This window comes from Vanellus vanellus, assembly GCF_965231255.1.
Source record: "Vanellus vanellus genome assembly, chromosome: 8".
NCBI classification, from domain to species: domain Eukaryota; kingdom Metazoa; phylum Chordata; class Aves; order Charadriiformes; family Charadriidae; genus Vanellus; species Vanellus vanellus.
The window spans coordinates 10,901,038-11,045,216 of record NC_138913.1 but is presented as its reverse complement, the minus strand read 5'-3'; the positions used below and the strand labels follow the sequence as shown (position 1 = coordinate 11,045,216).

Genomic DNA, 144,179 nt, shown 5'->3' with positions numbered 1-144,179 from the left:
AATGAAGGTCAACTAAAGTTTGGTTTTATGAAAGAGACCATCTCTCTCCAAAAGTCTTGTCTCACTTTAACTCTCACAGATAGAGTAAAACCCAGTTAAAGAATAATATTTAACTGGCCTATCTCTGTTTTAACTCCAAGCACCCAATAACACGGAACATTTCAATCTCTTACCAGTGAATATAACCTCAAAATCACGTTCTGATGGTATGGAAATGCTCTTAGTTATATCTGATGGAAGGAGAACGAAGGTGAATGGACACTGTGTATTCAGCTAGACAGGACATCCAAAACAAAGCTAGGAACTGAATCCAGATTTCCTACACACTGTTTAACTGAGTTAACCACAAGATCACTTTATCATTACTCGGTCTTCTTTTCCCACAAGTTACCGCAAAGATTGAAAAACAAAAAACAAAAGATTGAAACAACCCTCTGAGGGCAGCATCAGTGATGACAGCATTTGCCAGGATCTGAAACTTAGACTCTCTCTACTTTACTACCTAGGAAAGAGGCACACCTTATAATCACTACAAGTATGGAGCCCACCAGACCTCAGTCTGCCACTCTTTGGCTTCATCTGCACTGAGATGGATCCTGCAGTTCCTCCTGAAGAATGTAAAACACAGTCACTGACTGACTCTTACACCGACTTCAGATTTCTATGGGATTTCAAAGATGCCACTGGAGCCTTTAGGAAGTGTTCAGTCTTTAAGGAAACACCTAAATATGACAAGTGGGTGATGGGAATGAAAATGCGGCAACAGAGGTGGCAAAAGCAGGCTTCAGTACGTATATTTACACTCCTAAAGTGAATCAGTTGGAATGTCATTGAGCATCTTACTTGAAGACCAAAAAAACAGCCAGGTCTCCGGGCTCACTTCCTATCATTTCATTTCCTATCATTGTCGTGCCACAGTGTCAGCTCATGTAATAGTAGGAACTGACTTCATGGAAGCAGGATTAACTCCTGAGAATGGGACCACTCAAGCCCCTGCAGAGGTGCTATTCTGTACCTGCAAACCTTCTTTGCGTTCATCTCGAGAGCGATAGCTGAAAGATGCTGGATCCCATTGCTATCTCTAAACACACAGTCCCCTGTTAGCCAAGATCACGCAGCGCCCCTTTTACTGCAGCAATGTAAACATTTACCAAGAGAAGACAGGGAAATATGATCTGACACAAGAAGATTAAGCTGTATGGGTTTTTCTCAGGAAGCCAAGTTCTTTAGCTGTCAGATAGAAGCCACAGAGTGACGCCTATTGTTTCTTAAAGAGTAATTACTTCTGATTGCTTCCGAGTACACTAATTTGTCTTGATACAGAATGACAGCATAACCCAGAGCAGTGGATAACTGCATTACTTTACCTGTGTATAGGTTTTCTGGGGTATACCCACGCTGGTTTGAGCAGCATTTCTTTTTGCCAGGACATTGTACATCCACTTTGCAGCTCTGTACGTAAGCAGAAGCAAAACCTGCCACCTCGCCCAGCGAGGGGCAGTGCCCTGGCTTAGCGGTGAGGTGAGAAGGGGTCTCAGAAACTCAGGGCTGGTCAGGGATGGGGATGGCTCCACAGGCAGCAGCAGCATTACTGGAAGACAAGGCTGACGAGACTAGAAACAGCCAGTTCCTAGAAAGGAACAACTAAACTGGATGAATGGATGAAGAATGATAGGACTGTGATTGCCAATTTTCTAATCTGTTCTTATTCTCTTATATTCTTATATACATTATATATGCTACTGCCTGAATCCATCCATGCACCTATGAAAAGCCTTTTGCTAATTTCGTCCAAAAAAATTATTTCCAGTAGTTCAAGGGAGGCAGGAACAGAAAGATAAGAAAAACTTGCTACTTCACAAAATTATTGGAAATACCAGAATACACCCTGGACCCCAGGCCAAGCCCTTTTCCCCAGGGATGACTTTGCTCTGTCACAATTTTACACGATTGTTGCAGGGCAGGAGAAACCTCTGCACTAACTGACTCCTCCTTTGTCAATGCTTTGCACCTGTGGTACAGTCAAATAAGGAAAATTTGGAAATTTTGCAAACAGAAAGCTGAACAAAACATTCAGGTTAGGTCACTCAGGGTGTTTTGTTGTTATTATTTTTAAACATCTTGTTTCTATTTTAATTTTTTTCATTTAAATTTTCTGATGTCCATTTTCTTAAAAATTCCAAGTGGAAAGTGACTTCAGTTGAAATAAAAGTATGAAGATTTCAGGTTAAAAATGTCAAAACATCCTGTCATGCACATTCTGAAAAAGAAGTTCCATGCTTCAGCTGAGTTAAAAGAGTAGTGGAAAAGGATCCTGGTTTATGAATCATTCCATTTTGAAAAATTAGGATTTTTCTGAAGGGAAAAATAGGAAAATCAAAAACCTCATCAACAAATCCCTGATTGGTCCTAAACAAAATTTCACCTAGGATATTATCTAGTGATACTGTCTATTTGCAGAAAAGAACATTTTTATAGTTACTGACTGTAGTTTATAGTAAGTTACTCTAGTCAGTCAGAAGCTGCCTAAGACTTGTAAGTCAAAACCACAGAGCTGTAGTGAGGGGTCACAGAGCTGACCATCGTGTTCCCAAATCTCAGCTGTCTTCCAGAAGTTCAAAAGGCAGAGAGCAAACATTGCACCAGCTGTTTTTCCACCCTCCTGGCATCCCTCAGATTCTCCTTATGCCACTGTATGAGCCATAACAGCTCCCTGCTGCTATTCACGTTTTCTGACACTTTTCTAATAATTCTGATCTTAAAATCTCTTCTTTGCAGGGGGTACAGTGAAGGAGTTTCAACACTTATTGCAGATTCATTGCAAGCTAAGGAAAACAATGCTTACCCACATTACCTCTGTGGTGGTAAAATTATTAACATTTAAGGTTTGAGAGGTCTGGCTAAGAAGCTTATCCTAATTAAAAGAACATTCCCTTTGACTAAAAGCTAACAGCCTGTGATTGTTCCCAACTCCTCACTTCTGAGCTAAGATAATACTGGGGTACCACTCCTGTAGGCTCCACCAAGAACCATCTCTCCATATGGTCACATTACTTACTGTTTGATTCTGTCTTAGAAATGTGGCAGTTAGCAAGCTATTTAAGGAGTCCTTCCCTCCCGGGGATGGATACCTCGCTTTGTTTGCATCGAAATTACTGTTTTCTTCACCTGTTTTTTTTTCTGAGACAGTATGGAGGCTGGGTCTCTGCAGTCACTGGCAGAGGACAGGGGAGCAGAGGGAGAGATGCTGTCCAAATGATCTCTCACTATGATCACAGTTAGTAAAGCTTCTGTCTGACCTGTCCTAAATTGTACTTGTGTTATTATGCTTTTGGAGTCCCCAGATTCTCCAGCACCCCTTACATGGGAGCACATCCCACTGTGCTCTCCACGGCCACAGACACCGCAAAGGGAGACAAAAACTCATCAGAAACGCAAGGCCCCAGCACCATATAAATCTGCAGGCATCCTCATGGTGTACACCAAAGCATCTGAGAGCTGCACAGTGGGCTGGATGTCAGTTCGTGAGGCAACCAGACCAAGAGCTTTCACTGGTGGTAAATTCACTCCAGTAAATACAAAGGACTCAGAAAAACAAGGCCTGTAGAGGATTTACACAGCCAATGGGCAAAATGGATGCCACAGAGATCAGGAAGTGGTCACAGCCACTTCTTCCTTCCTCACACGTCCAGAGCTCTTACTGCCGGCAGCGCAGCCCAGGAGCCCACTCTCTGAAGTCAGAGCAAACCTGGCCACCAGCTGTAACTGGAACACGACCAGGTCTGATGGTTCAGCACACTTTTGGTCCTCCATCATCCATCAGCATGTCAAAGTCACACACCGCAATCAGTGCAGCCCCCGACAGAGTGAAATGTCAGCTTCCTACGCTCCCTAAGCGCCCAAAGCGCAGGGAAGCAGAGAAAAGACCCTATGCAGAGATATTATTGAGACAGTATCTCCACGTGTATGGACACTTCAACTGTCATCAAACCAAATTTTAATTACAGTCAATACAAACATCTGTCCAGTGTACAGTGTCCATGGTATAGCACTCAAAATTAAATAGTATTTCAGAGTGAATTCAGTTATTTCACCGAATCACAGAATCACAGAATGGTTTAGGTTGGAAGGGTCCTTAAAGATCACTGAGTTCCAACCCCCCTGCCACGGGCAGGGACACCTCCCACTAGACCAGGTTGCCCAAGGCCCCATCCAGCCTGGCCTTGACCACCTCCAGGGATGGGGCATCCACAAGTTCCCTGGGTGACCTGTGCCAGTGCCTCACCACCCTCACAGCGAAAAATTTCTTCCTGATATCTAATCTAAATCTACCCTCTTCCAGTTTGAAGCCATTCCCCTTCATCCTATCACTACATACCCTTGAAAAAAGTCCCTCTCCAGCTTTCTTATAGGCCCCCTTCAGATACTGGAAAGCCGCTATAAGGTCTCCCCGGAGCCTTCTCTTCTCCAGGCTGAACAACCCCAACTCCGCAAATTTTGGTAGAGTAGTGAAGAAGGTCGGCTCATGAAAACTTAAAATGAGCCTCATGTATAATTTTTAGTAAGAATCTACTGATCTAATTCTGTTTACAACTAGAACATGAGATTTAATTTGCCACTGGGCACTAATTTTGAGAATTTTCGGAACTTAAAAACAATAAAAATAAAGACCCAAATATGAGCAGTTCTTAAAAGAACCTATAGAAAATAAGAGTAGAGAAAAGTGTAAAAAATAAATGTGTATTTCTTCCAGAAAACAGTATTTCTAGATTTGAATTATGCATTGTGAAAAGAACATAATAAATGTCTCTCCTCATTTGTGTGGGCTTCATGATAAAAAGAACTGATAAATAGGCCAAGATAAAAAAACAAGTGGATGCTAGGGTTTGGAAGTCTTGTTTTGTGTTATAGAAGTAATAAAGTAATAAATCAGCATTAACATAAACACATTTACTCCTCCTCTCCAAAGTAGTTAATTGTTTCGTGTTATCAATAAAAATGTAACGTTACTGATGGCGTTTTCTTTTCTTAAATCAACCCTGAAGTCTTCCTATCGATTTCAACTGAGTTCCCAAGGAACGGCTTAGACCCACTATGTCCATTTAAATATATAACTCTGGAAAGCGCCTTTCCATAAGATCTGTGACACTAGTTGCCATTATTCAGTGTTTCCAAATACAGTCCTACCATAAAAGTTATTTACCGGCTTCTTACACTGCAGTTTATCACAACCTTCATTATTCCCTATAGGAGTTGTACTAAATCACCCAGCTGACAGCTCAAGTGATCCAGTTCCCTGACTACTGGTGCTTCTGAAATAATCAAGGCCCAAACCGCCTTCTATAAAGCTTCCATTTAATCAGTGCTGACATGCACCTTAGATTGCACTTCAGAAGGTGCCAGGAGCGCCTCCAGGGTTTTGTGGCTTATCACCAAGAAGACAGACCGTTATTTTGCTGGCAGGTCACAGCGGTGAACCTGGCCATTCACATGAAAATCACGGATTTCAAGTAGGGGGACTTGCTTTACCTACCAAATCTGCCTACACCTTTATAATTTTGATCCAAATATCCAGGGGGTGGGAAGTGGCATTATTTGGGTTTACTTCAAGGGAGCAACAAGAGCAGAAAACCTTTTGCAGGGCTAGCCAGGTGGCGGCCAGGGCCAGATACCGCATCTGAGCCCTTGCCTGCACATAACCTGTCTGGTCATAGGACTGTCTCGGTCAGAGGCTGGATATTTATCTTCTTCTGACAAAAGCAGTGTCAGCAGAAACTAGTTTTCTTCCAGACATAGTTTATGCAGCATGGGAAACTAGTTTGAAGTATATTGGCAAAAGATTACTATTATTCTGCCAATATAAGCCATGTCTCCACTAGGGAGCTCTGCCCCCAGCGCTCAACCAGTCAAGAAGCCCTGTGGATAGGCTGTCATATATACAAAGAAGCTGCCTTGCTTTCAGTGGCGCTAGCAAGGATTTATCCCGATAAAACTGTGAAATAGATACTGGCCCTCTGTTCATTCTTTGGCACTTGAACGGTATTCTGAAGAACCACAAGAGTCAGTGCTATAATAGTGAGCCATGAAAACAGACAGAAAATATAAACACATCTGTCCCTATGTCCCATAAAAATTAACAGCATTGCACTAAAGGAATACTATCTAAAAGTTTCAGGCAAAAAATATATTCTTTGAATGATTTTTAATAAAAAAGTGAAATTTTCCCACCAAAGACAAAACTTTAAGCAAAACGATTTTGTCAGGAATCCAATTTTCCACTGAAAAGCATGAAGACTATCCCTTAATAATAATAATGACAGTCACTGCTGCCAGCGTGCTACAGATGAAGCAACGAAGCCAGAAAATGGCATGTTCTCTAACAGAACAAAAAGAATAGGCAGCATTGCCCCAGACACCATGCTAATATCAGTTTTTGATCTCGCTACAGCAGTGTTTCCTGCTAGAGAGCTACAGCTGACATGGAGCACTGCAGGCTGCTTTTCAACACCTTCACACTTGCTGCTCTCACTCAGAAAACTGTCGAGAGAGAAACCACCACATACTGCAGCAGGATGAATTTTAATTCCAGTTTTATGAATTTGCATCAGAAAACAGTGAAGGACTGATGGAAGGAGGCTTATCTGTCTCAGGAGTTACTGTCAGAAAAAGATAAGATGGAGCAGGAAAAGTCACTCCTTCAAGCTCCTGTGCAGAGGATTGCCATTTGCAGCAGAGGAAATTATCAAAAACAAATACATAAATCAAGATATATCAGTCTTCGGGATATAGAAACACACTTGCAGCAAAATGCACAAAGTTTGGAGCAGAAGATGGGGCAGAAGAAGGAAATGCTTTTTCAGCATGCGTGTTCTGGTTTAGCTGAGGTACCAGCCAAAAGGCAGAGCTGAAAGAGACTGCAGGGCTCAAAAGTCCTAAGATGAACTGCAAAGAAAAACTGATCAACTTACGGGACTCTGAGTAACGCCCATGGTGGTAAAGAAACAGAGACAGGAAATATATTTTGTTGGGTTTTATTTTCTTATTTTGGGGGGGGATTTGTATATTTTTGTGCTACTAAGTAAAAAGCAATTGTGCTTCAAAATCCTGTGCAAAGCTGGTGCATTCTGTGCAAGTACCTATTCTTGTATGCATAAACTGCAAAGTTCTGAGTATCCACTTGTCTGAGCCTGGGAAAATCTGCACTCAAGTGTGAACAGAGAGCTCATACCAGGGCTGAGCACGGACTCTTCACAGCACACGCTTAACACCCACAGTGGCGAAGAAGTCAAGCCTCTCCCAGAGCAGCCTAGGAGAGGTTTGAGGAAGGGGATCTCTGCCAGTGCTTTGTGGGTGTGACAGAAGCCTTTGAATATTTTAAGTGGATGAACGTTTAAACAGGATTGGCATATAACAAAGCCTTCCAGATTACGCACCGGAAAGACTGCACAAGGATTCAGCAAGTACCATACAGCTGTGAATGGATGTGGCTGATGCTAGTGCGGTGGCTTAAGTCATCATATGGACACGAATGACATGAATCACAAGGTAGCTGCTGGGGTTTTCTCTTCAATTTGAAGACTGCAGCAGGAAGTGCTTGACACAACTGTCGGATCATTTTCAGGCTTTGCCCATTTTCTATGACATAACTGCTTGCTTTGTTGCTTCCTACAAAATTTAGATTTACACAGTCTTGTAACCCATTTCACCTGTTGACAACATCAATAAATTGGCGACTCTATCTCTTCAGAGTATCCTGGAGTCCAATCCAGCTCTGTCTGAAAACAGTGGGTACTTCTCCAGTGATGTCACGAGGAACTGAGATGAGCTGAAAGAGGATGAAAGAGGTAGATCACTGGGTGGATCTGCTTTTAAAAATGCCTTCTGATCAAGGGAGGCACTGTCTCAGCTTTACAGATGGAAACTACAGTATAATTTGGGAAGCATCCTGCAGTGTGGTGTCTAAAGGTATGTCTCTGCAGCAAATAGGCTTCTACAGAAAATCTAAATACAGTTAAAGACCTAAGCGCTCAGAGGCAGATATTCAGAAGTGGCAAGTAGCCATAATTCCTCCTGAAACCAGTGGAGTTTTATGGATGGAACTGAGGAAGCACTCTTCCCACAAGAGAACTTGCTGACAATAAATCAGCAGCAAGTGTTGCAATTACTGCCCCACGCAGTGCAATGCTTGCTTGATGCTCCCTCCACAGCAAAGAAATTCTATTGATGGTACTTCTCACAGTGGCACTGGAAAAAAAGCAAACAAAACCAACTTCACAGCAGTTTTGGCACAAGGAAAGATCCAGACAACTGCCAGTCTGCACTTCAATACAAAATCCTGACCAGGAGGAAAATGACTCATGCAAAGTCTGGAGCAAGACATGGTATAATGCTTTCATATGGCCCCAGACACAATTATAATTCCTCCCATCAGCTCTTCCTGCTGACATCAGCTTTCACATTGGTTTGGCCTAATAATTAGAAAAGTTCTTAGAACTTAACCAGAACATCATTGTTCCCATGGAAAACACCCCACTGCTCCTGTGATGGGAAATAGCTCTTTTCCTCTTTCCTTTTGAAAATTTTATTGCTGATCTGGCTAGGCCAGGCTCCAAGTCTAAGCTAGGTTTCAGTGTGCTTTTACAACGCTGGCTTCACATCGGCATCTCCCACTGCTTCTGAAATCAGCCTAGGAAAATGAGCCTTTGTGGGGAGCAAGGAGAAACGTGTCAGAAAAATAGACGAGCAGCCTGGACTATACACTGGAACAAGAGTAGGAGTGGGACAGGCTTTTCACACTGCCCTCCCTGCCCCAGGTCCTGCCCCCTGGCTCCATCCTGCTGGGGAAGGTGCCCTGGTGCCACAACCAACCCATGCAAAGGTGACAGTGGCCACGGAGACAGCTATGGAGAGAGGAAAAAAGAGCAGTTAACTAATGTCACTTGAGATAGCGTGAGCTGCTCCTGGGGCTCCCTGCGTGGCAAGCAGAGAAGCGATCAGAGGTAGCAGCAGCTAAGAGATGTCTGGCAATACTGCTCCAAGGGAGCCCTGGCATGGTGGAGATGAGCGAGGGAGAGACAGCTTCCAAGGACCAGAGTGGAGAATCCCTATTCGCAGGAGGCTGCCAGGAGATATTCCTGCAATCCCAACCCACCCTCGGGGGAATGAATTGGGTCAGACTTCGCTGGGAAATCCCATCTCCCACCCTCCCCCACTATGTCCATATTTCCTCTTAAATATTTAAATCGTGTGAGGAGCTGTCACACTGCTACTGCTCAGACAGACACCAAGAGGGTAAGATGCCCTTTGGATACAGAGGAGGTAAGAGCTGGCCCTTCACTCTGGTGGTGCTCCACCCAAAGCTGCCGTGGTCAAACTGTGTTTGCCTCAGGTGATGACAGGATGTGGTCCTGTGCCTTCACAGGCAGGATTTTAGTTTCAGACGCTTGTATGAGCTTCCAGCGGGTAAGTTACGACAGTGTCTGTCAGTTAACTGTCCCATTTAGTTTTGTGTGATGTTATAGGGATTTGGAGACTGGAGCTCCCAGCTTTAAGATGGTAATAACCCTTTTGCAGCTTAAAATAAAAAACAGTAAACCCAGCAGAGGATACAGTTAAGCAGCAAACCAGCTTAAACTCAATATGTTTAATTTGCTTTTCTCACCATCCATCATATCATCTTGGGAGAGTGGAAAGCATCTTATAATAATTTGAAGGGTGGGAATTTTCTGGAAGGATACTTGCTTGAAAATAAATTTTTGACTCCTGGGCAAAACCACTCAATTTGCACATTGACCCTCTGCCATCAGCAAGGAATAGTTGTTAATTTTCATTTTAAGGGCTCCATTTTAGATTCTTCCAGCCACATAAGCAGCACTCCTCTACCCCAGCTATTCCACTGGAAGAGTTACACAGACCACATTACAGATTATATATATCCACACATATGCAATATTGCTCTACAAAGCCAGGGTGGTGTGAGGAGGAGTATCGGCCAAACTGGGGAGCAACCCAGTGCACCACCCTAGCAGACACTTTCAGGCGTAGGTACATACTCTGTTTTCTTCAAGAGTGAAATGACCCCTGCCTATTTATTACTACCTCTGCACTGTGGTTTGCTGCCAACAGAGAAGACCACTTGAGGGACCGTGCTCTGTCACTGGAGTGACCCAGGGACGGGAACTCCTCAAGCTGGCATTGCTGACAAATACTTTATCCTGCAGAGCTATGGCTTTAGATTCATATGGCATTACACAACATGGCTTTATGTGCCTGTCTTCAGGAGGAGAAAAGGTCTTCTAACTTGTGTTAACATTGGAAGGGGACTCTTCCCTTCTGCTGCTCTCACTGACATGTAGGGTGTTTATCAACAATTTGTTGTGCCTACACTAGAGTCTTAGCAACCCAGCTAGCATGTAACAACCACTTTTTTTTTCTGCATCATAACAACTAACATCACCCTATGGCCAAAATAAAGTTAGAGTAACTCCAGATAAGGAGCCAGGGCTTCTGTTGCTTACTCCAGGGTTACTTGCATTGGTGTCTCTGAGAAGCTGATGTGAGTTTTAATTTAATACACATAAGAATGCACTCATGCTAACCTTACCCAGCAGTACAAAGTTGAACTGAATTTCAAGGGCACCCAGACAGCAGATTTTAACCCTCCATGTGGACAACTGAATAGTTTGACACATTGTTCCTGGGAATTGTGTGCTTGTTCTGATGAGGGCTGAGAAGGGAGATTCCTTGCTGGGCAACTTAACGTAGCAATAATCCCCATAGTGAGTCAGCAGAATAAACAACATTCTTCAAAGTGAAGTATAGTTTCCCATTGTGAACATAAATTTGGCTTTTCATTTACTCAAGATATCAGAAAGAAAGAAAAAATAATGTTAATTCTTATGAAGAGCAGAAGTAGCATCAGTCACCTATAACTCAGCACAATTAACTCTCACAGTCCTCTTGCTTTGAAAATGATTATGCCTTGCTGCAGAAACTGAGGCAACTGAGATGTTTGATGTGCTTAAGACTACGTAGTGGGCCAGCACCTAAATTAGGAACAGAACCCAGGAGTCCCAGCCCACCACCTCTGCTGTCAGTGAGACTGAGGAGTTACTTTGGCATGTTGGGCAGATGTGCTGTCAGTAAATTCATGAGTGGTTACTGTCTCCAGCTACCTGCCACTGCCCTGCCACCAGATCAGCAGGCAGGCAGGACACATAGCCTCTTAAGGGCTGATCTTTTAAGCATTCCCAATCCCTATCAATCAAAACAAGATAGGTTTACTTAAGATGGCTTAAGTAATAGCTCGTTGCTAACCCAGAGGATTTTGTCAGAAGCAACTTAAGGAGCCTCTTCTGAACATCTCTGCAAACAATCGGAGGATGTGATAACATCTGGCAGGGAGACGCTGACAAACAACTGGGAGAGGAGGAAAGACTGGGAGACAATAACCCTTTTTTTTTTTTTAGTACAATTGGATTCAGAGATGGGTATCTGATCCTGGCTTATCACAGTAGCTGACCTGAATCACCTGGCAAGAAAGGTCCCACTGAGGAAAAGAAAGCTTTTTTCAGCACTTCCTTAAGAACACCTCCTGGGGCCCACACACCAGGTCAAAATTTTGGCACACTAAACAGAGAAAACAAAGTTAATTAAGTTAGTATTTTTTACAGGGTAGAAAAAATACCCAGAGATGATGTCTCTTTAAACTTCATTTTAAGCTTAAGTCAGACAAACCTCCCATACACCAGAAGATGAATGTCCACATAAATGTTCACCCAACCTTAAATTTATGCATCAGTTTAATCAACTGTATTTTTCCCACATAGACAAAGCTTTAGTTATCCTGTAGATATCATATATTTTGCAACAAATGATATTGTCTTTCACTACAAAAGCAGCACTGGTAAGCAGATGCAGACAGTTCTAGCTTTGATTCTTGCTGCACCATGAAAAAAGTATTAATCCATTAGTATCAATTACCAAAAAAACAACAAACCCCCCAAAACAAAACCCCCCAAATAAACAATTCAGAAATCTTTGCTGTGTTTTCCTAACATTGGTGTTAGTCAAGAATAACTCAGTGGAAAACTGTGTGCACGGAATCAGGCCTTTCATCAGTATTGAAAAAGGATGTTGTCCTGCTGAGGGGATCAGTGAGGCTTTATCCAAGGTCTGGAGTTTTAGGAAGTGTAACTGACCCCAGACATGCTGCTAGATAAAGCTGGTTAACCAAGGTGAGGAATGAATCTGTGAGGTCTCCAGAGGTTGGTCACATTGTCAAGAAGCAGAGAGGTTATGAAGCCCAACTACTAAAGTGCTCCAAGTTCGGTTTGCCCCTTGGATGACCGTAGAGATTAACACATCGTTTTTTCTGGGTTGACAGTGTTCATTTTCAGGGCTACATCTGAAAGACTAGAAGGTGAAAGTGTCACATAGGCATTGAAAAGATTTGGAGAGCTGCAGCAATTAGAGCTGCCTTTCCTCAGGGCCAGGAGAGCAAAGAGTTGTCATGGCTCTGGTAGCACAACCCAGGGTAGCTCTGAGGTCTTGCTGTTCCCAGTCGCTCCAAGGAGACTCCTTCTGTTGAAGGAGCCAGTGAGCTGCACTGTTCTGTACTGATGCGAGTCAACGTCTCGCCTAATAGAGAACACAACCGTGGAAGCATGAAAGGCAGCACCTCCAGGTCCTTCTTGGGAGTTCAGTCGCAGTGAGAACTTTGAGAGCCATGTTTATAGGATGAAAAGATTGATTTAGGGGTGAGCTGTCTATACATCAGAGTTCATATGAGGACATCTAAAATCTCTAGTTTGCAGAAAATCTCCTGTCTTAAGGGACAGCTCCTAACTCTACTGAAAGCATTTCAATCACTGACTTCATCTCTCAGCTGTGTTAGCCCAGTCCAGGGCCCACTCCCTCAGGTTGCTACTCAATCAATACAGCTATTGATTTCATCAGGAGCACTGTCTGCATCAGATGAAATGCTAAGGAGTTCACAAGTTGCCAGGCTGATAAGGAGTTTCTCCATGAAAGAGTGGCTCTCTTTGTTGGAGAAAATGGTTGACAAATTTAAAGGGTTAGTGAGCTAAACAGAGCACGGTTGGTGCGTATGATGTAAAAAAGTGATTTATTAGACCTACATGTTGCAGCAATGGGCTGAAGGGGAAGTGACATCAGGAGGTGGTAAGTAGGCAGCAATTGGTGCAGTTTCGATATCCTCTACACACCTGCAGTTTGTCCACTTGTACCAGTTCAGAGGCTAATCTTACATTCTGTTCTGGCCTGAATCCTGCAGATCTTGGCACCTAAGAGTACTCTTACTGAGCGTTACGAGACATCGCAGCATGCATACAGCTAATAAAACAGAAAATGTTTTCAGCAGCAGACCTTGAACTAGAAAGCATCTATTCCACCAACCTTTCAGTACGATGCATGCATTTAAAATAACCACTGTTACACTTATACAAGGAGAGCTGAAAAGACTGCCTCAAATTGTACTTATGTACTTCTCAGGCTAAAAATGTGGCAGTGGGGAACTGATTCCTCATCTCAGATTTCGTACGCTCTCAATCTCATTTGTGTTGCAGTCTTCATTTTTAACAAAACCCTAAAGGATAAGAGAGCCATTAGTTGACTGCCATCAACCTCAACCAATTCACATCTCAGTATCTGAAAAACACTGAGAGGCTATTTCTTTGTTTCAGGGGTTGCTCTCTCCCCATCTTAGGCTTTGAATTCTTTGGAGTAGGGCCCAGTCCTCTGAAGAGTTTGGAAAGTACATACTGATTTCAGACAGCAGTTGCAATGAGTATCATTGACTCTGGGATATTTTGGAACCTTGATTAACGTTTCCACTGAAATAATCTTTCCAAATTATTCATAAGACTAACGTATATTTAATGCCAGCAGTATTTAACTGATTTGAAATGCATAGTTATGTTTTTTCTCCTTTTAAATGGATTTTATGCCTCATAGATGGTTCTGCGTTGTTTATAAAAATCAAAGACAACTCACATTTTCACGATATTGAAGCCTTGATCTTGCACTGATTTACACAGGTTTGATTGACCATGAAGTGACATTCTGGCTCCACATAAGCCAGTGGCAAAACTTTCATGAAGCTAAGACTTCACCCATACCACGCAAAGCACCTCTCTGTAATGTGAACGGTCTTTTAGATAGTACTGCATAAAGTAGGAGAATGGTATATTTAGAATAAATAGGTATTGTTATTTAATACTAATACTAGCACTGATAATATTTTGTAGCTTAATTGCATTCTGCACCCCAGGAGTTCAGAGCACCTCCTGCTACATTTCTGAATTCAGCTGCACAGCAGGCAAACAACATAGACAATCTCCTGCCTTTTCAGGTGAAAAAACTGAAGCTACAGAGAGGTTAAGCAACTTGCCCAAGGTGACAAAGGAAGTCTGGAATATGATCTTCAGACGTTTTTAAATATTGCCAGTGGCTTAAGGTGTCTATTTTCTGAGAATTATAATTTTGGCGAGGCCCAAAATACACCAACTGAGATCAGACTGGGGGGAACATTCAAGAACGTCTCTCTGAAGCATGAGGCACGGTGCATACACGGTGATTATAAATCCTTCAAACTGTGCAGATGGCACTGAGGTTCAGAATCAGTGCACACCTTCTGAAAACTCTAGTGTAAGGCATCTAGAAAAATGAATGCTCTGCCGTGGTATAAGAACAGCCTTTTGCATTATTCGTTATTCTAAAAATACCAAGACCATATGTCACGTGCACTGTGAAAAAAAGTTCCAGTGTAAGAAAGTTCCTGAGAACATCCTGAAGTACTGTCTCTGAGACAGCCTCACACGCTTTATGCAATCGTCTCTTTCACACCTAAACCTGTTTAGCAGGTAACTCTACCTACATCCAAAACCTTTAAGCTTGTCCTCATATGCAAAAGTGCTTACATACATTCCTTTATTCTTTACTGAACTGGGGCTGGTGTCAGCTCACAAGATAGTCTCCACTGAAATCACTTGATTTCTTGCATTCTGCTACAGAGAAACCGATGAGGATAAAAAGGTTTTTATAGGATGAATTTTTAGGAATTTATTGGGATCCTTAAACATGAGTTCAGTACATTGAAAAACCCAGTATATTCATTCTTTGAATCAGTTCCACTTCCTTTTGTAGATAAGCCCGATTCAAAGATGCTCTCCAGCATCAAAATAAATAACAGCACCACCAGAGTACCAAATCGTATGAGACTCACAGTGTAAATCTTTGAAAGCTCAGTTACAGCTGCGTGCTGAATTTACACCTCCATCTGAAGGCTTGCAGCCTGAGCCGGCACAGTCTGCTGTATTCCATCCATAAATGGCTTTAAAAGCCAAAGCTCACATCTTGAACAGCACCTGGCGAGGAGCTCTGAGATAATGCAGCCTACAGAGCTTCAGCACAATATCCCCCATGCAAGAAGCTCCGGAAATCAAGTGAACTTCATTCTGCTTTTGCTGACATTTCCACACACAGCATTACATAGTTTCTTGAGATGGCAGTTCCCAATGAGCATAACAACATCCACAACCAAAAGGCACGGGTTAAGTGCGTCCAAGAGCACTGTAAGCTGTGGGTCTTCATCAAAACAGCAGAAATCACCTCATTCTTTTCCTCATTTCGCAGCAATTCTTTTCTGCGTTAACAGGAAATTTTTTCTTTCTATTGATTTCCTTAGAGTGTCCTTAAAGTTCCTTTAAACTTCAAAATTACCAGGGAAATTTGGGATTGCTAACATTACTCTGTAAGTTAGGAATCTGAGGGAGTTCATTCTTTGTGCTGGCAAGCCTTCAAACTATCTTGATTTTATCAGCTATAATTCATGTTTTGTTCACAGGACAAGCTTGTTTCTTTTGTATTATTTTGAGTCATCTCTGGAAAAAATCACCTCGCACTAAACCGTAATAAAATATGAGAAGAGATTATGACTTATTAAATTAAGCCAAAGCATACACTGTATTTTGGTACATACCATCCCTGGAGGGAAAACGAATACATTTTCAAACGAGTTCTGCTTCCAATTAGGCAGGAAAACAAGTACCCAAATTTTCAAAGGCGCCCAACACACAAGGTGCACAATGAGCACAGGATACCAAAGATCTCAGCCCATAAGCAGCACAACAGAAACTGCTGGCTGCTGACAGCTTCAGCCAAGACTGTGAGCTGCACAATGTGTTATTCGTAATTTTTTGCTCCAGTCCTCCCCCTACAAACTCTGCTTGCTCTGCATGTATTTTGCTACATGGGTGAATCTGGAAGAAACGGTAAAGCATTTTTCATAGGCATCTTAATTCACACCTATAAACAGCTTAAGAAGAAAATGACCTTCTGCCTGTTGGATGTGTGCCTCGTATCACTGTGGGTCACTTATTTCAATTATTTAGGTTTGCAATATTAAATCCTCCACCATTGGAACAAACAAGGATTTTAGTCACTGAATTTAACAGTAGCAGGATCGGACAGATATTTACTTTCAGGCTCACAGGAAAATGAAATAAGATAAAAACCCCTATCCATTAAGCATACAGTGCCCCAGTATTGATAACCTTTAAAATTTATGTCAAATATACATGGTATGGGAGATGACTCAGCAGCTACTAGATTTTTAGAGCAGATGGAACGTCGATGTCCCCATACAAGAGATTTCTATTCACCCGCTTCTTGCTGAAGACACTGGTTCCAGTCATGGAAGCAAAGATTTTCTCTCCAAAGCTGGCTTTGCTAATAATAAGTGTGAAATAAGGATATTTCTCAAGGGGATTTTCTAAATTTAAAATGCATTCTGCTTTTTAACACCTCCCATCCTACTGAGTGCTTTAGCCTACCACAGTCTAAGTGCAGTAATTAAATGTAAGTGTAATTGTTACAACTGTCTATGGCAGGACAAAAGTAACTGTCAGGGAACTGTCACGTCTCCATACCATCCTGCTTCCAGCCTGTAAGTCACGGTTGCAGGACCAACTTATTCCTCCTGATTCCACCCCAGTTCCACTCCAGCGTATTTAACTTGACTAGTGGTACCATGACAAATGTTAGTTACACTCCATCTGACTCTCAATTCAAAAAAAGCAGGAACATGCCATATCTCTCATTACGGTACCACAACAAAATCTCAACCGGCCCCACTGATATTTAACTTCTTTGATCCTTTTAGTTGCAATATTGGTTAAGAGGAGACACTGAGTGATGTCTGAATGCCAAATGATTGGTTTCCTTATGGATTTTGCCTCCTCTGTCCACTCATATGCAAAGTAATGGCCACTTCTACCTTAAAAATAAAGCCATCATCCAGATTCTTTGACACTACTTATGCTGAACTGTTTTGGCTCTGTAGCTTTGTTTTCTGTATTTTTACATGGAGACAGTGACTATAGTATATAGCCAGACATGATTTTCAAGGAGTAAATAGTAGGGCTGGGAATTAATCACAGGGCATTTGAGATGGGCCAGTGTCCTGGTTTGCAGTAAAACAGAACCAATTTTCTGTTCAGTGATTTTACTTTTTAGCTAAGCTGCTTCTAACTACTGAAATTAGCAACATATTGCGCAGACACTGTTCGCTCTCAGAGTGATAAGACCTATGTTTATCACTGATGCCAAGGAATGGCATGCAGAGAGGCTCTTGCCTATACTTAGTGCTATAACACCCAGGGCCAGCTGACTTTGCTCTGTGCCCTGTTGGAGGGTCGGAAGCGGAAAAGCACAGAGGTCCCACCTGTGGGGAGGAGCGGACAGGACAGGTGAACCAAAACTGACCAACAGGGTATTCCATCCCATCTGCCTCATGCTCAGTATAAAAGCTGAGGGATCAAAGGGTCAGCCCTCTTTCTTCGAAGCTCCCGTTCTCTGCCAGTGAACACTAGCTCTGCCGGGCTGTGACCTTGCCATGCTGACGGTGTCTCCCTGCCCCTTGGCTGCACTGCAGATGGGGCTTTGCCAGCCCAGCAAGGGGCAAGCACCACCTGAGAGCCTGCCAGTACCTGCAGATCGCTGGGTTTAAGGAGGGAGAGCTGGTGCTTGTAACACCAGCAAGAAGTGCATGTAGGCTGGTCCCACCTCTGCAGGGAGCATCCACTGTTTTGGGTAGCAGGCTGGTAGACAACTGATGGGTAGAGATGGCCCAATGCTAGAGAGGCTGCAGGCAGCACTGAAGTCCAGGACTGAGAAGGTGAGGGTGGCATAGCTGGGGGCACATGGATTACGGGATTCCCCCATACATCCTCACCCTTAGCTGGGCAGGGTCCTCACTGCCTACTCCCCGCTTTTTCCAACCCCAACATGCTCCCAGCACCTCCTGGACCCTCATACCTTGCAGGATGCACCAAAAGGGCAGTAAGTTGGGCAGAGACGGCTGGAGAAAGTGCGAAGCGCTGCAAGAGGCACCAAGTCCTGGGAGCTGGGTGCCAGACAGAGCTGGCTTCAATTGCTGTTAGCTGCAAGATGCTTTGGCCCCTGCAGAGGCCAGAGCCAGGGTTTGAGTTGCTTTCCTGACCTGGTTGAAGTTGGGCCCTTAGCTTTCCTGTTCCCTGGCACATCCCAGAGGCTGGAAGACAGACAGACCTTTTCTCCTCTTCTGCAAAAACATCCATATGGAAGGGACAAAGCAGCCTGGGCCATCTCGGTGCTCTCGCAAGACCTGCTTTACCCATGGGCACCTGGGGAAGCAGTGGTCCTGGCAATACTGGCATTTGTGCCCTCCAACTTGTTTCAGGAATCCTGAAATGATCCTGCCTGATGAATCTCAGTGGTAGATCCAAACATCCATCCTTATTTCATTAGTTTTGCTGCTCTGAGAATGGCAGGCTAGTTATTCCTGTAGCCTTTCTGAATTTCATACATTCCTTTAACTCTCAGCATTTATTTTCCCTCTGGAGTCTGAAGTAATCTGAGAGAGCAACAAACCACTGCACCATTATAAGCCCCAGTTTCTCTATCAGCGTAGTCCAAACATGCTTCTTACTGTGCTTGCTTCTGTAACAGAGACTGAGGTTTGTTCAAGCCACCTGGCAAATAATAGTACACAAGATAGGTAATTTCTGCCCAGGAAACAAGAAACATTATTAGGCAGTGCACAGTTAAGAGTAAAACTTGCTAGGATTTGACTAAACTTTGCTAGCTTCCCCATTTAAGGTAACCAACAAAGACAAGGAAGACTTTTGTTGCATGTATACTTTACCCCCGATGTGGAGGCAACTCTTGGGTGAGATGAGCTAGCACATTAGTGTGGATGAAGAAATATTGGTCAACGTTGATTGGGCACAAGTCCTTCCCTTATAAGTGCACTGAAATTTCTAATGTTCACACAGATTAAATGGACATCACTTCAAGTCACATTTGGAGACTCCCTGCCTACCAAATTGCCTATCACTTGGTCATTAAGAGCAAAGTTCAAGAACATTTTCTGTAAGTCCAGTGAAATATTATTTCAGAGCTTTGGTGCTTTACTCAACAAAAACAATTTTCTCATTTTTAAATGGCATGCCAAGTCTTCTAACAACAGCAGCTACAGATCATGTAACCGAAAACCTTCTTAATGTGAGCTTGAGAATTTTTACTAGCTCTAAAAACAGCTGGTCATGAACATACTAGTCAGAAAAGAATGCAAAACAAAACTAGTAAAAAAAGTGTTGATTGGTAGCTCTCTCACGGGTATATTTAACCATTTCTTAAATATGTTTTGCTTGTCTGGAAGTGAGAATATTTACATTATTTAGTTCACAGCTATCTGGGAAAAAAAATCCCCTAAATTCCTAATGAAGTGCATTTGTTTCTGACAGATACTTCTAAACTTAAAGCTGGTGTATGTTCTTAGACAAAAATGTTATTAATTTTGACTGTTCTAGGATGAAGCAAAACTCCTTGAAGACGAGTTCTAACCTCAAAAATGTTTTTGAACTGATTTCATGGGTCTGCCTTCTGTAGTTCTATGTGTACATGCACATGCACGTGGGTGTAAAGGTGAGGGTGCATATGTACAGAGAGAACACAGACCCTGACTCTGTTCATCCACTGAAGTGGATAAGCATGCTCGCAGTGATTTCAATGGTATTTGGTTAGACTATGCAAGCCCAACCTGTTTTCTCATACAATCTATAGGAACCTTTCACTGATTTCATTGGGATCTGGATTGATTGATAGCTTTGATTTTAATCACTAAAATTTTTAGCAACAGGTACTTGGATATAAGTAATTACTAGGAACCAATACTGTAAGTGCTCGGTAATCTTAACTTCAAGGGCAATACAAAAACATGCTCAAAACGTCAGTCAATAGCATTGGTAAACTGGCTTTTACCATATCTTTCCAATTATTGTGCACATAAATCACACAGGTTTTCACTGTGCAAAGCTGTATTAGCCTACAGTGGCAGACAGATAAACAAAATATGCTTTCTGTTCCTGTCACTGCCACAACAAAGAGAAGTAGATTTTTAATTTCTCAGACATTGTAATGCATAGTTGAAGGTTACTGTAAAACTTACAAAACAGGCTAGAATAGAGAATCTGATACGTCCCAAAGGCTGGGACAGTGATAGTCAAACCATTCCTGGTCAAAATCAAACCTGTTCTTTAAGAGCTTTGTCTCTTTCTATTTATACTGTACATGAATTTCACCAGCTGGTAGCAATGCAGCCTTCAAACCAAAACATCATTCACCTTATCACTAAAGAAGAGGAGGACTCTAGTGGTACATACTGGTTAGCAACTATTGATTGACCTCAGTGGCTGCTGAAAGGAATTGTCATATTGCAAATCTGATCATCTCCCTTTTATCAGTCCTTATTGCAAATTTCAGAGGGCACGGCTAAGAAGAGTACCTGAATGCCTGAAATCCAATAAGGAAATTGATTAGCACTAGTGACCTCTGCCAAAGAGGTCAAAGGGAAAATTCCCTTTCAACTCCTCATCAGCTCTTAGCAAATGAGCGCCAGACCCCACACTTCCAGCTTAACGCCACCATGGAAACCAGTCCAGGTGAACTGCTACCCATTACAAAAATCCGTGTTAATCGCATGCATAAGGATGATAGAAATGCTCCCTGGGCTCCCTGGTGCAATGAAACAATGTGACTTAATGACATTTGCAGGATCCTATACGGAAAGGGAGGAAAGAATAGGATTTCCTTCAGAGATAATTAAGATATGGAACAAAACCATCATTAGGGTAAAAAAGGTTAAAATACGGAGTAAAAATCTATGCTGCTGTATCTCAGAAGTTTTCCACCTTGGCTTTTCATATCTTTGCAGTAATTTTTCAGAGTGCTTCCTCAGTGCAGGCCAGAGAGAATTTTTTATGAACTCCTGAAAATAGATTTAAAATTCACAAAGTCTCATAACAACCGCTATGCTTCCTGCCACTCTCCTATATGGTCGTTTTTCAGCTGAGAACTCAGCAAAGCTCAACAGACTGACATATGGCCGTGACTGGGCTACTAAACACCCTCTGATGTTGAGGAGATGATATTCTACAGCCTTTGGCTTGTATGATTTTTAGCGGATTCAGATCTAAGCCTCTTTTGGCCTTTCATATCCATCAGCAAGATGTTGTTACTGAAGATGCATTAGTACCATCTACCGTTACTAAGTCGGTATTGCACCGTAAGCCATTTGTATGTCTCCATGCTTTTCGTGCTTCTGCTTATTTATCTTTTGAGATTATTTATTCATCTTGTAAAGTAAGGTTCATAAAAACAGAGGCCACTTAGACAGGGGTTGTGACATCAATACTCAGGAACTCACAGGTGGACACACATTGCTGCAGCCAAAACGCATTCTGGTCTAGAGAGAAGAGGAGATGGAACAAATACATCCCGATGGCTTCGGAGCAACTTTCTTACCTCTCCAGCAGATACTTATACAATAAATACATTCCCAGCTCATGAAATGAGGAGAAACTTATCTTCTATCACTAATTTAAGGTCACTGAAAAATCCAACTGGCTCTTTTACATAAGGAAATCGAGTGGCTAGGTCAGAACATTTTTTCTGGTAAAAATCAGCATAGCTCCAGGGACCTCCCGCTCGGGTGGATCTGAGCCAATTAACTCTGCCTTGTGTACAGAGGTCTGATAAGTAAGCCTGTGCTGGGGATTAAGTCACCAAAAAGAGCACAGACAAGGCCAACTTTTATCTGCTGTTTGTGAGCAAAGGTGAAAAGATAGTTGGTCAAGCGAACCAAACTGGGCTGAAAGCCAGCTGGTCTAACCTCATTGACTCCGGCAGAGTCACTCCAGATGCAGGTCTGCATAATGGAGACTGCAGTCCAGCCTCCTCCCGCAACTCTGAGCCATCTGACTGAAGTACGTACCCTCACTGGCACACTTAGGCAAAACTGCCTTGCCATAGGATCTGCATACAGTATACATTCACACGACTTTACATCCATTTGTTTTATCCATCTGTGACGGCAGATCTTGAACAAGCCTTTGCAGTAGATCTCAAGATCTCAGCATCCTCCAACTCTCCTTTTTAAAGGATACATAGACAAATACCTAATACTTCTGCAGTCAGTGCACACCGGCCTCCCACACAGGGGAGATGGAATTATCTCCACATTGCCGTTCCTCAGCTCTGCAGTTTCTCTCTTTTTTTAAAGACGGGCTGGATTAGGGCTGTCTTTGCTCTAACGAGGGCCATTGCTGGGCCTGCAGAGACTAGTCCTTGCCTCGGGCTTCCAGATCACTGCACAATGCAAATGCCAGGCTGTGGAAGCATGGCTGAACTGCGCTGTTTCAGACAGACAGACTGTTCAATATGTCCAGCTTTTACTGACTCATAATGTCTGACAGGCTGTACCCTGTTGCTGTTACCCCCCCTTAGTCTTCACTTTCCAAGAATAAAAGAGCTACTCTTCTCTAGTCTGCTCCTTTATAAGGGACTCTTTGCTCATCTTAGAAGCTTTTCCCTACAGCCACCTCCACTGAAGCTCACTCCTGAGCAGGGTGACCAGACCAGGGTACGGCACTGCAGACATTATACCGGTTCCCTGGACAACGGTGTTCCCACATCCCTGACCTGCTGCTCCTCAGGACACCATCAGACACTGCATTTCTTTTCCAGATGCTTCATGCTACCTGTCCAATCATCCTGAAATGAGGCTAACTGCCCACATTTTCCTGTGCCCTCACTTATGCTACTGATGAGCTTATAGCACTAGGTTCCCAACCACACGGCTCAGCTTTTCTCTTTTTTCCTTTGTTAAGTTTCCTTCCATTTCTGTTACTCCACTTCTCAAGGTCGCCTGGCCCTTTGTATAGCATCTCCTGATCCTCCTTTACTAATGGTGCTCTCTAATTGCTACCAGCAACTTGCATAAATATGTCCCTATATTAATGAATATCTTAAAGCAGGATCAGTTTTAAGACTAACCTAAGATATCTGGGAAACATCACTATCTGCTTTCCTCCAAGCTGATACTTTTCCTATTTATAGTACATATTTTTGTCTCCCCTTTAGCCAGCAGAATTGTAACATGTAAGTAACATCTTTAGTAATTCCCCATATGGCAGCTATCAGATACTTACTAAAGCCTAGGAGATCTACCACATTTTCCCTGGCTATGAAAACTGATTATCTTAAAAATAATAGTGTGACGTTACCCGACAGTGGCAAAAGCTTGTAACATTTTATTCCACTTTCCTCTCTCTTTCCCTCCCATCCTTCCTCTCATATTATTCTTCCCTCCAAAGTCTATTCATAAGCCTACGGTTACAAGTCTAGCAACACTGTTGTTGCTACTTGTAAATACAGGACATTTTTTATTTGTTCTTCTCCAATCACAAGCCTGATGTCCCATTTGCTCATTTGTTAGATATGCCTTGGATAACCAATTTCATGTGCCTAGTCTGTCAAAGTTCTAGGACAAAAAGTGCCTTGTCCCCAGTGCCCACCTCCCTCCATGAAAGTGCAGAGAGCTCTCCAAATTTTGCTGTGATAATTTCTCTTTTCCACCTCTGCCAATGGCTTTTGTATTCTTTATGGAAACGAAATGCAGGGAGTTTGCTCCTAATTCCTGTTGCAGTCAGAGCAAGGCAACAGATCCTGGATATAACGAAAAGATGCAGCAAAATGCTTATGTACCATTCCCACCAGGCTTAAACAGACTGGGATTGTCCCTTGCATGGACCACAAACTCTTCCTGCATGTCTGCAAAGACCTAGCTCTTTTCAGGACTCAGTCCTCTAGTTAATTCATACTCAGCCGCAGGTCTGCTCAGTTACCAAAGTGTCTTCACACCGGCCAGCGGTGTTTGGTTCTGAACCCAAACAGCACAGGCTTGTTTTGGGGAGATCCTCATCCCCAGAAAGGAAACCAAGCTCTGCTTCTTCCCCAGCACAGGGCTCACAGGCAAGACCCCTGCCATGGGCTAAGGTCTCTACCCTTCTGGTATCTCTTACTTCCTCCACCCCCTCCTGTTCTCTTGCCAGCCTGGCCATTCTTTTTTTCAAGAACCCCACAGTATCAGTCACCAGGCCCTTCCTTCCTCTGAAGAGAATTCTAAGGCTTTCTCCTCTCATTTTCATTTATTTATAATATTTTAATATAATTCTCCCTCAGACCTCTCTAATAAGATTAGGCTCACCCTAAGGTGTATATATGCATTAATTCTCCTTGCCTGCAGTTAACTCTTTCAAGACCAGTGCAGGATTTTGGCATGAGGTCTCAAAAATGTATGAAAGAGCGAGCTGAAAGAGACTGACCGTGAACTTCTCCTTATTGCATCACAATGTGATGGTCTGGGTATTTACTAGAGAAAGAAAGTGCTTTGATGTTGACTCAAATGTTGTACATTAACTTCTTTTCCATCTCCCATGTTTCAAACTATGCTGAAACACAGTATTTGTTCCCTTGGAGAACATGTTATGTAAACTTCTGATGAAAAGTAAATATTTTTTTTAAAGGAACTGGTTATAACTGATCCAGTCTGAAACAGCTACTATAAAGGAGGAAAGAAGGTCTTTCTTTTCTGACATCATTGCGTTTAGGTAGACAAATACGACAGCCATTATCACATCAGGAATAGCTTCCAGGCAATCACCAGTTTTAAACCTACTGGGAAACAGATGAATATTTAGGGCTGTGTATCAGCCCCTCTTCAGTGAGATATGGTTGTGGTTTTTCCATAGGCTGTGCTTAAAAGTCTTAATATTTGAAGAAATTCAGCCTTGCACCTAAAACGTTACTCCATATCACAAACATTATACAAAGGCCAGGAAAAACACAATTCCTATCCTTGGCACCCAGCAGCATTGCGTGGTCTTACAAGTCCTTCATGCTAAGACAGTACTTGTCACCTACAGATCTCCAGACGCATCACCAAAGAGTTATTCAGCTTCACCAGTGTGGCGTTACCTCTACTTCACATGCAAAAAAACTGAAGCTGAAACAGCCGGTGCTTCCAACCACCGTTGTAATGTCAGTCATAATCTTGCTTTGCATCGTCGGTTTGCCCAAATGGTCTCCGGAGATCCTTTCCCAATGAACTTTTATGATTCAGTGACTCAACTGGTTAGATTATCCAGGTTCCCCACTGGCCGCTGTCGTTTCCCTTGTGCCAGCACAGCCACTCATTGGATCTCTGTTAACCCAACTCTTGGAGTTAATCTGCCAAAGAGCTAACCTTACCATAATGAATGATTCATTTTCTGCTGGCATAGCTCCCTGCATCACCTCACCGCGTGCTCAGATGAACGACGGATGAATGCCACAGAAGGGTGAGAGCCAGTGGCTAGGAACAGGGAATGGGACCTCCCCTTTCCACGGCAGCTAGCGGCTACATCAGCCGATCGGTAACGTCAACCCATGCCATAGGGGCAGACATGGGAATTGAGCCTGCTCCATTCTCCACTCCTGCCCCATTTCGCCGACCTGTCACAGCGTCACAGATGTGGTTGAGTACCTCTGATGGACATCTGCCAGATTGCCCCGAGTTTGCTGCGGTTGGGAAGCATTAGGCAGGGATCCTGGCATTCGGTCCGCAGGCACGGAGCAGTGGCTGCAAAACACTTGGCAGTGGCAGTCCCTGAGCCCAGTGCTTAATACCTGCTACTAGCACCATCTCCTTAATTTTCTCCCAGCACGTTCACCATCTCACTGAAGGTACAAACTCCTGAATTCAGAATATGCCTCTCTGGGACATGTCACTGGTGCAGGTTTTCCACAGTTTTCTGCACTCTGAAAATTATAGATGTAAGAGAGTTTGGCTGCAGGCAAAATGTACTCAACCCCATACGCAGTGCCTCCTCTAGTTCCTAGCTCCTCTGAAGCATTTTTTGTTTGCAGGCTCAGATTCTTCTGCCCTAATAGCTTCTCTTCAAAAACATGGACACCTTTCTGCTCTTACTTCAGATCACGTTTCTTTGATCTTTGTTACAGCGCAAACTAGAACCTGTGCTCTAAGAAAGCTTGCTCATCCTTCCCTCTCTCCTACCACAAGCTTCCCATAGTATTCTACAAGTCTGTTTAACACTGTCTTGATATCTGTTTTGCTCTTGGTAATCTTCCATTCTGTAGTCCCTTCAAACTTGGCTAAACTGGTTTCCCAGCTCAAGCTCTCCATTTAAATATCCATCACCCAAAAGCTTGAGTACAATCTTTTGCATTAACTATCCCACGTCGTCCCTAGTCTGAGGGGACAGGCTATAAACTCAGCCAGTAAGAGAGAAATGTTTTTTAAAATACCTACAAAAGTTCTGCACTGGCCTTCTCTAAAAGCTCTGCCAACCCGATTAGTTTCAGTGGAATTTAATGGGTTCTCCTATTTTTCCCTCCCACAACTCTTTTCACAGACCAGTTGCTGGGAAGTTTCAATTTGTGGCGTTCGAGATCTACCCAAGACAGCAACCAGTCTCGCTTATTGCTCCAATGGTTTTTCCATGGGCACTGTTGCACCCTCCCCAGTGTTTTTGGTAAGGATAAACTGGATGGAGTCAGAGTGGGAACTGAATATGGAAATATCTATTTCAGAAATAACCTAATGTGTGGGCACTCCTGCCCCAAAATAAGACGTTCTGTGTTCAGCTCCAGCTGCAGAAAGGGCCTTGGGACTCGAATAGGGGAAGTTACTCCTGAATAAAGAATGGTGCAAATGTGTTGGAGCCACACATATCTTCTCACAGTGACATACTTCTTAAGGGATTATTACTTTTTCTGGATTTATTTGGGAGCAGCTTTGGGGTTAGTTACAGTTTATTTCAGAATGCAGACGAAGCATATATTCCTTGGAAAGCAAACTGTCTTTTCCTTACAAACGCATATTGACCCAAACAATGGGACCCAATTATGACCGAGATCTGTAGGCCCTAATAATTTATTATTGAGCGATGCAAGAAAAAAGGGGTTTCCCCCCTCATTGCTGTCATAACACAGAGCAGAAATTGTTCATTTCTTACTGACTTAAATTTTACTTTCAGCAAAACTGAACAGAAATTATTTAATCATTCACCCTCTATTTACCTTTGATATCAAAGCAAAGTTAACATAGGCAGCTTCATGATGCGTGTAAAACAAATCCCACCAGGGACCATTCCAGGATTTTAGGGGAAATTATTTGTATCATTATTATTCTACTGGGCTGCCTGCAATTTTCAGATCAAACCCAATACATTTTCCCCCAGTATCTGCAATGACTTCCAAAATTATGCAGATGATTATTTTATTAGCATGTACCCAGATGGTAGACTGCCAGGCGCAGTTACTGTCACTGCATCTAGCTCTCTGTAATGCAAGAATTACTAAGAAAACAGTGCATTTGGCCACTGGTTATATAAATTAAGACCAAACCAACAGTTGCAAACTCAATTCAAACAAAATCAATAAAAGGTATGTGAATCATCAAATTAGTAACATTAGATGTAATGTTAACACTAATCTTTTCATGTAAGATGTCTAGCACAACGCTGAGATGTAGGAAACCTCTGACAGGCTACTCCTGCCCCATATCCTCGTTTCTCATCGACTTTATTTAAAGCCAGTTCTATTTAAAGCAGTTCATCACCAGTCTTGCAATTTACTCTATGGGTATACCTTAGACCACAGCTGTAAAACAAGGACCTAACAGCAGAGCAAACTACAGCAAACAGAGAAAAATGTATATTCCCTTTAAAAGATCATTTTTGTATCATAGCAATCAGGTCCATTTGTGACATTTACCATACTAGAATGGCAGTGGTGTTTATTCCAAGATTGTATTTTGTATAAATGCAATGTTTGTCTCTTCCTACCTCCAAGGGATGATTACCCATATAGTTTGTAAAACCATTTTGGATATCAAAAGCACTGAGTATAATATAGGCTATGAGGATAAAGTACCCAGTGTATTGTAAGATTACTTACTGAATCACAAAGCCACAGAACTGCATGGCTGCAAAGAACCTCCAGAGATGATGCTGTACAATGAGGCTGGATCAACCGCCTGGTATGCCCAGGGGCTAACGAGCTGTTTGCAGTTATTTTAGCACCCACCCTCACCCTGGGATCTTTTCAGTTGCTGAGCACTCCCCTCCTCCTCTCCTTGCTTTGATTTCTTCCTTTGGGTGTCCATCTCATCTCTGTGGCCCCTCTCAGCAGCTTTTCTGGCATCAGCACCAGCCCTTCTTCTTGGGTGGTCACAGTGGCCAACAAGCCTCAGATATATTTGCCCTTTCTTAGCCCCCAGACTACACAGTATTTCATCCTTGTTGGGCACAAGGAGCAAATACAGTCTGGGGATTTCTTTCCCCACTAAATCTAGGACCTCCCTCTCTTCTCTGAAGCAAGTTGCCCTGCGCACTCTGTCTTCCTCCCCAGACAGACCACTAGGGAGGAAGGTGATGGCAGCAGAAGTCACCTGGCTTCCTCTGTTGGACTGTGACAGGTGGGTAGAGAACTGTGGCAGGGTTTGCTGCTTGGAAAACTGCTCCCCCTCTTCTTCAGGAAGAGGCAGATGGCCAGATCTGGCCAACAGGCTACCAGCTTAACCACACGGGTTAAGGCATGCCCCAAAAGTGTGAAAGCATAATCCACAAGAGCAGGAGTTAGCATATCAAGGAGACAGCAATTTCAATACACCTTACACTGTTTCAGAAATCTGTTCTCTATCTTTTCAGGCATGGGTGGGAAGATTGTACTATTGGATCTGGACAAGCTAGACGGCAAGTGTTATATTAAAATCTGTATGCCACAGGAGGCTTGTGAACACAGGTCTTTTGTTGAAATGTATTATATATACTTTATCTACAGATTTGGTTTAGCTTTACACCTTGATTCTTCTGGCACAGCTGTTCGCATTAGGAAAGTCAAACACGATGACAGATCTGATAGCCGGCACTGTCTGATGCAAACATGGGAAGCAGGAAGCAAGAGAAATCAAAGAAGAAAAATGCGCCTCTCCATTAATGCACAACAGCAAACAGTCCAGCCATATTCTTGCTGAAAGGAATTTGATGTCTCGGTCAGTGCTTTGCCTAATGAGCTACCAACATCAATCTGTCATCATCTGTATTATTTGAAATGGCCTCTGCTGACACAAGGTATATTCATGTACTGGCCCTCCTGGGCGCTTGAGAGTTCAAGTCCTGGCCAGTTTATACCACACTGAATGATAATGAAGGGTAACAGAATAATCACTGGCTTCCTTCTCTCAAGGGGAGGCAAGAATGTTGTTGTAGGGATCTCCCCCAGCCAAGAATGGCTTTTGATTACAGAGCAGGGAATATGAATTATTTGGTTCTCTGTGTACAAATAGTCTCCAGCAGTTCTTTGCAACAGCGCTTTAGCTCTCCAAAGCACATGTGGCGCATCTGTCCATCTGTACAGACATTTCCATGAGCCTGCCCCAAGTACCTGACTCTCAAGAACTTGCAGGGCCATACCAAAAGCCAAGAAAGAGATGAACACTGACAATAATTAGGAATTTCAAGCAAAGAAATCCCCTTTTAATGCTCTGCCTCTACCTGTTCCCATGACACACACATAACATTACACAATAATCTTCAACAATACTTCAGCTGCACTCAGAAAATTATTTTCTCTGAAAATACTACTGAGTCAGATTTCAGATCGCAAGATTTCTAACCAACACCCAGCAATTCTCTCAAAAAATGAATCCTTAACTTGCATCATTATACAACAGCATAATGGAAGCTTCATACAATGAAGGAAATCATTTGTCATGAAACTTAAGGCAAATGGCATTTACTTTATTCTTACTGGTACAAAGTTAGCAAAATCTCATTTCCTTTCAGAAAGTACCTGAGAATTGCCACAGCCTAATCCAAGTCAAGCCTTACGCTCCAGTGTTAATGCACACTTACAACTGCAGTTGAGCTCCCGGTGAGTTATGTAGCAAGATAAACAGCAATATGTTTGACACCAGTATTTACAACCTTTCTGTTAGGAACTCACAGATTTCAAAATGTGTGAACTAGACCTCACTTCCTCTTCTATAGCAAGTAAATATTATGTGTTCCATTTTGTCAGTGAAAGGCTTTCCTCCAGCTACCCCAAGGACAGTCTCATTTTCGAGACTTGTGTGTGGACTACAGGATGGTTTCCTCCCTCCTTGCCTATACCAATATGCAGGCAAGAGTTAGGAAGGGGCCAGCTAAGATATCCATTTTCAAGGGAATGTTTCACACCAAACTGCTCTTGGTAAGCAAAGAAGATAATGCTGTCCTTAGAGTGGCACTGCCATGTGTTCTTTTAGAGGCAGATTAGGCGAATACCTGACAAAACTTAAATGCAGGAGACAAAGTCACCATTTCAGGTGGTTTTCAAGTGTTTTGACTTGCGGGGTCCTAAAAACTTTTCAGTGTAAGTGCAGACCTCTGTATAATAAACACAGGTTTGAAAGTCATGTAACGCATTACTACAGATAATGTGTCAAGGGGCAGTTCTTCAGTCCCTGTGAGAGTTCAGAGAGGTGATAGCCTCAAGGACAAGCTCAGAAATGGGCTTCTTTCTGAAGAGAGTGAAAGAGACATATGTGTCAGTGACATGGCTCAAAGAGATCGTGATGGCAGTGGGGATGAGGTGAGATCCAGGTGAACAACTGAACAAGAAGGTCTGGTCTTGGCCAGGGCCTTGCGAATGAGAGGAGAAAATTGAGCTTGATGTTCTCGTGAATGGGGATCTGCTTGGAGAAATGATGACATACTCGCCAGGCTAGCACAGGGAGTAGGATCAGCGGTTGTGCTGTAGCAGAGATCATCATATGGAAATCAGTGTATATGAACAATTTGAGCTATAGTGGCAGATAAAATAGGGATTTCAGATATATTTGGCAGGAAGAAGATTATGATGCACAACCAGGCTGATTGTGTTAAACAAGAGGACTCAAAAAGACCCCTTCAGGAGACAGACCTGGGTGTCAGGGAAAGGGTGCTGCCACCAGCAATGAAGAACGGAAATAATGAATGGAAAAATTAGAAACCCATTGAGATCAACGATGCTCAACAGAACAGCAGAAGCAATATGACAGAGGCAAAGCCTGAGATGCCCGCTACAAAATCTTGTAGCCTCACCAAAGCAGTTCTGTGAGTTACCTTTACCTGGTTTGTTCGTAAATCCATGAGTACAAAAGCAGTATGCTGCCCCATCCACTTATATTTACACTTTCTCACTGGTGGAATTTATCACTGTAAGGTTCAGAATTTCTGGGCTGAATGTAAACAAAGATACAGCTCTCTTTCCTTTGGCATTACAAAACTTAACAAATTCACAAACACATCAGGAAAAGGTGTTGATGTGTTTCTCTTTATATAAATGTGACACTGGATGTTGTTTTTAATCAGCCCACGATGCTTACATTCACATCTCCCTTTCTTTTAGACACTAAGGAGAAGGTCACCTGGGCACCTGTGTCTGTTCAGAGCGCCTCATGTTTATTGCTCTTGACAGCTTGGAGTCTCTGTCTGCTGTGAATCTGATGTTGTGTAAATTAAGCAAGGAAAGCTGTAAGTCTAGCTACTTTGTTGTCATAAAAGTCATCCATACTTCATGTCTAACGTGAAAAATTTCAACTCCTTAAGCAGGAATGTCTATATAATTTCTTTCAAATTGCACTAACGTGGAAAGACCCACTTCCTCTATTGTAAATATGTTACTAATATATTGTTTCCATGCTATTAAATTAAAATGTTCCCCTCATGTTTCCTATCCTAGTTTCAGTTTTCCAGCCATGTGGCTGGAAGGCAGCAGAAAGAGTAGAATAAATGGTTGATTTAGGGACATGTAGCAGTAAAAAAAAATCTTCTTGATCATCTGCCTCACTAAAAATAAATAACTTCAATTTTTTAAAAACACTCTTGCTTGTCAGAATTATGTAAATCTCACTGGGATATTGATTGAGATTGTCATGCCCCTGAAGGAGTGCTCCAAGGTGAGAAAGTGTATCAGTTTCCCATCCTCCCACCTGCCATTCCTTAGCCCTGCCAGTAACAGCACGGACCCTCCTGTCACTCATGCCAATGAGCCTGATCATGGAAACACACACACATTTTCAAAACAGTAGCCCAGTATAAGAAGGTAACAACTTTATGTTCTTAGACTGACACAGCATAACAATGAATGTGCAGCTTTTTCTACCAAGCTCAGTGCAAAAAGCACTTACTTACAGTGCCAAGAGTGAATTTGGTTTCTCACATCAAAAACATGTCATTGCAGCTGAGCATGTGGGAATCCAGAGCGCACAGCAGGTTTCCCTAACACTTGCTGCTAAATTTCAGGATTTAACACAGCAAGGGAAGATAACATGTGGAGTTATCATGTGGAGTTCTCCATCAAAGAGACTAAAACAGCATCGTAGGACATGACAGCATCCAGACCAATTGTGCACTTACATCTTGAAACATTCCTGTAAGTAGAAGGAATTAATGTGGCAAATTTCAATTTGTCTTTTTAAACTGGAGCGATGTGTCTGTGGATACCCTGGTAATGCCAGGACAGTCATTGGTTCTCATATTGAGTGGAGTTTAAATTCACTTACGTTGGCATGCTGTTCATTGAGACAAGGAGAGGTCAGTTTGACTGCAGAGTGTCTGTTTACTCAGTGAGAAATACTCCGTTTCTGTTGTCTGATCCACTGTTTGCTCCTGCTGTTCAGCTCTGCAGTCTCTTCCCAGGTATCTTGCTTTATTTGTTCTAGGTTCTGATATGAAGCAATGATCATGGGGAGCACCTAATATAGGCTGGAAGCCCAAACTATAGCATAAGGACATACAGCCAAAAGAAAAACTTCAGTAGCTGCTAATCTCTGATTTCACAGTTGCCACCTATCCCTCTCCAGCACTGCTTTCCCACACCCATCAAATTGCACAGGCATGATACCGAGAGAGCCATGACATCCCTGCAGGGCTAAGGCAAAAATATCCCACTGCTAAGGGTTGCATGGCAACATATATAACTTTGACCCTGATAAAAGGGTAAAAAAGTATAAAAATTTTGAAAGAGGGGTCTTACATACCAGGACAGCATAACACAGGGTAAGTCATACAGGGGCTTGAAAACCCTCAACTCAGAAAACTGCTCTTGTTACTGACTGCAACATCAAAACACATAGCAGAGAAAATGCAGAAATGGGGAGGAAAATTTAAATCAATCAAAAACTTCACTAAGACAAAACATCTTACATAATCTTCCCACTGGGAAGAGAAGGAGAATAGACTTTCATGTAACAAATGTGAGTTATGTCACTTGATGTGCTTCTGGAAGTATTTCAGTGGTATAGACAATAGAAGAGCAAAATAGAACAAGAGAGAACTGAATAGAAATAGACTTTGGTTGGCTTTGTCTGGGAGAGCTGGTCAAAAATTGGACTTTCTATTCCAGTAAAAATTTCAGAATTCTTGACAACTTTTCATGTTCTTTCAAAATAATAATAAAAAAGCAGTACATTTTTTTAAAATAAACTCCAGCAACTAAAATTTCTCTGAAATAATCAATACTAAATCTGGGAACCCAAATTTCAACCCCCTCAACCCTGCTACATCTCCAGTAAGTGCAGGAATCATTAAATTTTTAGTGACTGGCATCTGGTTTGCCTGACTCAGATTCCTCTGTTTTGAATAGATCCTTCTACCCAGTGATATCGAAACTTTTTACAAAATTTAGTGACTTATTTCAGATCACAGAAGTAAAATGGAAAATAGTTATTTCCATTTTACAGTTAAAATAAAATAGAAATTAACAGATCAGGATCAGCAAAGTTGAGTGAAAAGGAATCTCTAGCTGGGCACCCAAAACTAGAGGCTCCCAAATTAGATCCTATGTCTGCACATTTTATTTCTCACAGTAAGAAATCTCTCATCTGCAAATACTACAGCAAACTATGGCACATGATCAGCCTTCCTTCCCTCAAAGACTCTCATATTTAAAAGAAAAATAATGAATTAACGTATAATGTTATACTATTACAGTCCGGTAAAACTGTCCCAATTTCACAGGTTTTTCTGCAGCCTGAAATTTCTGGTATAGGGACACTGGGGTCTTGGACTGCAGTGAATCTAAGCCAACTTATATCTGCTGCCTGTGTAGTGGAAAGGTGCCAATACGATTATGCAAATCAATTAGTCTAATTTGTCTTGAGGTTTTTCTCAGACCTCTATGGATTTTCATACACTTTATTTTCAAATGCTGATTATACTGTCATTTAAGGACGCAATATGCTGCCTTGACAAGACTGGTCACTTTAACTATCTGACATTTTCCCTGAATTTTCTTGCCTTACTGTGCAGGTTTCTGTGTAGGTGATGGCTATGTAGAAGGCAGCCCTGATGTTCCAATATGTTGTGAACTCTATGATCCAAAAGTAATGTGCTTAATCAAGTGTAAAGCAAGAGGTGATTAAGTTTTGCAGTACTGTACAATGCCTGACTGCTCAGAAATGCATCTTTTGATGTGGTGCAGAGAATTGGACCAGTTCTGTCTGCTTTACAAAAAATGACATTTTAGTAATCTGAAAAGAGAGCCTCAGAAATCCCCACAAGTGTTTAACTTTGATCTGAAGCTTTAAAAAGATGATATTTATCTGTTTGCTTGTTTAATTTGTTTGAATTTTAAGCTCAGGAAGGTGTCAACTTGACATCTTGTGGAAGCAATTTGCTTTTTTTCCATATGAGGTTGAACAGGGGCAGCAAGTTTCCAATCATTAGTTGTTCTAAGCATCCAACCAAAAAAAAAAATAAAAAAACCAACAGAAAGCAAAAAAGAAAACCATCAACTCACCTTTCCATTGTGGTTTATATGAATTATTAAGAACTGAGATTCCGCGGAGCCTCAATTCTTGAGCATAGAATCAATACTGTATTTTATATAACAGGGGCAGTAAACCCAGCTTGTTCTGCTTCCATCACAGTGAAGCCTTGTCAAGTCTCTCAGGCAACCTAATTCACTACGGCCAAAGTCTAACACTACTGACGTGAAAGGTGCATTGAGGTGGATTGAGGTGGATTGAAAAGTGGCTGAATGGCCGGGCCCGGAGGGTGGCGATCAGTGGCACAAAGTCTGGTTGGAGGCCAGTAACTAGTGGAGTACCCCAGGGGTCAATATAGAGGTCCAGTCCTGTTTAAGATCTTCATTAATAATCTGGATGAGGAGGCAGAATGTACCCTCAGCAAGTTTGTAGATGACACAAAACTGGGAGGAGTGGCTGATATGTCTGAGGGTCATGCTGCCATCCACAGGGACTACAACAGGCTGGAGAAATGTGTTGACAAGAACCTCATGAAGTTCAACAAGAAGTCTGAAGTCCTGCACCTGGGGAGGAACAACCTCATGCATGAACATATGCTGGGGCTCACCAAGCTGGAAAGCAGCTTGGCAGAAAAGAACCCGGGGGTCCCGGCAGGCACTGAATTGAACATGAGCCAACAACGTGCCCTTGCTGTAAAGAGGGCTGATGGTATCCTGGGCTGCACGAGGCAAAGTGTTGCCAGCAGCTCCAGGGAGGTGATTCTTCTTCCCCTTTATTCAGCACCGGTGAGGCCACACCTGGAGTGCTGTGCCCAGTTCTGGACTCCTCAGTACAGGAGAGACACGGACATATTGGAGACAGTGCAGCAAAGGGCCAAGAAGATGATTAAGGTACTGGAGCATCCCTCGTATGAGGAAAGGCTGAGAGAGCTGGGACTGCTTAGCATAGAGAACAGAAGGCCTGGGGGGATCTTAATGTATATAAATACCTGAAGAGAGGGTGCAAAGAGGACAGAGCCAGGCTCTTTCCAGTGGTACCCAGTGACAGAACCAGAGGCAATGAGAAGAAACTGAAATAGGAGGTTCTGTCCAAACATCAGGAAGCACTGTTTTACTGTGAGGGTGACCGAGCACAGGCACAGGCTGCCCAGAGAGGTTGTGGAGTCTCCCTCTTTGGACATATTCAAAAGCTGTCTGGACTTGGTTCTGAGCAACTGTCTCTAGGTGGCCCTGCCTGAGCCGTGGGGTTGGACAAGACGACCTCCAGATGTCCCTTCCAACATCAACCATTCTGTGACACTGTGATTCTGTGAAAGACTTGTTCACTTCAGTGGGGTCCAGATGTGACCTTCTTTCCAGAGGCCCATGGAATTCAACTCACTTCCTTGTGCTGTAAGAACTATTTGCAGCCACTACTAAAGGACAACTTTTTACTATGTCACGGACATGAAAGAGAGAATAGATCTGCACTGAGTTCAATGAGAAGTCATTTCTGCAATTATTGCCTCTTGAGTGAGGGTGCCAAAAAAGGGCCAGTTGTGATGGGACACAGGCCTGCAGGGAGCTGACATCAGCAATCTCACTTGTGGAAGAGAATAATTAGGCAGATCTGTGTCAGTCTACATCCAAAAGGTGAAAGGCTCCTTTGTTGTATTACCTGTAGCCAAACTACCTGCTTGCACTTTCAAACTTCATTCCCAAACATAAAGACCAAATACCAATTTCCATACATATCCAACATACCACAAGCCACTCAAAACATGCTAGCTGCAAACATTCTGCGTTGCACTGAGCATGAATAATCACGTGGGCACATGCTGTATGCCAGCAAAGAAAGTTCATACAGTCACCAAGAGGGGAAGAGCTTGAGTAAGCCTATAGAGAAGAGGTACAGTGGACTCTAAAGTATTTCCTTTCTGTCCTGCTTGGTAAATGGAATACTGAATCTTGAGTGACAATGGAGAGAGAAAAAAGAAGATCATTAATACTGTTTGTTATTTGAGGCTTTAAGTTGTTATTTGACAATGGAACCTGAAGTTGACTGAACTGGGTTATATATAATATTTAGGAATGCCTAGAGCTTGACTGCAGATATGTTATACATCCTACTGTATTTGCAACTCTGAAGTGGAGAAGATGTAACATAAGAAACTGAGTAATGACCACACTAAATTTATAATTAATGGTCTAGGTAATTATTTCACTTAGGTGAAAAGCAATTTCAATCTGCACCTGTTGGAAGTTTACCCCAATGTTTCATACTAGAAAAGAAAAAAGGGAATTAAAAGATTCACACATCAGAAACTGAACTGTGGGTTAAAAGTAAAGAGTAAAATACTATCTTTCTAACTAAACTTGCCATGATTCAAAAGATACCCACAAGGAACACTCAGTGTGTTTTTGGGACACCAAACCTTCATCCTTTAAGTGTTCCAGGCCCAAATCAAGAAGACAAATAACCATCCACACAACAGAACAAATGCCAAACAACACCTGCTGCAAATAAGGGGAAGAAACAAATCATGCTCAGAGCAGTTTTTTACTGCAAGGGAGAGGAAGAGCCTTTCTTTTCCCCAGGAATCCCTTCAATATGCACATCCTAGTATCCAAAACTCACCTTATCCCACACAGCTGAAGAAAATCATCCCATCTTTTTAATCCCTTCGCATTCTTCTTCATCACTTAATCTGTCCAACCAAACCATTTCTATTTATGCTGTTTTCCATATTTCCAGATTCTAGAAGAGAGGCATGACTTAAGACTGCTTTTTTTGCAAATCTTTTAAGCCCCACTCAACACTATCTTGCAGGCTGAGAAGTACTTATCTAAAATGAAAACTTCTGAAGATCCTGAAGTCCTCCTATTCATCTCAAATCTGCAGCCAATTCCAGAACTCCTTGAAAATGATCACAGAGATTCAGACATTTTAAAACCAAAAGGGATCTTTACTATTCTGCAGCCTGATCATCATCATAAAATGGTTCATAGAAACCTACTCTGAAATCCCTGCAGGAAAAACTTCTACTGGTTGAGCTAAAGTCTATCTAGCTAGAGTCTAATTAGCTAAAGTCACCTCAGCTTAAATTAAAGACCTTAAATGCTGGACATACCATAGAAGCTATATTCTGCTCCATAGAACATTTTTGTTATCCAGTTACTGTTTTGTAAACACATAGACTGTGAATGTAAATATAAGCTGGAGTCCAGCACTCCTGAGCATTTAAGCAGCTAATTTTCCTCTACATTCTCCTTAAAGCACTTCTGTGCCCTTTTCTTTTTGGCTCTTCTACCAAATCCTCAAGTCTGTACAGCAAATTCCAGAAAAATTTCTACAAGATGCCTGCTTTGCAAAATGAAAGTCCAGGAACTACTGGAAGTATTTAGATTATTCAGAGTAAGAAAGAGCTGATGCAAAAGATTTAGAAACTATGTCTCATTTCCTATTCCAAATGAATTCAGTAGCAAAAGTTGCTATATAATTACATTTACTGTTGAATGTGATCCTTAGAACTGATTCAAATTCCATTTTCTAATTAATCATGTTACTGATCTCACAATTTAGGCTGGTGCTCGGTGAGATTTGGGCCCTGACAGAATGTGTCCTGTTCACAAGAAAGCTTAATTAGCACTAGCATCTCTACACATTTAACAGGAGGGATCATATTCCTCTTCCATGTACTGTATTTTGTTGGTAGAAGAGCATCTAAAAATTATGTTACATTTTTGCTGACACTTTCTTCTTTAGCTGCTTTAGCAGACTTTGCAATATCCTACCAGATAAAATTTACTTTGGCCAATATTAATCAGTCAGCTTGATGTCCTAACATTTACTTTTCTCTTTTGTTGTTTGCAATGCCTCTTGGAACTGGGACAAATATCAGACATGCGCTCATGCGAAGTCTGTGGTATGTACTATATAAATGAGACCCCAGTTCTAGCTACCTACCTACCATCTGAACGGTATTCTTAGATCTTTATTTCTGCAAGGGATCGGTTTTCCTTGGGTGCCATGAAGGCACTAGTAGCTTTAATATTGCTTGTTCAGCTTCCAACTCACAAAGCTGTACCAGCAGCTCCCCCTGCTCCCTTGGGCTGCGATGACCCAGAATCTGAAGCAGCAGCTGAATTTGCTGTGAATTATATTAATGGCCACAGTCATCACGGATACAAGTTTGCCTTAAACAGAATCGAGAATATCCGCGTGCTGCCCCAGGTAAGTGAGGAGCTTGCAGGCAGAGCACAGTGATAACCTGGAGATGCTTGGAAATGACCAAGAAGCCCTGCCAAGGGCTGTATCCTCGCGCTGGGTAAATCAGCATGGCTCTGTTGATTTAAATGGGGCAACGCCACCTTGTAGCAGTCAAGAATCCAGGTCACTGGAATGTATCTCTCAAACAGCAGAACAGAGAGGGAGAGAGAAATGCTCGGATACTTTTGTGCAATGCTAAAAAGGGCTCAGTTCGCAAATGCAGCATGCGTGCTAGGGTAGATCATTCAAAGTGCTGATTCATGAGCCCAGCAGCTAATCTGGAGAAAAACTGTGAAGATAATCTTCATGGTGCAGGTAATTATTTATTGGTTAAATGCATACCTATCATACTCCATGCTATTAGTGATTTTGTAGTAGGCATTAATTTTACCTAATGTCCCACTGAGCTGACAAGGAAGCTGAATGGAAGTAACTATGGCTTGTAGACTCATTTTCACTAAGATCTACTGACATCATTGTAGTCATCTAGAAAGGCTGTAGAAATGGTCATGAATACAATGTATGCACCCATTTAGAAACTTCAATTCTCTCTAAACATTGAAACCAGCTCTAAATATTAACATGAACTCCATGGTTTTTTTTCTATTTGTTAGGAGAGAGAGGATACCACAGAGACTAAACCAGACATTAATGAGATTAGAAGTGTGCTCACAGTCACCCACACAGAAACACTGGTGACACTGCTTTGCTCATACTGAACACTTTTACACTACAATAACTTCATTGGCTTAAATGGAATCACTTCTGATTCAGAGTCAATCTTGGAACTAGGGAACCTCACTTCTGCCCTTCCACTCACATGTCTTATGTTAGAGTTGCAAAGGTTCAGGAACAGCCATGAAAGATCCTGCAGTTCATAAACAACATGAGTATTGGGGCTGGAACTTATTTGGTGCAATTCAGTGTAACTGCAATGGACTAAATGGGACAGGCCAAGGTGCACCAGTGTTTATTTGGTAGCTGGTTATAGAAACAAGAAGTTTTTTCATCAACAGAGCCAACATTTGGTCTTTTAAAAATAGCCCACAAAATAAAATCAAGTTAAGAGAACTGACCCACTACTTACAGGCTGGACTTTCCAAAATTTATGGGCCTCTTCCTTAGCTGGGAAAAATCAGTGTGACTGTCTTGATTTACTCCAACTAAAATATCTGGCTTCTGTTAAATAGTAAGGACTTATTCAGTTATATTAGTGTATACCTGGAGCTACCCAATGACAGTCAGCAACAGAGACCACAACGCAGAGACCCAGAGAGGGAATCTAATGAGGTTTTGTGAAGTAATTACTACAATTCCTGTTTTGTTTTTCTTCCAGGGGCTGAATAATGACATAATGTTCCTTGAACTTGACTTATTAGAGACCACGTGCCATATTCTCAGCCCTACGCCTCTTGAAAATTGCACAGTAAGGAGCTTCACACAACATGTGAGTATCTAAAACATTGCTAGATCGGTCCAAAGGTGCATGTGCAGTATGTTGATGCTAGAGGCCGGGCTATCATCGGTTAGATTTACAAGCAAATGTTATATCACTGTAACAGCCTATAACCACCCCATTTCTTGTAACCTCCTTGTTGATCTAGTTGCCTTTATGTCATGAAGGATTTCACTCCTGGATTTCTTTCATGTCTTGTTATGTGAAGAGGACAGGTCACACTCAGCATAACATCCCACATGCAGTTCAGGAATGCCGTGGGGCTTGTTTAGGGGCTCCAGATTCAGCCCTCCGTGGTCAGCCCAGATGTCACTGCCTCGTTGCAAACTGTAGACAGGGCAGGTTGTGAATCTGTGCAAATGCAACCTTCCCTTGGCTACATGTGGGGTATTACCTAGTGAAATTCCATCAAGTCTAGCCCCCTAGTCCTAGTCAAGACTGCAGAAGAGCTATTCCCTTCAGACAGGGCTCCGCCTTCAAAGTAATGCTCAGCTGGAATTTACTGGCCTCAAATATTTTGTTCTTATGCAGTGTGATCCAACTGTGAAAAGCGTTCCCCAGCCAAAGCAGTGGAAATGCTGTCTGAGTACAGGCAGCTCTGGTTTCTAAGCAGAAAGCAGAGTGAGCAACTGACAATTTAAGCCTGCTGTTTCTCGAATGGGGCCCAATTCACAGAGCTCATGACTAAATTTGAATCATGATCCACCCCTGAATTCACCGGGGCTCAGATCCCATTTTCCGTCTTGAGGGAGGTAACTCTAACTGTTCCCTGTTCCCAGTGACTCCAGCTTTGCCTTTGACATCTCCTCCCCTGCTGGATCATGTTGCATGTAAGCCAGCTCACACAAGGCAGCACACTCTGCTGTTACCATGGCCACTGACCAGCTGAGATTAGAGAGAATGTTATCAAACAGCTCTGCAGAAGGTCTTAATTCATAAGTCTTCATATTCTTTGCTCTTTATGAGAGAGGAACCTGAACCAAATGTCCATAATCTGGCTACCCTGGTGCTTCTGATACTTTTGAGATCCAGATTTGGATCCAAATTTTGCAGCTCTGGCCTGCCTTTTACAAAATGACAGACCCCAGGACATGCCTAGCAGCGCCTTTGCAATCAGACTGATTTTGCCAGCAACGCTCAGCCAGGATCTGTTCTTTTGCATTTAGTAATAGTTGCCCTTTTCAGAAATTCCTATTTATCTGAACAATGTAACCATTTGATTTTTGTCCCTCTCTAGGCAGTTGAGGGTGACTGTGATGTCAAATTGCAGAAGTTGGATGGAAAGTTATCCGTACTTGCTAGTAAATGCCACTCACATGCAGGTAAAGACTTTGATCTTTAGGTTTGGATCTGGAGTGCTGAGAGATAGCAGTGGTCACCGTTTACCAGCTTTTCTGATTCTAAAATGCCAGCAACTGCTGTGTATAAATATGGCATAAAGGATGACAGTTAATAGGTTTTATAAGCCCAGCTGTTTTGGAAGTAATTTTTTTCCCTTTTCTGATTTCATTCACCTGCAAAGCCAGCCCTCTCTCTTTGCTTCTTTTGACTATGACAATTAAGATACTCTAAGACTACCTGGAGAGCAATTCCGAGTTTTGACCTAGAGACCACTGGTATTGAGGTTTTTCACTCAGGAGTTGAGGGTCAAGAATTTGATTCCTTGTTGGACTGAATTTACTAGAGCTTGTTGATCTTCAGAACCGCTTTGCCAGATGCAGCTTATTTACTAAACCCAGCATTTCCAATAATGCCATGGGAAAGCAGAATCTGTATTCTGCATGCTCTGTATGAGATCTCTTTGCTCTGTACGAGATATCTTCGCTCTGTATGAGATGTATTCAGTACTACTTTCAAAACTGCTGAGTGAATGAAACAACACACTCACACAAACACAATTCCAATAAATTAAAATATCTTCATTTTTCCACCATTCCTTGTGTGAGCTGAGACATCTTTTCATTGGTGTCATGGATAGTTTGCCAGAAAGAGAATTGATTAAAACCTGAATAAGAACATTCAAAATGTCCTATTGAGGTCCACAGGACTTTTGCTAGCAGAAAGACTTGAATGGCAAAAGTCATGTTATATACTGCCATCTATAGTCTCTACTGCAGAAATTCCTTCCACTATAATTTCGGGCAGACCATGAAATGGTTTTCTGGGGCTGAATATACTGCCTTTCAAAACAACCTACGATCTAATCGAAACATAACCTGTTTGGTTCCTCCTGCAGACTCAAGTGAAGATGTTCTCCAGCTCTGCCCTGACTGTCCACTGCTGGCAAGCTTGAATAACACTGACGTATTAACAACTGTTACAGCTGCACTCAATGACCACAACAGCAAAACTGCTGATGCTTACCTCAGACTCCTTGAGATCGGAAGAGCCAGAATACAGGTTATTGCTAGAACTCCGTCTAGCCTTCCATGTAAACAGAATATTTCTTCTGTGGTAATTGTGCAGTGCTAACTAGTTATGTTTGCAAACAGATGTAGCTTGGTCTAAATTGCCCTACTGAATTGCTCTTGATTTCCCAAGCACTTTGTGTCATTTTAGCCACAGGATTCCCTTTGACATCCGTGGGAGATGCAGAGCTAGAAGCCGCGACATTTGCCTTTTATCTTTTCTTAGCAGCTCTGCAGTTTCACAGTGCAAAGTCAGTTAAACAATTTTCCTGTTTTATCAGTATTACCCAGCGCATAGTGTCTCCGTTGAGTTTGCTGTGGCTGCCACGAACTGCTCAGCAGCAGAAGCTAAAGATAATGTGGAGGCTTGCCAACTGCTGCCTGACGATCAGTCTGTAAGTATGCCAGCACATCAGTCCTGATCTCGCCAGCTCAGAGGTAGAAAAGCAGCATGCTGTGATGTGCTCGTGCTTGTGCAGGAATAGGCCTTTGTGAGGATGAAAGTGCAAGAGTTGTATACCATCGTGATATGCTTTTCAATATCTAATTCCTAAAGCTATATCACACCTTTCTCTCCTCTCTGAGGCCTCTGAACTGAATCCTGTTATATTTGAATATCTTTCAGAAAGGCATGAGGACCAAAGTGTCCTTAACACAAAATAAGTTTAATCAACTGAATATATCTTATTCTATACTCTTCTTAACATGAGCACCTGAGAAAATCAGGCTTTTTGTACCGGACGGTACACAAACACATAACAAAAGAGCAGACTGTTTCGCCTTCCCACAATTTAAGTGCTGTCAGTGTGCTTTGTCCTGATATAGGCTCTTGAGAATTATACTGTATACTTTATCATGCTAAAATTCTTTTGTTTCTGATGAAGTTGAGTCCTAGGCAGTTTTAGTGGGCGGGAACCTTTTAACTAGATTCCTGTATATTCTTTCCCTCCCTCATATCCAGATATACAAAGGATCTTACTCTAGAAGAATACAGGAGTTTCACTTGTTTGCCGGTTATGCATTAAAATAGCTTGGCTTTTGAGTCCAACAGACTAAAAAGCAAGTACTTTACTGCTCTGTTAAAACATGAGAAGATGTAGCTATTTCTAAATGTACTGAAATTAAAAATTGTAATGCAGGTCTCTTCTATTTTATAACTATTTTAACTTCACTATGTTCTGCTTTGCCAGAATTTTGGTTTCTGCACAGCAACAAGGGTAACACACCCCTCACAGGACCTCAGAGTGGACTGCCAGCTCTATGGACATCAGGTACCAATGCCAGATATTCCCTTCCTTTCCAGAGTATTCTACTAGATCTATTCTATTAGAAGCAATCACCCTGAGTTTACCTCTTTTGCTGTAGACTGCATTAACTAGCTCTGATAACTTGAGTTTCACTTTGTACCCTAAAAAACAAGGCAAGGTAGCTCCTGATTATACTTTGATTTGATACAGGAATTATAGTTTGATTTGATCCTGATACAGGAATTATGTCACCTCTCCCTTCCATGCTCTACGTAGTTTGTCCTCCTAACCATCTGGGAACTTCACATGTCTGGTAGGGCAAAGGGAACCAAACTCTGCTCAGCAAAGGGGATTGGCCAGATGATAGATATAAAACGTAAATGAGCTATTGCCATAGACGAAATCAGCTGGGATTATTTGCTAGTAGTCCTTAGACGTGACTGAATTCAGGCAGCCTGACCTGCACTGCTATAGCAAGAGGAGGGAAACACACGCAGTGAATCTGAGCGCTGTCCAGGTATTTTAGCCTCCATTTGGTCTGAGAAGGGTTAGGTGGTGGTTCACTACTTCCCACAGACCAGAGCATTACACAGTAGGAATTAGCTGTCTGGGAGGTATATGAAAGAAAGAATAAGACAGCTGATCTTGAATGTTTTGCCAGCTGCACAGGTGGCCCTAAAAGTTCGCATAGCACAGAATGTGGTGCTAATGATCCACTGGATATTAAAAATGTGTTTCTGGGCTCCTGTGTATGTATTCAAATGCAAATCAAACTTCTGTGATGGTCAGGAACATTTTACACCTGGGTTGGAGGCCTATATCTAGTTAGGAGCAGGGTACACACTAGGTTAGTAAGGTATCAATGACCTGTATAATATAAGCCCCAAGCCACCGAACACAAATACAAACTGTTTTTCTTTTCCAGCCCGGAGTTACCTACTCTCAACCAGGTCAAGACACATCAGCAGGACTGCTGCCCAGTGTTGCACAAGGCTTCACAAACCATAATCTCAGGCTTTCCCACAACAACCCTGTTGCATCTGAATCTAGTTCTTCAGAATTTCCTACTTCTGCGCTCTCAGCAAAATCTGTAGCAAAGAGAGCAGTTGCAGAGGTTGCTCAGCATGACAAAGTACCTCGCCCAGTTGGCTTTGTGCCTCCTCCTCCTCCATGCCCTGGGAAGATTCGCCATTTCAAGATATAGGCTGTGTTACAGACATGGCAATACAGCTTACTGAAGGATCAGTGTGCGGCAGCAGCATCAACACACAGACAAGAACATCAAGTGCAAATAGGTGAGAACACTTGTTTCTGAGCCCAAATGAGTTTTACCCTCCAGAGAGCAGAGCTGTGGCCAGGATCTTGCAAAGGTCTGCTTCAAAATATAGGTGATAACAACATATGTTGTTTTCCCTACATACAGGGATGCTCTAGATAAAATCCAAAAACTAATGTTTCAATGAAACTGTTGTAACAGCTATACAACAGTTGTAGCTTTGTGACAGAAACACCATCCAAAGGGTTACTTCAATAAAATGTTCAACAGAAATGCTTTGGTACCTTCTATCTGTATATATTTTCATTTAGTTGTCAAGTATCTCTTTCACAGCATTATGAGTCATATTCTGGGCTTGATTTCAAAAACAGTAAGCTTCTGCACTTCTCATCAGCTTCACTGGGATGTGTGGGTGCTGAGCACTGCAGAAAATCAGGTCAATCCTTTCTTTTGATCATACACCAATAACACTAAAGAAGTGGCAGGAAAAAAAGTATTTTCCCCTTCCACCTCTAGTGTTTCCTAGTATGTAACTACTGTTAATATCCACCAGAAGTACCTCAACACTTTTGGACTTGGCATAAGAGCATCCATATCTATGAAAAGAACAAAGAATCAAGACACATTCATTGCTGTATAGGTTCCTTCCAGCCAAACACATGTGTATTCTCTGTCTTCCAGCAGATAAACAGGTGCAATATGATCGTGGGGTACTGTACGGCCTGTGTGCATGTGAGGGAATACCAATTCAAGGGAATAAAAATATACTACAGACAAGTATCTCATATAACAGGACCCAGACAGTGATGGCAATTTACCATTGTCCTAGCAGTCAAATCTGACCCGAATTTCTGACACATGTTAGAGGCAAAATCTATTCTAGGTAGAGAAGTAATAAGGGAGAGGGGCCAGAAGGATCTATACTGCCAGCCAGGCTGGAATTCTGCAGGCCCGGGGGAGCAGTTTTAAAGATAGTCATGAATCTTTAACCAGGAACAGCACTTGCTACAAGATAATTACCATGCAGGCAGCAAAAGCTGCAGAACACATGTCATTTCTGAACTGTTTCAAATAACCTATTCTGTTCTCCTAGTTACAACCTCCCAGTATTCAGTAAGCAACACAACTAACATTTGTTCTTGGTGACAGTGCAACAGGTTGCTCTACAGAAAGGTTCTGCTCTGCTGTGTCAATGGGGAAAGGAAAAGCTGCATGCACTTGCACCAGTGCTTCAGCTGGGTCTGTGGAGGGGAAAGAAAAAGGGAAATCAGCCCAGACTTTATAAGCCATAGTCTAATGTGATGGCAACATACTGCCAACAAGCTCTCCCCGTGAAGGCAGCAGCTCTCATGTTCCAAGAATATGCTGAGCTCTTGCTAGAAGTGTGTTGCAGGCAATTGCACAAGCTACTGCCACTCAATTGCTCAGGGATTTTTTGCTTCTCTGTCAAGCAGTGACTCCAGTAGGTTCTGCATGCAGTCATTCATTTAAAAAATGCTAGGATTAAGCTGTATAAATTTCTTGAAGTGGTAAGGTGGGTGGTCCTCCCATGCCACTGCATAAGACAGAGCACAGGATTTAATGAAATGGCTATTATGATGATCTGCATTACTATAACATCCGATACGTGAGACTGAGTTTTTAACTTGCCTTGAGCAATTAGTTTTCCCAGTGTTTGTAATTTTAAAACTAGGAATTGCCTTAACCAAACCATACAAATTGCCTGGTATATAATGAAGTGGGCACTAAGTTATAGAAGAGACAGTTTTTTTCCAGGCTTAGAAAATTCTGATAGCAGAAACAGTATGTTTATAAAAGGGATCCCTGCCTGTGGGAATCTCTGAACTCCAGAAACGCTGCATTTTCTTGTTGCCTTTTCCAACGACACAAAGCAAGGATATGTAGCAGAACATCTGGAGCCTCCACACTTCACAGATGTTCTCCTACACCTGACCTAACTATTCCATTGTTTCCTAAAACAGGGAGCCAAAAAAAAAAAAAAAAAAAAAAGCAGAATTGCTCTGTGCTCTCTTGTGATTCCAGTTAGTGGCTACAACTCATGTTGTATCTTCTTTCTCCTTACTGCTTACCCTCTTTAGGACACATTTTGCCCTCTTCAGGATACATTTTCCATGACTGCTTTGAAGCAGTCACTTTGTCTCCCCTTATTATCGCCCCGTATTTATGCAAGTGGACCTTAGTAACAGATTCAGTATTTAGTAATGGGTTCTCCGGGCAATGAGTGCTACAAAATGGCAATACATAAAATACAAATGCCTCGTTCCCTGAAATGCAGCATGAATAGATTTGTCAGGTCTGCATCGCTGGCTGACAATGTTTTTCAGCTTTTTCAAACCCTGTTTTGCTAAAGCATATGTACTTCATGTGCTGCTTTGGCTGGACATGCTCAGATTTCCCAGCTGTGTCCATGTTTTGAGGTCAGCTACTTCAACACAGAAATTTTTTCCTTTCCAGTCGGAGGAAGAGTACAAAGAACAGAGTCAGGGATATAACAATTCCCCATTATAACAGGCACCGACACAGCCAGTACTAACTGGCACCCATCTCCATAGAAATGCCATGTACTGTAAGGATAAAGAAAATGAGTTATTATCCTTTAGCCGCAGGGGAAGCATTCCCAGGCACAAGGAACAATGTGAGCGAGTCTGCATTGCTGCTTCTGCTGTTCCTATACTATGGCTACAGCAGTGTTTCACAACATTCACCCCTTGTATCCCTTCCCTCCGGGATACAGTCCGTACATTATCCCTCACCCTGAATTTGCAAAGCAACTGGGGACACATGAGGTGGCTCAGTCTGGCAGCCATGTGCCCCTTCTGTCTTGTTATCCAAGTTTTCCACCCCTGCCACCAACTAAAGTCTTCTTAGAAGGGTTTCAGGCCCAGTGCTGTTGTGGGTCTTCCTGGCTGTGTGTATAATCCCACCCAGCCTTCTATGGATGTTCCCTGGGGCAGGTTCTACTGTCTCCCAGAGGAACATGCTTTGAGCACTGCTGGGCTAAAGAGCTGAGATTCTTTATACCACCAGTAAAAAAAGTGACAATATATGAAATGTTAAAACTCTCAAACTTTACTGTACTATTAAATAGAGACAATTATGTCCTTCACTTGCACTTTTCCTTCCTCACTCAATACAGGGGCAACCCTCAAACCTAAAGGTACTCGGTGTCACCCAGGAGACAGCTGTGATCACAGAGACTCCCACAACAGAAAATGAGGGCCAGGGAAATGGTTACCCAGCTTCTGTTTTCCTTCAAGGTGAAATACTGCAGAATTGCCCCTTAGTAGAAAACCAATGACTTTCACTAGGGTCATCCCCAAGTAATGGTGGTTGTCACTTCTCCAGATCTTCAAGATAACAGCTATTCCCCCGTCTGCAGCGTGAAACTCCTGACAGGTTAGCCACAAGGCACACCGCTGTCATTTCAAACTAAAGTTTCTCCAGGCAGAATTTTCCATGACCCTTTTTAATCTGTACTCAGCAAATCACCCGAGAATCAATAGTGACCACAGTGCAGTCTCTCAGCTGGCAAATCAACCTCCAAATTCAGCAGTGAGGGGATAAGTCAAAGGTACAAATAAACCTGCACAGCTTAGCGTGTGCTCTGTGACACTGTGGGGGAACAGCTGAGTCAGTGAATGGCTTCCCCCCAGAGTCACAGTCTCCAGTCATGTCAGGATTGTATTATTTATTGTTGCTGAAAAGGAATGAAAGCAGAGCACTGAGCAGTGCTAAAATAATTAAAATAGTGACATTGCTGGACCAATTATTTCCTTTGTTCCTCAGGCCTGTAGCCACAAACTTATGATTCTCCTGTGGCTTCCTTCAATTTAAACTGGGGTAGGCTGTGGCAGTGGTTAGAGAAGCCAAGAAGCTAAAGATTAAGCAGGTGAGACTCTTTTCCTTGAGCCAATTCTGACCATACAACTTCAGGGAGACAGTAACACTGAACAAGATAGTAAGGTCCTAAACCCTCTGGCCAAGAGGCAGTTAGGGGATAAGTAGCTGCAGTTCACAGAGAGCTCTGGACTAAATCTGGGGAGCTATGCAAGGTGATGTGAACCGGCAAAGAAACAACTGGATGTACATTTTTCTTGATTCAAAGTACAAAAAGAATAATTTACAGGCAAAAAAAGAGCAATACGTGGCATAAGGAAGAAGGCACCAGCTACAAGAAGTCAAAGGAAGGCAGTTCACCATCCAGTTTACATTACAGACTTTCTCTTTCTTTAAAAAGTTCTTTCTGCTAGATTCTCCCCTTCAGACCTTTGGCACTGAGATGAGCGTAGTCAGCCCCAGGTCCATAACTTTCTTACAGGCCACCTTCCCCTCCCCTCCCCTTCCCTCTCTGCATATAATTTCAGACGGTTCTTATTTCATCACCAAGTTTGGTTCTTAGGCAATAAAAATGCAGCAGCATGTTACAATTAGCAGTGGAGTTCATACGCAACTGTACCTGCCTCTAAACCCACAGGAATATAAAGTCAGGCATTGCCAGGCAAGGACTGAAACCAGGTGCAGCCAAAAAAGTTAAGATGGGAAGAGATACAAGGAAACAAGACTTGCTCTTTGGCAACAGAAGCAACATGTAATGATGGCAAGTTCACAGACTACTTCGCACAATGTGGCTGTGAGAACAAAGTCAGAAGTCAGTAGAAGATGAGGTGAAACAGGGAATGTTCAGGGCTCAGGGAAATCAGAGTGGGGGGTCAAATACCTGGTAGGTGTCAATGAACTGAGAGTTTTAGGCAACAAACGATGAGTGGGCTGTAGTCAAGGCACTGAGAGGGAACAAATCCTGAAATGGAGCCTTCAATAGCCTAACACTGTTTTGATAGCCCTCATTCACTTACTGTCTATTTCCTCTAACCTCTTACAGCAGCTCTTTTTGCACCATCCCGCCAACAGAAGTCAAGTCTTTGGGGCGAGAAGAAAACTTACCACATCTATGCTACCATATTCAATTACAGTGAATGTCAAGTGCCAAATAAGCAAGATGGAAATTTCTGCTTAAAAGCAGACACCATGATGAAATTGTTAATTTTTTACGTTGCCTTGCTATCATATTATCTAAGAGTATTTAGTGGCTTGAGCAGGCTGTTTATCCACAGGCTTTTGTCTGTTCATGAACTGCATTTTGCTGGCTTGGCTTGGGCAAAGGGCTAACAGTCATCTGTAGGTATCCAACTAAGTAGAAATGCTCAAAGAATGAATCCAAACCAAGCTTTCTATCCCAACCAAAGTGACTGCATATAAGACAGAGTCAGTATATTTGTTTACAATTAGAATTTAACAAATACAAAGTGTAAAATCAGTCAGCCTTGCAGTCCTTATTCAGTTCCTGTTCAAATCACTGAGACCTTTGTCATTGTCTTATTTGGGAGAAGAGCTGGATCACCGACAGAACAGAGGTGGATCCAGACCTGCATGTAGGCTTATTTGCGCAATTCTGGTTTCTTAAGAAAGCAGCTTTGTGTGTATATTCTTGTTCCTGGCGAGGAGGTCAAAGTTATACAATCTGCCCAGCGAAGTCTGAACTGGAGATTTAAAGCCAGAGGGAGAAAGTGATCTCTGGTCCCAGAGGCATTGACAACACTTTCATAAAATCTTGTAATCATTCACTTAGTGTTTGCTGTTACAGTTGTAGGTTTAAAGGTGATGGTCAGTATGTAATAAAAAGGGGACTCAAGTTTATAAAGAGACATGGCTCCATTACAAAAGCCTGCTGTTTCACCCAGGTCAGCCCCTCCATACTGACTGACCATTCTGATCTGCTGCACTGCTTTTCTAAGCAGAATGGTTTTACTTGCTTCGGTGCTCTTTGGCATGCAGGCCCTTTGCTCCTGGGCTGCCTCTCTTCCCGCCAGAGAAGCATCAGCTGCGCTGCTTTCCCCCAGCTGTGATGACACTGCAGTAGAGGAGGCTGCAGACCTGGCTCTTCGCCAGATCAATGCTGACCGAAAAGAGGGCTACATATTCAGGCTCTACCGAATTTTCAGCGTCCGAGAACATCCTCAGGTAAGTTACCTGCTTGTTCTGTATCTGTTTCTGCCACGAAGAGCCCTGTGCCTATCACTATTCCTTAGCAGTATCTATTTGAACTAAAAAATATTTCAAGAGGCAAATGTAAAGTTCCATTCACAGGACTCCAGAGGCCATGTCAACTTTACGCACAGATGACTAGAAACAGTTTCATCACCACTGTGGGCAATTAGAGAGCAAATCTCAGTCACGATTCTCTGTTGCCTGCCCCTGGAATAGCTCCAGGCATCAGTTCAAATTTTGTATGAAACACCACTACTCTGATTTAATTTCATTTTACACCTTCCTCCCACTGCCTTGAGCAGTTGGAGTGCAAAGGCTATTAAGTCATCGTACGGTTTGCACAAAAGATGTAAGCACTAACAGGTGTAAACACGTCCAGCTTGGGACCAGGGAGTTCCTTCACAGACCTCTAAATGATGACTCATACTCCAGAAGAAATCTGAGACCAGTTTGAGTGCAAAAATTACACTGGAAATACCTATGGAATACAATTCTCATACCCTCGAGTATCTTATTTCTCTCTCTGTGCTTAATTTATTACTATTTTGTGTTACAATCGCTGAATCTACTGGCACTAGCCAGGGACAACTTGAAATGAGTGCACAAGGTCCACAACACATAAGGCACTGTGGAAGCACGCTATTAACATTCCCTGCCGTGCTCCCTCACTTCCCATAATCTTACCTGAACGGATGAGTTCTGAACCCTTAAAGAAAATCAGGCTCATTGCCAGATGTTTTAAGATCTGTCCTGGCAAGGATATGACACTACTTCCTGCTGCTCTCACAGGGACATAGTTTGTGCAGACACACTGTGGCCTCCAGCAGTCTGACATCTCACGACTAAAGATGCACACTTCGCTGTGCTTTGCACTGTGGTCTCTCCATTGCTTTGCCCAGGTGATAGAACATGCCCACTAAGCAACTGGATCAGTGTTGTGGTTTAACCCCAGCTGGCAGCCAGGACCACACAGCCACTCGCTCACTCCCCCTAGTTGCGATGGGGAAGAGAATCAGAAGTGTAAATGAAAAAAAAAAAAAACCAAACCAACTTTTTTTTTAAATCAGTCAGTGGTTCTTCCTCCCATTTTTTTAACCAATACTCAGGATAAAAACATTTTCAAAGTTACTTCAAATTCAAATCTGCCCTTAAGCAACCTGTGGTTCAGTTTTGCTCTAATTGAAACTAATGAGCCATCTGCTGTTAACTTATATGTAAGTAGGGCAGAGCCTTTCTTTCACACACGATACTCATGATTAATTTCACTGACAGGCACTTGACCAAAATTACAAAACACACCAAAATATTTCATTTCTTTCCCTTGTACCAGGTCACCCTGCCACAAAGGCGATACTGCGCTGCTGCTGCACCTCTTCTGGCTCCCAGGCTCCCCAGCACACACTGCAGCGGCAATCCTAGCACCAGCAGCGCTGAGGAAGGGATCTTTTTGGCCATGCAGAAAAGATAGAAGGTTTTATTCAATACTAGGCAGATATCAAAAGGCCTTTGCATAACGGTCTTTTAATGAAAATGAAAATAAGGATGATGAAACCTTCAGAGATCTGCTGAGCTCTGAATAAACCCCAAATTATCTTTTCCCCAATGGAGGATGATACATACAGAAGCAGGTAGACAAAAAGATGTGTAGATTTTATAATAACCTCATCTGCGTATTAAAGCGGATATTATACAGGAGCGCTACAGGCAACAGGAAATACAGTTTGGTCCGCCCTGGTTGCATTTAGTATTTCCAAGATCACCAAACTTTACAATCAGTCTTCATGATTCAGCTAAGTAAACCTACCTAGCATCAAACACGTTTGATTATAAGAACATTTCTTTAATGAGATATGTGTGTGCTTTTGCGTCCAGAAGACCTGAACAACCATCTTGAAAGCTCAAGTCACCAGTCCTAACTTTGGGACTCCTTAAAGATACACGTTGTTCTTGGCTATTACTTCTTCATGCAGGTTAGTCAGTGATGTTTTTTTTTTTTCTCATAGAGGATCACTTTCGGATATCTGAGAGAATATTTAAGTTGTCTCCATCAATGCAGTCATTGCCTCTTTACGGCATCCATACTTGAAGAAGACACTACTCTAAGAAATAAGATATTTCTGTTTCTAATGCCTACTGGGAATGTTCCATGTTCACAGTTTTTTATTCTTTGTGGTATTTATTGTCTCATTCTTATTGAAGGCAAAATAACCTACCTTTCAAATCTAATCACAAAATGCAGTTGACAATGAAAACATCACCATGTTTAGCCCTTATTCTTGGGTTCTGGTTGGTACCAGAATCAGAAGGATAAAACTGACTCTAAAAGGCTGCTCTTTAATTAAAGATGGCTAGATGCATGACCAAGCCTGTTCTAACAGGATCTCACCTGATTTGCCACCGTTGAGAATTTGTCCCACAGAATGTTCAGTTTTCAGGATATCTATGTGTCCTACCTGTGTATTTTGTGTTTCTCCACCTCTCCCTTTTATGTGTCCCTACTTTGTTCTATACAAAACTGGGATATTACCCTTTCTTTTTTTTCTTGTTTTCAGGAGATCACTGGCTCTGTCTTCTATCTCATCTTGGATGTAGTAGATACCGAATGCCATGTACTCAGCAAAAAGTTGTGGAAGAACTGTACAGCCAGATCTGCTCATACAACTGTAAGGATTTTATTTTCTTATTAATCTCAGGTATGATGAGTTACTCAGGTCCTACTGATGACAGCAAAATCCCTACACATGCATTTTTAGTAGGCAGCAGAGCTTAGAAGAAATCAAAACTAATTTTTTAAGGTCCACATTTTCCCTCTGTACTTTCTAATCAGTTTATAGACTGGTAAGATTTATTAAAAAAAAATAAAATAAAAATAAAGTTGTTGACCAGAGCTAATAAGCAGACATAACTAAATAGCCATGCTAGGACACTCTTTAGAATAAATGCATTACTTTTTATAACAACCCTGTAAGAATTTATTTTAAAGACAGCATGTCAAGAAGGGAATAAAAGAAACTCACTTTTATATAGCATGTGATTTTTGGTTTAGCTTAATTCCACTCTTATTCTGACAACTTTGCAAAAATTGTACAGAAAGAAGAGAGCAAAATAAGCTCAGCAAGATAAGCTGCAAAGACAGAAAGTGATCTAAGACTTGCTACAGGTGACCAAAATGATTCTGAACAAGTGAAAAAAACCCATATAAAATGAAGAATGACGAGGAAGAAGGGAAAAAAAAAAAAAAAAAGAAGTTACTATTCTCTTGTCCTCGGTTGCTTCTTAGGTCAAGCAGTCTTAATTTTCAAATGAAAAACTGGAAAAAATAAAAAGAATTCTGCTCACTTCTGCTTACAGTGCTTTCAGCAGGAAAAGGGTGCAAAGCATATATGGACAATATGGCTTCTGTGAAGTCAAGAAATGTTTGTCCTAGAGGCCTTGATCATACGTGTGGCATTATATAAGAAGCAGTCAGAGAATATACATTCAGCTTTTAAACATAAAGGCACAATGGATATTAAAAGGCCAGTATTGTTTTCTGCTATAAAGTCAGAATTTCTTTGTGTGCAAGGGAGATCTTATTGTGTCACAACACTGATTTAGGGTCTTTCCTACCACTCTCCTTCCTTACTGTGGACATGGGGAGAAGGGGGAAGGAGGAAGAGAGGTGAATGGATCCAGCCGCTCTGAGCTGATCTCCAGGTTTAAGCTCTCTGGGTTCCAGACACAGACCCAGCTCTCGGTGTGGGGGCCCTGGCCAGGGAAAGCACTGTGACACTTGGGCACTTCTTAGCTGCCAGAAGAGTGGCTTTGTGTAGGCCATCCTGCAGAGAAGCACTGCACCTGTACAGCTCAGCATTACACCATTGGAATTTCTAAAGGAGATACTTAGAAATGTGCTTCATTGCCATGTGAGTATTAACGCAACTTTTCTCTTGAAAAGAATTTCATGACTGCAAGGAGAAAATGAACCACTCACTGTCTAGGTACTAGATGATCAGTGCAAAGGGTGCAATATTAATTGTTTCTAAATGCTTGTATTGTTTTAGGTTTATGGTCAATGCAAAGCAATTATCTACGTTAATCAGGCAAGAAATATTGCTCATCTGAATACTTATGAGTGCATTTTACAACGAGGTACGTCTTTATTTAACACATTCACTTTAAAAGAGGACTGGAAAAACACTTTGCCATATAGCATTACTTTAAATTTTAATTGTAATTATGGCACCACAGCATCTCCATTAGCTTTCAGCTGCCCTAATTTTCTCCAGTCAGTGATCATAAGGCCAGTGTGGTCCTGCAGCTCAAAGCAGTACAGTAATAACTGTTCTCGTCTCTGGGAAACCATGCAGAGCCTCTATTTGAGCTTTTACCCTTTGGTCCGAAAAGCATTTTTATGGGTTTGTGAAAGGCAAGTAAATCAGCAACCTTGCTATCAGTAGGTTGAGCTTTTTCCTGCAATGGCTCTGCCTCCACTGCAACATTTTTATCAGTCTGAAAATTCATAACAATTCAAAATCACTGAGTGAATCAAACCACATGTTGTTATTCCGGGGCACTGGAGGACAAGTCGGTAGGGTTGGGGGCATAGATGCATTTACAGTAACCTACACTATCAACATGATCTTATGGTTATGCTTTCTCTAATGATATTGTTTTGTTTGAATAAAAAAGTTCCACCCAGATATATTTGGAGAGTATGTCCTGACTGCCCAGTTGATGACTGTCCAACTGAACCCAAATATTTGGAGGCTGCTGTTCAAAGCCTTGCCAAGTTCAATGGAGAGAGTGAACAAACTCACTATTTCTCCATCCTCAATGTCACAAGAGCTTCAATGCAGGTAAGTCAAGGCTCATCTAACTTGCTTTAGCCCTCAAGAAGTATGGATCCACCTGTTGCACTTTACATGGTTTGTTATGTCTTACAGATTGTTTAGAATTTGTATCTGTATAGTACAGAGAATGCTTCTATGCAGAGTTCTCCTGGGAAATGAGGATCTGCCTTAGCCCAAGACTTTGACTCCATTTATTGCAAAAAGAAGGTCTTTATGCAAAATTGAAGACACAGATTTGCATTCCAAAGTTTAGGAAAGATTCACTGTGAGCTCTTGCTTCTACCACCACCATGAATTCGTGACTCCCTAATAGAAAGCATTTAATAAAGCAAAATAATCACTTCCAACACATACCTGTAATTCACTGAATGAGTTAAAACACGGTTTCAAACTAATTTTAGACTAACAGAGAGCTAATGATCTCCTGGCTAAACCCTGTTCATTTACCACAGTAATACCCAGTCTCTATAAATCCATTATGTATAGATAAGAAGGTGGTTTTCACTCTTTGTCTCAAACTGTTAGGTATTACTACAATACAGTATTTAATTACTCCCATTTAATTACTCCCAAGAAGTAAAAAATAACCAGGCAATAAAGCAGCACTGGCAAAAATTCATTCTCCTATAATACAACTAACAGTAATGCCCCAAGTATAACCTGCTCCTTCCACTCTTAGCAGGAGTTTTACATCTATTTCAAGGTCTATAGGATTCTTCCTTCTTCCTGACACGTGCACAAGGTCTAATTGCCACTGGTCTCTCATTAACAGTGGGTCGTTGGTCCTGCATATTTTGTAGAGTTTTTAATTCAGGAGACGTCCTGCTCCAAAAATGACACAATTGCTGACATCTCCAAGTGCAAGCCACTTTCATCAGAACTAGCTGTAAGTACATTCCCTTGTATAAACACCTATTTTTCAGATACTATGATTCCTCAGTGAATACTTAGCCTATCTTTTGGGTTCTTTGCAGACAAGAATCAAAGCCCACAGTCGTCTTTTTATGGGCTGTAGCTCTGTACTGTCTTGCAACTGCACAAACTGCTTTAGAATAGAGAAAACATTTCAGTAAAAGTTCTGAATTTTTACCTAGAAGTCCACAAAGAAAGAAAACAGAAAAAAAAAATACCATCCAGAAAAAGGTGGGGTAGCCATCACCTTACAAAACTGAATCATTCTTAAGGATTTCTTCCAAGTAAACAGACATAGATGATAAATCACAAAAAACGCATGAAGACTATATTCATACTACAATCAGGTCAGCTAAGGAAAACATTTAGGAACTAAGGAAAAAATTATAAGAGAAACTGAAAGACTAAACAGGCACAGTGCCAAGAGATAGCATTTCAAGCCCCATATTAACTGAGATCCAAGCCATGTTACCTACAGCCCAGTAAAACCACAACTATTAGAAACAATATTTTTTCATGGTTCCTTTCACTAGTATGGTGTGAAATTGGTTTTGCCTGAAAAATGATATTATGTTCTATTATACAGCTTTCCTGTATGGGGATACTCTGCTGCAGCAGAACTTATGTGTGGTGTTGTAGTTGGACCTTAAGTGGCCAGCTTATTTTTGCTATCATGTTACCTAACCCTCCTTTGCAAAGCTGTTTTCAAAATGCTGCCTGCCTTTGTAAGTTTGCCAATCCCAAAATAAAAGTTTGCCCAAGCTGCTTATCCTTACAAATACATGTACAAGCTATAACTATTCAGCCTTTCATAATCACTTATTTTACAAGATAGGAGCTAAGTATCAGTGCTACAATGTGAAAAAAAAACGGTTGCATTTTCTTCTTCCAGCAAACAGGTTTCTGCAAAGGCTCAGTAGTAAACAGTGACTTGGAACATGAACAGTTTGTTAGAATATCCTGTGAAATCTACGGTCCACAGGTATTTCTTAATCTAATCATAATATTGCAAGAGTAATACTCCTTTACAAAACAAGAATTGAACTCTTGAAAGCCCAGCCATTTTTAAGTTTTCTTATTCGCAAAGATATGGGCTCCAAGAAAGTGATAAAGCCAAATCAGGAAGAAATCTCTCTTGTGATAAAACAGACTGTTGCTCAGTGGATAAAAAGGCAATAGAGTAAGTATAGACTCAATCGTACTGAATGTGTTCAGAATGCTCTACAAAGAAATTGTAAATAACAAAAGGAATTCAAAGAGCAATAACTGTGTTGTTACCCAATTTTCATGCATCCATCTCCACTGGCATAAGTAGTTCAATCTGTCTATCCTTCGAGCTTCTGTTCTGCAACTGGTCTTTGCAGACTGGAATTGCAGCAGATCCTTAGTGTGAAGGGTGACCTTCTTCATATCTGAAAGAATTTGGAATAGTTTCAATATAGATAATGCTTATTGCCTGTTATTTAGGATCCTGCCACTGAAGAGGGGAAACAGCAAGCTAATCAGACACCTGGAACATCCAGCCACAATCATCAAGGAGCTTTCCCTTCAGAAACCAATCCTTTCTCCCCACACCTAGAAAAAACAGTGGGCTGGGTTAAAATTCTACCTCCTTCATCTGAGGACATCTCTTTCCAAAACCTACCAGAAAGTCCAAATGAATATAGAGATGGAAAGCCATTTCCACCTGAGGCTGTAGGATCTACTCCCAGTCTTGATCAAGGAAAGACACAAGTAGACAAACCAGACTTGACCAAACCAGTCACTGGACCACTTATTCTCCCTTTTCCTGAAGAACTTTCTCTATCAGACTCATGCCCAGGAGAAGCAAAGGAGATGAATTCCATCATTCAGCCTTTTCTGCCTAAAAAGCCTATCAAAGTCTAGCCAGCATCCAATCACCTCAACTACCTGCAACAAAATAACGGCCGCAATGGCAACCTGGTCTTTCAATTTGTGTAACATCTTTAAATAAATAAATTGTTTATTACAGTCTTCATCTTTCAAGTTCTCAGTTTTAAAAAAACACAGGAATAGATTAGCAAAAGAAATTTAACTGGGGCATTTTCCAACAAAAGATTTTGGCTTTTAATTCTCAAATTCTTCCCATCAGTAAAAGCATGAAGGAAAGGTAACTGCAGACAGTAAAAGAACTTGCCTGGCTGAGACAACCTGAAGGCATCAGAAAAAAAATATCCTCAGTAGCAGAAGTCTGTCAGGGCACAGTGCGGGACAGCTGCTCCCCAGGGGATGGCGAGACAGAGCTGAGTGGGATAACCAGGCTGGCAGGGCAGCGGCCTGTCCCACAGTACCCGAGCGAGGTGACCCAGGGCAGACCCAGGGGTGAGAGTCGGGTTATAGGAAGAGGCAGATCACCACCTAAGCTCATGGGCGATGAGGCAGGTCTGAGGTCAAGCCAGGAACATGAGTTAGCAAGTCAGGGTCAGGATCTGGTCTGGTTGCATTAACCAGAGTCAGACACAGAGCAGTGGTCTCCAAGCAAGTCCGCAGGGACAAGACAGGTCTGAGGTCAGGCCAAGAAGACAGGCTGCAGGTCTGAATCTGGGTCTGGATCTGGATCAACAAGGTCGATGGTCAGGCACAGGTGCAGCCACGGTGCAGCAGGAGCTGTAGCTCAGGCAGGAAACAAAAGGGGCTCTGTGGGAAGGGAGATCGCATTGGCCCTGGCTGTGGCCTCCCTGCAGTGCTGCCTGGGAGCCTGTCCCCAGGGTCACCAAGGGTGGGGGGGGAACAGCCCCAGCTGTACCATCGCTGAGTTGGCCGCGAGACCCGGCAGCCAAGCCTGCAGGAGAGGGGATGCTCTCCGGGCCCTGACAGAGTCACAGATGGGGTAATGGTGCATAAATGGGGAAGGGGACTTCAACACTTTTTAGCATTAAAAGATAGTGGGGTTTTATTATTTTATGGGTTTATTTCTTAACTATACTGCAATGAGTTTAGCCTATTTTTTTATTTCCCGTGGAAGATCTCAAGAAAGATTATTTTTTTCTAATGATTTATACCCTCATTTAAAGAAAGTGGAAATGTGTGAAACCTCTGCACATTATTCTGGCTGGTGGAGAATCAAGACCAGGCTATTCACATTCTTATGCTTTACTGACCCTGCTGTGCAGGAAAAATGATGATTTACAAAATCAGCCTAATTCTTTCTTGAGATAGGTCATATTAACTGCCTTATAATAAAAACCACAGGGACACTCTACAGCCTGTAGCTAAGAAAAATCAATTTCACTAAAGCCAGATATAGCAACTGTACTGACAATAACAAATATAAATAAATGAGAAGACAAGAAGAAGAAAAATAGAGAACATCAGAAAGAAATGTCATTTGTGGCTAGGAGTACTCTGATATTTGCAACAATTATGGGGCTTGTATGAGGCAATGGACCCTTTCTCTAGTTGCCACCAGATCTGTAAAATCATTTGTTCAAAACAAAATCAATAAAATATTGTTTCTGAAGCTTTTATGCTGCTGAATCATTCCTAGAGATGCTGGATAATTTCTCCATTCAAAGAGCCTTTCAACAAAAAATTATGGTTTTGTTAAAGTATTCTGGCATTACCCAATTTGATTAAAATGTATTAATTTATTATTATAAATAAAATATAAATAAAAGTATTATTTTTTTAAGTGGAGACAAAATGATATTTAAATATTGTATGGACTTATGTTCACAACAAATATGTTTGTTTTTTCAGTTTGCACAACTCTTAAAAACAGGAAGTTTACATAAAGGAGGAATTTAATTGCTTCAAAGATTAAAATAAGCCAAAAAGTGATGTGTGAAATATATCAGCTGAGCCAAAAATAATTCCATTTCAATTCCACATCAGGAGAAATTTCAACATGTTTTGGTTTCATTCATTTCAGCATAGAAAACAATTCAAAATCAGGTAGTTGTCCAAAACTCATCATTCAAATTCTATCCAATTCTTATCGCAGAGCTCTTGTCTGTGCTAGTATTCCACTTTTTATCAAGTCATCAAATTACTGCATCTTGTTTTTCCCTCTGGAAGTTTCACCTTTGCCAGGTCAGGCTTCCCTAACACGGCCGGCGTGTTCTGCCTCCCTGCACATGAACTGCTGATTTGCCACATGCCGAAATCGGGGATACCAGGCATCACTCAATGTACTCACACAGAGCACCATTGGCTTTAGTGAGTCGGAGGACAAGAGTGTACAGTAAGCCTGTCTTATGTCAGTGACTTCCAAAACTCCTTTTTTGCCCCTCTTCTCAGTTAATCTCTATACTTCTCACTTCTGCTATTTTATAATGCAGTCTCTTATTAACCATTTGCATATTGATTCTAATCTCACCGTGGCTCCATCAGTTTGATGATACTATTGAGATTTATATCAACTGGATTCTTCCCCAAAAGGACTACTGGGGAAGAAATCATCTTCATTAACCACTAGCCACAGCCAAGAATATCCCAGCTCTTTTTCTTGACTACAGCTGCTTACAATAGTAAATTGAACAGGAACAGAAGCAAGTGAAGATAAATGAGTGGAGCTGGTGTGAACATAAACAGGGGAGTTAAAGTGAACATCTGAAAGTCTGGATACACAGTTTTGAGCATTCAGTTTGGATATTGTTTGAGCTGTTCTGCAGACAAGGCTCAGAAATTACATTCTAATCAATACTTTCTCTAGCTTACATCTGAGATTTGGGTTCAAAGACTTCTACGATTTAAAAATAAAAACAAGAAGGGGTTTTTATCTAAGCAATAACTGTATCTACAGTGCAGATCAGAAAGCATCAGTGGTCAGTGCACATTCATGGGCATTTTTTTTTATTTGGCATGGCCACTCCAGCACAATTCCTTTCCCTGGGTTTTATCACCTGGGCCACCACCACCGTTTACCACAACCAAGGCCTGGTACTAATGTTCAAGACTAATACCTCATCTACAAGTAGGAGACTGAAGATGTATAGTTTCTGTGTTTCCTTTGCCCTCAGGACGTACCTGGATACTGCTGCACTCCCAAATGGCGTTGATATGATTAACAGCTGATAACATTTTGTCATCACTACTTCAAATCCTGCTGCTGACTCAGCAGATTTATGCCAATCTGTGAGCGGGCTAGCACCGCGGCTTTCTCCCTCCAACATGCCCACATGCACAGGGTACATCTGGTCTCTGCACATTTACACTATGTGAAAACATGGTCAGACAGGACTGCAGCAAATCCTCTAAAAAACATGCCCAGAAAGTGCCGGACCTCTCCCTCTTCTGGCCTGGTCTCTCACCTTCTAGCCAAACGGAGCTAAACAGCTAACAGTAACGCACCCCATGTACCTACCTTCAGTCACACTCCAAATGCTCTCTTCTCCTCCCAGGACTGTGAACTGTTAAGCGCTGCTTCTCCTTGTCCAGCAGACAACAGGCCAGTTATACACAGAAGCCCACCATCCGGTCCCTGGAGATGAGAAGTGGGTGGATTTTGGCAGACAATTCCCAATTCGCTTTTCAATTTTGTTTCACAGTTTTTCAACACTTACTGATCTTATGATATTATATCATCTATTACTAACTTGCTATCTGGGCAATGTCCAGTTAACATCTGGTCTGACATTTATTTGAGCAAACATTCCAGTTTCACGTGGACAATGTTTTTTATTCTGGCACACACAACCAACGGTCTGTCACCTCCAGGACTGTCAATGTTTTTGCCAGATATTATCAAGCCCTTATCTCTGAATATAAGTGAGGCATCATAAATGCAAAATGAAGGGGCAGTAACATTCAAAGGGTACAGAATAAGATATGCTGCCTTATTTATGAATACATTGGCTGTGCATTTGTTTAGATTTTTAAGCTACCCTTCTCCTACACTCAACCTTGGCCAATCAAAATTATTTAAAAAAGCAAGGCCTAGACATCAAAGTTCTCAAGATGGGTTTAAAAATCAAGGTTTTTTATAAAGTAAGTTAATTATAAATTCTATTTGTCTGACCTCAGAACCTGCCCATTGTACACATTTCATGGTTAAACATTTTCTTCTATATCTCTGAGATTATACACGTTCCGCAGATGTATTCAGAATATACATAGATTATTTTGATTTCAAAGGTAGATTTTAAAGACCTTCCACTAGATATAATCATAAATATAATGCAATCACAACAGCTGCCAGCACTTCCTTTAGCCTACCACTACTTGTGAGCATGAGTTAAAGATTAAAATTTATGAACAGTGTTATGCCACAAGTCCTGAAAAAGCCAAATCCCTTGGAACTTCTTCTGACCCCTTTCTTAACATCAAATTTTTAACACCACATTTTTTCCCAGCCTCTCAAGACCCTCAGCAACAGGTCAGTCTTGCAACATATCCTTAAGGTCATCAACTTACAGTTACAGCGTTTTTTTCCAGAAAACAATTTGCAGCCAAAGACAATGAGGACAAGACAAGGAATACCAACACCCTTTTTATTCCCTATATTAGTTCTCAATGCCCCCTAAGCAGCAAGACTTTTGTAACTACATTGTCAACCTGTTAACTTCACAGTTTGTCTCCTCCAAATAGCTTTTGAACTTAAGGTCTGTTTGAATGAAATTTGATAGACAAGGTGCCCTCTCTGCAGGCAGAGAGGGGAAGCTATAGCTGTAGCTGCTGCTTTGAAGACCATAATCAAAGTGAATTTGTATAACGTTGCATTTGCATCAGAGGGGACCCTGTTTACACCCAGCAGATAAAAATGAGACATGAATGAAGACATGACACATTTACATATTTTCCCATCATACTTGGGGGTATTTCTCTTAAATGCAAAGCTACCCCAAAAATTGCAAAACTTTTGTTTTGTTTTGGTTTGGGGCTTTTTTGCATCAAGGTGTAAAATCAGGCCCACCCTGATGCTAGCAAAGAATTCTCCTAGAAGGAACTGGAGCCACATGCGTCTCTGTTACCTGTACTCTTGCTTAGGAGCAGAAACAACAGCAGCTGCAGGGCAGCACAGACTGCCAGACGGATAAGGTCTTGCTACCTGCATGATTGCCTGAGCTGTGTGATTTGATAATGCCAGCCTGCGGGAAGCGCTACTGCAGAAGGCAGAGAACAGTCAGCTAACACAGCAGTTGTCCTCCCAAGAAATCAGAGATATCTGTTAATAGTTATGGCTATACTTTAGGAAAGGAGTAATTGGTTATTGAATATTATCTCCTTTATTTGTCAGCTCTTTTTCTTCCCCCCCTAGAATAAAGTTCTGTTTATTAAGCATTTGATACCCTGTTTTTCAAGTGGGGAAGATAAGTCACTTTTTGGTGTATTCTCCCACATTTCTGGAGAGAGGTTTAAGGTGGCTGTTTATTACCAGTTCTTTAAAGTCTGAATACGGATCACATCTTATTGTTGCAAGTCAAGCCTTGGTAAAAGTCATAGAGATAAACAAGCTTTAGACAAGCTAGTCAAGAGAAATGCCATGTTAGGATAAATATTCCTATTCCTGCCAGCTATCTGTCTCTAGAAATAGCTTCATTAAAACAAAATAAAAAACTGACAAGCAATAAATATAAAAACAAAATAAGTATTTAAAAAGGTATCAAACTGGATGAGAAATTATAAAAATACATTATACTGACTCAAGTACAACCAATATTTAATTAACTGTGCCTGGAGTGCTTGTCCATGCTGTACTTTAATAAGAGAGACCAATCTTTCTTTTCCAAAGAAATCAAGGACAAAACTCTCTATTGTGGGAACAGAATCTTACTTTTACTTCTGCAGTCAATTTTGCAGGAATTGTACATTTTCTACTGTTTATTCATAGTGTTTCTATTTCATACATAAAAAGTACATAAGCCACTGTCAAGAAAATGATCGGTGTCACAATGAGCAGCACAGAACAAAAGGAGAAAAAAGAACAAACAATCTGCAAACAATGGACGACTAAGGGCATTATGTTATAAATTGCCTAATCTGATGCCTTTCTTCAATATGACTGCCCATTTGAAAAATTAAACAGTATTGTAAGTAATGAATGGGGGTGCAATTTGGAACACAGCAATGATGTGAATATTATTTTTAACTGATGAGATGTATTTCAAATGCCTGATTATTTATACAACACTTATTTCACCACTTTTTTTTCAATCTTCCAGAAGAAATTCTGAATTATTTTAATGAAACATTAGAAAAACATAAACAAAAGAAATCATAGAATCATAGAACAGTTTAGGTTGGAAGGAACCTTAAAGATCACTTATTTCAACCCCCCTGCTATAGGCAGGGACACCTCCCACTGGACCAGGTTGCTCAAAGCCCCGTCCAACCTGGCCTTGAACACCTCCAGGGATGGGGCAGCCACAACTTCTCTGGACAACCTGTTCCAGTGCCTCACCACCCTCATTGTGAAAAATGTCTTCCTAATATGGATTCTAAATCTACCCTCTTCCAGTTTGAAGCCATTACCCCTCATCTGATCACTACGTGCCCTTGTAAAAAAGTCCCTCTCCAGTCTTCTTGTAGGTGCCCTACTGCATCAGCCCAGTATTCATCTCTCACAGTGGCAAAAGAGAATTGTGGTTAGGAGAAACATCTAACTTGCCCCCTTTCTCCAAATCATTCCCCTTGTACTTTTCCAGTACCCTGAATCACTGTACTAGGGATTTAAAAGAGTACTTACCTGCTTAGTCCTTCTGGTATCCACCGAAGTACCTGCTGTCTGTAAACTTTTCTAAGCTATTTCTGACCCTGCTGATACCGTCTGCCTCCACATCTTTCTGAGGCAACAAGTTCCAGAAGTTCACTACCCATTGTGCACGGACTATTTTTATCCATTTTAAACTGACTCACACCAGTTTTGAGTGCCCTTAGTTCTAATATTGTAAGAGTCTCCATTTAGCTTATCTGCTACCAGAGAACTGTTAAGTGTGTCCTGAACTAGCTATAAAAGAAAGCCAATACTTCAACTCTCTGCATTTTAAAATGTGATTTCTTAAACAGTAGACATGCTAAAAGTTGGATTTTTCAAAATAAGGATTAATGAAATGAGGCAAGGGTTAAGGATGATTACCCATTATAGTTCCCGATGTTTCTCACAAAAATAAGTAAAGAAAAGGTACAAAGTCAAACATGTAAACCAAAGTCAATTACACAGCTAGCACCTTTTTCTATGAGAAGCTGATCCAGTCCTTCACACCAATCAGGATTTGGAAAATTTCTCATCTGAATCTGACCTTGGCATTTTGGACTCACATTGAATTTTTGTATTTTCTTACTCAGAGTTTGAATTTTGTATTCAAACTTCAGCCACTCCCTGACATGTGATTACTACCTTTCAAGAATGCGTTAAACTATCCTGATTTTTAATATAAAGCGACATCTTTTTCTTTCTGCTTAGCAGAGGATATGGACATATCGTGTGAAAGTTATGAATCTTCATTCATTCTTAATTAATGAATTCTTACAGAATTATTTTAATAAATACAAAAAAATTACCAGCCATTTTCTAGAGTAGTCTATGAAGGCTACCACAGCCAAAAAGCACACAAAACTGCTCCAATTGAGAATGCAAAGGCAGCTTAAATTCACTTCATGCCATGCCTAGATTACATCGGTATTACGCCAGTCAGTCCCATTCTGTGTACCAGTCTGAAATGATGTAAAGCTGATAGAAGTCTGCTCTAAATTTCCTCGAGCTGGAAGATCAGCAGGTACTCACACAGAAGCTACAGACCACCAGTTTGCAAGTGCACCTTGAGCTACATCCCTTTTCCAAATCTGAGTGAACTCCATGTTTCCCTTTCACTAGTTCTCTGCTAGGTAAGTATTTGTAAAAACAGGGATATAGATATAGCCATCACTCGACCACAAATATTTCAGCATATTTTCAATTCAACTGTTTTTACAGTAAACAGAAAACCAAGATTGCATAATAGCTGCATACATCAACTGGACCTTCTTAATGCCAGGCTCAGCAGCACCCTGTTATAAGCTAAGTATTTTTTGTAGTAAAACACTATTGCACAATGCCTGCTTAAAGAATTATAAACATAGTCCCTTTGATGGGTAGTCCAGAGAGGCCATTATAAGGCCTACTTTCCTCAAAAATCTGCTCAATCACTATATAATCATTTACTTGCTGTTTGCAAACGTTAATCCAGGGTCAAGGTAATGGTCCTCTGACACAACACTTAAATATATACAAAACCATGCCTTTTTAGCCTTCATTTATAACTTCGGTGGGCTACTCTGATTTAAAAGCAGACTACTGGCTTTATCAGAGCATGGGCAGAAGTGATCTAACACTGCAAACAAAATGCTGCTTCTAGCTTCAGCTTTTCTTCTAACACTGCTGCAGTGCTCTAATGCCCAAAACAAAACAAGCATTAGACCCGCAGACTGTAATACCGTTGAAACAGATGCAGGAGTGGCCCTGGATTTGGTCAACAGACATCGCAGAGATGGCTATGTCTTTGGTTTATTCCGTGTTGCCGATGCACACAAACTACATATAGTAAGTATCAATTTAAAGGCTGATTTACACAAGACTCTGATTTTAAAATAATGAGCCAGATCATTAAAAGCTTATGTGTATTGCTTTTAAGAGCGAAATGTTGATGCAATTCAATTAATCGGCTCTGACTTACACTATCTCAGTATTCATTTGTGCATGATTTACTGTACATAAGCTTGATTTCAAAATCCGCTGAATGCCCTCTATTCTCTTGGCTGACAGGATGTTAGCAGAAGAGATGCTCTGAACTGCTTTATAACACCAGGAATTAATCTATCTGGTCTGTTGTCATGTCTCAGATGTTATGTTCAAAGTCTACATTCAGAGGCTTCCTTTAATCTGCGAATGTCTAACATTAATTAGATCAATGTATCCTGCAAGATCAGTATTTTGTTATTATCTTAATTTTGGAGAGAGCTGGATAACTGGATGGAAGGGGGAAATGGCAGAGGAAGCCAAAGGAGAGGAAAACGCCGTTCTGCAAAACAGGGGAAGGACTGGATAGATAATCCATATCAGTCATTTCCTATCTCCTTCCTATTTCTATTTCCGATTCCTAGAGAGGATACATAAGCCTTTCTCAATGATTGCCTAAATGCCAATGCAAATCAATAGCAGAAAAAGCAATAGAATACAAAATTTCTTCAACTAGTAGATAAAAGAGACCAAGGACATGTAGATTTACTAATGCACCTGGCTACCTTTTAGCTGCTTGGCTATGAAACTAGAATCCAGGCACACATGCACTGTTTAAGAAATGTATAACACATTTCAGGATGGCAACTGAAAAAACAGGTTGTTTTTTGATGGATCTGACTGTTAGAACAAGAAAAAGCGCAGAAAGTGACCCAAAGCCCAGATTCCTACAGGTCTTCAGGTATACTTTCAAAAAACCTGATGGATTATTTTGCTTTTCAAAGACAAGGGTGTGGCAAGTGATACTACTGGGTTTTACCCATTAGCCAGGTAGTGAAAGAGCACATCTAGGAAGCAATTAGTCTTCTTCAGCATTAAGACATTTAAACCCTCAAGTCTCCTGTCCTTGAAGAATGCTGCTGCCATGCAGCTATGTGTGTGCCACCCCTGTGAAGTGGAGCCACTGGGCAGTAAGACATGCAATACTTATTGGATGAATGAGAAAACCCATATTTGTCTATAAAAAGAAAAATCTCACTGTTTCTACATTTTAACCAATTATCAACTTATTGACTATATAAACTATAGAACCATAACTTGGAATAGGACCAGAGCCGAGGATTCACACTTCTGGATGAATGCTATAATCACTAGACTACAATGCTTATGTTTTGTTTTGTACCCTTAATGAATTCTGCTGTCTTTGAAGACCAGGGCCACAGCTTCAGCTATCACACAGAGTCTACAAGAACAGAAAAGAGCCTTCTATCTATCTTACTGCTAAAGAATTCTCCCTGTAAGGTCTCTGTACCTTCTCAGACCCAAAGCCACCAGGTGTGGTCTCCTGCATACTGATCATGTACACTACTGTGCAAGAAGTTATGCTGGCTCCACTGCCAAGATGACATTAAAAAAAAAAATAGTATTAATAATAATAATAATAAAAAACCCTAGAACATTACTTTTATTATCTCCATGCTATAGTGTGCATCAAGTCTATCACATCAACCCTCTTAGAAACGTAAGGAGGGCAATTCCTAGCAGCCGGATCTAGAGATCTAGAAGCGTAAGATACTCAACTATTCACACTAGAACAGTTCCAGGCTTCTGCAGTGCAGAACTCTGGTGCCCAAGACGCTTTTAAAACAACCAAGAAGGCACCATATAAGCTTTTTTTCCCCAAGGGCTATCCAGCAGACAGAAGAATTTTGTACCGCGTATTTGGATGTTGACACTTAATTTCACCCAAGCTCTGGTTTAGGCTGTATTGAATCCAAATCCATCCTGCTGAAGAAAATAAATATTTGTCAGGCATGAATTGGCTTCTTCAGCATTTCACAAGTTTGGATGACAAAACGAATGTATTTAGTCCTTTCAGTTTCAGAGGGCTCCTAGTGAATAGCAGATTTTACAAAAGACTATCTTACTTGTCTTACCTTTCCATTCAGTGCAATTCCATAAATACAAATCAGAAAAAAAATAGCCTTTCTTACCGTCTTTGTTCTCTTCTCTGCTTTTTACTAATGTGTTGACTAGCAGCTTGACATTATTGGATTTATAAAATAAAACAGAAATACTAACTACCCCTAAGCAGAGAATAATCATGCAGCTAGTGGGCAGGATGGGTGTCCAGGACAACTCGATTCTTTTCCTGATTCAGCTATTGAATAACATGTCTCTTTGTGCCAATCATCTGGCCTCTTTTAAAAATAGAGACAATGCTAAGACATAAGGATACTGCAAAACTAGTGTTTAGCATCACACTGATGGACTCTCACTAATAAAAATATTACACTAGACTGCAGTAATTCTTTCTCAAGGTCTCATCTATACAGAAACACTCTGAAAAAGGACTCTGAATGGATGAAATTTCATAAAACGTGAGGACATTTATTCACAGTGAAAGGATTTGCATCATTTTATCTAAATGACAAAATAAAATACGTCTGTGCTCATTCTGAATGTCCATAGAGGGGTTGCATGAATTTTAAATAATCCATTCCAAATGTGGATTGAGATTCATTTTCCTGCAGAAAAATACAAAACCATTTCTGTGGGCCACAGATAATTCTTAACACTACATCCCATTACACTGGCAGCCAAATTCAAATTCTGATTCTCCATCCTATTTGCTCAGGAGACAGAACATACTAGAATTTCAGAGTTAAAGCTACTGAATTTGTAGAGATTATTATAGCTTTGTTGCATCACTCCCTGAATAAACTGAGCAGGAAGCAAAGTTCTGAAAGAGTATCTGGTCACTAAGGTCATTTGAAATGGACGTAGCTATATAACTGGCTGCCTAGACAACCGATTTCCTAATAGACCAGTACCTTCTATGTGAAAATCAGAAAGAAGGAATGGCAACTTACTAACACTGGCATTTTCCCTACTTGATGGATGCCAGAGTCTTCTCACAGGTTCTCAACAAAAGGATAAGAGGCAACAGTTATAACTTGTAGGAAGGGAAATTTAGACTAGTTGTAAGGCCCCCAAAAAATCATGGAAAAAGTGGTTAAGTACTGGAATAGCCCAGAAAGGTTGTGGAACATCTGTCTTGGTGATATATAGATATATAGATTCAGCTGAATCTAACTTTGAAGTTAGCTTTACCTTGAGCAAGTGGCTGGACAAGATGACCTCCAAAGGTCCCTTCAAGCCTAAACCCTTTCTACATTTGTCAGCTCAGAAAAACCTTAATAGGGAACTGGGGAAGCTACATTAAAGATTAAACATATCTATTTCAAATAAAGTTTCTTTCAGATCAAACTTCTTGTATACAAACTCCTTTTTACCTGCACTTCTCTTCCAGGGAAATTCATCAGTCCTCTACTTAACCTTGGACGTGCTGGAAACTGAATGCTCTGTATTATCCAGAAGACACTGGGAGTCTTGTGAATACAGTGACACCTATTCCATGGCAAGTAATGGCACCCAGGCAGAGTCATACGTCAACAATGCATTAACTTGATCTTCATCAGAAGTGCCTGGAAATTTCTGCGTCACAAAATCTCTAAGTGACGTCTAGGCTTTAATATGGCTCACTATAAAATAAAACCTATTGGGTTCTAGAGTTGTTAAACATAAGCTAAAGGTTTGGAGAAGGGCTGACTCCTCAAATAAGTGCAGCTTTATTTAACTGGTTGTCTCAAAGGAGCTATAGTCCACGTTCCACTGCTGGTAGCAGTACTGATGTTTTAAGAATAATTTGCTGACAACTAAAGGGCACAAGAAATTATTTCTTCAAGCATGTTCCTAGTATATTAGCCAGAAAGACCAGTGTTATATTTTGTCGGGTTTTGGTCATAGCATTTGTGGAATGACAATGTGAAACACTGGTAGTGTCAGTACACATATGATATGTAGCAATGCTTGTCCTTTATTGCTGCAATCCAATAATGCAGTGTGGGATGAGAACTACCAGTCCAAAACTTCATCTAAATAGGAGAGTGGTAGTACTACCACACAAGACAAAACAGGAAGGCCACGAGGAGAGAGAGAAGGCATTTACTCTTTTCATTAAGGTGGGGAAAAGGAATGGAAGAAAAGGTCCATCCACTTTTTGACAAAGATTTATTTAACCTTGAGTATCTCTGGCACCCTAGCTTCCCCTGCTAGCTAGTATTATCTTACTGTAAATAATTATTACAATGACTCAGAAGGCTGATTTAGTTCTCCGTTGTCTACTCAGTCGTGCAAACTGAGAATTAAAATAAAGGCTCTTGTAGAGGGAGATCCCATTTTATCGGAACACAAATTTTGACTGGTACGAGATCAAATATTCCATTAATGACCACATCTGTTATTCTTAGAAGTACTGTACATTAAAAGGAGGCATAATTTTGATGATCACCTACATCCAATTAAATCTAGTGAAAATAACATCATAATCGTGTATTCTTTTTTTCTCTCAGGACTTTGGGCAATGTAAGATTATCACATACACAAGGCAGCTGCTGAGGAAACCTCAACTATATGGATTTAACTGTACATTAAGTCCAGGTAAAATAACCACTGTTGCGAGCCAATGTATACCTCAAACCAGCCCTAGTACCCAATTACAAGTCTGTGCACTACTAGTGTATTGTAACCGTAACAGATTAATTCATCTGCTTGCAATTCATATTTTAGATAATTCAAATGGAATGTTAAGAATGAGTAATAGAATTAAGGTTACCCTACTCTTCTAAAGCAGATTTTATTAATATCAGATGGTATTACCATTCCAGTCCACCAAAACATGATAATGAATATCAGAAAAAAAGTAAACTTGGAAAGAATGCCCATTTGGAGTGGTAAGATTCTAAGGTGGAGCTAAAAAAATTATAAGAATATTCATTTTCACAAGTTGGTTTTTTTTTCATGTTACAGGACAGACCCATATTTGTGGAGTGAGGGATAGGTATTTCACTTCCAAGGAAACGCTTGCATTTCAGTTTCCCATTATGAGTACACATTAAAGGTACGCGCACACTCCCAAGAGTATTAATATCCATTGCAATAATAATAAATTATCTGTTTTCACAGTTCCTCCTGATTTATTAGAGTGCAAAGATTGTCCTGTGAAAGTTGAAGTCTTAGAAGTCACAGAGCAACATAAAAATATTGCTGCGAAGGCCCTGGAGAAATTCAATAGTGAGAGTAACCACACAAACTACTTCAACGTGGACAAAGTTGAAAAGATTTTAAAGACAGTAAGTGGCCTTTTGTCCTAGAATTACTGCTAAATGACAAAATTTTGTGATCAGCTCCAAAACCATGGGACTGGAACTCAAACCCTTCTAGGACCAGATCTATTGCTTGTCACCTCTCAGTGTAAATCACCTCTTAAAATTGAAGGTCCTACTTCTGCAAAGGCTTGTTATCAACTTTAGTTTTGGCATGTGAAAGCAAAAGGATTTCTCACCAGGTGAAAACTATGGCAGTGTGACAGCATACAAAATGTCAGAGCCTTCTTTATGTGCATATTTTTATTTTGAACGCCTATTTACCTATCATATCGTAACATACAAGAGTTTATTTACTGCTGACCAGAGTTCTTCAATATGTACAGTCATGCATATTATCACAGTCACACATTCTGTCAACTGAAGTCAGATAACTTTTTACCTTTAGAATATTTAGCACACAGGTACAACACAAAGTGGAACATGCTTAGCATCATTTTGACTCTCTGCTGCAGATCACAGCAGCACTGTGAGAGCTCTGAAGGACAGGAGGTAAATTTTTGTCTATGCTGTACCTCTCGAAGAACTACTGGCTCTAGTAAATAACTCCTCCATCTTTGAGTGATGTCTACATGAAGACTTATCCTTTGGGTGATTGGAAGTATAACTCTCACATCACCACAAATTCTTGTTGGTAGATACTGGAGACCTTCACTTAAACAGCACAGGATCATTCTGCCAACATATGTCAGTTCAGGACACCTCTGTAATGAAGTCCCATGGCCATAATACATGTTGACCTTGGCAACTGCCTAAATTATAGCATGCTAATCCCACCTCCCTGCAGCTTTTAATATTGCTCAGAAACTTGACAGTGTTCTACACTGTAGTCCCATGCAAGATGTATCCCTACTCCCATTTAGCAAGCGGCTCTTTTCAGATTTCCTGGATTCATGGATTTCTCCCTAAATGCTTTGTCTTCACACTTGGCCATCTTTAGCTACAGTGACAATTTAGATTGTACCACTGGATTTCAATAGACCGCATAACACTTAGAAACTATGAATTATGATAAAAAGGTATACCATAAAGTATGTGCATCCACTTTTAACCAATTTAGTTAAACAAGTGAATTTTGTCTGCACACACATGCTATGGACACCTTCAACACAGACTTGAAATAAACTACTACTACAGCTGGAAATTAAAATCTAACACCTCTGAATTTTATTAGGATCACAAAGGCCTTCTCCCGTGTTCTTATAGCGTAATGCCTTCTCTATGAATAATGCCACTGACAACAGAGAAATCAACAATCTCACAGTAACTGGCAGAATTTCATCCCAAGTCAACATCAGCACTGTAGTACTATGTACTCCCATAACTGGAAAGGGGTGGTTGCCATCCAGTAGAACTCCGTATTTTCACAGGAGCAGCAGTTCAATTTACAGAGAAGACTCTAAGGACGCTACTACCTAAAAACACAGGCTGTAAAAGTGTCCTGGTTTGAGTGACACAGGACTAATTTCTCTTCTAATGCTGGGGAAAGCTGCACTTTTAGAAGACTCCAGTGTCTGAATTTGTGAAACTATTTTCTTTATAGCCAGCTATGGTATGTGGTTTTCAAGGTCTCAGTGTTTTCAAGCTCACCAGGTGCAGGGACGAGGAGGAGTGAGACCCGGGCACTTGACCCGAACTGGCCAACAGGATTATTTCATACCATGAACATCACATTCAACATAAACTAGAAAGTTTGTTGAGAAGTTCTCTCTCTTCCATGATAGCTGCGATCTAGAGAACTTCTTGCCCCGGTGCTAGACCCCTGAGCCCTTCCCTTCCTTTTAAAGCCATAGCGCTCGCAGTGTCTGGTACTTGCTGTCCACTGCCGGGAGTGCACAGCTTCCTACTGATACAATTGGCTGAGTATAATACTTGTATATTTTATATTGGTATCAGGATCAATATTGGTTCTTTAGTATTATTAATGTTAGTTATCTAGTCTTATTGTATTATATCTGTTTATATTTCAACCCTCATGTTTCCTTGCTTTTCCCCAATTCCCCTTCCTGGCTGGGGAGGGGTCATCAGGTAATAGAATAATTGTCTAAACAACAAGAAATTGTTGCGGGTTTCTCAAATCATAACAAAAAGTAACATTTTTATAACATACACCTACTAGACAAAGAAATAAAGCAACCATTCCTGCAACTCATAAAGGTGAGGCAAGAAAGGTATGAATTATCTAATCTAATTTCCTCACTGAATACACATATATGTATGAACATTTGAACAGCACGGATAGTGAAAGCGTGAGGTAGACAGGATTTTGACAACAATCTGAAGTATGATTGTTTTTAAAATTACAAATTTTTGAAGACACCTAGTTACCTTTTCTTGTTTGACCTCTTGGTTTCAGACTGCCTCCCATGAAGGTTACATTTTAGGATTCTCTATAAAAGAGACCAACTGTTCCAAATCTGCACAACAAGCAGACCAGGCATTGGAATGTGATTTTCTGGATGACTGGCACACTGTAAGTAAAGTCTTGGAATGAGGACTGATACAATGGGTGGCACCAGGAAGATCTTCCCACAATATTTCCAAGTGTTTCTTATAAGCATCCACCCAAACTCAAAATTAAAAATCCAACATGTCAAAGTCCAGATCCTAATTCTACGGCTGCTCCTTTTTATTCTGTAAGGAGCCAATCTGAACTCTCAAATCTAACTGGAGTCTGGCATATTACAGAGCTGAGCTTTTCAGTTTGGATCTGGCTTTCACATTCAAATTGTGGTCATTCCCTAGTAAATCATTCATGCTATTTGCATAAAAACTTTTACACTAACATGAGTCATAGATCTTGAAAAAAATATATGCATTATGTCATCCCAGTGAACCCAGGGTTCCTTTTTTTTTCCTCTGCTGCAGGGGAATGGAGAGTGGAATAATTCAGGCCTGTCTGCAGATTACTATCAAAGTACTCTCCTCACCCCACCTTCCCATTACAATTATAGTCTACACCAAAGAAACAACTAGACAAGATCATACTTTCAGAATAAATTATTCCCCAGAAATTAAATTGAAGGAATGAAATAAAAATATGGAAGAAATTTTCTTCTCTGGCTCTTTATACTCCAGAAGACTGGAAAAGGTTGTGAACAAACTGGTAGTGGAGCCAAAAGTTCAATAGAATGAAGCCCACGCCAGATAGCTAGAGGTTTTGAATTCTGTTCTCAACGCTGCCATCTTGGGGGGGCGTGTGTGTGAGTGTAAAACGCTATTAACATAGTGTTTGTTACAGTAGTAGTCATTGATCATAATAGGCTACTAACAGCCCAAACATATATCAAGATAAAGCATCCGCTACAGAGAGCATACACAGAACCCCTCACCCGAGTTCTATGCTCTTTCACATGAGCAATTCCACACAAGATGACTGGACAGCAGGTGAAAGTCATAGCAAACAGGATGCTAAGGGAAGTGATGCGAAAAGATTATAACAGTACTTTTAAAAAAATAAATATGGAAGAAAACTCTAACTTGATCTTTGTGTGAAACAGCATAGCTACAGTGTCTGTTTTTGAGGACTTTGAGCTAAATTTCAGAATAGCCCCATCTGGACAGATGTTTGACAAGCAAAGACAGAAAAAAAGGAATAAAAATCAGTCACCCACAGGGTACTCGTTTTGGAGACATCAGTAGCTGACCAATTTCTTACAGACATCAAAAGAGAAGTAAGATGGAGTGTAGTAGTCCTCTAGACACACATGGTGAAGTGGTCTTCACAGCCAAGAACATTAAAAAATGGCCTACATTTTTATCATTAGTCACTGGCAAGTATGGGTTCTTTTCTTTTCTTTTGCTTAGCATGTGGGATTCTGTAAGGCAAGAATTACCAGTGATCCAGATGAACCTGATGGAACAGATATAAGATGTGACATCTACCATCCCTGGGTATGTACTCACCTATTGAAATGTCTCTGACTATATCCTCCTGCAGGCTACACCAGCCTCACTTAGTCCAGACTGAGATGATTGCAACGGTTGTTTATATCCCTTTATTATTGCCTAGGTCCTAGCATATCAGGACAGACTGGCTGTTGACTGCTAAGTCAGTCAGAGAATTAATTCAAATTGAGCTGTCCCTACTACTCCCTCCAAGGGTATCTTCTCTCAGTCCAATCATACTCGCTAGTTAAAGTGAGTAGAGATTGGCAAACAAGCTCAAAGGAATTTCAGAAAGCAAGTGGAGGGGAGATGATCTTTATCATATTTGGTATTCCCATTTATGTAATAACAGCTACTCCACTGTGGGTTTTGTTTTGATCCATCACGAGTTTTGCTCAGTTGGTTATATTATTTCATTTTGTTATGGTGTAGTATTTCCAGATGATTTTCAGTAATTTGGCATTTTATCATCTACTCCTTCTCTTCTATCTTGAAAAAAAAAACACAGGTTTTGTTTCCTTCAGATCACCAGAACTATAAATGCAAACCTATTAACTCCCACCCTTCTCTCTTTCTCAGCACTTTCTTCTGTCCTATTAACATCTCACATAATACTTCCTCCCCTGGTGTTTTTACAAACAGCAGCATCACTATGGGCAAAGACACAGACATTCAACTCTGAGACAGCCATGCAGACATCCCCATCCCCGTCACAGACACCGTCACAGACATTGTCACAGGCATCGTCACAGGCATCATCACAGGCATGGATGTCCACCCTCTTCTCAATCCAGACCTGAAGACCCTGAGCATAACCATAGTTTCACTGCAGAACATCAAGACAGTCATGAAGAACCTGCTCTTTCTCCTCCCCCCCATGGTGAACCGCATCACCACTTTCACCCTCTACACCACTGTCCTCCACCTCCTCCCCATGGTGGACCACATCACCACCCCCCTCCTCCCCATGATGAACTACATCATTCTTCTCCTTCCCAAGAGGAATTACATGATCTCCCTTCTTCTTCTTCTCGCTATGATGAACCACATAATTCTCCTCTTGGTCCCCATCATGAGCCACACTGTCCTCCCCCTCCTTATGGACCACAACGCCACCATCCTCCCCATCATGGACCACATCACCCTCCTCCTCCAGGCCATCCTCCTCATCTCTATCATCACTATTACAGACATCACTGCAACAAGACAAGCATATCAGGAAAGTACTTTCCATTCCAAATAACAGGAGCTGTCTATCGCATTCCAGTTCTAAATCAGCAGGATTCTCTCACACCTCCCACTGCAAAGTTTCCTGAACTATCCGAAAGCAGCTCTCACTCCTCCGGCACTGGTGAAGGTATTCCCCTAACTGGCTCAAGTCTAAAGGAGATGCTAGAAGCTCTGGGTTTTCCAGATCACCCTACACCATCAAAGTCATGCCCAGGAAACCCCAAACTTGTTCTTCCAAAAATTTTGCCTTTATTTCCACACAGCTCCATGTCAGAAAATTCTCCTACATGACCTCAGAAAGATGTTCCTAGTTTGAGAGTTATGGGGCCAATGACAGTCATAGAACGAATGAAAACAGCACATGGAGAAGGGGAAAAAGCATACAATTTCTAGGAAGAAGCAGGACTGAAAATAATGATTAAGACAACGATTCCAACCTGCCTCTTGATCCCAGCTATCTGACTCCATTGTAACTGAAAGGCTCAAAATTCTGAGTGACTCAGACAATGTGAATGGTTATAAATCTCCCCAGCAAACAATGCTCCTTTAGTTGTAACAAACAGGAAAATTCCCTGACAGTGAAAACTACCATTTAACATCTTTCATTTTCTCATCATTCATAATTATAATGTACTTCTCTGAGGAAATCTGACCTGGAGGTTATTTCACCACCTTCCATAAAAAACAATCCATAGCACTACATTCATACTTTATAAAGATTCAAAGAAAATAAAAATATGTAAGAGTTTTATTTCTTGACACAGTTGCCAGAGTTTTGTCTTTTTTGTTACTATGGATGTTTAGCTGCACAGTAAGCATCAATGAGGCACACTCTAGCCTAGCATAAATTGCCTGATGGTGCTTGGGTTACCCCCATTATCTAGAAAAGGCCTGACAATAGTTAATTACTTGTAGTGTAACACTGCAGGGTGGCCTGCACGGGTACTTCCATTGCTACAGCTGCTGGTGGTGATATACCAGAAATACTGCATTCAAGGACAGCCCTTTTCAAATAGTTCGTAATTGCTCTCAGGGGAGGAGAAGAGCAGCTGCATGTAATAACTCTTTCATGTAAATGTTTTCTTTATCACTGAACAGTCCTCACTGGAAACTAAGTTGGGCAGAGCAGGAAGAAAGAATATTGGTGTCTCTTTATGCTCTAGCCCCCATCAAGGTAAAGTGCATTTAGACAGACCTGGGACCCCAATGAGTTAGTTCAGAACAGTTATCTCATATGCAAAAATGTGGGATTAATCTCAAAAAATTAGTAAATTGATCCTCAAAGTAGCTTTTTAATGGCATAAAGTAAAATACAGTATGAGGGCTACATTGAAGAAAAAGAAAAAAAAGGGGGACAGCATTTTATGTGACTGAGTGAAGATTGTCTAATTTTTGAATGTGCATTATCATGTACGAACAACCTTATTTGGGGCATAGTTTATCCACAAAGTCTCTAAAGTGCTTTTTCTTTAACCAAAACTTGTAGCAAGACACAACCGGAACGCTGGAGCTGAGGCAATCCCACCGTGTTCACAGATTCAAAGCAAAGCTATTTGGTGTTCAGCACTGGAAACAAGCACCAGATGTTCCCAGCCAGCTCTAATTCTGGCTCTAGCAGACAAAAGCAAAATTACTTAATCCCTTCTGCTTGGGTGTCGCTTTCCCTATCTGTAATGATAACAAAACATTATGAATATTGACTAATCCATAGTCCAAAGGCAGTCTCCACATGGCAGTGAAGATGGACACTTCCAATAGTAACGTGAAGGACAAGGTTTATCAAGTGACATTCAATGATACGCATCTTTTTTCAAACATGTTCTGACTTCTCGGAACTGTTGCAGTCTGAACACTAAACAGATCTATAAAATTTACAGAGTTGTTGTCCAGAACTAGAACTTCATTGCCACTGTGCCCTTCTTGGGCGTTTTATCTAAGCCTTCTAAAATTCATTCTCAGCAGCAGTTTAGATGTTAAGAAAAGAAGCCAAAAAGCTACAGACATTCTGCTTTCTCTTTTGTTCAGCAGCCATCCTGCTTGTCCTAAACCTGTCCCCAGCTGCAGCCATTTAGTGTTATCTTGATGGCAGGTGGATAACCTTAGTGTCATTCTGGTGACCACACAAAGTTTATTTAGATAAACTCAGAAGTTTATTTGCAGTATAAACAGGGTATGAAGAGAACCAACCAACCCCAACAACCTACTCACTCTGTTTACTCAGCTATTGCTCCTGAAAAACAGAAGAGGTGACTAAAACCCTCTCAGGCATTCTTTTTCCATTTGGTTTTTAAAGAGCCTTCTAATTCAGGGGGCTTTTTTCTCCAATTATGAAACCTTTTATTGTACTAGTACTCTGCTGTAGTTTTTTCTCTAGCAGAGCCACCCCTCTTCCATTTGAGTTTTTGGACTGTGATGACCCTGATGTCTTTAAAGCTGTCGACACAGCACTGAAGAAATACAATGGAGACAGAGCAACTGGTAATCAATTTGCACTATACATGGTGATGGAAGCCAAGAGAACTGTAAGTAGACTTTGCAAAAAAAAAAAAAAATGTTGGAATTGATTATTCACTCAGAATCAGATTATCTCCATCTTCTTCACAAGAGAGCAAGCATGACAGCAAAGTGTCTTCCAAAAAACATCTTAAAAAATAAAAAAAATGGCTTGCACAGTAAGATACTTGTTACCATGACAAGCAGGATGTATATTATTTTCTTATCAAGGGAACTATGTGTGCTGGTGAACTGCTTATTAATGTAAGGACTAAAGAATAGAAAATTTCTGTCACTAATACAATTTGTCTTACTAGTCCACTCTGCCTTCTCCTTTCTTTGTTGGGAATTCTACTCCTTTCCGTCATCAGTAAGGTTTTCAGACCAATGGCAAAAACACACTTACTAAAAAATCTGAATATTATCTTGACTTAGGAAGAGCTGGTTTCACACATAACAAAGAATGACCTGATAAAATTTGGCAATACCCTGAATAAATTGTTTGTGAATATTATTGGATTGACACTAGTCCTGAGTCACAGATCTATCTAAAAGCACTAGGTGGTATTTTAGTCAAATAGGGTGACAGCTAAAATTACAAAAGGAAAAAAGAATGAAACATGATCCTTTGCCTGGAGTCCTTCTGTATAGTGTTAATCTAACAAAAGAGTATTTACCTCTGAGAGGCATACAAAGATGATATTACCATAATAATGACAAGCATTACTTTACTTGAAAACAACATTAGCATTTTTTTCTACTGGATTGGATTTTCAGATGTAAAACACAAGAAACCCAGTGTCAGAGAGAATATTTTGCACTCCAAAATCACAAAACACTTCTACCCAGATAGAAATTGACCTCAGAAAGGGGACATGAATTGCTAAACGCCTTACAATAAACTACCCACATCTCCTGGCACCTACCCTCTGGGTTTCCTGTTTTCAAACTAAGGAGATTTTAGCATATAGTTACAAAGACTAAAATCTGGCAAACCCTTTACACGATTAAAATGAAACAAATGAATAGTCCCACTGCCTTCACTGAACTACACACATCCTTAACAATAGCCAAATGCAAATATCTTTATATCAGAGCTGTAACACCACCTTCATTTTGCTGATGTTCCCGAAGGACAGATATTAGTTTCAGCATTTTATCTTAAACGATATTCTATTTTTAAGAATACATATTTATTGCAATTATTATTCATCTTTCCTTCTCTAGATATCTGTATTTCCTTTTCTTAAAAGATCTGAGGTGGAAATCAATTATTACTTTGAATCATTGATCTGACTATGATGTTCAGTAAAAAACAGAGAAAAGGAATCTGCAATAGAGATTTCCTCATATGTGATATTCTTTTTCTAAAAAGAGTATAGATTTTACTCATTGCTAGTCTCACAATGTTGAATGCATTAATTAAATAGCTGGTTATTACATATTCAGGCACATTCATTATTGATAAGGTAATAAAACATAAAAGCTGACTGGTGAAAGACCGAACCTGCCCCAGTTAAAGGCACAGCTATTCATAATAATAATAACGAAATAAACCACCAACAAATAACATACAGAAACAATGTCTTCTCTCACATATTTCATTTACTCACTGAGCTGATTTATTGCAGACTTAGAACACTGTAACAGAGAACAGAATTTGGCTCTTTTTAAGTCCACATCCCAGATAGTATAATCTGATGCAGCTCCATAAATGTCAATTTATACCTGCTGAGGATTAAGTCCATTATATTTTTAGAGAACCTTTCATCCTGTTTTACAACCTGCAACCGTTATATCAGGTACCTCTACACCTCTTCGCAGCTGTGGCAATACACAATAGGAATTGAGAGAACACAGCATATAATTCTGTGTCTACATCAGCGTAAATCCAGTATATTCCACCCACATCAGCTCAGCTTTGCTTTCTGCGTATCACTAAGACAAGAACTACCATTTAATTCTCCCAGCAATATCATTTGAGGATAACTAGTGTTGAAGTACAGCAACTGCCTGTGTTTGTATTTGAAAAGGCACATTGGCAGAGCATTTTTAGTGGCTGTAAAAGATTAGTAACTTCTGGCTTTATATCTCCTCTAAAGGATGAACCACAAACCCTGCAGTGTGTTAAATATTACCTGTAGGCACAGGCTCACTACTCAGTTTATGGCACGGAGAAAATGCCCCCTACTGACTTAACAACAGCAGAAACACTTTCACAGGCCAGGCCAAACTTTGCGTAGTGTTTTGCATTTCATCTTAGGGGATTCCTGAGGCTACCCTCACCAGCAGCTCAGTCCTTAATGCCTATAGGAAAACTGCAGGCACCACAAATGGCTGTCTCCAGAGCATATGCCCTCCTCACCCCTCTCCCCAGAGTAGGCAGGGCAGGTGAAGTACCTGTTACCATAGATTAAAGGCAGTTTGGGCACCGCCAGGCTGTCTGAGGGGTGATGGCTGCTGTTTCTGGGCTGCCCATGGAGTTGTACAGAAGGAAAGCAGACAGAGCTGGGAGGAGGCCAAGAGCGAGAGTGAAGGAGTCAGACAGGAGCACAGTCCAAGCTGGTAATTATGCTAACTACCCAAGCAGCAACCCAAATTTGCTTATGCGGAGTACAATTGAATATAAGTATAAAATCTAACCACTTCTTTCTGGTTTTAAACCCTTGGTACTACAAGTTAAAATGAAGGTAGTTGAGCATACGGTATCTATTGTATCAATATACTGTAATTGTAGGTAAGGGCTCAGTAATATAATTAGATAAGTTAATTATTGAACTACCAAGATTTGGGAGACCTTGCATGGAGACCAGCAGCTAATCTGAAACCATACTATAAAATATAATGTAACCAATGGATAGTATTTACCTTTTGAAGCTCTTATCTTTTAACTTGATTTATTACTATGCAAATGATGACATGCAAATTGTTTTTATTCAGGCAGGTCCTGACACACAATTCGATCTGAAATATCGAATACATGAAACTACCTGTGCCATTGAGGAAAACAAACTTTGGCAAGACTGTGATTACAAAGTACTTGCAGAGGCTGTAAGTATCTGTCCTCTTTAAAAGTTCTCTGTACAGAAACATCAGTATAATGACCAGGACGGCAGTCGCCTGGGGAAAAATAACAGTAGAGAATTTAATTTTTCTAGCTGTATTGCTTTTGAGAGCATATAGGGCTAAAGTACAGTACAGAAATCTTTTCAACTCTAAAGTTAACCATTATAATTGTGAGTTTGGCATTATAATCCTGAATATGTGCAGAAGGGAACATCTCAGAGCTTCAATATGAAGGTTTACACTAAATTCAACATAAGACATGTGCACTGTGAGAGTGAGGGGTGTAAAACTTTCTATTAATTATGCATAATGCAAACTTGCATAACCAAATTGACTTCAGATCTGCACCAACCAAAATACTGACACGGAAGCCACTGTGGCAGAAAATTTACCAGAGGGCTTTTAGGAGTGCAAAGCATATCTGGCTCATGCTACTAGAGAGCACCTAGAGGAGGTACAGTTGGGGCACATGGAGTGTGCAGGAACACTGCACATTTCCAGTGGAAGTCACTGTGATTGTGATTCACACAGTATACAATGCAAAGAAAGGGATGCTGGTGCTAATATCATTTGAATCAATGTGAAATGCCATAGTCACTGCTGCATATCTTGTACCAGCAAAGAGGAAATTAGGTAAATACACAATTTATACCGACTTTATTTATGAGGATGCGTTCATTTCCATTATTCTGACTGTAAATTCTTTTGTTGATTAATAAGCACCAATCATGATACAAAGGAATCTTTCACATTATCTGCTCAGTTCATCCACTACTCTCCTCACAATCAACAAAACTGTTCCTTTTCCAGTAACAAAACAGCAAATTAGACAGTACTACAAATGTACATATGAACTTGTTCCCCAAACTCAATTTGCAACTGTCAACTTTGTTTAGTACCTAGAAGAATATATAGCACTGTGTTTTTCTTCAGTTTAAGACAAATGTTGTTCTATGTCTTTGCAGAAAATGGGAGAATGCACAGCTCAAGTTCACATGAATAACGCTGAAAAAATGAGTAATGTTACGCAAGATTGCAAAATTTTTCCAGGTATGTAACTGTTTGGGGCAGCATTCAACACAATTGTTGATACATAAGAATGGGGAAAATATAATACTGAGACTTTAAGGTAATTTTAAAGGTAGGAGCTCCTTATCATTCTATTCAGACATTTATAAATAATCTTCCATAAGCAATTACATGTTAATGAAAAAATTTCATTTCAATGTTATGCACATATAGGCTAAGGCAGTGAAGCACTGGCAGTTTCTATCTAGGCTAATGAACACCGGCACATGCATGTGCAATAAGTTTCTTCAAATACTGGAATTTACCAAGTTAAAATGAATTTGCTTAAGACCTAAAGCATGTCAGTGACTTAGAGACTATATACAACTTGTCACACTTCAATTTTCTGTCCTTACTTATTCAAGTATAAAACTGTGCCAGAAATTATTAGAAAAAAAACTACATATGACAAAATTGTACCTTAATTCTTTCCAAACTAAAAATGACTAAATTATTTCTTTTAAAGTTTACCCAAGCAAATATTTACTCCAACCAAAAAAAGAACAAAAAAAAATCATTTACAAAATACAAAATCTACCAGTAATGTAATTATGTAAGAGAGACTGTGATATGTTTTAGACCTTAACAATAAGCAGTGTATTTCTTGCCTATAAGACACTCATATATGACTGTTACGTTCACATAGTAATTTCCTTTATTAGAAAGAGATCACATTGTTTTAAAGCTTTGCAACTGAGATCTCTACGTGCCTATGCCTAGTGTTCATGTAAGACATATCCAAGCTAGTTTTAAAATATCCATGTAACTGATAGCAGGGAGCTATCAGATATTTACCATGATTTCTGAGACGTTTGGCACCTTAACTTTGTTTTTTGTTCCTAGTTACCTTGTTTAAAGCTTAAATAGCTATACCCATAGCCAGTGTCCTCCTAGGAACTGCAGTACACACAAACTCCATGTTCTGCTACTAAATAAACGCTGCTTGGTTTAGAGCATTTGTAGGGCAATGGCGACCTCTAGTTGCCAGTAAACGGTGTGTGAATCCCACAGAGAATGCATGAGAAATTTGCAATTGAATCTTTGCTTAGAAAGCTGAAAAAACGTGCATAAATTAATGAACCACGTATTCAGCCTAAGAAGTTCATCTTTTGTTACCAAGTTATAGCAACTCTGAAAATAGAATACACGTTTGTTCAGCACTTATGAAAATGCTGAGACCGTAGTCATCTTAGAACTGGGTGTGCTGCTGTTTTATCATCTTTGTAATTATCCCTGAAAACACGGTCATGTAATGTATCTATTTTTCATTACAGAATCAAAATAAGTGATACTAGAAATACGAAGGGCCAGACTTTGTCCAAGTACCCCTTGGAGATGTAAGACTAAATAGTATTGCTTACCTTGAGATATTCCAAATGTACAGAGGGGCCAAAATCAAATCCAAAGGATTCAAACAGAAAGAGTGAAACAATAGACCTTAACTGGTGAGGGATTTCCCCACCATGTTAGTTACCATACTGTTCAGCCTTCTTGGTGGAAATGTTGGATCATATTGACCCTGGACTGGTTTCCTGGCTGGTGCAAGCTGGCATAACTCCATTAAAGCCAGTTTATGCCAGCTGAGAAACAGGCACACAAATTTTACTTCAATTCCACAGAGACCACATATTGTCCCACTTTCATTCTCAAGCTCACTGAATCATGAAATTAATTTATGTACTGAACTATAAAATTAATTTATGAAAATCCAATCCATGATTACTAGAAAGGAAAGAGAGTTAATAGGATTAGTAGTAGGAAACAGAAGTTTGAGCATCCCCGTCAAGCTTGTCCATCCACAGCCAATCCTGTTGGTTAAGCCTGAAGGTAACACCAAGTGGCAATTGGCAGCCAAAGTGACTAGCAGGGGGAGTTCAAACAACACACCAGTAGAATAGTTCAACTACAGTCCCTAAGGAACTCAGAGTCAGAGCAGTTCATATAGGTGAGCCAAAAGACTCCTGTCAAAGTCCTCATTCTGAAATATGGCGAGGACAATAAGCAGCTGCACATAGCGGGTGAGCTCTGAAAAATCTGAAGAACGTCTCCTTAGCTGTAGTCTCCACTGGTTCTTCCCTAACTGAATGAGGGATGACCTTTCCTTAGTGATGTCAAAACTACGTGCAAGGTTTTTCAGGGATTCAATGACTCCTGAACTCACTCCTCTGAATGAAGTTTGCTGCTGAAACCATGCCTGGATCCAAATGTCATGTATGGCGCCCACCACCATAAACCAAACCATGCTCCTAAATGCAGTGAACGTCTTTGCAGGTCCTGAAACCAAAATGTGGGTTTTGCTGATCACTCCAATTAAAAGCAGGAAAGGCTTTTGCTCATTGAACCTTTTCTCTCATTCCCAGCTAAATTTTTCCCAGGAAAAATTAAAATTTGAGGCTGATTTACATGAAGCCATATATTTTTGGTTTGTTTCTTTTCCAGCTACACCAAAGATAACACTTACTGAGGCTATCTGTGCTGGATGCTTCCATCCTATATCAAGTGACAGTTCAAAAGTGTCAGAAATTCTGAAACAAGCTATTCAAAAGTTTAACAAGCACGGTGCTGAACCTGCCCTTTTTAAGCTTATGGAAATAAAAGAAGCTAAAGTACAGGTTTGTGTATGATTTTTCTCTAAATTTTACCAAAAAAAAAAGCACCCCTAACTGGATATCTTGGTTGTTTTACATACACGTTTCTGATTTTAAGGTGGCTTATATTTCATAATAAAAGGCTACGAAATGCATGTAGAGTGTAGACCCTGTACATAATTTTCTTCATTTATAAGGAATTCTAAACGGTTATCTACTGGATTTTCAGTGCTGTCAACTCTAGAAACTGATAGTAAACATATATTTTCTTTATATGCAGTTACATCTAACCAGTGTCTAGCACCAGCTTATTTACACTCAGTGCTGACACAGGCATCTTGTGTCATCTCAGATGGTCTCGGGTATTCCACTTGGCCTCTCCCTGAAGCTCCAGCAGGAGCAGATCTCTCTTCTGTGCCAAAACTGCCAGCCTGCACAGATGTCTCATATACTCTACAGCCTTTCAAACAGCAGCAGGCATCTATGTTTTTGCAATGCAATAGGACCCATATGTCAGCAGCTGCTATACGTTATAGGACGGGTAAATCCCATATAGGAAAAATGGGTAAGAAAAACAAAAAGCCAGCATGTCACTTGCTGAAAGGTTTCTGCACACAGAAATATCTGCTTTGCAAGAAATGACTTCTCAGGTCACAGGAATTCTGTGTCATCTGGTATTGCATGCAACAATTATTTCCCTGTGAAAGGCTCTCCTATGGATTGGTGTGATGTTGCTGGAAAGTAAAGTTTCTTATTTGGCTGTTAACTAGTATAAAACCTGACACCAAATACAGGCCCTTTTCTTTGAATGCCAAAAAGCATCTTCTGGTCTCATGTCAATTTGACCCATGATTTAATTCAAACTGTCCTCTTTTTATTTACTGATGGCAACGATCCTCTTAGCTGAAAGACAAGCTTACACAACATTTAAGCGACATGACAAAACATCACAGACAGACTGTAATCCAGTGCTGGAAAGAGAACCATTGTGTCACTTCTGGCCAACAGAGACTAGCCAGAGCCCTCCACTTTAACTGACCTGGGATGGAAAGTTACTATATTTGATTCTTATTTCCCCTTTTTAATCCAATGCTACCTGACCCAACACTGTGACATGGAGAGATTTCATGGGTGAGAAGCAGTAGCCACAGTGAAGAAAACTAAACTGCCTGCTGGAGAGAAAAGGAAAAAAATGGTCACAGATCTGGACAAACCAGTGGGCGGGGGAAGGTAAAGCCCAAGGCAGACACAATTATAGGTAGATGATAATTGCAGGACACTCAATAACAAATGACGCCAGCAGTATAAAGTTACATTATTCAGACACTGTTTTACTATGTCCCACACAAAGGAACGTAGGACTTGCCAAGATGTATTAGCGTAGTCATCTATCTAGACCAGCTTCCTGTCACTGGGAATAATAAGTAACAAACACTTTGAAGGAAAGTGCAAGGAAACAAGGATCATGAGGCTGCAGGCTTGTCAAGAGAAGCGGAATCCAAATACGAAGTGCACTTCTAATATATGCATGACTTAGTTTACTTCTTGTATCACAAGGACAAGATTTTTTTCAGCTGTCCAAGAATACTCTATGGCTCAGTGACTGCAAAGTAATTTGATGGATGGCCTGCACTAGAAGAGTAGTTTTGCTTTCTTTGCTAATCACATTCTATAGTTTAACTTCTGAGTTTGTATTGGTTTACATAATATATCTCCTAAATATCTGTTCCAGGTGGTAGCTGGATGGAATTACATAATTAAATATGATATCCAGGAGACTAATTGCTCCAAAGACCAATTTGAAGATTTAACTCCAGAGTGCAAACCCACTTCGAGAGATGTAAGTAATCTTCAAAATCTGTTTATCAAGAAAATATCATATTAACAAATAATCATTGAGATCTGACTCAAGAAAATATTTACAGTCTTGCTTCACTTTGTGAATGAAGTTTAAATCCAAGCTTATAGATAACTGTCTACTTAGGCAATTAGAATATCTTTGTCTTCTCGTGAATCAGTGACTAAGACGATCACTGAAATGTTTACAGATTACTCTATAGAATCTGAACAGTTTCACCCAAATAATAAGTCCCTTGAGAAGTTCCCATCCAGATATTCAGTGAGTAACTCAGGTACAACCCAAAAAGCAATAATTAAAATAAGCACCATTTTTCCAGCTTAAGACATACTTTGGAAGAAAAGTAGTGACAGTCCAAATAAGAGAGCTTCAAAATAAATTTATTAACAAACACACACCCTCTAGCTTAACAGTGCTGCAAAACCAGGTTACTTCCTCAGCTTCTATGAGCTGGAACAGAATTAACTGTACCAAAAATAGAGGGTTGCTCTCTCAACGAGCCTCCCTGAACCAGCTCACCATGGGGTCAGACCAATGCTTCTGAAAACACAAGGTAGAGGGCAGCAACATAGAGTCATAACGATCCGTGGTGATAAATGGCAGGTAAGGAACCACAGGAGTTCGCTTGCATCTGTTTCAGCTGTTGTGGAAGTGCACTGCTGAGTGTGACATTCAAGAGCCTCTCCTGTTCAAAAAATACTCCTTGAATGTCTCAAGAATGTTTTAGAATGTTTCAGAAGCATTGATCAAAAAAGGAAAGAACAACACCACTGTGGTAAATAACAGGAGTGAGAATCAGATTAGCTGAAGGAAATCTCTCCATTACCTATGCTTGCCCTTAAACCATAAGCTCATTCACATACCGCTTTAATAACACAGGGTTTGTGGGATTGGATCTTTATCACTCATCCCCTGAACTGTTAAGCAGCCTTGCTAACAGGTCATCGACAGGTATTATTAGAATATGATATTCCAAGAATATTCCATACCTTGGAATGACCAAATTCCATGAAAGTTGTTTCGTACCTTTATTCAGCTCTATACTATTCATTTTGAAATGGGAATACTGGAATAGCACCCTGTATTCAATGTGCATGTGAACCGCAGAGCTATAGTGGGGCATAATCTCATTCTCTCTAACCTGGATAAGCCTAGATCTTTTAATTATTATTATTTTTCCTAAACCACTACTAAGATTTTTTTATGGACGCCATTTTCAAGTATCTGTCATAGCCCAAAGATACTGATCTTGAATTGTAAAAGTCTTCCTTTGTATTCTACAGTTGATTAATTTCCTCTAGAGTCTTTGATAAGGGACTTCGCTGAAACCTTTTTGAAAATCTATGTATACTTTATCAACAGGTCTCTTTGCCCACTTTTGTTGATGCGTTTGAAGAACTGACAAATCTGCAAAATATGACTCCTGTTTACAACAAAACCCCCAGTCTCTCCTTGATGTATTCATGCCCTCTAGTTCTTTATTACCATTTCTAATCACTTGAATGGTACAGACACCAGTTTTACGGGTCTATAATATTTTTAAAACAACAGGATCAACATCTGCTTTCTTCCAGCCCTAAGATATCAAGGCAATGTTAAGCAAGTTATCTACCACCACAGTTCCTTTACAACACCTGAGTAAATACAAGAAACTCAGTAATGTTTAGTTTTTTAATTGCATAATCTTTGTTTTGGTCTCTACAGTTTGAGACAGAAATTCCAGAGTTTTCCATAAAATAGGATTCTGGCTTGTAAACCTCCCCAGTTCCTTCTGTAATGAACAAATGCAAGTAGTTCATTCAGGTTCTCTTTCATGGTTTTTTTATGGTCTCTGAGTGGTCCTTTTGAACCTCTGCAGACTGTCTGTCAGGCTCCTTGCTCCAAGGAAGGAAGGAAGGAAGGAAGGAAGGAATTATTAGTAGTATTCTTGACTTATTCTGTTAGCAGGAATGTATTAGGATGTGAGCTTGTTCATTATTTCTAAATAATAAGGAGATGTTTTGCATTTTTTACTCCAGCGTGTAGGTAAATGTGAGGCCAAAGCGTATGAAAATATTCATGGGCAGATTGTAGATACTGCAAGCCAATGCAAGCTTCCAGGTATGTCACAGGCACTAGCAATTTTTAAAGTTCTGCAATTTACAATGTTTAGGGTTTTTTTACAATTGTAAAAAAAAGACAAAATAAAAATGCAAGAGATGAAAACAGATAATAATAAGAGAAAGTAATTCTTCTGGGACCAAAAAAGCACTGCCCCTTAATGAAATATTACCTCAGATTTTTTCACTTCCTACAAGTATTTCATATGCAGCTGAAAGTGACATTTTATCACTAGTATACTGTCCTATTTCCATGACATGGAGCTGGTTGCTGAGTCTCATTTGGAGCGTAACAGATACAAACTCAAAGAGTATAAATGTCCTACAAAAATTAATTCCTTTTCCACAACAACGACGAGTGAGTTAATATCCCATTGTTTAAATAAATAACAACTTCTAACTTTCCAAAGAGCTCAAATGTATGCTTTTGAAAGGCAAAGGAGCTGAAGACTTTAAGCTTTAGTCCAAAATCGGTAATTGACCTACTGATACTATCATTATTTATTTCATATTACATGGCTATACTTACATTTGATACGTTAGAGGATGTTTTTTTTCCGCAGTAAATAAATTACTTAGAATTTAGAAGTTCATTACATTCAAATTCCCAAATCATTTTATTACTGTTACTTTTTCCTCCAGCCATCAATTTGGACACAGTTTACCACAGCTCCAGAACTTTAGAACAGGGAGTACAGTACTACTCCATGTAATAAGTGCTGCATTCTCACCCATTCAGACTTGTTTTTCTTCAAGAAATGATATTCTTCAACACACTCATTCATTGCCAATAACATGCATCTCTTGTTTCACCTGACGCAGGTCCTTCCATACGCGTAGGCATTCCCTCTCTTTATTTGCTAGCCACCTGCAATTGGGACACACAATTCTTGTTTCTACAAGAAAGCTGTTGTTAAGTGTTCAATGCGACATTAGGTGCTGATGCAATGCTCCTTTAGATAACCAAGACTGAGTTTTATATGATCAGCATTATCCTAAGATATTTTGGTTTCATTAGATAGACCCAAATACTAAGCATTCCAGACGGCAGGAATTTATAATTAACTGTTTATCCCAGTCTTTATCTACATTGAATCTTTTGCGCCTTAAACCTAAAATCTGTTCATTTCTTTCAGTTGAAGAGACGGTAATTCCTGCCATTCGCACTGGTTGTCCAAAGACTATCCCAAAAGACAGTCCAGAACTGAAGGAACTATTGAAGGTTTCTATGGAGAAGTATAATTCGGAGAGCAATGACGATTTCTATTATAAAGCTGGAGAAATAAAAGCAGCAACAGTTCAGGTTGGAATAATCTACAGAGATGAGGAACAGACATGGCAGTGTTATTAGTCTGAGCTGAATGTTATCTAAAGCTTGTGTTTAGATTTCAAATATTGTTTTTCTCTTAAGTGTTCAGTTACATGTGGTAACTGAAATATCCACACATTTTTTCTTGCAAAATGTTATCCATCTTGGGTTGCATTCAGAAGTGATTTAAAAATCTCCCATCTCTTGATTTTTTTTTTCTTAAAACAACATGATTTTAAAAGTATGGGAAAAATGTTGACTTAGAGTATCTGATTTTTGTATATCTACCCCACTTTTTACCAGACTTTGTAACATACCTTAGATTTTTAAAGTACAAAAGTAGAAACTGCCCACTTGATCCACCACACCAATACTCTGTATGTTATTTTAAGCACTGTCCACCCTACAGCAGCTGTGAGCTCCAAGAAATTAGGCTTCAAAATTTCCCTTAGAAATCTGTTAATTTATAAACTAATTCTGCTGCTAAGAATATGGCAGGTAGATTCACAAGAGACCATCTGTGCAAAACTTAAGATATACAAGTAAATACAACTCAATAAAGAAGAACAAGGCATCAAGAGGATAATATTGGTCAGCATTTGCCTTGTTTACTGTCCCAACATATCAAAACAGAGTTTTAGGACAGAATTGAAAATAAGACAGTGGAGTCCCCCAGGGGTCAATACTTGGTCCAATTTTGTTTAATCTATTCATTAATGACCTGGATGAGGGGACAGAGTGTACCCTCAGCAAGTTTGCTGATGATACCAAACTGGGTGGGGTGGCTGACACCCCAGAGGGCCGTGCTGCCATCCAGCGTGACCTGGACAGGCTGGAGAGCTGGGCAGAGAAGAACCTAATGAGGTTCAACAAAAGCAAGTGCAAGGTCCTGCACCTGGGGAGGAAGAATGCTAGGCACCAGTACAGGTTAGGGGCGGACCTGCTGGGAAGTAGCTCGGAGGAGAAGGATCTGGGGGTCGTGGTAGACAGTAAATTATCCATGGCCCAGTAATGTGCCCTTGTTGCCAAAAAGGCCAATGGAATCCTGGGCTGCATAGGGAAGAGTGTGGCCAGTAGGTCGAGGGAGGTCATTCTCCCCCTCTACTCTGCACTGGTGAGGCCACAACTGGAATACTGTGTCCAGTTTTGGGCTCCCCAGTTCAAGAGGGACAGGGAACTGCTGGAGCGAGTCCAGCGAAGGGCAACTAAGATGATGAAGGGCTTGGAGCATCTCCCTTATGAGGAAAGGCTGAGAGAGCTGGGACTTTTTAGCCTGGAGAAGAGAAGGCTGAGGGGAGACCTTATTATGGTGTACAAGTATCTAAAGGGTGGGTTGAAGGAGGATGGAGCCAGGCTCTTTTCAATGGTTCCCAGTGACAGGACGAGGGGTAATGGGCACAAGTTAGAACACAGGAAGTTCCGCTCAAATACATGGAAAAACTTCTTTACAGTGAGGGTGACAGAGCACTGGAACAGGCTGCCCAGGGAGGTTGTGGAGTCCCCTTCCCTGGAGATTTTCAAGACCCGCCTGGATGCAGTCCTGAGTAATGTGCTCTGGGCAATCCTGCTTTGGCAGGGGAGTTGGACTAGATGATCTCTAGAGGTCCCTTCCAACTCTGAAAATTCTGTGATTCTGTGAGTAGTTCAGAAAATACTTTGTCAACAACTTCCCCTGAGCATGATGGGTAACACTGGAGAAGGCACTAAAAAGACACTGGAGTTTTTCTGAAGAGCTCACATTACCTTACTAATAATATCTGTGCTTTTTCTTCTTTAAAACCTTTTTTCTTCTTTAAAACCTTTTTTCTTCTTTAAAACTTCTTATTCTTTCTCCCTTTTCATATCATGATTGATATCAGCATGCATACATTTTTAAAAGAGATTTAAAATAGACAGAAATTTATGTTTTGCTTGCTGTCTCCGAAGCAAGATATATTATCCTGGGCTCTGTAAAAGATACTAAGAGAACTCGTACCAGGCACATTCTTGAACCTAAGCAGTTTCTCTCCTTAATGCATTTGGCAAATATGTTCATTTTCAACTAAGCCTGTTCATCACACACTTCATTTTACTCACATTCCATATTTCTTACCTCATATTTGGCTCTCTACAGTGGTGTCTCTAATGATTTCATTTTTTATTAATGAAATTACTACAAGCATCCAATAAAACAAAGCCAAAACTGTGGGCCTGATGTTATTCTGACCTTTCTGTTTCCTTCAGTTTCAATGCTGAGATTTCTGAGAAAGGGAACTGGAGTAAATAAGTAAGTTGATTAAAAGCAGATAGGTTTGCTGCCAAGTATTTTAATAGTGTTCTTAAGATATGTTGTCTCAGTGGTCAGGACTTGTAGCACATAAGTAGTATAAGCTTGTAGAAAAAACATCTTTCCTGTGAATTCTTTTCAATAAAATGCCTTTACCACAGAAAGCTTTTTTGCTAATTTTTCAGGTGGTTGCAGGACAAAACTACCATGTAACATTTGCAATCCAGAAGACAAACTGCTCAAAGAAAGCGTTCGAAAAACTTAATGAAGACTGTGAAGCCACATCAGACAGTGTAAGTAATGATGATGTTGCCAACTGTAATGTTCATAACGGACACATTCATTTGCACCAGAGATTGTAAATACTTAAGCAAAACCACATTCTGAGTTCTGTTACCTCTTTCAGTAAAATTCTGTTTCATCAAGGACACCTTTCACTGTAACCGAAGCCAGTGACGACGGCAGTAAAACATAAAACCTAAACTGAGTTACTCCAACTGGAGGATCAGTGCTCACTGCAAAGCAAAAGGAACTTTTTTCTGATAATAATGAATCAAAGAAAGGAGGGGAGGAGGCTGCTGCAAAGTGAAATAGCTGCAATACTCCTGACTCTGTGACTTGCAGCTAAGGAAAATATGAGATTGGAGTGTTACCGGTGTGCAAAGGAATAATGTAGCTGGAGTGCATGCTGCTGATACAGGGAAAATGTGTTCCAGACACTGGAAAGCAACGCTGATAGGGCCAGAAACCATTGGCGAGGAAGTTGGTTGGGAAAGACAGGCTTTATTTCCCCTCTCTTTTCCCACCACATGAACAGTGCTTACCTGTGAGATTTTAAAATCTGTTAGTGCAGCAGGCCTTTCTCTCTATCTCAATTTCCCAGTTTTTAGTAGGAGAAATACTATCAACAAACAATACTTGTTAAGAATATCATGAAGATTAAAATAGCGCTCCAAAAGTGCTGGAGATAAAAAATCCAATTTTCAAGATCCAATCTCCAATCCAAAGTTGAACTGAAATGTTCACATAGGCATACTATAACTTCAAAAAGCTGAGCAATTATATGCTCCAATACAGAAGCCTCCACCTCCAATATTTATATTTAAAAGTATTATTAAAAAAATATTACTTTTCATGCACAACTCCTTCCTTTGTGTCTGATGTTTTTTTGCCTTAACATGTTGACTTTTGTTTTATCAACAGGCACCATTGCCATGTGAAGCACAAATTCATGTGATCCCATGGGAGAATAAAATCTTTCCACAAGTTAACTGCTCTAAAGAACGCTCAATGGTATGATTCCGCTTCATTATCCATCATCATAAGTAGAGCATAGCACAAAGGCAGTCATTAAATTCTTTATCCATTCCAAATTATCCCATATTTTCTACCAAAACCAAAGGAACACATAGTTTTTTTAACAGGCTCAGTAATGCCACACTCCTCCCTTTCACTCTCTAACCTCAGCAACTTGTTACATGGAAGACAGTTTCGCCACAAGGTGAGAGAGTGGACAACACCGTGATTACAGAAATACAAAGGCAACAGGACAGAGAGAACATTCTGCCTGTTGACTACTTCTTTGCATTATCAGTTAAGCTCTGAAGTATCAAGCCACATCAGCTTATTTGAATTACTATTCATACTAGGTTTAAAAATTGAGACAAAAATGTATTTAGCAATGCAATAATTATACCCTACAGATTTCAAAAGCATTTGCAAATCTTTTCATATGTAGTAGAATAGCAGATCTCCTGCCATGAGTTGTCAATGTCTGCAGAAAAATCTTTCTGTTTCCTTCCTGCCCAGCTCCACTGTTAACTAGCCCTGAATGTGGGCCAGTTTCAAAATTTCAAAATGGAATATAAATCTTCTGTATTATAAAGACCTGTTTAGGTCTGATGATTTCAGTTTTTTTTAATAAATGCAGGGACTCTCGTGCTCCCCAATGAAGAAGAGAAGATACACTGAATACAGTGAGATCAATTAACCTGCATTCATAATCAGTAACTACACTGTGCTCAGCGCCTTCATAACTACCTATTCATTCATTATCTATCACCTAATAAATGTCTTTCCTCTTTGTTTTCACTAATATATTGTATTCACATCAACTTTCAAATTTAGCTGCATGCCAAACAAATCTGATTTGCAGGGAGATACCGAACAGACACTTCGGTAGACAGAAATTAAACCTATGTTGGATAGTGGCTGTACACCATGCATTCAGTCTTTGTCTCCCAGTTGAACAGTGATGGGGAAACAAAGATTACTCAATAACAACTGAATGGTTTTTATTATCAGTTTTATCCTATGTGTGTTATTTTTAAGCAGCCTTATGAAATGCATACGTCAAATCTAGAAACAAAAAACTGAGTAGTTACATTTCATATAACAAAACGATGCAGATCTTTTGTATATTCTGGTATTGAGACTATTGAGACCACCCAGAGATGTGTTAGCCTTTAGCATAGAGTGGTTTTATACATCAGTGTTATACTTTTAACAAGCGCAGGGACATTTAGTCCTACAAGTCAAAAGTATTGTTCATAAATTAAAACCAGTACATGATTTCCTCTCTATAGTATCACTCCTACGCTAAGCTGGCAGAATTTCAGTGATATATAAATTGTTCTTTTAACATATAACTTCTAAAACACTCTGGAGTTATTTGGGAGGATGTTTATGTTTCCATGCTTACCACAGATAGAAAAGATTATTATTTCATTTACTTTTAAAATCTGATAACATATTTTTGCTAAATGACTCATGTACTGCAATGAGCCAACTTCTGAATTTCCCAAACCTAAAGCTATTGCTCTTGTTCATGTAACAAATGTGGCTATTATTGCAATGTTTTTCAGGAGGTACTTATAAGGCGGCCTCCTGGATTCACACCTTTCCGAAGCACTATTAGGCAAGACGAGTCCAATGGAATTTCATGCTCTAATAAAAATGAAGAAGAAGGGCAAAGACCTGACGAAGAAACAAGAAAAGATGGTGGACAGGAACCAGAAGGTGAAGGTGAACCTGAGCACAAACACAGACATAAACATGGGCATAAACACAGACATGGATATAAAGAGGATCATGAGTATGACAAAAGGCATAGGCATAAAAGTGGTTGTGGGCACAGAAATGGCCATGGGTGTGGGCATAAAAAACACAGTAAAAATGGTAAACATAAACATCCAGACCTCAGATCTTCTGAGGAGTCCAATGAAAGGGGTTTTAATCAAAACAAAACCGTCCCATCATCCAATGCTGAAACAGCATCAGAACTAGTTAATCCAGGGGTTGCAAGAAAGGAAACCAGTACATCTGCAGAACCACTAATTCCTCCTGATACCTCTTTATTTAATGGGTTGCCAGATCGCGCAGGATCTCCTCGCCCCAGATGTCCTGGAAAACCATGGAAACAAATTATGGACCTTCCAGTTTCTGCTAGCTTTCCCAGAGATTTCACAAATGAGGACCTCTTGCCTTCCACAGCAGAAAACATCAATCCAGCAACAGAAAACTCAACACCTCCCCAAAACAAAGAGAAAGACCTTGATCTCTCAGATGCTTTACCATAATTCAAACATTGTAGGATCCTTTTCATAAATTATACATAGAAAAATAATAATAATAATAAAAATACTGCCTTTTGAAATTTATAAAATACAAAGAGGCAAAAGCTCATATTCTGCTAGCTAAGATACTCAAGCATGTCACCCGCGCTTCTGCAGACCTAAGACCATATAGCAATACTCTGTATTTGCATATATTTGCAAAGATGTAAATCAGGCAATGGCACCAGTGATTCAGAACCAGTCTAGTAAAGGTACCAGGAAATTCAATAGCCTTCTGCTGCAGAAGTTAAAATTGTATCTCATCTGCCTCGAGTTGCTATAAGCACGAAGTGAATCATGGCATCAAATCCCACTGCACAATGTTTAAAACAATGGCACAAAGAATTTTGCAGATTACATGAAGAATCTCAACCAAATATGGGCAAGAAAAAAGCAAGCCAATATAGAGCAAGAATGCCTTTCTTAGAGATCTGAAATAATATTTCTCTAATTTACTGGTGTGAATCTTTTAAAGAACAAAATAAAACAAAGGAACCTGTTTTACCTGACAATTTCTTTAAACAAATCAATATTACTAGTAGGCTGTTCTGTTGAATGAGATAACAGGGACAGCTGACAGAATCCTAAATAAAGCAGCTTTATTATTCCCTATGCATATTATCTTAACTACACAGTAGAGGCACTATGATTGACAGAATTTCATGTGGCAGTGGTGCACAAATATTACAGATCAGGTGACAAAATTGCAAACACTTGAGTTACCTAAAATTTGTCTGCCTTCCTCCCTGATTAGGTTGTGCATAATTTAGAGACTGGACTAAATTTTCTAGTCTCAACCAAAGGTTGAGTTTTCAGTAGGATACATTAGCTAAACCCCACCAAATATTTCTGGCAAATTAAAATACATTTTCCCTCTGTATGGATCAAATAACTCTTTCAGCTGAAAAACACCCACCAATAAATAAATATATCAGCGCCAGATCAGTCCACCAGTTTGAACCACTGCTCTGTCCCGTAAAAAGTTATTGAAAGGGTAAGGTGCTACAAATGGTAACATTTCACCAATTTTCTTGCAAAAGACCACATTGCTTGAAAACATAGTATAAGTATCCTCCAACACAGATGCAGAGACAGAAAGGATATTCTCTGAAATTGTTCATCCCAGTTGCTGGGATTTCTGTGGCACAAATACTATATATTCAACAGCTGGGAATGTGTCCTTCTTTTGTGTGCTATGCTTCTATTGCCATCACCTCACCAGTGAGGAAGAACTGCTTTGAGATGAAGACTACTTCGAGAATGTGAAACAGATGGATGAACAGGATCAGGAGGTCTTGGCACAAAAGGTCCAGGAGGATCTTGAAAGAGAAGATAGCTACAAGGAAAGGTCAGAAGACACAGAAGCAGAAAGAACAGAGGCAGGGTGGAACAATATGGATGGGGTGAAAAGAACAAAAGAAAACAGCCATTTGGTGGCAAAATGGAAACAGAGTGAATGGGATGGAGAAATGACATGATGGAGGTAGCATCGTCAAGGAGCAAAAAAGGACAGGAACTGGAGAGGGGAAGCAAGAGCAAAAATAAAAAGCAAAAGACCTACCTGTGCAGGAGGGCCTCTCCAATCACAACAGGACAATCCCCTACATATCACAGAACCGAACTCAAAGTTACTGAATCTAAACATTCCCTGACAGCATAGGCACACTTCCCCTCTCCTGTGCCTGGCTCCTACAGGTGTAAACAACCTTCTCCGTTCAGTTACTTCCTCAGCTTACATGGTACATGACTGCACTGTCATCAAAAGAACTCAGCCCTGATGATGATCCACGATGAGGGAGAATCACTATGCTTTTTTCACATGCAATTTCTTTTTCTTCATTTTGTTTTGTTTTGTTTTGTTTTTCTGATTTCATTAAAAGATACATTAAAATGATATTTTAAAAGTCATGAAGTCCAAAATTAGAAAATGTCCTTGTGAGTATAAATTCAGTCTGGTTATGTATACCTAAACATTTATTTTTTTTTAACACAGTGTAATTGGCTGCCATATAGGCATATATTAGATAGATAATCATCTGTCATGACTGGTGATATATAATCAGAACCACTGTACTTCCTTTCTTTCTGAAAACCAATCTTTAAGTTACCAGACTTTAAGAAGTCATACAACTTAGCTGGAGCCCAATTTTAGGGAGAGATACAAAAATAACAAATCCTGGTTCTATCGCTAATCAAATCCTGCATTTTTTTCTTTCATTCCTTTCTTTGCAACATAAAATGCAAAGTCTATTTTTCTTTTTAGTGCACGACAAGTACTAAACTTACAAAGCTAGGCAAAGGAAAGCTTTGAGAGTTATCTTTAGTTGCTTGCTTCTTTTTTCTGAATACTGGCTGGTATGATTTTAGCTATAATTGGGAATTATTTGTGTATGCTGTATTATTAAAAGGTGTATAAGCTCAAACCAGTTTTTAATTAAATTACTGTAGCAATTTAAGCAATTCATGCAAAATTACAATAACAGAAATAAAGATGGAAAAATAAGAAAAACAAAGTTTTCTTCCTATCTCTGATCTCCCTTATCCGAATGAAAAGTCACACCCTTGACATATTCTCCCTACAGAGCATACATACGTGACCACAAGTAGTGAGACATAGACTGAATGGTGAGAGCAGGGTAATAAAAAACAAGACTCCTAGATTCTTGACTGCTTGGAATTTACCATGTGCTATAGTGATGATGTGAGGTTTCATTAATGTTTAATACAAAGACAACAATTTCAACTTCTTGTTTTTATAATGTACAAAAATAATTAGTAAAAAAAATCATTCTGGAATAAAAAAAAAAAGTGTTCGTGTCTAAGAATTTTGAAACAGAATGTTCTGATATTTTTAGAACAGAACATTTCAATTTCTCATTGATGTGTTCCCACAGAAAGTTTTAATTATAACAAAACAGCACTTTCTGATGGAAAAAAATATGTCGTCAGAAAACTACTGACCGGGCAGGTTTCAGATCTGCTGCTGAAGAGCTCTGCAAAATTACCAGTTTCTCCTGTTGCTGGAATCATGCTGGGGCGCTATATGCAGTGCACCGCAGTGCTTAACAAGTACTTTTCTCCTTGGCCAGCAGATGGCAGACTTTTTGCCACAGGGTTTTGATGATCTCCAAATTAGGGTTTTGTGATTGCCAGGAAAGGTTTAGTAGGCCTAACATTCAGCGTTTCTTCTGGGTTAGTAACACTGCAGATAAAAACACCATATCTGTGCAATCTGTTTTAAACATTAAGCTCTATCAATACGGCATAAAAAGTTTGCCAGTTACTTATCATGAGCAAGATAATGCTTTAAGTGTAATTTCATGAACATAAAAAATAATAGCTAGTCCTGCACCAGAAAAACTGCATTCTTATTGATACAGATAATCGGAACTGGGAGTCTGGGGTATGCAAATATGTCTGAATTAAACCTCTGTTCATGATACTGCTGAGATCCAGAGCCACCTGATGGCCATTCTGCAGCTGCCTGGATTTAATGTGCTCTCTCTATTGTTCATTCCATCTGTGACAATGAGACAAAATATGTATTTTAACTGACTTATTAAAAATTCCTCAGCTTTACTATGGATGGCCTATTGGATTTTTGCTATAATTCTGACATGACCTTTTAATCTCATTTGGCAATTCCAATCATCCCCTAATGCTATGTTCACATAGTGTAACTAGCCACGGGAGGGAGATGTGCAGCCACCTGACAACAGGAAATGGGGAGAATTAGTGATGAACACTGGCATTTGGTAAGACGTAAGAACCCATTTCTTTCCTTGTTTTCTCAGGGCTCTCAGACAGCAAGGCAATTGCTCCCAAATTAGGAATATCAGATCTGAGCATAAAATGGGTCTAAGCGGCTACAGAATTAGAAATGACAATGCTGCACCGCCATTGTCGTATAGACAAAGCTGTACCAAATCTGGTATACAAATTCCTCAAGTGTTCTTAAAAAAAAAAACAGTGGGGATTGATATTTTCAGTTCTGTGACCAGCTACTCACAGACAACTCCTAATTCTTCTGTGTTTACAAGACGACATGAGCATAATTCATCTTCCACGGTTTCAATTAAGCTTTAAGTGAAGTTCATTTGGTAAAATGTAATTAATAACACAATGTTTCTACTGCATTCTAAAACAAGAGGAAGGCTGCTTTAAGGAAGAAAGAGTGAAGGTTTTCCTAATTGGGTAAGGCATCTTGCTACCATGAATACTAGTATTACTGCTGTTCCTGAACTGGATTCAATCTGCTGCTCAGTGAGAACCCAAACATAAGCTCTAAAGGAGTAACACCTATCAGTATAGAGTAATGGGGATTATAAACCTGATAGTGATTCTTTTACCTTCTGCCATAAATACTAATAGTGCTGATCTGTGTGTTGAAGATCAGTCATTAACTACTGGTTTCACACAGTAAACTACTTTGCTGTTTTAGTTCAAAGTGAGTCACTGAGAATCAGAATTCCTCACAGAATCCAGAGTCACGCCAAAGTATATTTGTTTTAAAACTGAAGGGCCTGAACCCAAAATATCTTTTATGAGAAGTCACTGTACAAATTCAGGGGATGACTCTCTGTCTTACACTGGATGTACTTATTACAGGAGCTCTAAGAGGCTTCTTCGCTTGAAATGAAAAAAAATAATTGTGTGAGCAAGAAACAAGGGAGTCAACAAACAAAACTGATTAAGGCAGAGAATGAATGAGGATGCACCTTTTATCCAGGGAGGACACGTTTCTAACTGAAACTTACATTACAATAAAAAACTCAAACAGTTGGGGTAGAAAAGAATGGAGAATTATTGATTTCAAGGGGGGAACATAATGCTCATCAACAGAACAGTGGGACATATATGGCATGTTTAAAGAAAGACGTTGACCTACATGACCAAAACATTATAGTTCAGTACCTTGAAAAATCCACCAGATACACATAAAGAAATTTAAACAATAAAGGAACATTGTTTTATTTCTTATTCTAACCTTTAAAAATGTCAGCAGAAGTTATTGAAGTTCTTTATTGGATTGAATTCAATAAAGATTAATGCCATAAACATCACAGAGAAGTAAACCTATTATAGCTCTTTGTTCATATGTGCCAGCTGTTCTACTAGCTGTATATCAACTAAAAGAGTAGTAATGCCCACAAAATTAATAAAAATCAAGGGATATAACAGGACATACCTCAAAAAATCAGTTCCGGAAGGTATCTAGAATTCAGCTTGATCACTTAAGCAGTGTTGTGACTGCTAAACTAAAATCTCTTGTGTGAACACAGAGGCCTGATTTTAATTGTGCTGAGAAGCCTGTGCTCCCATTAACTTTAAACGGCATTGCAGGTACTCAGCATTTCTAAACACCAGGCCTTAGAGCACTCAGCCAAAGCCTGCCTAGGGTGTAGAAAATTGATACTACTTGGAAGAAGCTGAGATGGAACACCTCCTTGCAAGCAGCAAAAGATAATTATGGGCAACATTAACCCCCAAAATAGCTCTTATATTTTGAGATGTTTGGGGAACTGGTGCAGGTGCTGGCATTAACCACAGCACCCTAGTGGCTTAATAGCTTTTTTTCCTGGCCCAAATACAGAGATTAGAGTGTTTTGGTCAACACTTTGCCATACTTCCTTATTCTTTTGACCACTCCCCACAACATAAGTCAGATGGAAGAAGCAGGAAAAACAAGCATAAACTACAAGATTGCCTCTTTCTTCAGAGTTCCACACAAATGTATGGACAGGTCAGCAGATTTACAAACAACTCCTCTGCTTCATTTAGCTTCAGATTAAGTTACTTTTCTACCATGAGTCAACCAAGACACTTCTGAAACTTTCACTAAAGTTGATAGATTTGTTGGTTGTAGCTGACGGTCTAGCTTAGGAACAGTGGATATGAAGGTTATAATGCAACTGCACTCCATGTGCTGGACACAGTTAATCCACCAAGACATTTCTGTTTTAGCACTACTGTACCTCTTCTCTTGTTCACTGTAAATACATATTAGCCCCCATCAATTGGAACCAATAAACATACCTACTATTTGCAAACTTATGAAAATAACCTGTCAGTTAGCAACACTGCGCTTCTGGCTACCTCTTTTTGTCAACAAAGAACTATATTAAATTGATCTAAGACTGCAACACTAAGCTCCCACGAAACATTTATCTAAGGCAACTAAATTTTAGTCTGCATAGGGACCATCCATTTCTTCTTGAACAGTTACTCTACACAGAGGTGTTTATTATACCATCATACTTGTTTGAATAATCAGATCTCTGAAGAACCCAAACTGGTTTGATCCAGAAGTTGAGTGAACTCCTCTGAAATGTGGCACCTGTTGCTCTGTGGAACTCAGTCCTAACACAATTATTCACTTCAGCAATATACTAGCAATTGTTCAGAGCAGAAGATGACTAAAATAATCTAATAATGACTAATAATCACTTGTATTGCCAGGGGTTGCCTCAATCATGGATTAAGACTTGATCTTCACGTGCTGGCTGAAAGGACGCACGGAAACCTTAACAGGATGTCATCAAAGACTGACTGTATTGGGGTCTATAGCAAATAAAAACAATGGTTCTGAAGACTGTAGAAAAACTGTCTGCAGCTAGTGAACCTGACAAAATTAGTCAGAATCACAAAATGAGTCTGACTAGAAAAAATACACGTACACATCCTTATAGGTTTGAAATGGAAACTGATGTATTCATGATCAATATACCTCACGCAATGCCATTCATTACAGGGAAATGGCACGTATAAACTAAGTGCTATAATCTCAAACAATTTCACAGTGAGAGACTGTAATGCTAAAAAAAATTCTGAATCCTTAATACACTTTTATTTATTTACAGCCTGAATTGCTGATTCTTGATCAAGCTAGTAGTCTGCTATAGGAGAAATTCACTCTGCCCAAACTTCAGTTTCCAGGAGAAATAGTCAAATACCATTTAACAAATGGTAACAAAGCGCAAACCAAGAAATTGTGAGAAAGGGCTGTTCTATCCAAGCACACTCAATAATACAGCAATCAGATGGTTAAGCAATATCAACATAGCTAAGACTGTTTTCATGGCCTCTAAAGGTTGTTTCATTCTCTTCAAGGCCCCACTATGCAAACATGGCAGGTGTGCCGGGTTTGCTGTTCAGGGCACGTGGGTTCAGTTGTCCCAGAAAGAGCCAAAAGACTGACAGAAGGTGCAGATGAAAACTAGTAATAAGCTGCAATATATAACATGCTAAACAGCAGCAGCAGCTTTTGGATGAGTGTTTTGCAGATAATTCTGCAATTACCATAGAGTCTTAGCCTACAAAGCTCACCCCATAAGAGAGATTCCACAGAAAGAATGCCTGATGTCAGTTCTGTAGTTAGTATTCTTGAGTATCTAATATTTACTTTTCAGTCATTTATCATACATTTTCACTCAAAAGACATCTCCTTAGATAAAAGAGTAAAGATTATTGATAAAAGGTTGATAACAGATCTTACCACAAAAAAAAAAAAAAATTCACTTGCATTGTGAAAGGTTTCACAGCACTGCACAGCTGAATGTAACAATTGACACTTTTTAATACAGACAGAATTAATCAGCTCGAGATTATGCAGAATTTTTTAGCACCACTTTTTCTTCTTGCTTATCTACCTACTGATTTTTTTCACAGCTGCCTTTACCCAGGGGAACAATATTAATGCCAAAGTAGTATCAAAAAGCAGCTATCTTGAAGCAGCAGTGAGTATTTTCTAAATGATAAAGTCACTCTCCTTCTCCCTCCTTTCTTTGCAGTATTTCCTCCTGAAAGCATGGGAGTGCGCTTGCTTGCTCATCACTCTTGCTACCCTAAACAACTGAGATAGCTTTGTTCTTCTGCACCAGCAGTTCTGCTCATGAACACTGAAACTGAATTTCCTTTTTTAGACAGCAAGGACGCAGACTTTCTTCCTCTTCTCCCTCCCTCTGCCTCCCCTCCCCCCCCTACAGTCTTTGCTGTGCCCTCATCTTACCTTCAGCAGCAGAAGAAATCCATGCTGCAGTTTTTTCCTCGTTAGTAGCTCTATGGCAACAGCAGCTCTGAGGCAGCAGTCCTTCATGGTTCTCACTTTTCTTTCTTTCATTCTGCATAAAGATGCACAGTTTGTTTGCCCAGTAGATTAGCAAAGACAATTCTGATGTGATGTGAATTAACAAACACAATTCCAACGTGATTTCAGAAAAAAATGTTCTCCCAGGGATACAAAGTTGTATTCCCAGAAGAGCTGAATGTTAGTAATGCAAATGAATAATAGTAAAGGAAATCCAAGAATTCCTTTTGCATAATATACTGCAAAATCATCTCTGTGATACTCAGCTTTCTTGGCCAGAAATGTGAAAAAAAAAAAAACAAACCCCAAACAAAAAACCAAACAAAACCCCTCTGGTCTTAAGATACACAAAATATCACATCCAAATGAAGTCCTGAAACTCTAAGTATCTTGTCATTGTTTGACTAAGTCTTTATTCATTATTAATACATAAATGAAATCAGTGGTTTGTTAAATTCCTGCTGAAATAAAAGGAATAATGTCATACAAGATCTTGTAGTCTTGTAATCCATGAAAAAGTGTATATCAGAATATATTTAGAAATGGTAAGACAAGCTGCAGAAGACAAAAGAGCAAGCAAAGAAAAAATACCAGTAACTGGGTGGTTACTGAATACTAAAGTATCAGCCTGCTTAGAAATTTGGATTTTCCTGACTTTGCTACTTTTAAAATAATCAGAAGAATGAGCAACAAATAAATGTTGAATATGATAGCAAATAAACAGCTCCTTAAGACTCAGAAACGATTACCAGAAGCTTTTAAATTAAAGTACCCAGCACAAGATAAAACTACTTTGACCAGAGGCACATATATTTTCTTTATGTATTTATTGTAAAAAATTGCTAGTAAATTATTATCTAGTCACTTTCAATACAGGCATGAAATAAATGAATCAACATATTTCTGTAATTCAGCATGATCTATCATCTCTGTCTCCTGCTGTGTAAAGAACAAAGGTTTCTGGCCACTGCAGATTGCTGTGACATGACATGTTAAAGTGTATGCCCCGGATTAGCACAAGCAATGCCACAGTTACTCCTGGCTAAAATAACATGATCACCTGCATACTGTCTGTGCGCACATCAGTGGATGTCCATGCTTGCTTGCATCAGTGGACCCCAAGAAAACGTGGGCAGCTGTTGCTGAGTGCAACCTGAAAGGAAAAGAATGAATTCCCTACTATCCTGCATCTTACATGTTCATTTTTGTCTCATCTGGCAGTATTCAGTTATCACACAAAACAATATATAATAGCATTCTGGGATGGGTTAAAGCACAAATAATTGGGACTAAGGACTGGCCCTACAGAGGCTTCACAACACTAAAAAACCCTCACAAACAACAGAGCAGAACAGTTATTAGACAGTTTCTTAGCAGCTGACTTGGCAGTTTCAGCATCATGAGCATATATTTCAGATCCAGTCATGACAATAGCATGCATCTCTAACCGTTAAAGAGAACAGCCGTGTAATATTTACATTTTTCATCCAAAAAATCTCAGACAGATTAACAAAACAAACAAACAAACAAAAATGATTAAACAAGTTGCAATGTTTATCTAGATTAATTTTTCAAGCTTTTACCAAGGTAGAACCTCAGCTTCCCACCCAGAACTGACTGCTTTGTAGGCTGAAGCATAGCACATAAAGCAATCAGTCCCAGCCTTAAACAGTTTACAATTTAAGGGATCCTTCAAAGACAGGAGATTATCATTTCCATTTTACAGAAACAAGGACACAAAGCTGAAACCAGTCATCTATAATTTCACATTAAGCCAGTATCAGTGACAGAAACATAACTCGGGGAATCTGAGCTATCGTTACCTGCAGAAATTAATAGACTCTATTTTCTTACAAAAGGTAAAGCTCAGTAGAAAGCTTTGAGTTTGTAGAAATTAAGATTTACCTCAAGGCAACGCTTCTGACTACATAGCTCATTTTATTAATGACAAAGTATTTATCTTTATTGTTAACATTTACATGTTGTAACAAGCTCTATAAACTGCAAAATACTATTTTGGACATTAAAATGCTCTGCTAGAGAAGGAGGAAGAGACTCGTTTACACACAAGGCTGCGTATGGACAGAAAGAGCTTCTGTTAAAGAACAATGAAGTAATTTCTATGGTATCTCACTCCTGCTGTTTAGGGATGTACATGTTTTACATATTCTGACAACAAAGCCTGTAAGACACTCATCCCAAAGCTTTCTATGCGATGCTGAATCAGTTGAAAAAACCTGGCCATTTTGTTGTCACTAATCTGAGATGGGCCCTCAAACTCATAGCACTGTACACAAACTCTGAAAAGTCCATTGTGCTTGCTCTGATGTCTAAAAGTGTAATTTGGATGGGGAAGGACAGAGTCATATGACTTGGTCTCATCAGTCAGGACATAGGGCATCTATCAAGGTAAGTACATCTACAACATACATACATATTTATTTTTTTTACCACAAACTCTGATCCTGTGAATATACTCCTGTAAAATCAAAGAACTGCTTGGCCCTTGTGTTTTCATCTTGGCTTGGTTCACGTACATTTGTTCCCATGCAGAAGTTTCTCCTACTGAGAACATAACACTCAACTTTTTTATCGATGAGGAAAGGCACTCAAAACAAAAAACATAGTATAGGTCTGCCTGTAGTGGCTGTGTCAAAAATTAAACTGAAATCAGCTCAGCAATTAAAAAACTGAAGCATCATCAGTAGATTCCAAATTGAATAACCATGCGAGTAAGTAACTTACATCCATGGTTAACCAATATCAGAAGAAAAAAAGTTTTCTTCAAAATAATGCATAGACTCATATTTACCTTTCTCTCAGAACTGGAAAAAATATTCTTTGCAGACTATCTCACAGAAATGTATGACATACATTATTTCATAGTAGTGCAAAGTCTTCAAATTGACTTAATAAATGCAACCACAGCACTCTGTCAGGATGTTATCAGCAGCTGCCACCTGCTTAATCTCTCTAGCTCTCTTTACTTTTGTAATAGAAAGAACAAACTCTACCCTGAAAGTATGCACGTAACTTCTATCAAAGATTTCTAAGCCTCCTACCATTACTCATCTCCACATTTTTCAAACATTTGCCCACATGTAACCTCTGAGGCAAATACTATCACCCCCAGTTTACAGGAGAGAAAACTGAAGGGCAGAAAGAACTCTCATTCCAATAAAAGTCAATGGCAAATCTCTAATAAATATCACGTGCTCAATTTTAGTGCTAAAATTACATGATTGTGGTCACACTGGGAGTCTTTAACACAACACAGAACTGAGTTAAGATGACTCCATGTCCTGGGCCTGACTACAAAAAACTGCAAGAAAGAATCTAATTGTTCAATCAAGGAAAACATTCCAGACCTAAAACTATAACTATCGAGTTTTATAGCATGCAGAGGACTGAATGGCTAAGAAAATCATAGAAAGAAAAGTATATTTCTGTTTCAAGTATTTGGGTTGGGATTTTATTGTGCCAACATTCTTCTTACTACCAGAATAGTTACTAAAATCACAAGACTACTATAAGTGATCCCATATGATAGTTTTCTTACTTTATACTAATTCAAACAATTAACAATAATTTATATACTTCTAAAATTAAAATTTTCTAAAATTAACACTAGGGTTTTTTTATTAGAAGCCCAATGTAATGCTAACTGAAGTAAATAGGAATTTTTTCACAAGATCAAAGGCCACTGGATGAAACTATATGTATCTATTATAAAAATAAGAAGTATTTAACTTCCCTTAGTTCTTTAGATTTTTGACCCCTTGAGACAGGGCTGAAAATTCCAGGTTCCTCTGAGGCCTCAGAACATTTCTGCCACTTCCTTCCAGCAGCAGGTTGCAAGAACTTTCCCACTGTATAAAAGAGAAACCATCTGTCTTAAAAAGTCATAGAGAAGGTCATTATTCCAGAATAAGAAATATGTAAAAGATAACTTCAGACCTCCGAGGGCACTAAGATCACTACAAGTCTGAACTTAAGCTCCAAACTCCAAGAAGAAATGAATTAATGGATGAATAACCTGAAATATGGAATACACACAACTTTGCTGTTTCTTTAAAAAACAAGTAAATTAGTCTTAAACAGTTTAACAAATGAATGTCAAATCAAGAAAAAAAAATATCTTACTGGGAATAAGAGAATTTAGGCTAAGAAACAAAACTATGCAAAACTGAAGCAGGAACACACCTTGGAGACTTGTAGTTGAAGCAATTACAGATGCAAAGCCACAAATCACTGTGCATACATTTCAGACAAGTGAGTCAGCTGGTCAGCAAAAGGTCCTCCTGTCCACCCTATATCCTCTGCACAAGTCTGAATATCTTGAATAGACTGAGCCTGTGGGACAATTTAATTAACCAAAGCAGCTTAAATCCCACTGGCTTTCTATAGTGCTTGGCTCCTAAATCATTTAAGCATTTTTTAAAGTGTTCCCTGTTGGCCTAATGCACACCTATTCAGTGAGACAAAACTTTGACTGGGATAGAAAATTCTGTGTCTGGATGTACTTTCAATTCACTCAAGGAAGACATAATTGAGATTTCATAACACAAGTTTGATTACAGTTACAAAGAGTAGAAATATCTGTCAAAGCATAACAAATTTGTAAAATAACTTTAAAAAAGGATGACAAAGCAAGCCGAGCAGCCTAATGTACTAAAGTCATCATAATGTGGGTTTCAAATTGCATTGAGATACTAAAGAATACAAAGTAAGCTTTCTCAGTGCATTAAAAACACTGCATCTTATAAATTCTTATCATTTCGTTTGTTTAGATTATAATTGCAGTGGAATGACAAAAAAAAAAAAAAAAAAAACCACCATAAGTTAACATTAAAGAAACCCTGTGACTGCATTTAAATAACAAGCATGGGACTCCCGGAATTTGGACTTTCTCTCTCCCCTGGAGAATTTCCAGAATCTTTCCTATCCACTCCTACGTCTGAGGAAGCATGCTTTTGTTTAGGCAGGATCCTTTGGGAATGACGAATTGACAAACATTACCTCTTGCTAACAACACCCTAACAAATCATTTTGATCCTTAACATGACCTACTATGAATAAACTCTGCTTGTTTACAATTTCTTTGACCTGCTAGTTCTGGCAATCAAATAATATACAGTATGTACTCTAGCACCAGGCTTGCAGATGCAGGAGAGGAACTTGGAATCTTCCAGGTTTCCCGTGAAGTATGTGACAGTTTCATGGTAAATTCAAATCATGGTATGAGATTTCTAAAAGGAGATTTCTGAAATTTCCTAATCCAAACAGTGACATCGCCTTTGCCAGAACACTGATGAGCAGGGATTGCACAACTAGAGCTCAGTTTCAGGAGATGTCAGCTCCTACTTGCTTTCTTTAGATACATCATTCTTTACTTCAATCTGCATGAATAATGACTAGAAACCCAGCTGCTAAACCAGCTAGTCCATCTGTTACCCACTGTTAATAAATGTATAATTATGTTCACTCTCACTAAAGAGCTCATGATTCACCAGGATTGCCTTTTGGGGCGACATCTACTGAAGTATATAGTGTGCACATCTAAATGTGGCTGTGACTTCTATCTTTAGTAGCACAGACATCTTATTTAGCATCTTTTTGGTATCTCTTCCACCTGATGATGACATGAACCTGGTCCTTCAGGAGCAAGTTTTCAGTTGAGACTGCTGTAGAAAGCTTAGTAAGGTTTAAAGTCAGGGGTGATAACAAATCCCAGTGTCAATCCAAGATTTTGTCAGTGACAAAGTCTGACCTTTCAATACTTCTCACTATGATGCTTCATGTTCTAAACACAAATAATCCCAGGCAGAGCAGTCTAAAAATACACAAATTAGATAAGAGACCACAAATGAAATGGCTGTTTGTCCTACTATAACCAAAGAGATGTTACTCAAACACTGTATTCAGGTACACAGGTTTTAAAGAGTACAACATGTCAAAAGTTTTTCTTCTAGTACAGTTAGGGTCATTGCTAGGATGACAATCCTGGATTTCTGCTATCTTGTTTCACAAAAAGAGAGGACTGATTCAGTGTTTCCAACCCTTTGCTTATGCGAAGTTAATGAAACAAAATTTCTTTATTCTTTCCATTTGGTGAAACAAGTCAATGATTTCACTGGAGGAAACACTGGATCCCTTTCCTCATATCCCTTGATGTGGAAAATCCACGAGCCTCTTTAACATGGGAACTGATGACTTGTTTCTTAAAACATAATTTCACAGTTCCAGTCTGCAACACTTAAGGCAAATAGACATCTGACGAAAGACCACCTGACTGGGGACTATCTGATTCTATAGCAGTGGATTAAAATAACGATGAACCAGAGCAAATAACAGGGCCAACTAATCAGATTTGTCAAACTCTGCCATGACCACGTGACGGGAGATACCAATGCACCCACAGACTTTCCTTTATATTCCAGGATCAAGTAAACCACAGATGAACAAAATGCTCTGAGAGGTGAAAGTTTCAAGTGTCTCTATAAAGGCCAGTAATCAGGAGCTCTGGGGGGCAGGTAACACCGTTTGGCTCCACAGTTGTCTAATGTCTACATAAAAGAAATCTTGGCATCTGATTGAGAGACTCACAGATGCCACTACCACACACAGTAAATAACAACTTTTAAATTTTTAAAATTTTCCCTTGACTGAAGTTAATAGTCAAAAAAACATTTTCTGAAGGGTTTGGTTGGGTTTTTTTTTTTTTTTTTTTTTTTTTCTTGTTTGTTTGGTTTTTTTAATGGGATGAAATTTGGTCAACTGGAGTAAAACAAGAGCAAGTTAGAGCAATGGGAACAGTTTCTCCTATAACTATCCTCAAAGAAAGCTAGGAAAGCCTCGTTAATTAAAAACTACTTTTGCCAAAACCAAACTTTCAAAGTGTTTTGAATACACAGGTAATCTGAAATGACACTAATTTGTTTACATGAAAAGATAAACTATATATTTGCTTCTGAGGTGGCAAATGTTTTTTAAAAAGACATTAAAGTCTGTGGAAAATAATGGCTTACCTTCCTGAAATTCCAACATGTCAAGAAACCTTTTCCACTCAGGTTTATATTAAGACCTAATTGCAATACTTAAAGTATATGCATTTTACAGCTTTCTTAATAAATGTTCAGAAGGCTTACTAAAAACAAATATTCTGTAGTATTAGTTCTTCCATTTAGATCCAAAGTAATTTTTAATGGGAAATCTAACTGTGCCAGCCTGAAACTGTGTTCATGTTCTTTCCTCAGTCCATTCTGTTTCTTTTACAACCAGAGGTTTATGGGTCCACACAAACTGCTATCAATCATTTAAGGAGGCCTCCGGTTATTGTCGTGGGGCTGTCTAAATTGCGAATACAAGAAGCATCATCAGTATTTTCTACCCAGCATGGGTGGACAAAACTTGAGAGCATTAGGGTGGGTCAACAGAGGAGCTGTATTTATATAATTTAGCTGCGCTATTGATAAGTGTTGCATTATCTCTCCAGATAATATTGCCCCAGCAGATGCTACCATAGGAAGAGGTAATGCACATTTAGTCTCTCAGAGATTCCCTTCACGGATATTCTAGACGGTTCTAGACAATTTACAATATTCTAGACAAGTACAGGGTCGAGTTTTTCAAGCACTGCCTCCATTTGTTCATATATAATCACTATGGAAACAAGTCTGAGAAGTGACACACATAAACCCATTAAAGCTAGCACAAATTGTTGCTTACAATCTATATGATTTGCCTACATAATAAATATTGATGAATGGATTATTGCAAAATCTGAGAAAAGCATTAAAATGAGCGATTTTTTTTTTTCTACGACAGTATGAAAGCAATGAGCACGATCATCGGTGGTTTCACTGAATTGGTTTGCACAGCAGCATTTTCCTCACTGCTTTACTCGGGATCGCACTAACCTTCAAACCAGCCTTGGCAGAGCTGTTCCGCTAGCCTATGAACTGCAGCACATCGCAGCACGGCGGCTCCAGCAGCGCCCCGAGGAGCATCCCGCCTATCTCTACCGATACTCTCCACACGCTCCTGCCCTTTAGAAATTATCCACCTCCAACACGCCGTGACAAATTCGCCCCGTTCAGTCAGCTGCCGCCTCGCAGCCGGGCGGCGGGAGCACCGCCGGGCCCGGACGGCCTTTTACCCGCCATGCCGGTTTCCACACACACCCCCGGGGCCGGGGCCGGGGCCGGCCGGGGAGCACGACGCGGCCTCCCGGCAGCGAGGCCGCCCCTAGCCCCCTCAGGCGCCACCATCTTCCCCCCTCACCTCAGCCCCCCCCTCCCCCCACCTGGCTAAGCGGGCCTAGCCCCTTCCCGCCCCTCACCACAGGGCGAGGAGGGAGAATTCGGGGTGTGTTTTGCCGAGCACGGAGGAGGACGAAGGAGCCATTTCTATGTGTGGGGAGGAAGGGGCGAACCCCCCCGCACGAGGAAGCCGTTCTCCTCTGTCACCCCCCGACGCCAGGCACTGGGGCTTTAAAAATAACCGACATGGCGGGGGAAACGCAGCCATGACAGGGAGCCGCTCTGTTCGCCCCGGCTGCTACCGCATGGTCTGCTCGGTGCCCCTCTCAGCCCGGCTACCTGCCTGCCCCCCACGCTCCACCATGCTCGGGCCGCCCTCGCCCCTTCCCGCTAACCCCCGCCCTCCCTTCCTTTCCCTTCTCTTCCCTTCTCTTCCCACCCCCGCCACGCTCCCCCTCCTCCGCGCTGCAGCAGGGGCCGGAGCGGGAAACCCCGTGCGCAGGAGCGAGAGAGGAGGGGAGGGGGGAGCAGGAGGAAGGAGCGAGTCGCTGTCACGCCGTCAATGGTGCAATATCCTTCCGCGCTCTGAGGAAAAAAGTAGTTCCACGTTCCCCTGAGCTCGTGGCCCCAAGTGGCTCATCCATCCCCCCAGGAGGATCTCAAACAGTGGGGTGAGGGGCGTCTCTTGGGAAGGGGGCTCAATCCGCCGGGATTCGTGCTTTTTTCGCTGCGGCGTGAGGTGTATATCCATGCGCAGAGCAGAGCGAAACGAGTCCGGCAACAGGGCGGGTATATAAAGCGGGCGCGGCGGAGGCTTTGCCTTTTCAGTTGAGGACAGAGCTGGTGTTCGGAACATGTCAGGCGGCTCCGCGGATTATAGCAGGTATGGCGCGGCGTGCGGAGGCCCCGGGCCCTTTCCTCATAAGGGGGCTGCATGGGCTGGGTAGGGGCGGCCAGGGAGAGGGAAAGAAGCGTGGTTGGGGGGGGGGGGGGGGGAGCTCGAGACAGCGCTCTGCGGGCGGCTTGGCGCTGCGGTTATACAGCGCCACCCGCCCCGGCCCCTCCCGGTTCTAGATTTTTCGATCCCGTCTCTCCCTCGCAGTTCAGCGGGTGTTTAGTTCCATTACCCTGGGTTCGCTTTTTCAGTACTGATTTTCTTGACAATCCCGACCCCTGAGAAAAGGTGGTTGGTTTTTTTTTTTTTTCTAATTTCGCCAAACCCGCCGCACTGAGTTGCAATTACAGTGTTCAAACGTCTCGTTCAGGATTTTTTTCTTCCCCTTAAAATTCCCACCCCCCCCCTCCGCCCAGCGCCGCTGTTGGTTCGCCCCCGGCTGTGCGGGCCTGGCTGAGGGCGAGACCATTATTTTTTAGGGGAGGTGTAAGGCGGGGGGGGAGGTGGGAAGAGGCGCGGCCCCCCGGGCGATCGCCCGGCGCCTTCCTCCGCCTGCGCGCCGCCGTGTCCCATTTGCGCAATCCCAGGGGTGGAGCTCTCGCGAGAGTTGCCCGGCGCTGAGCGAGGCGGAGCGGGGGGGGGGGGAACCGCAGCGCAGCCGGGAGGCCGCCGCCCCCCACCCCCCTCCCCGCCGCCCCCCACCCCCCCCCCGCGCCGCTGCAGCTGAGCTGGCTTAGAGTGCGCAGCGGCAGCCATCTCCCTGCGCATTCCCCGCAACTGCGGGGCCCGGCCCCGCCTTCAGCAGATGCCTTCCGTCAGGGGGGCGCTCTAGGCTGGGACATGGCGGGGCTCGTCTTGCCGCTTGGCTTTTTTTATTATTATTTTTTTTCTGTTTACCCGGGAATAAGCCATATTTTTTTCTGGTGGGTTTTTCTTCACTGGGGCTTAAAGGCTTGGAATGATCTTCTCTCACACTGAGACTTGGGTTATCTGCACCCAAACCCGTGGAAGAAAGGGTTAGGAGTTTCCTCCATTGGCAAAATATCAAAGCACCTGCTAGAAGGATCTGTCGCGGGTTCCAGATAGAGGTTTTGGCAGCCGAGGTGTCAGCTCGGTTCTGCACGTTAGCTGCTACTGTGTTAACAGTGTGTTCTGTTTGCTGACAGAGACCATGGCGGCCCAGAGGGAATGGACCCCGATGGTGTCATTGAGGTGAGCATGTGTGAACTAACTTTAAGAGTTTAGTCACTGGGGAGATAAGTGTTGGATTTAATATTTTCTTTTTTTTTCTTCATTACAGAGCAATTGGAATGAGATTGTTGACAATTTTGATGATATGAATTTAAAAGAATCCCTCCTGAGGGGCATTTATGCTTATGGTTTTGAGAAGCCGTCAGCTATTCAGCAGCGAGCTATTATTCCATGCATCAAAGGTATGCAGATGATTCATTTGTTGATAGCAACATCGGATAATTAGGGAAGTGTTGTAAAATGCATATATTGTTTTATTAGTGTGTGATGCTACCTATTATTTAATCCGCATTGAATAAGTGATATGATGGTACACCATCTTTCGGGACTGACCTGAAATGGAGAGAACTCTTAATACTGATCACTTCTTTCAAAGGGAATAAAATAAAACTAAAGACATGAATGACCTGTGTGGGAGCAGTAAATGTGTATCCTACTTTTTTTAGGGTATGATGTGATTGCTCAAGCTCAGTCAGGTACTGGCAAGACAGCCACATTTGCTATTTCCATCCTGCAGCAGTTGGAGATTGATCTCAAGGAGACTCAAGCACTAGTATTGGCCCCTACCAGAGAACTGGCTCAACAGGTATTGATAGTGTAGTTAAAAAAAAAAAAAAAAGCTGCTTGTGTGTTGCATAGGTTTCAGGTTTCACAACTGTGAGACAATAAACAGACTTCTTAAGGGGCTGTAACTAATATCCATTCAGAACCCTTTTTGTGTTGAGTAATGGGGGATATAAACTGGCTTCTGTCCCACAAGTTCTCTGCCTGCTTGAAAAGTTGAGTTCAGTGCATGTGGAGGGTGTGCTGGGGCAGGGTTGCAGGAGCCAGCTGCTATGCTGTGTATAGTTCTGAGGGAGCATCTTCAGCAGAAAAAAAATACAAGATATGTTACTAAAGCACAGTGTTCTGAGTGGAAACAAAATGTACTTTTTGGAAGCTATTAGAACTTGCATGCAGTTGTGCAACATGAAAACTGCAGTGCGCATGTGGTGACTTCATTGTTTTTGTATTTTTGTGTTGTTTCCCTGACTGAATGTTACTGCATGTCTACTTCACCTTCAAAGCTTGGTATTCTGTTTTTCTAAGTGGGAGTGTTTAAAAAAACTTAATTTTTAGCATTAATGTGTTTCAGTAATGCAGGGTCTCAAGATGAAAACGTTAAACAATTCAAAATAGAGTAGAAGATTACATACAACTTTGTGTTGTTTTCAGCTAGAATACACTGAGATGCTGGTGCTATAGTGTAGATTATTCTCAAAGGTAAAGCTAAACATAGTAAATCAGACAGGAAAGAACTGGAGAAAAAAAAAAAAAAAAAAAACACAAAGCAGATCAGTGGAACAAGAACCTTTGAGGGGAGAATGTTTTGCCTTTGTTCTAATCTAATGTCTAATGTAATGAAGACATTGGTGAGGCAAGACTTAAGTCAAAGCCTGGCATGCAGCACTGCACTTGCATACTCTTAAGAACTTCAAGTGCTAATGCAGGCCTTAACAGTCCAAAACTTGAGTTCACTTCTGGAGGACCTGCTTTTTAACTTAATAGCAGATGCATGGAGTCGTTTTAGCTAGTTCAACTACTAAGGACAAAAATTTAACTTTAGTTGCCCCTCTGACTTAAACTTTCTGGTTAACATCTTCAATAACAAGCAGTTGGGCAAAATCATTAGCAACTGCCTTTTCTAACCATTAGAGCTGCATAATCCTTGTTTGCTGTGTTAGCTTCCAAAGTCCATGACCACCAGTGGTAATGGTGCTTAATCTTTAATGTACCAGGAACTACTGCTAATGGTAGGGTTTTATTTTAGATTCAAAAGGTAATTCTGGCCCTTGGAGACTACATGGGAGCAACATGCCATGCTTGTATTGGTGGTACAAATGTTCGCAATGAAATGCAAAAACTTCAGGCTGAGGCTCCACACATTGTGGTCGGAACTCCAGGGCGTGTGTTTGATATGTTGAACAGACGCTACCTTTGTAAGTATGAATGTAATTTTTCTCTTGATAATAAATTTCCACTATGAATTTCACACCCAGTAAAATGCATTTTACAGTCATTGTAGAGTTGTACTGGAAAGCTTAGTTCTACAGGCGAGCAACATTAACAAAAGTATTTAATGCATTTCTGAAACTTCATGAGATACTATTTATTTTTTTTAATAGCCCCTAAATGGATCAAAATGTTTGTTCTGGATGAAGCTGATGAAATGTTGAGCCGTGGATTTAAGGATCAGATTTATGAGATCTTTCAAAAATTAAGCACAAACATTCAGGTAAAAAAACTGTTATGTGGATGAATTGATGGATGCAGGTTTGGTTACATTGTAACGGAGAACTGCTGAATTGCCTAAATCAAAGCTGGTGTCCTAAGCCTCTGCTAACATCCAGTAATGCATTTTAGGTTGTGTTGCTGTCAGCTACAATGCCAATGGATGTGTTGGAAGTGACCAAAAAGTTCATGAGAGATCCCATACGTATTTTGGTGAAGAAGGAAGAGCTGACTCTGGAGGGTATCAAGCAATTCTACATTAATGTTGAAAGAGAGGTTGGTATCAGTTGTACTTGGCTCTGGCAGGATGAGTTAAGCTTAAATCTCTCACCTTCTTGTTAAAGCACTGTGCTAAAATTACAGAAACCGAGGCTGAGCTTTGGTTTCTGTGATAATGCTAGTAGAGTACACGCAAGAAGAAGAAAAACTATGCACTGGATCAAAAATGACTAGGGTGGACCTCTTTCTTAATGTCCAGTGTCCTGTGTCTTAAGATTTGGTGCAACAGTTGATGCAGAAACTTTGCTTGTTGTCATGTTCCAACTTCTCAGGTCACGCTGAATATAACTGCACATTAGAGCATGCTTCATTGGCTGTTGTTTTAGAGTTTACTCTTTGTTTGGGACTCTCGTTCTGTAGCATGATGCATTTCCTGATCTCCTTTGTTCCCTTCAGGAGTGGAAGCTGGATACTCTCTGTGATTTGTATGAGACACTGACCATTACGCAGGCTGTTATTTTCCTGAATACAAGAAGAAAAGTAGACTGGCTTACAGAGAAAATGCATGCCAGAGACTTCACAGTCTCAGCTCTGGTAAGGACTGATACTTCCACATTACTTCTGAAATGCCGTGTACACACTGAAAAACAAGTGGTAAGGAGTGAAAAGCAGGAAAGTTATAATATAGCTGTGCAGTGCTGTATTATCGTTCCCCCTGCTTAAAGAAAATTGCTTCCTTCTATCCCTACCTGCTTTGCTCCCACGGCAGGTAGGGACGCTGGGTTTCATACATCACTTTTGTTTTTTAAAGGATATTCTGATCTTGGAGAATTGGAACTGTAGTAATTATAACTTTTTAACTCTACAGCATGGTGACATGGACCAGAAGGAACGGGATGTTATCATGCGGGAGTTTAGGTCAGGATCAAGCCGTGTCCTGATCACCACTGACTTGCTGGTGAGTATTATCTTACACTGAGCATGTTTCTGTTCAAACCTGGTGCCAAAAGCTTCATAATTCAGTGAAGGTTCTTGTAGCCTGAACTGTTTGGAGCTTCTTGGAAGAGTAAAGACTACGCTCCACTATGGACTACACAGTTGTAGTTCATCACTAACCTTGTGGTCGACAAAAGCATGGGATAACTAATTAAACCTAAAGCCTGTGACTTGCATTAAGGAGACTGTATTGCTTTTCAGGCTCGTGGCATTGATGTGCAGCAAGTGTCACTGGTTATAAATTATGACCTGCCGACCAATCGTGAAAACTACATTCACAGGTTAGTTGGCTCTACCCTCTAGTTGGTGTGCTACACAGAGTGTCACATCCTCTCCAGAACCCTGCACAGAACCTCACCTGTTTCTCCCTTGAGTCCGTACCAATAACAGGAGGTGTTATGCATCCATTCATGCCGTAGCTGCTAGAAAGCTAGCAGGAAATCAGCTACTTCTGGTTTGGCTTTAAAAACGCCCTGACTTGCACAGCTATAGTTCTGAGACAAGGGAGGAACAGAACTTTTGGACAACAAAGCAGTGGGAAAACTTAGATGTGTGATGAGTTCAGTGATCGCTAATTAATAATTCATTACTGAGATGTGGGGAAATTGCCAGCTACTGAACTGCTATTTTGTCAAGCAGGTTGTGGACTGTGATTACAAAAGCCATTTACTGGCCCAGTGTCTTGACAGCAGTGTTAGCTCAATCTGTAGGTCCTACCTCATCTGCAGCTGCTGCTGCTGCTCAGTGACCAGACCTCAATATTTTTGGCAGACCAGTTGTGCAGGACTGCCTTTGCTCTTGGAGGTGCAGCTGTGTTCGTGTTTGTGTGCCTTCTCTGCTCTTGGTGGCTCCTTAACAGTGGGATTCTTTTCTCTGTGGTGTGTGTCTTCCGGTAGCAAATTTGAGTTTTGTTTCCCTAGGTTTAGTTAACTGCTTCTAGTGACTGTCCCTAAATTGAAGTAAACTGTGCTTTGTTACTTGATGTAAAAAAATACAGGAGTCGATAGCAGCAGTTGATGACACAAGATGGTGCTCAGAAACGGCGTTGACGTAATTTAGGACGTGGATTCGTAAGCGGCACAGTTTGAATAAAGAGCGAGTCGGTATTTATATATTTCTTTTGTCATGATTATTCACTTAAGTTTTGTGAGCCATTTTTGTGTGTTTAGCTCTTGCTGCCCAGACGCTTTATGGTGCAGTCTGCAGGGAGGTGGAACTGATGGTGGGTGTAACTGGACTGTGATGTGTTGGTGACTGAGTTGGGCTTACGCAAAAATGTTGAGCTTGGATTTTTATTTAAAAAAAAAAAAAAAAAAAAAAAAAACACAAAACAACAAACCAACCCTAAGTTTTCCCACTGGAAACGGTTACATTGAATTGAACTCCTTGAGTGGAGTGTGCTGTTCCGTATTACTGGATATAATTGTATTAAGTTAGGAACAGTCTGATTTCTGAACAGCCGCTTACCTTTCCTATGCCCTGAGCTTGGGACTGGATGCATGTGCTGCGGGTGTGTTAGCTGAATGGAGGGGAGGGCGGCTGAGCTAGGGCTCCATACCACAGTACCAACCATTAAATACAGCTCTTATTTTGCAGCCAAAAGAGTAACCTTTTCTGCTCTGCTACTCTCCATAGGATGGACACTTCTTCTGTACTGTTGGCACTAACTGCTAGTTTTTCCTGATCAGATGTGACTTTGGTAGCAGCTGGTCCTGTAAATGCAGCCTAAACTGGCCAGTGGCAGATAAAAGAGCAGCAGTTAATGAATGGATCTTGCAAAGGTTTGAAGTGGATTAGAGTATAGTTAACTTGTGTGTAAATGTGTTCTCTTTTTGTGCAGAATTGGCCGGGGTGGTCGCTTTGGCAGAAAAGGTGTGGCTATAAATTTTGTCACTGAAGAGGACAAGAGGATCCTGCGAGACATTGAGACTTTCTACAATACTACAGTGGAGGAGATGCCGATGAATGTGGCTGATCTCATTTAATCCCTGGGATGAGGTGGTTGTGAATGCAGTGCTCGCTGTTGCTGAATAGGCGATTCACAACGCGCATTGTGCTTCTTTCTTTGGGGATATATTGAATCTTGTCTCAATGCTCATAACGGATCAGAAAAACAGATTTTTGATAAGCAAAGCGACTTTCTGTCGTGAGCTCTTGTGGGGAAAGCCACCGGCTTTATCCACTTTAGGGTTAGACTGTTGGGGTTGGGTGGAAAGTCATGGGGTCTGTAAATTTTTTCTTTATTAGAAATTTATTTCCTAGTTCCATAGAAGTGGTTGTATTAGATGTTCTTTATCATTTAATAATTTACTTATGGACTAAAAGATATAAGTGCTGTATAAAGTCAGCCAATTATGTTAAACTAGCCTACCTTCCTTTATTGTATGTACTTACACTTCAGATTGAATTGGAAAGGCCTTTCAAAATCTCTAAACTTTTATAAGAGCATTAAAATGCATTTTTGTTTCATATGTATTTATTCAATAAAGTATTTAATTAGTGGTAAGTGTGATCTGGACCCTGTTGCTAAGCCCCAGCAAGCAAGCAATCATACTATTGTCTTAGTTAGGGTTAAACCCAGTAAAATTTGCCATATTGCACATGTCTTAATGAAGTTTGAATGTTCAATAAAATACTTCTATATTCACTTAAATTGTAACTAGTTACTTCTTGGTTAGAGGGGTGTCCTCCTTCATCAGTCCCTGGGCTGCCAGGGGCTCTTGGCTTTGTCAGTAAGGGCAGGGGCTGGTTTTGAGTGGTACCTTGGGCTAGTAAAGGGGGAGCCTGATGTGCCAGGGGCTGTCCCTGAGTGACACAGCTCCTGTGTCCATAACACTGAGCTACCCTCTCATCAGAGTAGAAAATGGTCTGCTTTATAATCGGTACCAGCTTGATTAAAAAGCCCTCTGCCTGTGTTAATTACAGTTACTACCCGCCCAAAGGCCTTATTTGACTGCATTCAGGGAGAATTCAGCTTTCAATTAACAGAATCCAAGAAGTGTTCAGAGTAGCATCTACAAAAGGAGCAGATCCTAGGGTTCAGGCCTATCTCAAAGATGCTCAGCCACCACTGGGAGCTGTGTTCTTTACACTGGTAACAACTTCAAAAATGGTTTTGTGAGACTCGGGAAGTATCTAAGCTCCTTCTCTAGAATGTGCTGACCTATCCCCTCACCCCATATTTTTTCTTCTGTAGCTTGAATGAAATTAAAGTGTTGCAGTTACTTACTACAAAGTTATTTTTTACAGTGTTACATGCTGAAGAGTCCAATAAAAGATGGAGGTGGTGTGGGCCACACTCCCTCAGCAGCCGGGTTCAGCCTGAAGCCTTGTGTTCAGTAAAGATGGGGCCTTTTTGCCGAGCTGTATGTGTGTAAATTTGATAGATAAAAGTAATAGCAATCTGAGCAAGATGCAAATGGTATGGAATAAGGGGTGGAATGTCCTGGTTTGAGGTAAAACAGAAACAATTTTGTTCAGTAACTTCGCTTCTTAGCTGGGCCTCCTAACTACTGAAATTAACTGCATATTGTGCAGACAGTGTTCATTCTCTCAGTGATAAGACCAATGTTTATAGCTGATGCCCAGGCATGGGATGCAGAGAGGCTCCTGATTCTACTTACTGCCATAACCCCCAAGGCCAACCAACTTTGTTATTTGCCACGTTGAGCGGTTGGAAGCGGAAAAGCATAGTGGGGTCCCACCTGCAGGGAGGAGCGGACAGGACAGGTGACCCAAAACTGACCAACAGGGTATTCCATCCCATCTGCCTCATGCTCAGTATAAAAGCTGAGGGATCAAAGGGTCAGTGCTCTTCCTTCAAGGGCAGATGCCTGAGGAGGAATCTGCCTGCAATCCTGATCCGGAATCTAGATCCAGAATCCAGTTCCCATCCATCACCGAGTCCAGTCTGGGACTGCCCCACTGCCAGCCCATGACGTGATTGTCTTCTTGGGAGCTTGATACAGTTTTGTATATTTTTCATTATTTCTGTTTATTTTATTATTAATATTTCATTAAAGTAGTCTAGTTCCTTCTAAACTCAAAAGTCTCTTTTTCCTCCTGTGCCTCTCTCTTTGAAGAGGGATAGAGGGGAGCATCTGTCAGTCCCATCTGGGGTCCCTCACGTCCCCAGTAGTGGATTTTGGCCTAAACCACAACACAAAGCCCACAATGTGGGCTGAAAGGAACAGCTTCTCCATTCTCTCTCTGCTTTCAGCTGATGATGACCAAGTATAGTATGTGTACACTCATTTTTGGTGCATGTACCTGTCCACGTGTAAGTCTACCACAAAGAACTGCAAAGCAGGAGCATTACTGCCCCCTCAGTGGTCAGAGAGCTCTTTAACCTAGTGTGAAAAAAACTCAAGTATTCCAGTGTGAACTTTTCTAATTTCTTTTATTGCAAAAAGCAGTACAAAAGTACACAGGTCCCTGCCCTCAGAACCTCAGCCACCACAAAACAGAAAGCCGCTCTGTTAGACGTTCTGCGTTAGCTGCTGCATCACAAGGGCACAGAGACTCACCAGCTGCAGGTATTCATCAGCACCGTCTGCCAAGCATTTGTCTACTTCCTGCCAACAAAAAAGAGAAGGTAAAACTCTCTTAAAATGCTGGTGCTCAGGAGAGCTGTCTCCTCCCTTACGATGGAGAACACCAAGATGAAGTTTGCCAGCTGTTCACTTAATTGGCAATGACTTCAGCAGTCGTGCATCATGTACCCATTATACCAAACTGGGAAAAAAATTACCTCTCTGGCCTCCATCATCTTGAGGAGGCCAAGATGTGACAGTTTCTATACCTGAGGGATGCACAATTTCCTCTGCAACTGCCCGCTAGGAGCATCGCTCTGCAGGTCATCACCACCATCTGCCTTTCTTCAGGCAATTTAGCAAAACCTCCACCACAGATGTCTTTTCTTTAGCAAGTTAATTAACTGTTTTGGGGTGTTTTTTTAAGGCTTATTTTACACTCCACTCCAGAACAAAAACTTGTGTTTTGCAGCTCCCAATTTGTTTAAGTGCTGACTTAAAAATCTTGCCTTAATTTTCCTTCTAAATTTATATTAAAGAAACAAACCAACCCACAAAGCTCTTCCTCAAGGACCCATTAGAACAATATAATATAGCCAATAATTCATTTAACTGGATTTCAATTCCTTCTCATGAAATTCCTCAGAACAAAGACTTAGGTTCTACCAAGAAACATTCAAAACTAAATATCAAAAGAAATCATTATGTACACTTGCAAGAGAAAGCAAGTAAACAAAAATTAATCACTGGAGATTAATGTGGGGGTTTTTAACTCAAGCTACAGACTTACCGCAAGTTTCTCAACTATGACAGATTTCTGCTTGTCACTGTAATCGTCACTCTCAACAACAGTGTCATGCAGCTGGTTTACAAGCTGAGCAACAGCATAGCCTTCGTTTATGAGATTCTGTGTCAGGGACAGAAGAAAATGGAAATGATTCAGCAGCAGAAACACCACAGACTGGAAAACCAATGTAAAAAGTTGTCTGAACTGAGAAAGACTGTACTGAAATTTATTACTGAACATTTACATCTTAGAGGACAAGTCGGTAGTCCGTATGCAGTCCAGCACCCTGCCTGACGGTGACCCGAAGCGAGCACCTAGGAGAGACTGCACAAGCACGGCAGGGACTGCAGGCATAGAGCAATGAGTTTGTTCAAGTATTCTTCACCCTCTGACAATTTACATCTTGGGGATTTTGTGAGCTACAGACATTTTAAGCACTTAACAACCTCCGCTGAACCTGCCCAATCTTATTCTAAAATTAGGAAAGCTTAGCATCCACAGCATCATGTGGCAGTTTCACAGCCTTCACATTTTAAAGTGCCACCTACTTTGATTTATTTTCTTCAGTTGCTAGCCTCAGACATAGAGAGATCTGTAAGGCCAAGATGTTTTTAATAAAATAAAAACCATGGCAACTAAAGATAGCTTTTTTTTTTTTAAGTCAGTAGTGTCCAGTTACAAAACAGGCAAATATTGAGAACAGTAGCCCATGAGGCCATTTAGGCAGAGAGAAGTTTATGAAAACAGGAAAAGAGTTGGTGCAACCTTATTTTTCTGTACAGCAAAATACACGCCCATGCTTTACAGAAGTACATATCCAAATTTTGATATGCAGTTGACAAGCACTGATATTTGAAACAAACCCCCACCTACTCTAGAAACTGGAGAAAAATTCCAAACCACTACATTAGATTAGATCATGGTCTGATGGAAGACTATACCAGCTCTAAGGATTTAGAAAATCCGTATCATCACCTCTTAAGATCAACACATCACGATAAGTAAAACATGAAAGTGTAAGGCTGTGACATCTGCACAAATCCTGGCACAGCAATTCTAAGATTTGCAGCGAGTTTACAGGAGAATAAACCCAGCCGCAAAACCAGAGGTCCTGCCAAAACTGTCCCATGAGGCTCAGCCAAGCAAAAAGCAGGAGGTTGACCAACACTGGCTTTTTTTCACAAAGGCATGGAACGTTTCCCTGGGATAAAAGCGCTATTGCATCCTCCCCTCTGTCAGGGACAACCCCCTGATTTAAAATCCAGTTCAAGACTGTCTGAGCCTCCTTTAAACTCAGAGGATTAGGAATTTCCCATTCTTCAAAGACACTAAGAACCTTTTCTGTGTTAAAGAAAATAAATCCACCTCTATAAACCAGTAGCTTGTGCCTTCTCCAGCAAGATCTATTTTAAGTCACTGCAATTTGTAAGACGAACTTACTCACTAGTGTACTGTAACATTACTAAGAAATATTTTAAAAGTGAAGACTTATTACAGCTTTATTCAGATCCTTCTCATCTAACACAGCTTCCATGTAAGGAAGGTGACTAGTCCATTCCCCTGAAGGCGCAGTCCTACAGGCCTGAGCCAGTGTCTCACTAGGAATTCCTACTCTGCCTAATTCAGCCTAACAGCTCCACGTGTCATCAGTTTCACTCAGGAGAAAGCCAGAGTCACACTGGTAGGGAATCTTATTTGCAGCTTTGACAGTTCTTCCTCAGAAGGGATAGATCCAAGTACTAACCGGTAAAAGACATGCTTCCCGAAATGTGCATCCTAACTGATCTGAGGCTAAACGTTCTTCGGCTGCTGCCCAGCACCAAAGGATTCACAGGGCAGTGACCTGGAAAAACATCCAGGCTGGAGCACTAAGAGGACTCTACCTTTGCCAGTGTTTCCAGTTTCTCAAATGAACCACTCCGGCAGACAGACAGCAGCTCATCAGTTGTTTCTTTAGGGATGACCTGTAATGAGAATTTACATGTCTTAATTTCAACTTTGTAAACTTAAAATTGGAGTCGATGCTTACGGTAACAGATATGAACTGTTTATGCAGAAGGCTGTTTTAGCATTGCATTCTTCTACACACCAAACCACTTTCAAGCAAATATAGAAGATAGACTAGCTAAATTAAAGAGTGAGAGCTAGGCAGTAATATTCATCCTATATTGGAGATTTTAAAATAAAAATGATATAGTGTCAGTGAATTGTCAAAGTCACCTTCATAAATCCAATACACCATGGCTTATTCAGGGCACTGACTCAGTGCAGGACCTACTTCAACAATTAGATCAGCCAACACTTTCTGTACCATTCTACACTTAAGCAAAACAGCAAATCGGTTTCCTCTCCAGTGATGCACTGGGAACATACAAGAAAAAGACCAATGCAACAAGATCAGACAATAAATCAGAAGAAAAAAAAGTTGACAGATGCCATTATTTAGCTCTGAGCAGGGAAGCACCGCCCACATTCTCCCCTCTACTCATTGTCATTCCTGTCAGTTGAGTGGACAGTTGGGTTTCAAAGCTCCTCTATTAATGCCAAGGTCATTCCAGGGTCACAAAAGTTATGTACAACCAAGAACTTGAAGTCTTTCTGAAGATGTAAAGTTGGGTTCCTTTGGTTTAAACAAGCATTATTCAATAATGGAATTTCATGCTTCTCTTTCCTGTCATTACTGTCAACTTCTGCCAGGTTTCTTAGAAATTGTGATTTACGGATATCTGTAAGTTAAATGCAGCTCTTTTAGACAGCTACGTACGCAAACCTGAACAATGAATTCACTGAGAAAACTGTTTAGGACTGTTCTGTAAAACACGCACAGTAGCAATTGCCTCTGGTTCCATAAAAGTGAAAACCCCACAACCTTTACAATTAGCTATGATGCTGGCACCTTCAAGGGAAGTGTGTCCATCATTAAAGCCCATTATTTTTCAGCTCCTCAACTCCTAATCTCACATTCCTTGCTTTAGGGGGTAAGTGTTTTGTTGCTATAGGAACACCTTCACACAAGTTTTATTAAACGCATTTCCTCCCAGGTTTCTCCTGTCCTTGCCATTATTATCTATGTCATTCTAGAAGAAATCACTGCTGTTTTGTTAAAAAGCAAGATCCTGCACAGATCCTTGAAGAGATACTGTCACTGTGAATGTTAAGTTGAAAATAAGCTGCTGCTGAAAGTCATTCCCCTCTGGTGTTTCCAAGCCATATTTTGCAATGATCTATACTTATATACTTATATTGACACACACACATATATAAAAGTGCCAAAAAGACATTCTAGTCTACTGCCCCACAAAAGGCAATAAATTTTGCATTTGTGGGAGAATGTTTCAACTTCAGTTTGAATAGAAGAGTATTTTACAGTTTTTCTTGACTTAGAGAATAAGTTGCTAGAAACTTGCTATGTAGTGAGTGTACAGAACCAGGCAGTCTTTAGAATTCTGGTGGACAGTGTATCAGTACTGTACTGCAATACTAATGGGTATAAAACAATCTTTTAATCAAACTTTGAGCAAAGGTAGCTACAGGTAGCAAGTACACTTACTGCACAAATGCTTTTCAGACTAATTACAAGAGAAACTGTAAAGCATAGCTTACCCCAGCAATTTCAGTGACTACCTTCTCTGTGATCTCTTTCCCGCCCATTAGGCGAGTCGCACTTTGAAGAAAAGTAATTGCTTTTCTTAAGTCCCCTTCTGACACTTTAACAAGGTAAGATACTGCCTGAAAAATAATGTTGAAAATGCCAAGTTATAAGTTCTCTGTTAATTAAAATCCAGTACACTTTCTCAGCATATTGATCTTAAAACATCAATTAGTGCCTAGGGCAGATTGTCACAGACAGGCACAATACGCAAGTTACAAAGCAACCTCTCTACTAACATAAATGTGTGCTGGCAGTTTCAGACTGAAACATGGTCTAATGCAAGTATACTCAGCACAGAACGAAAAGCCCTACAGTTCAGTTTTGCTTCAGTTTCCTCTGGTGGATGTTTCTCTGGTTTTAGCAAGACTCCTAAAATTCCCTCTATGGAAGGAAAATAATATCAAAAACAGTTTATATATTGTATTTAACACAACTGACCAGTCTGGAAAGGTATGCTGACTTAGCCCCTTTCACTGTAGTGCAATTATACACTGGATTAAGCAATAAAATTCCATGGGAACCATGAAGTTACCTCACTACTGATTTTCACATGTTCCTTCTCAGAAACCTCCAATAGCCTCTGCTGTTGGATTTTGTCTGACAAAGGCTTGAAGCGGAATTTGGAGCATCGAGATGTTAGAGGCTCAATTATTCTGAAAAAAAAAAAAAAAAAAAAAAAAAAAAAGAGGAAGGTAAGTGCTTGGTAACTGAATGCATGCGTCAAGTTCATACAGACAAAGCTATCAAGGCAGAAAAGGGCAGCATAACCTTAAAAAATAACTGTAAAAAATAGAATTTGATACCTAAACTTTGTCTTCAGTCTTATATTCAAATAGTTCCATCTCTATCAACTCAAAACTATGAAAACTAGATAGCAACCTCTCAGTGAAGAAAAAAAAAAATAAAAAAAAGAGTACAGAATAGGAAGAGCAACGAATTCCACACGTACCTGCTGATGTAGTTACAAATAAGACAGAAACGTGTTGTTTTAGATTCTTTTTCCATTGTGCGTCTTAAGGCTGCCTGGGCTGCTGAAGTCATTGAGTCTGCTTCATCCAGGATAACAATTTTAAAAGGAGGACAAGCTTTACCACTGAAAAATAAGAAATCTGTTATCCAGGAGACATGCAATATACAGACCAAGAAAAAAAATCAGTACAAATAGCAAGTCACATTTTAGTTAAGTATTTATACCCCATAAATAGAACACATTCAGAGGGTCAATCTTTTTTATTATTTTTAGATAAAGGACTAATATTTGTACTAAAGGGGAGGACTGAGTTCCCATAGAAAGACCAACACTTGAATACTGCAAAAGTCCTTCACAGAATGTACTTTTGCTTTAAGTTTCTTCTTTTAACAACTAATGCAGCTCTTCTTTTTACAGGTTTCCCGATTCCCCGAACTTTAAAGAACACTGCAGTACACAAGGCCGTTTCTTGGCAGATAGTCCTGGTATGCAGTTTCTTCCAGCTACTTTCCACAATCTGTTTTTTCCACTTATGTGGCTTCACCTGCACAGGGCTTCTTACCACCTAACACCAGAATTTTGTTAGCATCTTACAAACTAGTACCCATCTTGCATGAGATGCAGATTAGAGGTACTAGAGAAGTAACTTCCACCATCATTTACCCAAAGAAGCTTTTCTATGGTAGCCAGACAACATCTGCAAAGTCAACAATGTATCACCAGATCCAGAAGACTCCATATTTTGGGGTTTTCCCTGTCTACCTCTCTCTGTCTCCAACAGCACTAGTAAAAGTTCCTCCCAGGTATTCAAACACTCAACATGAAATTGCATGAAGTCAAACCTTAGCCAAAGCACTGCATGTGTTACAAACTTCTGGGCAATGCTGACCCACCATTTATATTAGAATTATAAAGTTAACCCAAACAAAAACAACCACATGCTTTGTCCTAAGCAAGAAAGTCCATGAGAGCCAGCTCTGATCCAGCACTTACTCTGAACGGCTTCCAGCTGCAGTTAGCTGAGCAAAAGCCTTCACTTTTTCCCGAATCACTTGTATTCCACGCTCATCAGAAGCATTCAACTCAAGGACTCTTTGCCGGAATAATTCAGGTCTGCAAAATTTTTATTACAACACGTTAGCTGCTAATGCTTGCAATGATACATTATAAAGTATATCAACAGCCTTTCTGGCCTTTTTGAATGGCAGGTATTATTTTTGCCAGCATTATTAAATAGGATACTTCATTAAAAGACAGTTAAATAGAGATCATTAAATGTTAGGTACAAATTTCCATTACCTATTTTTACAATTGCCTCCCAGACTGCAGAAACTGCATAGTGTAAAATTACATCAGTTATTCAGAAAAAAAAAAGTAGGAACTTGGCTTCATAAGTTCACAGCACTATATTATATGCCTTTCTACTTATATGCTGTGAGCAATGTAAAAGAACAAGTAAAATGCCATTGCAATACTACCAGAAAGAAATATTTAGAAAGTATAAAATAGGCAGTATTTAGCTGCAGTGCTATACAGCAGCACCTCTGATTACAAAAAAGAAAAAACTAATACAGTGGATTTTAAGTTCTGGGAATTCAAATGGACACACAATGTGGAGTTGTCTTCCTACTACTAAACTAGAAGTGGTTCTTTCCAAAAAACATGAGCCAAAAATTAAAGACGCTGACAGGGGTCGGGGGAAGGGACTAACCTCAACATTAGATTTGCTCATGACATCAGACCACCTTTGCATCAATTTTTTGCTTATGGGTCGCTGAATTCACTACTCAAAACTCCCAAGAGTTACAAGTGAGGTGATGAATGTACACACGTTGGATTTTAGTCTGACTCCAAATATTACTTCCAGATACAATTAAATGGTGCCTAACGGAAAGATAACAATACAGAAATTCTAGGAAGTACTTTGAGATCTCTGTGTAGCTAACAACTTACTGCATATACCACTAAAATTAGAATTCCTTTATAAAGTTCAGTAAGGCATATGCAAGCCATTTCTTTTCATACTCTGCTGTGGGGTTACACAGCTGCTAGTCTCATGTGTTGTAGGTCTGTACTGGTAACAGAAACCAATGACTCGTGACAGGACAAACAAGAAAGAAATTTCATGTTAGAGCTGAATTAGAATGTGAAGATACTCCTGAAAAAGACCTAGAAGCTACATAAGAACAGGCAATGACCAGAAGCAATCTGTCACATGATTAGAAGACATGTGAACATCGATCACACCAAAGCAACTTGATTCCAGCTTACCCGTAGAGTTCTCTAGCTGCTGCTAAAATAGTAGAAGTCTTTCCAGTTCCAGGTGGGCCATAGAACAACAGATTGGGAAGCTGAAATAGCAAGGCACCTTTTTTAAAAAAAGCAAATAAACAAAACAAACCACAAACAGGAAAATCTACTGAAAATCTGAGCACCTGATAGAGCAGAAACTATCTACTCCTCCCAGTAAATAATATCAAAGTCTTTCACTTCTAGGTCATTTCACATAGTGCTCTAAAAGAGGACAAACAGTTGCTCTTTATAACACAGCATGAACAAGCTGTTATTTGGTGGCACCATGATGTGTTCTATCAAAATTGATAGTTTAATTTCTATTTTATTTTGATATACTCCCTCCAGGTCATGTCTGAGATCACTAAGGCCTACAGAACTTACTGTTATGACTGCAGTGACATGAAAATTTATCCAAGGATGCCCTTCAAGCAATCTGGATACTACTAGCAGTGCAGCAGTGACAAAATTTGGCACAGGTTAACTATCTTGTACTTTCTCAACTCCCCATACTGCCTTTTCAAGCCATGGTGAGCATTCTGTGCTGCCATTAACTCCACTGCAGTAAATACAAGGTAGCTTGTGAATGCCTGCACTATATTGCAGTGAGTGCAATGCAGACATACCCTAACGCTAATCACAGAGATGCTTGCAGCAACTGACCGTAATGCATGGCGCTGGCAAATTTCTACATCCATCCAATGATTTTTCAGAGGAGGAGACCAGTGGCATTTCTTAAAGAGATTAGTTTAACCAATCTTTCAAATAATCTAATTAATAACCTCAGCATGAAAAATAGGAATGCATTAAAGAAATATGCTGACACAGGAAGATGAAAGCAGCACAGCAAAGACCGCAGTAATAATACAGGATGACGTTTAGCAGCACAAAGCATAAAAACTCACAATTTGAGACTATAACTAAATATCTGCTAGATGTCTGGAATAAAATACAAGCTGACTTTGTTTTGCCTGTCAGTCAGAGGAACAGTATAAGACTGCATAACATGGTGGTCCTAGGATGTGCAGTTTCAACACACGGGGCTAATAGGACTTCATGTGGAACTCTACACACAGTTCATGTCACCCTTAGTCAAGGATGATGAATCCAAACTGGGAAAGGTGATTAAAGGAATGAAGAGCCTATCTTATGAGAAGTGGCTTTTTTAAAGAGTTTAATTTAGTTAGCTCAGCAAAACAAAAGCTGAGAGGGGATATGACTGATCTCCATAAATTTGAGAGCAACACAGGGACAAAGAGCAAAGTTGGCATAAATGAAATTTGCATAAGTTAGCCATGAATAAATTTTCACTGAAATCAAGAAGCTTTCTAATTAGCACAGGAGCAATAACTTTCTATATTACTATTTCAAGTAATCCCTCTACAAATTATCAGGCCGCACTTTAAAACTGCTGCCTTTGGCAATAGGGGATGTTCCAATTGGACGTTCTAGGAACAAAAATCCAAGACTCCTCTCTGATCAATAGCAAAAAGACTAACCTCTCAGTCTGACTTGATTTCCGGCTCTTAATAAAAATTCTATTTTTAAAGAGTCAGGTAAAATTAGATTAGAGAATTTCATGCTGAATATAGCAAGCAATGCAGACAGAATGGGAACAGCAAAACCAAAGACATCCAAAGAACACAGAAAAATGCAGGAGTACACAATCCCTAATCAGAAAATGAAATAGAGACAGACCAGTTTGGTAAATAGTGTCCCACTTTAACAACTATGATAATACACAGAGAAAAGATTCAACTGTGTATGTACTGGAAAAATACAGCTAGAAGAATTTCAGTCTTTGATCAAGAGTATATAAATCCATTTCAAGTTTTGCCTGCTCTTTCTACCAATCATTCATTGCTTGTTTCTCTAGTTACTAAAAAGTAAACAGCATTCAGTACTAACAAATGTTTTTTCAAGTTCAACTAGATACCACAACATTATTATCCCCCTGTATCTTTTAGGAAAGCTCCAGGGAGAGGAAATGTTTGTTGAATGATAGTTGAATATTCACCAACAACCATGTTCGGTTAGCACACTGCAAGGGTAGACATTTTCATGGAGATTCATAATTTCATGCCTGTGTGCTAATTCACACTCTACTAGTTCTCAAAACAAGCATTAGCAGGTAAGAAGTTTTAATAAGAATCCGTTTCCTAATTCCACTAAACCCATACTCTATTACCGTTTCTGTTTCAACCTCGCTTAGGCTTGTTTCTCACTGAAGTTATCAGCAGTATTTACACTACTTTTTCACCAAGCACAGCCTAATCCTTTATGTAACTGTGGCAGTATTTTTAAACAGACTGCAACCTGATCTGGTTATCCATTTTTCCATGCTTGCCAGGGGTAAGCAGAATACCTGCAGACATCATCCTGCTTATGGGAAAGTTACCACATATAGTGCAAACATCAAGTCCTTTTCTAGGAGTTTCAGGACGTAAACTGCAAAGGTAATCCTACACCTCATTCTCTTTTCAGTTATTATGATGTCATCAAGTAAAGGAAAATTAAAGAATACTATAACACTTGTCAGTTTCTTTGCAAAAAAATCAACAACAAATCAACAGTCTTGGCAGACAGAAATCAATTTCTCCAGCTCAAAATCACTTGGACTCTGGTCTCCCCAGTTTATAACAGGACAGATGCTTGCTATTACAGATGGAAACATATCAGGGACTTAAAAGTCCTGCTCTATTTAGCAGCTCCCAAACCAAGGCCCACAAACACTTACAGGCCAATCAACAAAGGACTGGCTCTCCATTTTCAACACCAAGGTTTAAATAAAGAACATTACACAAACCTACAGTGCTGTTACAGCTGTTTCTCTGATCTCCCCAGATCTCAAAATTCAATAAGAACTTCTGAAATAAGTACCAGCCACCTCAGAGTTTAAATTACACTTTGGCCTTTTTGATGAAATGAGTCCTTTCAAGAACTAACAAAAAGTCTAAATTTTAAAAGCATCAAATATTTCAGAGTACTTGCATGATTTTGCTCTCAAATGCCTTGCTGAGTTTGGGTAGCTATGGCAAAATACAAAGCCTGTAACTGTAAGCAGAAGTTACAATTTGTCTTTTCAACTCAGGAAGCAAAAAGTCAACACAAGTGTACAGGCTCATAATCCAAGAAACATTGCTGATCTAGAAGCTGTAAGGTTTTAAATAGCTGTTGCTCAAAATAGAACTTCACAACCCATCACCTAAGCAATGTTACATGACTGATATGTCCAGACAGAATAGGTGGCAGCACCTCATTTCTTTTAGCTGTTAATAGTTCCTTGCTAGTTATCTCAATTGTACAAATATTATAATATAGCAGAATTGCTGTTGAAACCCAGATTTCTACGGGTACAACATTATGTGGCAAGGTCACATTACAACAGCATTCTCAAAGTAAAATGAATATGGAGACATGAATTAAAGAAAAGAATTATACAAATCTCCCAGTTCTGTCATAACAGCTTCATTTTGGCTCCCTATACTCAAACAAATAAAGTACTTCTGCTTTTGCAAGTTCTGATGAAATGAGTATTTCCAGGTAGAAACAGACTTATATTAGTCAAAACCAGAACTGCAAAGTCCATTTTCATAAGATAAAATTTTAAAATACCAAAGACTACCTGTGCTTACTGCACATCAGAGAACGCTACAAGCGAAAGGCTTCTTGCATAAAACTCTGAAAATTGTCCAAATTGTTCCTTTTAGCTCTTCGTGAGCAGACAGCCATATCAGAAATGTCATTTTCAGAACATCCACCAACCACTTCAGCTGGCATTAGCAGTCCAAAAAACAGAAACAGCTTTTGAAGCACAAGAATGACCCTTTTAGGTGCAACGTGGAGTAAAAAAAAAAAAGTCTCGGCATGTACAAAGGAAGGAATTGTCCACGTTTGCAAGAAAGTACAGCCATCTCTTGGCTACCTACTTTATTTCCCCTTCAGTCCTTCCACCTCCCCATCACCTGGTTTGGAGGAAATAACTTTCATTCAAACTGATATTTACTGAATTTTTTATCCAAAAGCAAATGCAAGTGTAAACAAAAGTAACTGAAAATGGTCTGCTCATCCTCTTTATATTCTTAGGTCCCAGGTGCCAACACTGCAGTGAACTTAGTGAAATTGTCATACTTAGCCTTTTAAAGCCAAAGAGACTTACTTGGAAACGCTAAACCAAGAAGTTTGGTGATCACTATATAAGTAGTAGACTTGGCACTTCTAACTTCAGCTTCCCTCATTAGCAAACAGTGTATTTGTTTTAATGTTTAGCAGTTTTGTAGAAGCACTGACAGATCAGTAGAACTACTTAGGAATGACTGGCAATCTGACCTTTTCTATGAAAGAAAAATTTCTCCTCTCCTCTCAAACACGAATGTCAAAAGTACTAGCTGAACAGGAGTATAGACACAACAAAAGCCTTTCCAGATTTGAAAACATTAACAGGAAGTTTACCAATTAAGCTTTTCCAGAAAAATTCCAAATTGCATCACAGAGCTGACAATTTTACAACGTTTAAAGGGCTGGAAACATCACAAATTTTACACATATATCATCACAACATACTACAAGGAAGCCACTTAGCTTGTTTCTAAAGCACCACTGTAAAAATGATCATTGTCGAGTTAGAAATGAGAAGTTTTTGTTATTCCTGGATAAAGCTTCTGCCTAAACATACTGATTGGGTAGATGTTATTACACTCACATCAGCACCTTCCAAGGACTTTTTCAGCACAGCAACAACTTCGTCCTGGAAGGCAACTTCATCCACATTTTTGGGGCGACTAAATACAAAGACATTAAAAGCAATTCATTAGCTAACAAAGTTCCAGAAGAAAACTGAAATTGAGAAGAACATCTCCCCTCCTGATTACATTAGATACTGAAGAATTACAGAAAATTTTGTAGTTGAAGCCAAAATCATAACAGGAAATCTGTCTAATGCCTCTGGTCTGTATAACTGAAGTGATCTAACTACTCAGGAAGCTGTTTGTCTACTTCTATTGTAAACATCAGCCTGAGCTGTTTTTAGAAGCAGAACTGTATTGCAGACTGCAGTATTTACCACTTCATGAGCTGACACAGGCTTTTCAAAAATGAAGCATGTAACGCACTTCTGCACCAAGCCACAGCAATGAAACTGCACTGCTTGACACAGGCAACAGAGGCATTTTCTGCTCAGTAGCACCAACAAAGGGGTCTTAGAGTAATTCATAGTGCTGGTTCTCCCCAACAACTAAAAAAGTTAAAGCTGTTGTCCCAGGTGGAGACACCTACCGCTGCAGCCCCCTTTGCTGTGCACCCACTCCCTCTTCCACACACCCCCTCCAGAGCCAAAACCCTCCTCACAACCAGCCACTGCCACCCCGGCCAGCGACCCCGCTGCCCCAGAAGAACCCTTACTATTTTTCCACCCAGGGGATGGGCTTGAGCCTCTTGCCCTCCCCGCTGCTCCCCGCTGCGGCCTTCTCCTTGGCAGCGGGGGGCTTGGTGCTGATGGAAGACGGGCCTTTGAGGAAGGCCTGCATGGCCCCGGCTGGGCTCGGCTGGGCTGGGCTGGGCTGGGCTGGGCTGTGCTGGGCTCTTCACCGTCACCTCACAGCCTCCCCCCTCAGCCCAGCCGTTAGGCAGAGCGGCGCACAAGCCCACCACACCACAGATCCCACCAGCCCTTCCCGCCAACCCGCCACCGGCCGGGGGCGGGGCCGCTTCCGCTCCCCCTTGAGGGCCAACCACAGAGCTCGGCGCCGCCGCGGGGGCGGGCATTGACGTGACGCCTCGGAGCCCCGCCGGCAGCTCTGCGCATGCTCTGGTTTCTGAAGCGGGAGGGGGGAGTGGGGAGGGGGAGTGCGCGCGCTCTGGGGGCGGAGCGGGAGGTTCCCCCGGCGGTGCCGTTACCTCAGGGGGCCGTGGCCGCGCCGCGCCTCCCCTCAGGGCGGGCCTGGCGGGGTGCCGGGCGGCTAGCGCCCTCCCAGCGCCCTCCCGTCCTCGCCGTCGCTCCCAAATGCCCCTTCCCCAACGACGGGGGCGGGGGGGAAGTGCTGTAGAAAATGGGCGCCGAAAGCAAGCATAGGAGGAGCCTCTCCTGTCAGGCCCTGGGGCGGCGGCCGCTCCCCTCGCCTGGCGGCTGAGGTGGGTCCTGGGGGGGTCTCTGGAAGTGAAGCCCACCAAGGCCGGAGCGTGCCCCAGCCCTGTCCTGCTCCAGCTGCCCCTGGCGATTTGCCATTTTACGGTCATGGCTGCTCAGACCGCCTCCGGCCTTTGCTGCTGCCGTGCGAGCAGCTCCCCCAGGTGTACAGGCGCGGGCGTTATCTGTGCTACCAGTGAAGCGAAAGTGAATCCTTTCTGTTTTCCCATTACTTCTAATAATCTCCATTAAAGCAAAGCTAGGGGAAAAATAAAATGAGGGGTATGATTGATGTGACAGCTCCTTTTAAAGGACAAAAAGGCATCCTAGAAGGTTTGGCAGTTGTGATGTACACCCACATCCTCATATGCTGGGTAGCTACAGTTTATCCTCCCTATTATGCAGCAGGTTTTGTGCATAAAAAAAATAAAGCAATTCTGCTACCAGCAGTTGTACATTGTGTGGTGGCAGATGTTGAGTTTTACCATTGCCCCTTGGCTACTCTTGGGCAGGAGGCTCTGCCGGGGCAGCCTGGGCAGCCGAGGTGGTGATCATCCAGAATAGAACCTGTGCACGGGAAAAGAGTGGATTTGAAATGGTCTCTATGGCAACAGATGAACAGTCTTTGGAAAAGGAGATGCGGGAAAGAATTTAGGCTGAAAATACATCATTCTCTCAGTGAGACAAGCCTGTAATCCTTGTCTAGGCAATTTTAAACAAGCTGTTTCCTCTCATCTGGCATTCTGCTATTGAAGCATGAAATACAGATCGTATCCTTAGCAGCAAGAAATGCCCACACATATAATTACTGCAGTTGTCTTGTTCTAGATGAAAATGCGATGCTATATTTTTTTCCCCACTGTGATTATATTTGGTACTTCCAAGTCATGGTAACTTGGAAATGGTAAGGATGTATAAGCAGCTAGAACTGATTAGCTTTCTTTCAGAAACTGTATAAAGCTCTGTTGTATTTTTGAAGCTTCATTCTATTTGATGGTCTCTATTTGGTCCACTCTTCTTAATGGGACCGGGGACCGCTTCAAATATACCTGGCATTTGAGCATTTTATCAACTATGTATGCCCCTCAGGTTCAGCTCAGCAATGGAACTTCCTGTCTGCTGCATTACCTCGACTTCATAACACAACTTTTTGTTTCATTACCTTAACAAACCTAAGATACACTCTGTCCCCTCACCCAGGTCATTAATGAATAGATTAAACAAAATTGGACCGAGTATTGACCCCTGGGGGACACCACTGGTTACAGGCCTCCAACTAGACTCTGTAATCCAACTAGACTCTGATACTCTAGTATCTCAGGTCTAGTTTCACAGCTGGTACAAGTAGATCCAGCAGCTCAGTGAAATGACCCCATACATTGCACTACCACAGCAGCCAGGAGGTAGAAGTGGGAGTGTGCGGTGGGATGGGTAGGGAGGTGAAGACTGCGTCTTTTGGTGGCAGGGCAGTTTTTTGGCAGTTTTAGCTGATGGGAAGCATGGTTCCCTTCCTTCCCAGTTTTCCTATACTGGCATTTGCAAGTGTACAACCACGGAATGAGGGTTCAAGAGCTCATCTGGCAGAAAACCAACGTGTCAGGGGTTAAGGACAGTAGCAGGGCAGAAGACTTGATTAGGGGGAGGACATCTGTCTTTATAAGTTACTCTGCCTTCTGCCATGGACAACTGCCCATGCATCCACCAGTCTAGACCTTCAGCTTTAATGCTTCCTGGGAGATGAGCTCGGGTTTTCTTATGACACTGAAAGTGGACAAGTGACTTCCTTAAAATAAACTACATAGAGTTAGGAAGTAAGCTGACCCTAAAAATTACAGGATCACTTTGTCCAAAATTCAGTCTTTGTTTTAAAAGAGGAAAGGTGCTAGAAAGTGTTAAAAGAAATTATTGTAATTGAAAGAGGTATATATTGATTTTCTTAAAAGTTTAACAGCCAACATTTCTCTAATAACTTTCAGCATTTGAAGACTTCTGTCAGAATTATGTAAGCAACACAGAGCAGACTGAAACTGGCAAAGCTGTGTAAACAAGAGGAGGTTCAAAGCAAGATGGCAAGATTGTTGAAAGGTATGAATTGGACTATTTTTTTATGAAGAGATAGTAACTAGGACAGCATTCAGCTCAGCTCAGGAAAGAGTGACTGAGGGATATGATTGCTATATATAAAGTCATGGCTAAGATGACTTCTCAAGAACCAGGAACCAGAGGCCTCAAATTGAGCTATCAGGCTTCAGATTTAAAACCAAAAGAAGTTGGTTGGTTTTTTTTTTTTCACACAATGCGTATTTAAACTGCAGATCTTGTTGCTACCAAACTTTATGGCTGTCAAAATTATAAACAGATTCAAAAAATAACTAGACAGATTCATGAAGAAAGGGAGTTTTAAATATGATCAGCCAAATGCAAACTTAAGCTCAGAAAAATCTACGAACTACAGACTGCTGCAGTCTGAGAGGGGAATACTGGAGAGGGACATGTCTGGAGAGGGACACTTACAGGACTGTAAGTGCCCTGTTTCATACATTCTTTCCTAAGGGTATATTAATGGTCCTACTCACAGATGGGCCTACTGCCCCAGTCTGTGTCAGGACAGCTGTTCTGGAGCACAGACAGCAAATGATTGATGTAAATGATGGTGACAAAAAGGTTTATGATGGGGAAGGAAGAAAGGGAGCATTTGCTTGCACTAGTTTTAGAAAAAAAAAGAGTGTCTTCAGCAGCCTCTTTTCTTTCAGAATGGATGCTAGAAGCAGCTGTGCTCCTTTTCAAGTAAAGTAGCTGAAACAGCATCTGAGGCAAAGCAGGTCAGGCTTTGCAAAGCTTAGCCAAGAGGCTAAGCATGAAGGCAGGGACCTAGGCATTGCTGGGGGAGCTGTGTGCAGGAGGAAAAGTGTACATGCAAGTTTCGTCAGAGAAGTGAAGATTTGTCACAGTAGACAAGATTGTCAGTGACAGGGCAGTGGAAAGCCGAGAACAGCCAGAGAAGCACTAGCACTGTGAGCCTGTTAAAAGCTAAGCAAGAGCAGTGTTGACTGAAGTGTTCCAAAAAGAACAAAAGTAAGAAAACTTGAAACATGGAGTGGTGTTTTCCTTTACTGCATGATTATGTTACAGAAAGCAAATGGCAATCTGTGTGCCTTCTTTGTTGGTATGCATCAAAGAAGTATCTGACTCATTTACCAGTTTCTTCTACTAATGGAAATGTACTGCAGTACTGCCATAACCAATCAGAAGTGGTGATGGTGTAATTACCTTTCCTGATTGTGCCAACAGTGTTATAGTTCTTCCCAGACAGTAATAGAGCCCCAGCCTTTGATACGGGGATCAGAGAGTCTACAGGCAAAAGTTAAGGGAGGAAGAAGTGTGATACCTAAGTAGCCTGTTTGCAAAAGAAGGAAATTGGGAAAGGGATTCTAAACTTTTCTGTTATTTCATCAGCCTGCCTTTTTTCTGGTATGAAAATGTCTTCAGATGCACTCTGTACAGCAGAAGGTTGTGATCTTCTTCTGGAAGGATATTCTGGCTGTGTGACAGAACTCAGAGGGTTGTGATCAGTGGCACAGAGTCTAGTTGGAGGCCTGTAACCAGTGGTGTCCCCCAGGGGTCAATACTCGGTCCAATTTTGTTCAATATATTCATTAATGACCTGGATGAGGGGACAGAGTGTATCCTCAGCAAGTTTGCTGATGATACCAAACTGGGTGGGGTGGCTGACACCCCAGAGGGCCGTGCTGCCATCCAGTGTGACCTGGACAGGCTGGAGAGCTGGGCAGAGAAGAAACTAATGAGGTTCAACAAAAGCAAGTGCAGGGTCCTGCACCTGGGGAGGAAGAATGCTAGGCACCAGTATAGGTTAGGGGTGGACCTGCTGGGAAGTAGCTCGGAGGAGAAGGATCTGGGGGTCGTGGTAGACAGTAAATTATCCATGAGCAAGCAATGTGCCCTTGTTGCCAAAAAGGCCAATGGAATCCTGGGCTGCATAGGGAAGAGTGTGGCCAGTAGGTCGAGGGAGGTCATTCTCCCCCTCTACTCTGCACTGGTGAGGCCACAACTGGAATACTGTGTCCAGTTTTGGGCTCCCCAGTTCAAGAGGGACAGGGAACTGCTGGAGCGAGTCCAGCGAAGGGCAACTAAGATGATGAAGGGCTTGGAGCATCTCCCTTATGAGGAAAGGCTGAGAGAGCTGGGACTCTTTAGCCTGGAGAAGAGAAGGCTGAGGGGAGACCTTATTATGGCGTACAAGTATCTAAAGGGTGGGTTGAAGGAGGATGGAGCCAGGCTCTTTTCAATGGTTCCCAGTGACAGGACAAGGGGTAATGGGCACAAGTTAGAACATAGGAAGTTCTGTTCAAATACACAGAAAAACTTTTTTACGGTTCAGGTGACAGAGCACTGGCACAGGCTGCCCAGGGAGGTTGTGGAGTCCCCTTCTCTGGAGATTTTCAAGACCCGCCTGGATGCAGTCCTGAGTAATGTGCTCTGGGCAATCCTGCTTTAGCAGGGGAGTTGGACTAGATGATCTCTAGAGGTCGCTTCCAACTCTGAAACTCCGTGATTCTGTGATTCCTGAAAAACTAAGAGATGGGTGAGCCTATAAAGGTTATGTAGGACTGGGAAAATGGCATTAACCTATGCAGTGAAAAAGGCAGGCTAGTTTCATGGATGGATCTCATTTTGACCTTTAATAGCCCTTCAGTCTGTTGGCTAAGTGTTTTTTAGTGACACAAGAAAGATATATAGCTACATAAGATGAAAAAGAAGGAAAGATTAGACTAATTAATATATATATTTCGCTGTGAGAGATTCCCCTTCCATCTGGCCAGGCTACAGGATCTTGTAAACATATTTTGTTTGCAGTGTGCAA

At 40.8% G+C, this 144,179-nt stretch overlaps 6 protein-coding genes and 1 long non-coding RNA gene across 8 annotated transcripts; 5 read left to right on the top strand and 2 right to left on the bottom strand.

Annotated features, from left to right (window-relative positions):
- Positions 1 to 39,202: 39,202 nt before the first annotated feature.
- Positions 39,203 to 45,784, top strand: AHSG (alpha 2-HS glycoprotein; the record flags this gene model as incomplete). The annotated part of the gene is made up of 7 exons (XM_082487304.1): positions 39,203 to 39,406; positions 40,779 to 40,889; positions 42,136 to 42,220; positions 43,135 to 43,298; positions 43,588 to 43,701; positions 44,497 to 44,577; positions 45,479 to 45,784. The coding sequence occupies 7 exons, from the start codon at positions 39,203 to 39,205 to the stop codon at positions 45,755 to 45,757; spliced, it is 1,038 nt and encodes a 345-aa protein (XP_082343430.1). The 3' UTR covers positions 45,758 to 45,784.
- Positions 45,785 to 51,646: 5,862 nt separating this feature from the next.
- FETUB (fetuin B) lies at positions 51,647 to 59,526 on the top strand (the record flags this gene model as incomplete). Its single annotated transcript, XM_082487248.1, has 7 exons — positions 51,647 to 51,868; positions 54,448 to 54,558; positions 55,939 to 56,026; positions 56,567 to 56,733; positions 57,500 to 57,613; positions 58,532 to 58,621; positions 59,107 to 59,526. The coding sequence occupies 7 exons, from the start codon at positions 51,647 to 51,649 to the stop codon at positions 59,524 to 59,526; spliced, it is 1,212 nt and encodes a 403-aa protein (XP_082343374.1).
- Positions 59,527 to 63,032: 3,506 nt separating this feature from the next.
- Positions 63,033 to 115,188, bottom strand: LOC309675045. Its single transcript, XR_014269443.1, has 4 exons — positions 114,967 to 115,188; positions 108,108 to 108,200; positions 106,970 to 107,081; positions 63,033 to 63,082 (listed from the first exon to the last, which is right to left on the bottom strand). It is a non-coding gene; the product is annotated as an uncharacterized lncRNA (long non-coding RNA).
- Positions 67,922 to 78,891, top strand: HRG (histidine rich glycoprotein; the record flags this gene model as incomplete). Its single annotated transcript, XM_082487192.1, has 7 exons — positions 67,922 to 68,119; positions 71,568 to 71,675; positions 72,670 to 72,757; positions 73,283 to 73,449; positions 75,839 to 75,955; positions 77,290 to 77,376; positions 78,013 to 78,891. The coding sequence occupies 7 exons, from the start codon at positions 67,922 to 67,924 to the stop codon at positions 78,889 to 78,891; spliced, it is 1,644 nt and encodes a 547-aa protein (XP_082343318.1).
- Positions 80,928 to 98,925, top strand: KNG1 (kininogen 1; the record flags this gene model as incomplete). The annotated part of the gene is made up of 10 exons (XM_082487191.1): positions 80,928 to 81,122; positions 84,034 to 84,144; positions 85,125 to 85,209; positions 87,667 to 87,839; positions 89,548 to 89,655; positions 91,692 to 91,773; positions 92,909 to 93,081; positions 95,533 to 95,640; positions 96,551 to 96,640; positions 98,212 to 98,925. The coding sequence occupies 10 exons, from the start codon at positions 80,928 to 80,930 to the stop codon at positions 98,923 to 98,925; spliced, it is 1,839 nt and encodes a 612-aa protein (XP_082343317.1).
- A 901-nt stretch (positions 115,189 to 116,089) lies between the features above and the next one.
- EIF4A2 (eukaryotic translation initiation factor 4A2) lies at positions 116,090 to 123,593 on the top strand. 2 transcript variants are annotated; one of them, XM_082487107.1, is made up of 11 exons: positions 116,090 to 116,191; positions 117,370 to 117,415; positions 117,504 to 117,636; positions 117,901 to 118,040; positions 119,265 to 119,433; positions 119,620 to 119,729; positions 119,858 to 120,001; positions 120,401 to 120,538; positions 120,813 to 120,902; positions 121,142 to 121,221; positions 121,938 to 122,271. In XM_082487107.1, exons 1-11 carry the CDS (start codon positions 116,163 to 116,165, stop codon positions 121,945 to 121,947), a joined length of 1,089 nt encoding a protein of 362 aa, XP_082343233.1. In that variant the 5' UTR covers positions 116,090 to 116,162; the 3' UTR covers positions 121,948 to 122,271. The 2 variants fall into 2 exon arrangements, with proteins under 2 accessions (XP_082343233.1, XP_082343232.1); XM_082487106.1 differs by lacking the exon at positions 121,938 to 122,271 and adding an exon at positions 122,781 to 123,593 and having other exon boundaries at positions 116,097 to 116,191.
- Positions 123,594 to 125,343: 1,750 nt separating this feature from the next.
- RFC4 (replication factor C subunit 4) lies at positions 125,344 to 138,810 on the bottom strand. The gene is made up of 10 exons (XM_082487366.1): positions 138,574 to 138,810; positions 137,876 to 137,954; positions 133,153 to 133,232; positions 131,875 to 131,994; positions 130,861 to 131,004; positions 130,444 to 130,564; positions 129,863 to 129,988; positions 128,143 to 128,223; positions 126,263 to 126,379; positions 125,344 to 125,514 (listed from the first exon to the last, which is right to left on the bottom strand). The coding sequence occupies exons 1-10, from the start codon at positions 138,696 to 138,698 to the stop codon at positions 125,419 to 125,421; spliced, it is 1,089 nt and encodes a 362-aa protein (XP_082343492.1). The 5' UTR covers positions 138,699 to 138,810; the 3' UTR covers positions 125,344 to 125,418.
- Between the last annotated feature and the right edge of the window lie 5,369 nt (positions 138,811 to 144,179).

Excerpts from the sequence above, each read along its gene's own strand:
- EIF4A2 (XM_082487106.1), top strand. The coding sequence starts at position 116,163 with ATGTCAGGCGGCTCCGCGGATTATAGCAG. Across the intron at positions 116,192-117,369 it reads GGCTCCGCGGATTATAGCAG|AGACCATGGCGGCCCAGAGG; the intron begins GTATGGCGCGGC and ends GTTTGCTGACAG. Across the intron at positions 119,434-119,619 it reads GTTGAACAGACGCTACCTTT|CCCCTAAATGGATCAAAATG; the intron begins GTAAGTATGAAT and ends TTTTTTTAATAG.
- RFC4 (XM_082487366.1), bottom strand. The coding sequence starts at position 138,698 with ATGCAGGCCTTCCTCAAAGGCCCGTCTTCCATCAGCACCAAGCCCCCC. Across the intron at positions 133,233-137,875 it reads AGTCCTTGGAAGGTGCTGAT|CTTCCCAATCTGTTGTTCTA; the intron begins GTGAGTGTAATA and ends TTGCTATTTCAG. Across the intron at positions 131,005-131,874 it reads GCAGCTGGAAGCCGTTCAGA|TGGTAAAGCTTGTCCTCCTT; the intron begins GTAAGTGCTGGA and ends CTTATTTTTCAG.